This window comes from Medicago sativa, chromosome 5, assembly GCF_051527215.1.
Source record: "Medicago sativa cultivar Bolivia chromosome 5, Bolivia_mono, whole genome shotgun sequence".
NCBI lineage: Eukaryota > Viridiplantae > Streptophyta > Magnoliopsida > Fabales > Fabaceae > Medicago > Medicago sativa.
The window spans coordinates 20,783,776-20,910,523 of NC_140753.1; the positions used below are offsets into that span (position 1 = coordinate 20,783,776).

The window sequence follows — 126,748 nt, forward strand, 5'->3', positions numbered from 1 at the left end:
TTTCAAGCGTATGGTAATATGTAGATTGCATGTCGACTGTGTGTGAACCCCTTTCATATTTTTGCGTGGAGTTGTGAATTGGTGGATGCGTACAAGTCAAACTAGCTCATCTTTATCTAGTAAGGTGTTGAACTTTTGGGTACTATCGCTTGATCAGGTAATTGTTATTTTACTGTCGATTGTCAATTTAACAAGTTTGTTCCTTGAGGACAAGTAACGGTTCAAGTTTGGGGTTGTGATGACAGTCTGTCATTCCATATTTTCAGAGTCTTTTTAGTTAAGTTTTTAGTCTATTTTATTAGTTTAGTATTTAATTTAGAATCATTTTGAATAAATTATTATAGTTTATGATTTATTGAGTCAAATAGTGTTTTATTGTTATAATTCTGTTTTTAAGCTTAAAGAGAATGAGAAACAAATCAATGTGTCACTTGTCTATGGTGTGTTGCAAAAAGGCACAATTTAGCATGTGTTAGTAGAAGAAATTAAAACCAATTGGGCTTTGACTAAAATTGATTATGTTGACCTAGAGAAAAGAAAACGCATCATGCTGTCAGGATATGAATGGGAAAGGCAACTAGGTTATATGAACCTATATAAAGAAGCGCACAACACATAAGGAAGGGAGCTAGCTGCCCACAGCCGGAAGCCGATTCACGCTTTGGTACAGGAACCTAAAAGGAGCAGAATCACGTTTTGGGATGAGGACTAATTGGGAACGGAAGCTACATCATGCAAGCATCTATGATTAAAGAAAACTTCATGAGTACCGTAACGTCTCTGTTGTAATTTCTTTTTTTTATTCATGTTGTTTAATTCTTTTATCATGAGTGGCTAATTTCCATTGATTAGGTCATAGATGATTTTGTTCTAGCTAATGACTATGTAATCTGCAATTCTGAATTATCATGAATGTTATTTTAGTTTATTCAGTATAAATTGTGCGTAATGCTTTTATGATTCTGACCCAATATAATTGATCTTAGAGATTATAGGACTGCTGATACCAGCTTATAACTCAGACATATTTATATTGTTCAACTTAACGGATGATCTAGGGATAGAAAATTGTTAGGTTGTGATTCTAAAATTAACGGACTTAAAACCTTTGATGATTATAGGTTCACCTATGGAATTAGGGAATTATAATCAGAGAAGAGGGCTCTGAGTCAAGGGATTGACCTGAGTTATTTTGTTAATTGTCGTAAACTGAATAGCATTTGTATGATTTAGGTGCAGATTACTAATTAGTAATGGACAGATGATTCGAAAGATCTAATCCTTTCCCTTAACGTATTTCAAAAACCAAGTTTATTTTTTTTTTCAGTTATTTATTTATCATTGCAACCAAAACCAATTTGCCTAAGGCAACCTCCACCCTATTTACATACATCTTGAATATTAATGGAATTGCCAAGTAGAGATTAGAACAGTCCCTGTGGATACGAATTAAATTATTATTTCGATATAAATTAGTACACTTGCTAATTTTCTATCAAGTTTTTGGCGCCGTTGCCGGGGACTGTTGAATTATTTCAGCTTGGAAATTTCATTATTGTTTAGGATTTCTGTCATTTACATTTTTTGTCTATATATTAAAAAAATTGAAAAAAATATATGTTATGATTTATGCTCTTCATATCTCATTGTACTTTGCTGCTAAAAAGTTTATCTAAGTTTTGCAGCTATGATAGACAGGTTAGTAGACAGGTTACGCTTTTATGACACAGAGGAGATTGTTACGTTGGAGTATGAAAAACATTTGCTTTCTTGGAAGATAGAACAACGGGACAATCAAATCTCAAGATTAAATGCGAGATGTGATCATGAGGTGAATGATCAGGGTACAGATTGCGAAGGGCTGAAAGAGCTTATCAACATCGATTACAATACTCAGCTTCAAAATATTTTAGATGATTTCTTGATATTAAATCAAGTTTCATTTGAGAAATTTGAAGTTCAGTGTGGTGATCTTGTTGGGAAAGCGAATGAATGTGAGAAGCAGCTGGTTGAGATGGAGACTGAGTGTCATGTTGTGGTGGAAGAAAATGCACAAGTGAGGAGTGTTGGTCTCTACCTGAAGTCTCAACCAACGGGGTTGAAAGAAACCATTCCTTTGCAAGAGTATATCTATTCTTCTTTAAGGTGGGATAGCTCCAATGCCAAAAGTCTAACAGTTGGATCATGGGAGCATCTGCTACTTTATATGAAGTTCATGGAATTCCTACCAAAGAAGAGGAAGAAGAAAGATGACATATTCTTTCTTTCATATTTGCCACCCTAACAGTGGCTGAGGCGTCAAGCTTAATGACGCAAAAGAAAGCGCTTGATGGGAGGCAACCCATCCTCTTTTTTTTTAATGTTTTTTATTTTGCAGGTATTTTTATTCAGTAAAAAAAATAAAAAAAAACAAAAAAAAGTGAAAAGATGGACAAAAAAAAAATCAAAGTCCACATCAATTCTTATTTTTTTTTAATAACTTGTCAGATGTCAGTTGTGTCAGTTTAATTCCCTTTTTCAGTAACTTTAATTGTTTGCTTGTTTATTATTAATGAATTTTCTTGTTTCTTGACTTTTTCCAGTTTAGTAACAATTGCTTATTCAAGTGGTATTCCAAAAAGTTCATAAGGAGGTAGTGACTTGAAATTCAAAGGCGAAGTGTACGGCAGTTAAAGATAGGTAGTCACAACTCCCAGAAATCTAAACTGTGGAATTGCCACGAATTAATGGAATTGCCAAGTAGAGATTAGAACAGTCCCTGTGGATACGAATTAAATTATTACTTCGATATAAATTAGTACACTTGCTAATTTTCTATCAACACCTATAATGAAAAACACTAGGAAAAGAATAGAGTGAGAGAACCATTTCAACTCCTAGCCCAAAACTGACGAGACTTTTAATTAGTCTTTTCCAAAACTTTTTTCGTAACTAATCAAAAGCTTCGCGTGTTTTGGTGTTGGAGCTGGAATGGTTCTCTCTCACTCTATTTTTTCCTCCTGTTTTTCATCATAGGAGTTTAAATTCACAAATTAAATGTTTTTATTTTTCTTGCACACATACTTGCTTAAGAAGAAGAAGAAGAAGAAGAAGAAGAAGAATATAGATAGGGATTCTGAGAACTATATATATATAATTAGTTATATGTTGGTATCTCCCTTTCTAACATCTAACTTCTCCAAGAATAGAGGAAGAATATCTTTTTAAAGATCATTCTTATTATATTGAAAAAGGGACCATGGTCTTAAAATATTATTTATTCCGGAGGGACATAAATTATCGAAGGGACTAGGCTCTTAAGACCATTCTTAATTCCTAAGGGACATTATATCTATAAAGGTACACGGTCTTAAGAACACTCCTAATTCCGAAGGGACGCACAAAATGAGATGAAGGGAAGAAAAACTCTTCAACACAAGTCAAAAAGGGAGAGAGAGAAGAAAAGGGTTAATTTCAGGGACCAAAAAAAAAGATGAAGGGAAGAATGACTCGTCAACACAAGTCAAAGAGGGAGAGAGAAGAAAAGGATTCTAAGTTTCAGAATACTTTTCTGTGTGTAGAATGAAATATATGAGAGCTCTCTATTTATAGAAAAAATTCACAACTAATGTATGAGAACATTTGGGAACAAGTAATTCACATATTAGATCTAGTACAAAAATATCTCAAATTCAGTACCAAATATATCATATTGAGTACAAAATATATATTTTGAGTACAAAAATATATTATTGAGTGCCAAAATATATGTCTAATCAAGTACAAAAATTTATTCGATTGCATACCAAAATATATTAGGCTGTGTTCCAAAATATTGTAACAAAATTTGGCGACTATGAAAAAACTTTCTAATAATGATTAAATTATTTATTTCATTTAAAATGTCCAAATAATAAAATATATATCAATATATATTTCTCGAATAATTTAAGGGTTAAATATGTTTTTAGTCCCCCTACAAAATAATGAGTTTTTAAGTTTAGTCCCTATACTTTCAAAAAAAAAATGTTTAGTCCCTATGAAATTTGAATGGTAATTTTAATCCTCCAAAATATTTTTGTTTGGAAAAATGGTCCCTATTTTGTAAACTTTTAAAAAAAACTGGATACTTTTAGTCCTCCAAAATAGTCCCTATAAAATGCAAATAGGGACTAAAAGTGAATAAAAAATTACAGGGACTAAACTTGAAAGCTTGTAACTTTATAGGGACTAAAAACATATTAAACCCATAATTTAATCTCCACAAATTTCCACTGAATTTATTATTAATTCGAAAAGGAACAAATTGAACGATAAAAATAAATTTTGAGGTCTTCTAGAAAAAATTTCTCAAATATGTTTTATTCTCTGATCATATTTTAAAATGAGTGAAGACCTATTCTGGTCCCGGTGCCAAGTCATCGACAAAAAAGAAAGATCCATTTTTGTTTTATTTGTTTCTATTTTTGTTTCAAAATGTGGGTCAAATTTCACTACAAGAAAATCTGCATTTTGCGACACTTCATTTGCGACCCTTACCTTGTAAGTGCCTCAAATGCATTTTTGCAATAGTTGTTGCGACTGTTTGGGTCAAGGGTCGCAGCTTTTCTTTGTAAATTTTTTTTTTTGAGGGATCTTTCTAAAATTTATTAGAAGGCGTGTGTACCAATTTTTCATTCTCACTTTCTCACTCTTCCTTTCCCAAATTTTTCATTCCTAACTCTCATCTCCCCTTTCTCCCGCAAATTTTTTCATCTCACACACTCAAATTTTTCCAATCAGTCTAAACCTAACCCCCAAAATTTTCATCTCACACTCAATCTTCTTAATTGCTACCATCTCCGCTTCCGTCTCCGCCGTCATCTCAATCGCTTCCATCTCCGTCGAGTTCAGTTTCCGCGGCATTCTACTTCATCGATCTCCACCGCTTTACTCCTCCGACGTCTCCTCCATCACAGATCTGAACTTTTAACGAACACTTCCTGTACCAGCCACCACTTCGTCTCCTCCGGCAACGAGGCCCTAACTCCGGCAACGAGGATCTTCTCACAGGTTCATCTCTCTCTCTCTCTCTCTCTCTCTCTCTCTCTCTAATTTCTTTTGTATGAAGTCCACACATGCTGATTAGGTTCATTTCACCTTTATGTGACCCTCATTTCTCTTAGTCTCTCTGAGTTTAACATCCCTCATTTCTCTTAGTTTTGACCCTTATGTGATGAATGCATGGGCCAAAACATACCAAGATAACAAGCATGTGAAGTTTCTTGCTATCATTCGTTGATTTAACAGCATTCCTTTTTATGTTACTTTTGATTAGATTCTGATAGTTTATTGTTTTGTGCCTTTTTAGAGCATTAATCAATTCCTTTTACTTGTGTTCCAGATTGTTTAGGCAGGCTTTTTTATGTTACTTTGATCAGATTCTTTTAGTTGATTGTTTTGTGCCTTTTTCCTTGATGCTCAACCTGTGCCTGTTTTAAAGCATTAATCAATACCTTTTATTTGTGTTCTAGATTGTTTAGGCAAGCGGTTAGGACCGAGGCTTCTTGGCAGGGTTTTAAAAAATTATATCTGTAAATCTCCATGAAAATTTAAAAGACGACAAACTTTGTTGCTTGATATTGAAGTGGACTAAATTGTCAACATGATGCTCAAACTGTTTGAACTTATGTTAATACTTTGCTCATGTTCATTCTATAGTTCTAGTTGTAATTTTCATTCTATAATTCAGTAAAATTTGACTGGTGTTAGTGCAGGTATTGGTAGTTTCGGGAGAGACAGGCTGTGGCAAAACAACACAGCTGCCACAGTTTATTCTGGAAGAAGAAATATCATGTTTGCGTGGAGCTGACTGCAACATAATCTGTACTCAACCTCGTCGTGTGTCTGCAATCTCTGTTGCAGCTCGTATTTCTGCTGAAAGGGGAGAAACTCTTGGCAAAACTGTTGGATACCACATCTGTCTTGAAGCAAAACGTTCTGCGGAAACACACCTTTTCTGCACCACTGGTGTATTACTGCGGCAGCTGGTATTATTAGATTCCCTTAACTAAATATCCTGTTTTTAAGATTTCAATTCCTGTGTTAATAAAAATTTAGACAGGTATTTAAGTCTCATCTCATCAACATATTGGAGCCTCTATAATCAGCTAGTCACGAAGTCATTTCTTGCCAAGTTTCCATACCCATTAATTTAAATGAAAGTTGACTTTCAGTGTAAGGCATAGTAGACACTTGCATTTACAATGCATCGAGCCCATAAAAGTCTTGTGTCACGGTCGTGTTAGATATACAATAAATTATGAGCCTTCAGTTAATAGATGTGGATAGTTGGTGATTAATACTTTCTTCCCTGCAGATTGGTGTAGTTATGCTTGTATGGATTATAGTTTCAGCCAAAAGTTGAAATTTATCGTTCGGATACCCTTTGCCATTACAGCCTATGGTAAGCATCTCAGTGTTTGGACTTTAACTTTTAGATGGTATTTAACACGTGAAGTCAATTGATACATACATGGCAACTGTCAAGAACGAAATCAACCCAAAAGCTTAATAGATGCGGATAGTTTGAACTCTTGGCTAACATCTGATTTCATTGACCTTGTTTATCTTATTAGAATATATTCTCATTGCCCTATGATCTCCCCATTTATTATTAAATAAATAATATGCACAAGAAATGAAGCTCAATTGCTTAAAATCTGGTTAAAGACCATGTACTCATGGGCTCATTGCATAACTGCTCGGTAATTTTATCTCCCATGTTACAGGTGAAGTATGCAATTCAATACATGTGGAGAACAATCCAAAAGAAGGCAAAATTTGATATAATGGACTTGAACAAGGATTCTAGTCTATAAGAGCTATTTATTCCTTTTATTCCTTTTAACTGGCGTAAGAGCTTAATTTCTATTTCAAAACATGTTACTCTATAACTTATACCGATAAATTCTCTCAAAAAAAAAAAAAAACTTATACCGATAAAATTAGTATTTTACATTATCAATGAGTCTATTTTATTTGATTTATTCCTTTTATGATCTCACAGAACTTATACAAAATATATTTGATTTTTACATGAAAGTATGATCTTATTGAATTTTGATGTTGTTAGCTTTGGGCCCTGTTTGACTAAGCAAGTGTTTATAACATAAATGCTCATTATATGCTTATGTATAAATGTGCATTATATGCATAAATGTGTCAGATGCCAACTCTGCACTTGCACAATTCATCCTTGATTTGGCCTGATCATAATGAACTTTTTGTGGCTACTTTATCTGATATTGGTGTTGTATGGTACTTCACTTCTAGTTTACATTCTAATTTGGTTCCATATTTTGGTCACACAACAATACATGCTGAGGTACCCGAGCGTGGTGAACATGAATTATGAATCACTTTGTGGAGCTTTATTGGACTGAGATATTTTGCAAATAGATCTTGTGGAGCTTTCTTGTTCAAAAACTAGACCTTGTAGTCACCCTCTTTTAAATGTAAGTGCAATATTTCTTTCCTTCACTTCACTAATTTTTTTAATTATTGAGTTCCTTCACTAAATTTGGAGGGTTCAGATGCTGGTCCAGCATCCATACTGGAGTACCTGGAGTTTTACTTGAACTCAAGACTGGTGTTTTGAATGAAAGGGTAATGATTTATTTGTTTCACATTGAATGCAATTAATTGGTATTGTAAGCTTCTCTGTAATAAATAGCTAATGGTTATTCCATAGTGGTTATTTTTGACAAATATATTAGAAAGTAATTATAAGTTTAATTGCGCGATAAGTTAGAATCATGACTTGCGTGACATTATTGCTTATTTTTGTTAATTGATGTGTCTTATATAATCTTTGACTTATTTTTAGGTGGAAGACTTAGAATCACCGAACAGAGCATAGCATTCTTTGGAGTCTATTCATCTCTAGTTGATCAAAACAACTTCCTCGCCAAATATCATCTACATAATTGATTAAATTTTCATGTTAGGAACTCAAGAAACCTTATTGTATCACTTGTTTGTATTGTATATGAATGTAAAATTCATATTTTAGTTTATGAATTTGTTCATATTTTTTAATATGAATTATTTTAGTTTTATAAATTTTTTATTAGTAAATAGTTCTATTAAAAATTCAGGAAAAAACTGATTTTTTTTTTAAATTAACTCAACATCTGCGACCCTTGCAAACTGTCGCAATATTTTTTTATAAATAAATTTTATGCATCTGCGACCCTTCCCCAAGTGTCGCAAGTCCCTTGAAATCCATTTGAATCTCCTCATTTGCGACCCTTAGCAACTGTCGCAGTGCCTTTTGCGGCAGTTGGTGCGGCTGTTCTATGAAGGGTCGCAAAAGACACTTGCGACCCCAACATCCGTGACTGTTGGGGAAGGGTCGCAATTGTACATCTGCGACCCTTCTAACAGTCGCAATCTGCCATTTTAAAGGTCGCAAAATGCAGTTTTTCTTGTAGTGTTTGTCCCTTAAAATATACATACAAGTTAGCGTAGTAAAAAGAATGGTCAGACGGGCATGGTAGTGCCCTTCCTTCCGCTAGTTTGTTATACAGAATGTGCTCCCGTTTTACTCGGTAAGTCGGGATTTTTTTTTCATTTTCCGAAAAATTTGGTTCATCAAAGATTATTGCTTATGTGACTCATGACGTTTGTCCAAATAAATCATGGGAATGCTTGAGCCATGATAAATAAATTCATATGATATATTGATAACAATAATTCATTATTTTATTAATACAAAATAAATAAACATGTTAACATGTGATTGGAAAAGGCATTTAGATTGATTATCATTGGTTGGCAGGAAGTTTAGATATTGGTCACATTCTATTTAAGAAAGATGACATATTCTTTCTTTTCACACATATGAACCTATATTAATGGAATTGCCAAGTAGAGATTAGAACAGTCCCTGTGGATACGAATTAAATTATTACTTCGATATAAATTAGTACACTTGCTAATTTTCTATCAACACCTATAATGAAAAACACTAGGAAAAGAATAGAGTGAGAGAACCATTTCAACTCCAAGCCCAAAACTGACGAGACTTTTAATTAGTCTTTTCCAAAACTTTTTTCGTAACTAATCAAAAGCTTCGCGTGTTTTGGTGTTGGAGCTGGAATGGTTCTCTCTCACTCTATTTTTTCCTCCTGTTTTTCATCATAGGAGTTTAAATTCACAAATTAAATGTTTTTATTTTTCTTGCACACATACTTGCTTAAGAAGAAGAAGAAGAAGAAGAAGAAGAAGAAGAAGAAGAAGAAGAAGAAGAAGAAGAAGAAGAAGAAGAATATAGATAGGGATTCTGAGAACTATATATATATAATTAGTTATATGTTGGTATCTCCCTTTATAACATCTAACTTCTCCAAGAATAGAGGAAGAATATCTTTTTAAAGATCATTCTTATTATATTGAAAAAGGGACCATGGTCTTAAAATATTATTTATTCCGGAGGGACATAAATTATCGAAGGGACTAGGCTCTTAAGACCATTCTTAATTCCTAAGGGACATTATATCTATAAAGGTACACGGTCTTAAGAACACTCCTAATTCCGAAGGGACGCACAAAATGAGATGAAGGGAAGAAAAACTCTTCAACACAAGTCAAAAAGGGAGAGAGAGAGAGAAGAAAAGGGTTAATTTCAGGGACCAAAAAAAAGATGAAGGGAAGAATGACTCGTCAACACAAGTCAAAGAGGGAGAGAGAAGAAAAGGATTCTAAGTTTCAGAATACTTTTCTGTGTGTAGAATGAAATATATGAGAGCTCTCTATTTATAGAAAAAATTCACAACTAATGTATGAGAACATTTGGGAACAAGTAATTCACATATTAGATCTAGTACAAAAATATCTCAAATTCAGTACCAAATATATCATATTGAGTACAAAATATATATTTTGAGTACAAAAATATATTATTGAGTGCCAAAATATATGTCTAATCAAGTACAAAAATTTATTCGATTGCATACCAAAATATATTAGGCTGTGTTCCAAAATATTGTAACAAAATTTGGCGACTATGAAAAAACTTTCTAATAATGATTAAATTATTTATTTCATTTAAAATGTCCAAATAATAAAATATATATCAATATATATTTCTCGAATAATTTAAGGGTTAAATATGTTTTTAGTCCCCCTACAAAATAATGAGTTTTTAAGTTTAGTCCCTATACTTTCAAAAAAAAAATGTTTAGTCCCTATGAAATTTGAATGGTAATTTTAATCCTCCAAAATATTTTTGTTAGGAAAAATGGTCCCTATTTTGTAAACTTTTAAAAAAAACTGGATACTTTTAGTCCTCCAAAATAGTCCCTATAAAATGCAAATAGGGACTAAAAGTGAATAAAAAATTACAGGGACTAAACTTGAAAGCTTGTAATTTTATAGGGACTAAAAACATATTAAACCCATAATTTAATCTCCACAAATTTCCACTGAATTTATTATTAATTCGAAAAGGAACAAATTGAACGATAAAAATAAATTTTGAGGTCTTCTAGAAAAAATTTCTCAAATATGTTTTATTCTCTGATCATATTTTAAAATGAGTGAAGACCTATTCTGGTCCCGGTGCCAAGTCATCGACAAAAAAGAAAGATCCATTTTTGTTTTATTTGTTTCTATTTTTGTTTCAAAATGTGGGTCAAATTTGTCCCTTAAAATATACATACAAGTTAGCGTAGTAAAAAGAATGGTCAGACGGGCATGGTAGTGCCCTTCCTTCCGCTAGTTTGTTATAAAGAATGTGCTCCCGTTTTACTCGGTAAGTCGGGATTTTTTTTTCATTTTCCGAAAAATTTGGTTCATCAAAGATTATTGCTTATGTGACTCATGACGTTTGTCCAAATAAATCATGGGAATGCTTGAGCCATGATAAATAAATTCATATGATATATTAATAACAATAATTCATTATTTTATTAATACAAAATAAATAAACATGTTAACATGTGATTGGAAAAGGCATTTAGATTGATTATCATTGGTTGGCAGGAAGTTTAGATATTGGTCACATTCTATTATATTTATGAAACCAACTTGTGTTACTGTTACTCAATCTTACACCAAGTTAAAATATTATTGAATCTAGCATTGCTTTTAATCAATTTTGACTTTAATCATATAACTTACAGTTTAAGATTTCTCTTCTTACATTCAGTAACTTTTCATATAAGTTTTTGTAAAAACAGCTCATCGAGTCACAAGTTAGTTTTGTCAGTTGCCACAATCAATCTTTTAGGTAGAATTTATCTACAAGAAATTATATACAATAAAGGAGATACAAACATTTAGTTAATTTTATATATATATATATATATATATATATATATATATATAGCTCTTTAGAATCCCTCTACATCTTATTCTTCTTCTTCTTAAAGTCTTCTTCTTAACTAAGAAACTCTACAAAAACAATCAAAACGATTAATTTGTCAATTAAAACACCTATAATGAAAAACACTAGGAAAAGAATAGAGTGAGAGAACCATTTCAACTCCAAACCCAAAACTGACGAGGCTTTTAATTAGTTTTTTCCAAAACTTTTTTCGTAACTAATCAAAAGCTTCGCGAGTTTTGGTGTTGGAGCTGGAATGGTTCTCTCTCACTCTATTTTTTCCTCCTGTTTTTCATCATAGGAGTTCAAATTCACAAATTAATTGTTTTTATTTTTCTTGCACACATACTTGCTTAAGAAGAATAAGACATTAACTTCTAACATTAACTTCTCCAATAATTGCGGAAGAATATCTTAATTGAGGAAGAATATCTTTTTTTTAAGATCATACTTATTATATTGAAAAAGGGACCATGGTCTTAAAATATTATTTATTTCAGAGGGACATAAATTATCGAAGGGACTAGGCTCTTAAGACCATTCTTAATTCCTAAGGGACATTATATCTATAAAGGTATATGGTCTTAAGAACACTCTTAATTCCGAAGGGACACAAAAAATGAGATGAAGGGAAGAAAAACTCTTCAACACAAGTCAAAAAGGGAGAGAGAAGAAAAGGGTTAATTTCGGGGACCAAAAAAAAGGAGATGAAGGGAAGAATGACTCGTCAACACAAGTCAAAGAGGGAGAGAGAAGAAAAGGATTCTAAGTTTCAGAATACTTTTATGTGTGTAGAATGCAATATATGTGAGCTCTCTATTTATAGAAAAAGTTCACAACTAATATATGAGAACCTTTGAGAACAAGTAATTCACATAATAGATCTACTACAAAAATATCACAAATTCAGTACCAAATATATCATATTGGGTACAAAATATATATTTTGAGTACAAAAATATATTATTGAGCGCCAAAATATATGTCTAATCACGTACAAAAATATATTCGATTGCATACCAAAATATATTAGGCTGTGTTCCAAAATATTGTAACGAAATTTGGAGACTATGAAAAAACTTTCTAATAATGATTAAATTATTTATTTCATTTAAAATGTCCAAATAATAAAATATATATCAATATATATTTTTTCGAATAATTTAAGGGTTAAATATGTTTTTAGTCCCCTACAAAATCATGAGTTTTTAAGTTTAGTCCCTATGAAATTTGAATGGTAATTTTAATCCTCCAAAATATTTTTGTTTGGAAAAATGGTCCCTATTTTGTAAACTTTTAAAAAAAACTGGATAGTTTTAGTCCTCCAAAATAGTCCCTATAAAATGCAAATAGGGACTAAAAGTGAATAAAAAATTACAGGGACTAAACTTGAAAGCTTGTAATTTTATAGAGACTAAAAACATATTTTACCCATAATTTAATCTCGACAAATTTCCACTGAATTTATTATTAATTCGAAAAGGAACAAATTGGAACGATAAAAATAAATTTTGAGGCCTTTTAGAAAAAAATTCTCAAATATGATTTGTTCTCTGATCATATTTGAAAATGAGTGAAGACCTATTCTGGTCCCGGTGCCAAGTCATCGACAAAAAAGAAAGATCAATTTTTGTTTTATTTGTTTCTATTTTTGTTTCAAAATGTGGGTCAAATTTGTCCCTTAAAATATACACACACGTTAGCGTAGTAAAAAGAATGGTTAGATGGACATGGTAGTGCCCTTCCTTCCGCTAGTTTGTTATAAAGAATGTGCTCCCGTTTTACTCGGTAAGTCGGGATTTTTTTTTCATTTTCCGAAAAATTTGGTTCATCAAAGATTATTGCTTATGTGACTCATGACGTTTGTCCAAATAAATCATGGGAATGCTTGAGCCATGATAAATAAATTCATATGATATATTAATAACAATAATTCATTATTTTATTAATACAAAATAAATAAACATGTTAACATGTGATTGGAAAAGGCATTTAGATTGATTATCATTGGTTGGCAGGAAGTTTAGATATTGGTCACATTCTATTATATTTATGAAACCAACTTGTGTTACTGTTACTCAATCTTACACCAAGTTAAAATATTATTGAATCTAGCATTGCTTTTAATCAATTTTGACTTTAATCATATAACTTACAGTTTAAGATTTCTCTTCTTACATTCAGTAACTTTTCATATAAGTTTTTGTAAAAACAGCTCATCGAGTCACAAGTTAGTTTTGTCAGTTGCCACAATCAATCTTTTAGGTAGAATTTATCTACAAGAAATTATATACAATAAAGGAGATACAAACATTTAGTTAATTTTATATATATATATATATATATATATATATATATATATATATATATAGCTCTTTAGAATCCCTCTACATCTTATTCTTCTTCTTCTTAAAGTCTTCTTCTTAACTAAGAAACTCTACAAAAACAATCAAAACGATTAATTTGTCAATTAAAACACCTATAATGAAAAACACTAGGAAAAGAATAGAGTGAGAGAACCATTTCAACTCCAAACCCAAAACTGACGAGGCTTTTAATTAGTTTTTTCCAAAACTTTTTTCGTAACTAATCAAAAGCTTCGCGAGTTTTGGTGTTGGAGCTGGAATGGTTCTCTCTCACTCTATTTTTTCCTCCTGTTTTTCATCATAGGAGTTCAAATTCACAAATTAATTGTTTTTATTTTTCTTGCACACATACTTGCTTAAGAAGAATAAGACATTAACTTCTAACATTAACTTCTCCAATAATTGAGGAAGAATATCTTTTTTTTAAGATCATACTTATTATATTGAAAAAGGGACCATGGTCTTAAAATATTATTTATTTCAGAGGGACATAAATTATCGAAGGGACTAGGCTCTTAAGACCATTCTTAATTCCTAAGGGACATTATATCTATAAAGGTATATGGTCTTAAGAACACTCTTAATTCCGAAGGGACACAAAAAATGAGATGAAGGGAAGAAAAACTCTTCAACACAAGTCAAAAAGGGAGAGAGAAGAAAAGGGTTAATTTCGGGGACCAAAAAAAAGGAGATGAAGGGAAGAATGACTCGTCAACACAAGTCAAAGAGGGAGAGAGAAGAAAAGGATTCTAAGTTTCAGAATACTTTTATGTGTGTAGAATGCAATATATGTGAGCTCTCTATTTATAGAAAAAGTTCACAACTAATATATGAGAACCTTTGAGAACAAGTAATTCACATAATAGATCTACTACAAAAATATCACAAATTCAGTACCAAATATATCATATTGGGTACAAAATATATATTTTGAGTACAAAAATATATTATTGAGCGCCAAAATATATGTCTAATCACGTACAAAAATATATTCGATTGCATACCAAAATATATTAGGCTGTGTTCCAAAATATTGTAACAAAATTTGGAGACTATGAAAAAACTTTCTAATAATGATTAAATTATTTATTTCATTTAAAATGTCCAAATAATAAAATATATATCAATATATATTTTTTCGAATAATTTAAGGGTTAAATATGTTTTTAGTCCCCTACAAAATCATGAGTTTTTAAGTTTAGTCCCTATGAAATTTGAATGGTAATTTTAATCCTCCAAAATATTTTTGTTTGGAAAAATGGTCCCTATTTTGTAAACTTTTAAAAAAAACTGGATACTTTTAGTCCTCCAAAATAGTCCCTATAAAATGCAAATAGGGACTAAAAGTGAATAAAAAATTACAGGGACTAAACTTGAAAGCTTGTAATTTTATAGAGACTAAAAACATATTTTACCCATAATTTAATCTCGACAAATTTCCACTGAATTTATTATTAATTCGAAAAGGAACAAATTGGAACGATAAAAATAAATTTTGAGGCCTTTTAGAAAAAAATTCTCAAATATGATTTGTTCTCTGATCATATTTGAAAATGAGTGAAGACCTATTCTGGTCCCGGTGCCAAGTCATCGACAAAAAAGAAAGATCAATTTTTGTTTTATTTGTTTCTATTTTTGTTTCAAAATGTGGGTCAAATTTGTCCCTTAAAATGTACACACACGTTAGCGTAGTAAAAAGAATGGTTAGATGGACATGGTAGTGCCCTTCCTTCTGCTAGTTTGTTATAAAGAATGTGCTCCCGTTTTACTCGGTAAGTCGGGATTTTTTTTTCATTTTCCGAAAAATTTGGTTCATCAAAGATTATTGCTTATGTGACTCATGACGTTTGTCCAAATAAATCATGGGAATGCTTGAGCCATGATAAATAAATTCATATGATATATTAATAACAATAATTCATTATTTTATTAATACAAAATAAATAAACATGTTAACATGTGATTGGAAAAGGCATTTAGATTGATTATCATTGGTTGGCAGGAAGTTTAGATATTGGTCACATTCTATTATATTTATGAAACCAACTTGTGTTACTGTTACTCAATCTTACACCAAGTTAAAATATTATTGAATCTAGCATTGCTTTTAATCAATTTTGACTTTAATCATATAACTTACAGTTTAAGATTTCTCTTCTTACATTCAGTAACTTTTCATATAAGTTTTTGTAAAAACAGCTCATCGAGTCACAAGTTAGTTTTGTCAGTTGCCACAATCAATCTTTTAGGTAGAATTTATCTACAAGAAATTATATACAATAAAGGAGATACAAACATTTAGTTAATTTTATATATATATATATATATATATATATATATATATATATATATATATATATATATATATATATAGCTCTTTAGAATCCCTCTACATCTTATTCTTCTTCTTCTTAAAGTCTTCTTCTTAACTAAGAAACTCTACAAAAACAATCAAAACGATTAATTTGTCAATTAAAACACCTATAATGAAAAACACTAGGAAAAGAATAGAGTGAGAGAACCATTTCAACTCCAAACCCAAAACTGACGAGGCTTTTAATTAGTTTTTTCCAAAACTTTTTTCGTAACTAATCAAAAGCTTCGCGAGTTTTGGTGTTGGAGCTGGAATGGTTCTCTCTCACTCTATTTTTTCCTCCTGTTTTTCATCATAGGAGTTCAAATTCACAAATTAATTGTTTTTATTTTTCTTGCACACATACTTGCTTAAGAAGAATAAGACATTAACTTCTAACATTAACTTCTCCAATAATTGAGGAAGAATATCTTTTTTTTAAGATCATACTTATTATATTGAAAAAGGGACCATGGTCTTAAAATATTATTTATTTCAGAGGGACATAAATTATCGAAGGGACTAGGCTCTTAAGACCATTCTTAATTCCTAAGGGACATTATATCTATAAAGGTATATGGTCTTAAGAACACTCTTAATTCCGAAGGGACACAAAAAATGAGATGAAGGGAAGAAAAACTCTTCAACACAAGTCAAAAAGGGAGAGAGAAGAAAAGGGTTAATTTCGGGGACCAAAAAAAAGGAGATGAAGGGAAGAATGACTCGTCAACACAAGTCAAAGAGGGAGAGAGAAGAAAAGGATTCTAAGTTTCAGAATACTTTTATGTGTGTAGAATGCAATATATGTGAGCTCTCTATTTATAGAAAAAGTTCACAACTAATATATGAGAACCTTTGAGAACAAGTAATTCACATAATAGATCTACTACAAAAATATCACAAATTCAGTACCAAATATATCATATTGGGTACAAAATATATATTTTGAGTACAAAAATATATTATTGAGCGCCAAAATATATGTCTAATCACGTACAAAAATATATTCGATTGCATACCAAAATATATTAGGCTGTGTTCCAAAATATTGTAACAAAATTTGGCGACTATGAAAAAACTTTCTAATAATGATTAAATTATTTATTTCATTTAAAATGTCCAAATAATAAAATATATATCAATATATATTTTTTCGAATAATTTAAGGGTTAAATATGTTTTTAGTCCCCTACAAAATCATGAGTTTTTAAGTTTAGTCCCTATGAAATTTGAATGGTAATTTTAATCCTCCAAAATATTTTTGTTTGGAAAAATGGTCCCTATTTTGTAAACTTTTAAAAAAAAACTGGATACTTTTAGTCCTCCAAAATAGTCCCTATAAAATGCAAATAGGGACTAAAAGTGAATAAAAAATTACAGGGACTAAACTTGAAAGCTTGTAATTTTATAGAGACTAAAAACATATTTTACCCATAATTTAATCTCGACAAATTTCCACTGAATTTATTATTAATTCGAAAAGGAACAAATTGGAACGATAAAAATAAATTTTGAGGCCTTTTAGAAAAAAATTCTCAAATATGATTTGTTCTCTGATCATATTTGAAAATGAGTGAAGACCTATTCTGGTCCCGGTGCCAAGTCATCGACAAAAAAGAAAGATCAATTTTTGTTTTATTTGTTTCTATTTTTGTTTCAAAATGTGGGTCAAATTTGTCCCTTAAAATATACACACACGTTAGCGTAGTAAAAAGAATGGTTAGATGGACATGGTAGTGCTCTTCCTTCCGCTAGTTTGTTATAAAGAATGTGCTCCCGTTTTACTCGGTAAGTCGGGATTTTTTTTTCATTTTCCGAAAAATTTGGTTCATCAAAGATTATTGCTTATGTGACTCATGACGTTTGTCCAAATAAATCATGGGAATGCTTGAGCCATGATAAATAAATTCATATGATATATTAATAACAATAATTCATCATTTTATTAATACAAAATAAATAAACATGTTAACATGTGATTGGAATAGGCATTTAGATTGATAATCATTTGTTGGCAGGAAGTTAAGATATTGGTCACATTCTATTATATTTATGAAACCAACTTGTGTTACTGTTACTCAATCTTACACCAAGTTAAAATATTATTGAATCTAGCGTTGCTTTTAATCAATTTTGACTTTAATCATATAACTTACAGTTTAAGATTTCTCTTCTTACATTCAGTAATTTTTCATATAAGTTTTTGTAAAAACAGTTTATCGAGTCACAAGTTAGTTTTGTCAGTTGCCACAATCAATCTTTTAGGTAGAATTTATCTCCAAGAAATTATATACAATTGTAGAACTTGATATATACACAAAAGTGAAAAGGAGAGACAAACATTTAGTTAATTATATATATATAGCTCTTTAGAATCCCTCTACATCTTATTCTTCTTCTTCTTCTTAAAGTCTTCTTCTTAACTAAGAAACTCTACAAGAACAATCAAAACGATTAATTTGTCAATTAAAACACCTATAATGAAAAACACTAGGAAAAGAATAGAGTGAGAGAACCATTTCAACTCCAAGCCCAAAACTGACGAGGCTTTTAATTAGTTTTTTCCAAAAAAAAAATTCGTAACTAATCAAAAGCTTCGCGGGTTTTGGTGTTGGAGCTGGAATGGTTCTCTCTCACTCTATATTTTCCTCCTGTTTTTCATCATAGGAGTTTAAATTCACAAATTAAATGTTTTTATTTTTCTTGCGCACATACTTGCTTAAGAAGAAGAAGAAGAATATAGATAGGGATTCTGAGAACTATATATATAATTAGTTATATGTTGGTATCCCCCTTTCTACAAAAGCATCAATAACCAAAAAGAAATCCATTATTTAAGCAACTTGGATGCAATTCAACATGTCGTGCGGCTTTTCGTGTGTAGAGTTTGTCGTGTTTTATAACTTATAGATAATATGTATCTGAGTACATTAATTGGTAAATTTAAATGTTCTGTCACCCAAAAAAATGACCAAGGCAAGTTTCAATGTTAAAACAATTTGAAATACATTTAGTTAAGATAACTTGTTTTATAGTTCAATTGACAAATATCTAAATGGTATTTGCCAGGATATAGGTAAGAGTGTTGGCTCATTTGTACCATCTTCCTCACTTTCATATTTTCTCACATTCACTTCAATACATTTTACATATATTTTCCCTCTTCTTCGCTTTCATATTTCCTCACATTCTCTTCAATACACTTTAAAGAGGTTGAATCTTCCAATGTTACTCTTTAATTTCACATAAATAGTTTAATAGTTTCTTTGTTTTACATCCTATGGCTATACGGATAAGAGTTTGACTATTTTCCCTTTTACTTGGATTGGATGTGGTCAGTAACTTCATGTAGTCACTGCTGCCACCATTTTCATCACCACTGAATTGATTTCCCACATATCCTCCACCATTGATATACTTTGTCCAAATTTGTACTCTATGTATTAGTTGTACATAAAACCAGAAAGAGATAAATAGAAAAAAATTACTGCACACAATTCAAACCCCTCACGATTAAACTTAAAATTCATGATAAAGTTGGGGAGAGGAGAGGAGAGGACACACACACTTAAAAGAGCTCAACTCCAACTATCAATGTTATTTCTACTATCTAACCATAACCAAGCCTCTTCTTGTGTTTATGTCATTTTGAGGTAAACATGAATCCATTTCATTTTGTAATATTTACATTCACATCAGATTTGAAGACTAACTGATATGGAGCTTGCTAGGCTGAGAGCCTCGAATGGATTCTATGGATTCTACTATTTTGGTAACTAACTAGTGATGGGCTAAAGGTTTAGGAATAACCAATTTGTTTTTTGCAAGGCGGGCGATAAAGGTTTATGAATAACCAATTTGTTTTTTTTTTTTTGCAAGATGGGTGATACCTTATATTTAGAGTTCCTTTAAAAAAAAAAAAAAAAAAAACTTCTTCTTAGATTATGTAAATGTTTACATTGGAATTAAATCAAATTATCTATCATGAGATCAAATTCTCATTTTTATAATGAGAAATCGACCTCATGAAAGATAATTTGATGGGAAGCTTTAAGCGTTACCCAAAGTGCAATTCTAAATCATCTATCATGTGAGAAAACAAAGAAACAAGTGGCTCGATATGGCAAAGAAATTCTAATTTTATATTAAACTTGTTGATTTTGTGTATTGACTTTAGACGATGTGGGAGTTCCTCAGCCTCTACCACTTGTTACAACTCCAACCTATTTGTCCTTCTCTTTAAGAAAAAATCACACCATGGCCTCTCAATCTTTTATTTTAAAGGAAAGATCCTTATCGTTGTCAATGTTGCCATACGATGGTAATATGGTATGCTTATCTTATATTCATTTCATTTCACTCAAATGTTTGCTTTGTTTTCATGATTGTTTACAATTCCAAATCTATTTGTTATTCCTTGGAACCTTACTTATGACATTGCATTCACATTAAATCTATCTACATTAACGTATAACAATGAAATTGAAGTGCCTCAATCAAGTAGATTAAACTTGTTATTATCAAGTTATTAGCTGGTTAGAAAGCAAGTGTTGCTGGATATTGCACCTTTTTTATTTTCCATTATGAACTGTGATCAACTTCGACTCTATCATTGTAATGTGCTGCTATCTAACACACATTTTAAGAATTTTCTATTTGTTAAAAAATCAAAATAATCCTACTAAATTATGCAGATTCAACATTAATTAGATAAAACTCTTGTGAATTATCACTTTTATACTTTTCTAAATTATAATAGTGGTTACATAATATGATGTTAGCATTGTTCATTTTATTAACAAAAGCCTCAATTGATTTTGAAATAATCGATTATTCATTTTAGTGCTTAAAGAGATTAGTCTTCATATGCATGTGCTACTTTTATTATATGATATATATGTATCAATAAGCAGCAGTTTCTGCATGAAAGGAACTGAGGTAGAAGTTCCTGTAATAGTAAGTTTTTCCAAATTTCAACCATCACTCATTTCTTATTATATCTCTTTAATTAGTCATAGATCTTGATTTTAATTTCTATTTCTTTAATTAGTAATTTAACAAATTAAATTAAAAAACGATATCAGAAATGAGTGAATGTAAGAAGGGCATTATATCACAAATGAACGCATAACATTTTTCTTCTCCATACATCCGATTCCCAAAAAGAAAAGAAAAATAAAATGGTGGGCACCGTCGTCGACCGTCAGCCCGACATCGACCATATCATTTACATCGTCAACCTGTGGGGCACCAATATCATCGTCACAGTTACTTCCGTCGCCTCCATCGTTGAAACCTGGATCGAAAAGGCGCTCCAACTCCGTAGCGATGTCTATCCCAAGTTTACCTTCATCGTCGGCTTCGCCATTGATCCAGGCATAAACACGTTGCAGTTCTGCCTTGGTCATCGCTGCCTCATTTTCCAGCTTGCTCATGCAGCTACCATACCGGATTGTCTCCGTGTTTTCATGAAGGATCGTAGGATTGGATTCCCAGGATTCAAAAACTTAAATTATTCGCAAGATCTGAAGTCGTCGAAGCACGCGTTGGAGATGTTCATAAATCCTGCTGATCTCACACTATGGCAGGAACGGTTGTTGAATTACTCCGTGGATGACATTGTTAAAACAATTCTTGGATTCAGGGTGCAGCTGAAAGATGAAGTTATGATGAGCGATTGGAGCGTAGAACGTCTCAGTGATGAACAAGTTGTTTATGCTTCCGTTAAAACTCATTGCGCTTTTCGCATTGGAAGGGAATTTAAGGTTTGGCGTTGGGGTTGAATTGAATGTATGTTAATAAAGAGTTGTCATTTCTCCCATTCTCCTATTACATGTTAATTTCACATTAATGTTGGTGTTTCCTTATTTTATTTGTTATTTAAGATTAAGATTAGCCTCCAATCATTTTTCTCAATTCATATAATTTGTAATCACATTTTATTATCAATGGAAACTCTTTGAGGTATATATTCACTTACATTTCCTTCAATACACACTGTTGAGGTATATTCATATTTTCTCACATTCACTTCAATTCACTTTACATATATAAGTCATATTGTTGGCTCATTCGTACCATCTTCTCTTCAATGCACTTTAAAGAGGTTGAATCATCAAATGTTACTCTTCCCCATATGCCATAGATAGATTAATAGTTTGTTTGTTTTACATCCTATATTGGAAAGAGTTTGTGACATATAGCCATTTTCCCTTTTCCTTTGGCAAGCCAATTTTTTCCAATGAAGTCCAATAGTTCCTTGAACAAAATTAGCGAAAATTAATCTAAGGCTATTAAACCTGTGAAATCTATCATATGAAAAGAGATGGACCTGCATTGGATGTTGTCAGCAACTTCATGTAGTCACTGTAGCCACCAATTTCATCACCAATTTTTTTTTTTTTTTGAAACAGCGAATATATTAATTAACACCTAAATAAATCATACAAGACGTACAATTGGTGCATTGAAAAAACGGGACAATACAACAGGCCCTATATGACGGTAACCTGATCCGAGGCTGACAGAACCCGAAAACACCAAAAACCAATAAAAAATCAAGACAGACGGCTCCTCTGCAACCACCATTGAATTGATTTCCCACATATCCTCCACCATTGATCTACTTGTCCAAATGTACTCTATGTATTACAAACACATAAAACCAGAAAGAGATAAAATAGAAAAAAAAATTACTGCTTACAATTCAAATCCCTCACGATTAAACTTAAATTCTCTGATCTAAGTTTTTTCATTCTTTTTTTGAAGGAAAACTCATGATAAACTTGGGGAGAGGAGAGGACGCACACTAAAAGAGCTCAACTATAACTATCCCAATTATTTCTGTTATTTAACCATAGCCAGGCCTCTTCTTGTGTCCATTTCATTTTGAGGAAAACATTAAATTGTAATATTACATTCACATAAGATTTGAAGACTGGCTGGTATGGAGCTTGCTAGACTGAGAGCCTCGAATGGTGGTCTATGCATACCTCCTTCACTATTAAGGGAGCATGAATCTTTTATCTAGAAGAATGTGAATGCAGTCTCTAGATTTCATGTGCATGGAAAGTCAGAAACTACTTTAAGTAAGAAGTTGAAGGGAAAACATAAACCGTAAGCCCTAAGCTATCCGATAAATATTGATTAAAATCAATTCTATATTTGTAGGTAAGATTCAGTAACACAAGCCGGTTTTATAATAGAACGAGACCATCTGCTCCCAAATCCAATATCTTAATTTGCAAGCAGTACAGCCACCAAATTTCTTCTGATCAACATTGCCGCTAAGAAACTTCATGTAACCGCCACCACATCCAAGCTTCTGTTAATGCTTGACAGAAAATTGGAAGACTAGTGTGTTATCCTTGTTGCTGAATTCATGGAACTCAGAAGAGATAGCATAGAATATGCAATCTTCACGTGTTTGAATACCTGCTAAGATATCAAACATTAATATCATTTTTCAATTAAAAGTAAACACCAGCAACAATAAAAAAAGGTTGTTCCATTCGGATTTTACCCACCGACTTTCCCATCCATCTTTAGCATTCACCATATTGTACCAACACGAGTTCTAAAAGATGAAAATAATGATTTAAGGTAATTGTGTACTATATAATACTAGCTTAAACCCTGAAAACGGGGTTGTGGGAGAGCAGTACAAGCGTGTGCTGCTAGGCGAAGATACTAATTAACCGTGAATATGGTATACCCTTAATAAAAAATAACAGTTCTTGCAGTAATAATATTATGGCCCTGTTTGGATAAAACAGCTTAATTTTCTAGCTTATAGAATAAGCACTTATAAATAAGTTATTTTTATTATACATGATAAAATAAAGTCAAATTGTTTCCGGAAATGCTGTAACTGTGACATATGAAAATAAACGAGAACCGCTTATGAACAAGAAATAAGTTGTTTTCATAAGTTCTTTCAAGTGTTTACGCCAAAACAAAAGCCGAGAGGCCTAAGCAAAATATTGTTTTTCCATTTCATTTTCAAATCATTTTCAGCACGCTCGGTACACACATTAACAGATCTACTCAGACAATGACAATTCATTGTCAAACCTTTAATCAACTTCTAGTATACAATGTTGTGAAGAAAAATTTATAAGAATAGAAATTCAGAAACACAATCCAACATAATAAGACATCATACTCTATTCCAGTGCAGGACAGGTATCCACAATATGTGCAAAATCACAACATTAGGCTTGTTTATGAAGAATGACATACATGGAAAATGGCAATGACTCATCCCCAAAGATAGACTAGTAGTTTTTTTGTCTTACTTCCTATACTGGAAAGAGTTTGTGGCATATAATCATTTTCCCTTGAACAAACTTAGCGAAAATTAATCTAAGGCTCTTAAACTTGTGAAGTCTATCATATCAAAAGAAATGGACTTCGATTGGATTAGATGTGGTCAGTAACTTGATGTAGTCACTGCAGCCACCAATTTAATCACAATTGAATTGATTTCCCACATATCCTCCACCATTGATCTACTTTGTCCAAATGTGTACTCTATGAATTACATATACATAAAACCAGGAAGAGATAAAATAGAAAGAAAAAAATTACTGCACACAGTTCAAATCCCTCACAATTAAACTTAAATTTTCTGGTATAAGTTTTTTCCTTCTTTTTTTGAAGGAAAACGCATGATAAAGTTAAATGATGCTATCAATGTTATGATTAGACAAGCCAACAAGCAATTTATGGCAATAGAATGAATGAGAATTACTAAGAACTTCACAATTAACAACGAAATGAGGCCATTAATCACTAATCACTTGTAGTGGTAAGGAAAAAATAAATACTCTGATTCATTCACACATTAAAAGCCTCAGCCCTCAGCTCATGAATAAAGTGAAAAGTTATCTATCTATTACTCTTTTTATGTCCTGTCGCCACCATATATTGGTTTAGCATGCACCTCAAATTAAAAGAACATATATGGAGAGAAAACCAATTGCCACAGCAGCAAGCAATTATGTGTGTACGCTTCAATCAATATAACAAAATTTGAAAGGTCGCAACAAAATAGAAGGCAGATGAAGTTGCATCAACTAGCATTGAGAAGAAAAATAAATCATCATAACCAATAATAGCAAATGAAATTGTTAATCATAATAATCATATATTTATAATATTGATTGATAGCAATTGGTAATTAATGTCAAATCCAGAAATTGGTACAAACAGAACAGAACACAACCTAAATTAGGGATTTGTTAGTACATCTCACTAATTAACTAACTAAATCGCTTTTTAGATCTCAAATACATGCAAACTAATTCATCATTTAAAATAGTAACTAAAATACTACTTCTCTGTTCATCCCTCCCTCTTTTAAGTGAAACCTAAAACATAGCTAGATGATTCATTCAACATCAACATGATGAACAATGACATCATCATCTTCATCATCTTCCTTCTTCTTGAGCTTGGGAACCACAATTTCAATGAAATTGTTCTCTATCATTTTGGCTTTAGTGTTAACAAAGTCGCAGTGCTTCCCTTTCAAGTCAAGTGTTACTGAAAACAGATTTCGACCGGGAAGAACATCCTCAATCGTGAGAGTACCGTGATCAACACAGACATCAATCTCCTCCTTCCTCACGTTGTCGGCGACCAGATTCGAACGCAAAATCACAGACTCCTCGGTCTCAGCAAAACCAAAGAGAACAAGATCATCGTCGTCGTCGTTGCTGTTGTTCAGCTCATTGGTGTTGAAATAGCGAATGAGTCGAGGGGCGGCGTAGAAGATGGAGACGAGTGACACGGCGGCAGTGGCGACGGGGTGGCGGTGAATAAAGGTAGGCACGGCGGACATGAAAGAGTGGTACGAGGAAGAGAGGAGGCGGGAAAATGCCATTGTGTTGAGAGTTGACAGAGTGAGATTTTTCTGGGATTGCTTTCTTTCTTTATCGCTTGCTTTTAGGGTTTTTGTAGTGAAAAATGGCTTAAGAATGTTCTAGAAGGATACTAAACTTGGCTATCAAGACACTTTGCTTAGTGACGTGTCACTTTTTCATTGAATCACTCTCACCATATAACTTGGTTCATTCATCATTTTTAATTCATTTAGTTCTTTTCTTTTTTTAGAGTTAATCACTCCTCATTGTCTATCGGATTAGTAGTTAATAAATAAATTTCAACATTTATTTATGTAAAAATCATGAGACACTGCATTATTATTGAATAAAGTCTATTCTTACTTTTAATTTTTTTTTTTTAAGAAATTCCTACTTTTAATTTCTATAACTAATTATAGTTTATTTATTCAGTTTAGTTAGATTCTTTGTTTTTAGTTGTTAGTTAAGGTTTCCTTTGTATAAATTAGACTCGGGTCAACTTTCTCAAATCATAATTCATAATTTATCAATGTAAACTTTTTGAGGTGTATTTAGCTAAATCTCGGTTTCCTCTCTCAATTCAATACTCCCTCCGTCCCAATTTATTTGACCCCTTGGCTTATTTCACACAGATTAAAAAAAATGTATAAATAAAAGGGAAAGTGGAATATATTGTATTGGGAATGATAAAAGTAGTATTATTTAGTGTTATATTGTATTAGGAATGATGAAAGTTGTATTGAAAATTGAAATGGCTCAGTTATTTTGGGACACTTTTTTTTAAAAAATGGGTCAGATATTCCGGGACAGAGGGAGTAGTAGTTTAGAAATTTATTATAAATTTTGAAGAAACGTTGTTGGATTTTTTTTAGGAAATGAAATGTCGTTGGTTTTTGATAACTTATTTTACAAGAAAATGGTGACGATGAAGAACAAATCGGTTTTGATTATAGGTGGTCATTTGATTAATATAGTTTTTATCCATATTGTGAATAAAAAAATATAGTTCTATCAACAAAAAGAATTATTCTCTAGTTAGTTTGGAAAGATGTCAATCTCATCTACTTATCAAGATTGTTTGATGATACACTAATGTTGAAACATAGTAGAAAACCAGAAATGTATGAGATAGAGAAATGGGAAAGCCAGAGGAGAAGAGAAGAGAGATGTAAGAGCATAAAAAGAAATTAAAAAATAAGTTAAATTGATTGATACATATATGATAGTATATGATGAATAGTAGTCAGCCTCAATTATTCATTTAATATTATAAAGAAGACAATCACATATAATATAGGCTAATAATTAACATGTCAACAAATTGATTATCTAAAAAACATGAAAACATAAGTGTTAAAAGAGAGATACTCATGGCACACTAACTCTAAAGATCTTCAATTTAAAAATACACTAAAAGGTGTAAACCAATCAACTCCATTTCATACTGAGGATGGTTAATTGTATATAAAAAAACTACGTGGAATAAAAAGCATAGAATTCGATCTTACAAAAGATGTAGTAATATGGTAAATGTCGCATAGGAAACAAAAGATTGAGTAATAATTAACATTTTTGTGATGCCAAACTAATTAATTTTTATTATTGTATACATTCCTGGTTTTTGTAGTAAACATTGGTATTTAACCTTTTCATTATAGTGCCTGGAACAAAATCAGGCTCAATTAATCTAAAGTTCTTAAACTTATGCAGTTTGTCATATGTATAAAAAAAAAGAACTTAGATTGGATGTGATGTAGTTACTGCAGCTACCAATTTCATAAACATTGAATTGATTTTTCACAAATCCTCCACCATTGATCTACTTTGTCCCAATGTAGATGTGACAAGAATGAGATAGAAATAAATGACTGCACATAATTCAAATCCATAAATAATTTACACCATGATTCATGGTAAAAGAGCTCAAGTCTAATTGCCACTGTTATTTCGATCATTAACATTAACCATGTCTCTCCTTCTGTGCATTCCATTTTGAGGATACGATGAAAATTATAATGTTATATTTCCATCAGATTTGAAGACTGACTGAGAAGCTCAAATGGTGGCCTCTGCATCACCTCCTTCACTGTTAAGGGGCATGAGTCTGTTATCCAGCAGTTTGTGAATGCAGTTTCTGGATTCCCTGTGCATGGAAAGTCAGAAAATATTGAATGTAAGAAGGGAGAGCGTAAAACGTAAGCTATCCGATTAATATTGATTAAAAGCAATGCTATATTTTGCAGGTAAGATTCAGTAACCCGAGCAGGTTTTATCGTAGAATGAGACCATCTGCTTCCAATATCTTAACTTTCTGCAATCCAATGATAGTCAATCTAAATGAATATTCCACTCATAGGTTAACATCAGGACTACTACCCGCACCAACATCACCAACATCAGGACTATTACCCTCACTTTCAGCAAAAATTCTCACAGAATTATTCCAAGCCACAACAACATTTCTCACATAATAGTTTACTACTTTGTACAAATTGTATGTATATTTCTGAAAGCTCGCAAAAATACTGTATCAACTAACTATATAACTAAGTAGGTGTTCTAAAAAAAATTGCCTCAATAGATAACAAAATTATGGATGAATGGAATAAATGTCCTCTAGTTACATACCAAATTAAACCTATTTGCATTCACATTATTGTGTGTTTTCATCAAGGATCTAATTCCAGTATACTATAGTCTCTTTCTACTAGCAGCACCATGCCTCCGCTTCTATGACCTTTATCATTTTACACTGTCGTTTACATCCGGTCCGTCTGCCAATGAAACTTGATAAATACTCCTGAAAGGGACAGCCAAACAATAATCATTGATTAGGCTATTTGTTCATTAAAAAATTCACATTCAATTGAACAAACTAAGGGACATAAACATTTAGTTGCATTTTTATTTAATATAGATATGGTAGCAAGAGATATTCAATTACCATAATTGACCTCTAGTGAAAGTATGTGTCCTGCATCTGTTTGAATGCAAGTTTGGTGTCAAGCACACAGTAAAAACATTTAGCGATATAAACAATCTCGAATACTTACCCAACTTAGAATGTACACTCTATCATGTGAAGGAAAACAATATGAGGAACTGATTTAACGAATGTTTGATGGCGCCATGAACTCTTCAGATGCAAGGCTTTTCTTATGCTTCTTATCTGAAACAAGAAGTCTTCCATACCACCTAACAAGAAGCAACATGTGTCAACAAAAAAATACAAGAATGTAACACAATCCAACAGAATTAGACATCATACTCTAATGCAGTGCAGAACAGGTATCAACAATGTGGAAAATCATAACATTAGGCTTGTTTATGAAAAATGACATATGGAAAATGGCAATCTTTCCATCTCCTTCAACATCATGCGAATCAGCCATCGCTTCAGCTTCACCTCCACTTTCAGCCTTATTATCATGTTCTCCTTCAACATCATGTTCTCCATCAGCCATCAACAGATTCGCTTCCAGAAACATCAACATTTTCAGAAGCATTTTAACTATCCTCCGATGATCTCTGAGGACTCTCTTCCCCTTCATCAGCATCCATATAGGTTTCTCCTCTAATTTCACCACAAGCTTCTTCCCCAGGTTTATTTTGATATTGTCGATTCACACTATCATCCTTTTCTTTAAGCATTGCATCCAAACCAGCATCTCCATAAACTGAAAAATTAACCTTTTCAAAGTTTCCATTTGTAGATGACTCACACTCTTCTCTTTCACTTTTGAGCTGTCAATCGATTCTTCTTGGCATCTGCAAACTTCAGTGCCTTCAGCAATGGCCCCATTTGTGAATGTACCTGATCTTGCAAAATCACCAACCTAAACCATGATAAAGAAAGAAGCATTCAGCAGGACATTACTCGTTGGGATGCCGGAGAACGACAATTAGAAAGAACTTCACAAGTGAGGTGATCACTTGATAGTTCCATAAAACAGTTAAAAAGGAAATTATGCTATCAAAACTATGATTTGACAAGCTAACAACTTACGGCAACAGAATGACAATTACCAAGAACTTCAACAATTGTAGTGATCACTTCCCATAAACACAATTAACAAGGAAATGAGGCCATTAATTACTTGCAGTGATGTCGTATAAACAAAAATCAGTACATCACTTGTTTGAATGGCACAAGCAAGATGAATGCAATAACATCCGGTTTACTGCATTGTGGATTACTGACGAGAGTTTCTGTTTTACACATATTACAGTCTGATTTATAGAAGTATTTATATGGTTTTGGTTTCACCATTGTAGGCACCAACACCAGGACTACCAATTCTCACAGAAATATTCTTAGCCACAACAACATTTCTCTCAGAACTGTTTACTACTTACTGCATTAACTAATCAACTAGGTGTGATACTCATACACATTGTTATCAAAAACGCGACTTAAGTCCCAAAATCCTGGTTTTTGAGACTTTGCGTAGCTTCAACGACTCAAATCCATAGCAAAGTCCCAAAAACAGGGAAAATCCTATCAAAGTCGCACAAAATCGCACAAAATCGTGAAATCCATTCAAAATCGCAGGATTTTGATGGATTTTGAAGGATTTTGTTCATTTTTTTTATAAGGGTCAATTTTTGACCCGGTTCGTAAATTAACACGATTTGAATCCATGACCCGTTCTATAAATACCCAAAAGGCAAACTTTTTTCATTCTTTCACTTCCCCCCACATTTATGTATATGTATTTTGTGGACTTTGAACTTTAGTCATTTATGACTATATGCAATATTTAACATTATTTTTGTTTTGGTAGAATGCTCGATTTTGATTGCGATTTTACGAGTTCCGACTTTGCTATTTTATATCGATTCTACCAAAGTCCTTCAGTAAAATCCTTCGATTTTGATTGCAATTTTACGAGTCCCGATTTTGCTACTCCCTTTCGACTTGAAGTAAAGTCCCGATTTTGATAACCTTGCTCATACATACATTTAGCTAGGTATCATCCAACAAAGCAATTAATTGTGAAGAACAATAAATCATGATAATTAATAATAGTAAATGAAATAATGTGGAAGTTGTTAATCATAATAATCATATATTTATAATATTGATTGATACCAAACGGTATAAACAGGACACTGACACAAGGGATTTGTTTGTACATCTTACTAATTAACCAACTAAATCTCATTTTAGATCTCTAATACATTCATACTAATTAAGCATTTAAAATAGTAACTAAAATACTAATTGTTCCTCCAATAACCCAAACCCTAAAACCTAGAATCCTAGATCAATCATTCATTCACTCAACAATGACATGAAGAACGATGAGATCAACATCAACTTCATCTTCATCCTCTTCCTTGTTCTTCTTCCGCTTCTTAGGAATCACAACTTCAAGAACGTCGTTCTCGAACTTGGCTGTTGTGTGAAGACCGTCACAGTTCTTCTCAACCAAGTCGAGAGTTCCACTAAATCGATTGCGACCCGGAAAAGTATCCTCAATCTTGAGAATGTTGCGATCAACAAACACCTTCACATCTTCCTTCTTGACATCACTGAGGCCACAGTAACGGAGAACAATAGCCTCCTCCGTCTCTCTCACGTTGACATGACGATCGATCATTGAAAACATGACCCGACCCAACATCCTACCCGGATAGAAAACATCCGTCGCACGGAAAGGGCGAAGATGATCATTGGCGTTGGCGTTCTGCTCATCGGTGTTGAAGTGGCGAATCAGAGGACGTGCGGCGTAGGAGATGCCGAGGTAAGAGACGGCGGTAGTGACGATGGGGTGGCGGCGAATGAAGGAAGGCACGGCGGCCTTGAAGGAACGGTAGGAGGAAAAGAGAAAGCGGGAAAATGCCATTGTGTTGAAGAAATTTGACTTGACAAAGACAGATTTTTTAGGGATTTGTTTAATGCTTCGTTTTAGGGTTTTTGTAGTGAGAGTGAGTGAGACTGAGGAAGAAAGGGCTTAAGAAGAAGAATGTTCTAGAAGGATACTAACTTGGTTACCAAGCCACTTTGCTAAGTGACGTGTCCATTGCACATTTAATTCTTTTCATTTTTAGTAGAGTTAATTAATTACTCTATTGGATTAGTAATAAATTTCAGCATGCATGTAAGAATCCTGGGACACCGCATTATTGAATAAAGCTTATTCTTAATTTTACTACCTCCGTTCCTTTTTAATTGTCACATTTTGACATTTTACACAAACCAAGACAATCAATAAATGTTGCTACTTTTGATACAATAATTTCTATATTTACTATAATAATCTTATTTATTTAATATCTCATTACATATATTTCTCTCTCCACAATAATAAATAAGGGTAATATTAGTAAAATAACATTTAATGTTGCATTGAACTATATAAAATGACACTTAAATAGGAACAAAAAAATTCTCCAAAAGTGACACTTAAAAAGGAACGGAGGGAGTAATTTCTTTAATTGGAAGAGTATTAAGTTTCTTTATTCAGTTTAATTAGATTCTTATTTTTAGTTGTTAGTTAAGGAAAGTCTATCATATTTTATCAATTAATGGAAATTCTTTAAAGTATATTCAGCTAAATCTCTCTCCAAATGTTAGAATCCATTAAATAAAAAAATAAATTCACCCAAAATGTGAACATTCTCCTCCACAATTCTCCCTAAATCTCTATGGCACATTATCATCCTTCAACAACCTCGCAATTTGTATATGCTTCAGAACAATCAATTAACATATATGCTTTCTTTGACAACAGTTTGCACTATTGTTCAATACGGGCGAGCATGGTATTTATTGAGAAAACATTTTAACACTAAAAGTAATACTTCAAAAATTACGGATGTTCCAAATTTATTAAGAAACAATAAGTACTTTTATAAGTACTTTTAAAGTGAAACGGGGAAGTAGCCTATTTATAAATGATGTGTGTAGTCATTTCATTTGTTTATGAAAAGAAATGTTGTAAAGGTTGAAAGAAAACCACCAAAACTAAAACAAATCTTCCTTAATGCAGTTTAATTTGGTAGAGAACAAAGTAATTCTTTTACTCAAGAATACAATGGGATAGAATGAAGGGAAATGAAAATACTTATGAGTCGGTGTATGTGTTTCTTCTTTCATTTCATGATGAGTTGGTGTGTTTTCAACAAATGAAATTACAACTCATTACATTTGTGCATAACCGAGGATTTATAATGAATGAATTAATTACTCATAACTGATTGTTGGAATAATTTTATTTGAGAGGAACACTAAATATACGAAATAGAAGGAGAGAAATGGGTGAGTGATCAAAGCATCCACAATGGTAACACTAACAAAGATGAGTCTCAAAACAAGGCTTATGAATTTGGATTTGCAAATACTTCTCCAAACAAAACTAGGCTTATACCCTAAGGTAGCTTCCAAAAAATCACAATGAGGGTAGTATTTAGCTTTGTGGAGTCTTTCTATAAGAGTATTTGGATTCGTCATAATCCTCCATCCATGTTTACCTAACATAACTAGATTAAAAGCAGACAAATTCTTAAAACTCATACCTCCATCCTTTTTGTGCATTGAGAGTTTATCCAATGAGAGCCAACATACACCTTTGTTTTGAGCACCAGAAGGAATTCATCATTTTTTCGATTTCGTCACAAAGTGAAGATGAAAGCGTGAAAAGGCTCATAAAATAGCTAGGTTTGTATGGATTGTAAAACTGATTTAATAAGCACTTCACGCCTTGCTTTGGAAAGACACTTGCTGCCCCAAGAGTTAATTTTCTTCCAAACTCTATCCTTTATGAAGTTAAAGGTTGCTTTCTTACTTCTTCCAATCATAAAAGGTAAACCCAAATACTTCCCAGTACCAAGAACAGACAAAACACCAAGGATATTAGCAATGTTGTTCTGATATGCTTGTGAGATATTTTTACAACAAAAATTTGACTTTTGAAGATTAATGGCTTGACCGGATGTTGCTTCATAAATTGAAAGAATGTTTTTCATTTCCAGAGCCTCAGGTAAATTAGCTCTAAAAAACAAAAAACAATCATCTGCAAATAATAGATGAGAGATTATTGGTACATCGTTGCAAATCTTCACACCATGAATATCACCACTAGCTTCAGCCTTCATGATAAGAGTTGGTAGTCATTCTGCGCAACAAGGAGGGAGAGGGTCTCCTCGTCGCAATCCCCGACCTAAAATGATAGGACCTACTGCATTACCATTGACAAGAGCAGAATAATCAACTTTTTCTACACAAATCATAATCCACTTGATCCATTATTGAGAGAATCCCATCTCACCATAACATTTCTAAGGTAATTTCATTCAATCATATCATACACTTTGCTAATGTCAAGCTTAAGCGCAACATCTCCCACCTTGCCTTTATTTTTAGCTTAAGCTTAAGCGAAATATATAAATTAATTTTTAAAAGGTATTTTATCGAATACTTCACATATCTATAAACCAATAACAGATACAAATACATATAGATATGATTCATGAAAGATGTTGTGAAAATTCAATAAAAAGGTATATGATTCAATTTCTTCTTTCGTTTGGATTTGAAGAGACTTTCATTAACTCAAACCAAACCAAGTTGAGCTACACATCCTCACCTTATAGCCCTACAAAATAATGTGTATACATAAATTAAATTCATTATAAAATATTTAATATTGTTTGAGGAGAAAAGTATTATTTCCACCATTTTGCAAATACACAAATTGACGAAGGGAACAGAGGGACTTCAGCCTCTGTTGCTTCTGGTTTCAAGTCCAAATTCTCTTTCTAAAAGCAATAGTAGTAATTAGTCAAAGCTATTCTCTATTTGGTTTTGTTGAATAAAATCAATGATAAAAGGATAAAAAAAATTACACTAAATTCTAAATTAATTTTTCCGTTTTAAATTTTCACATCCTATAAGTGCACAATAATAATTTAAAATATAGTGCTAGATACTATAAGAAAAGGAAAAAAAAAATTCTTTAGAATTTATAAGTTTACATTAGAATTAAATCAAATAATCCATCATAATATTGAGTCTCACTTATAAAATGAGACTTATAATATCAAGCTAGATGATTAAAAGATACAAGTAAAAACCATAAAATAAATTATAAATCTAAATAAAAATGAAATTTTAATTCAATTATTTAAATCATAAAAAATTATTTTTAGAGCAAGAGCATCTTTGCATATATCTCATTTTCATTTCTATTTCATTAATAGCTATACAAAAATTATCCAAATTTTAGACTTTAAAAATATGTTCGTTAGTGAAAATAAAATAAATACCTCTTTATATGAATCCCATAAAATGAATAGGGATGTAGTATTTTAACAAATTAAATTGAAAAACAACAATCCTCTCTCTAAGATTTGAAAAACAAAGAGAGACTATACAAATTTGAAGTTTTATATAAAAAAATGCTAGTCTCATCTAAACATGTGTAAGCCCATATATAAGAACATAATACTATAATAATTCAAAGTTTATTTTTTTAGGAATAATAATTCAAAGTCAGAGCTAGGAAATATAAGGAAAATTGAAGATTTGATAATTGAGATTGATCCAACTTGTAAGGAGATGACTCTTATGTTGAGATATTTCAAATCTAAAGACGTATCTGGTCCATGAGTTGAGATATTTCAAACCTAAAGATGTATTCGGTCCACAAATACCCGCGGATACGTATCCACAAAATATTGATTTTCTTTTTTTAGTTTTTAAAAAATATTTTATACTGAGATACATACACATATGAAAGATGTTGTAAAAATTTAATAAAAAGATATAGTACAATTCAATTTCTTATTTCATATACTCTTTTATCTCTTTAACTCAAACAAATTGAGCTACACAACCTCCCTTCCCTTATATCCTTACCAAAAAAATTAGAAATAATAAGTTAAATTCATTATAAAATCTTTAATATTATTTGATGAGAGGGGCATGAGATTTTCTCTTTTTATGAAGAAATGTATTTTTTTTTCATCCATTTCGCAATTAACACAAAACTGACGAAGGGCTTACCAGTCTTCACAAAAAATAAATAAATGCCTGCATGCGACCAAAGTAGAGGGAAGCAGATTAATGAAAATTGACTGAACTCTTTACGAATTTATTATATTAGATGTTTCTGTTGCTTGATATGAATTTAAACGGTATGGGACTTCAGCTTCTGCTACTGCTGGTTTCAAGTCCAAATTCCCTTTCCAAAAGCAATAGTAGTTATTAGTCAAAGCTATCCCATTAGCGAAAATTAATCTAAGGCTCTTAAACTTGTGCAGTTATGAATAGAAATGGACTTGGATTGGATTGGATGTGGTCAGTAAGAAGTTGAAGGGAAAACATAAACCGTAAGCCCTAAGCTATCCGATTAATATTGATTAAAAGCAATTCTATATTTGTAGGTAAGATTCAGTAACACAAGCCAGTTTTATAATAGAACGAGACCATCTGCTCCAAATATCTTAATTTGCAAGCAGTACCGCTGCCAAATTTCTTCTGATCAACATCGCCGCTAAGAAACATCATGTAACCAGAACCACAGCCAAGCTTCTGATAATGCTTGACAGAAAATTGGAAGACTAGTGTGTTATCCTTGTTGCTGAATTCAGGGAACTCAGAAGAGATAGCATAAAATATGTAATCTTCACTTGTTTGAATACTTTCGGAGAAATCAAACATTAATATCATTTTGCAATTAAAAGTAAACACCAGCCACAATAAAAAAAGGTTGTTCAACATAACAATTTAGTTTACCTTTGTCGTTGGCGTTTCTATTCCATTGACCAAAGGTGTAGTTCCACTTCCCAGCCAAGTTCTCATCTTTCTTCTATTCGGATTTTAGCCACCGACTTTCCCATCCATCTTTAGCATTCACCATACTAATTAACCGTGAATATGGTTTACCCTTAATAAAAAAGAACAGTTCTTGCAGTAATTGTATTATGGCCCTGTTTGGATAAAACAACTTAATTTTCTAGCTTATAGAATAAGCACTTATAAATAAGTTATTTTATTACACATAAATTCAAATTGTTTTCGGAAATGCTATAAGTTGTGACTTATGAAAATAAACGAGAACAGCTTATGAACAAGAAATAAGTTGTTTTCATAAGTTCTTCCAAGTGTTTATGCCAAAACAAAAGCTGAGAGGCCTAAACAAAATATTGTTTTTTTCATTTCATTTTCAATTTATTTTCAGCATTTTCGGTACACACGTTCACAGATCTACTCAAGACAATGACAATTCATTGCCAAACCTTTGATCAACTTCTAGGATACAATGTTGTCAAGAAAAATTTATAAGAATAGAAACACAATCCAACATAATAAGACATCATGCTCATATCCAGTGCAGGACAGGTATCCACAATATGTGCAAAACCACAACATTAGGCTTGTTTATGAAGAATGACATACAAGGAAAATAGCAATGACGTTCCATCTCCTTCAAAATCACGCGCATCAGCCCTTCCTTCAGCTTCACCTACATACTTTTCTCTTCATCATAACCTTCCGTATGGTTTTCTCCTCTGGCTTCACCACAAACTTCTTCCCCTGGTCTATTTTGATATAGCCGATTCAAACTTCTTCCCCTGGATCCAAATCAGCATGTCCATAAACTGAAAAATTGTCCTCTTCAAAGTTTCCATTTGGAGATAACTCACTCTTCTCTTTCACTTTTGAACTGTCGATTTGATAATTCTTGGTATATGCAAATTGCAGTGCCTCTAGTGATGGTCCTATCTGTGAATGTACCTGGTCAAGTGGCCTTGCAGAATCACCACTCTAAAACATGATACAGAAACAAACATTCAGCAGTACATTGCTTGTAGGGATGCCGGAGAAAGACATTACAGAGAACTTCACACTTGATAGTTCCATAAAACAGTTAAAAATGATTTGATAAGCCGACAACTTACGGCAACAGAATGACAATTACCAAGAACTTCAAAAAGTTTAGTGATCACTTCCCATAAACACAATTAAGAAGGAAATGAGGCCATTAATTACTTGTAGCGATGCCTGGTCTAAACAAAAATCAGTACATCACTTGTTAGGATGCCACAAGCAAGATGAATGCAATAACATCCGGTTTAATTACTGACAAGAGTTTCAGTAATTCTCACAGAATTCTTGGTATGTTTAAAATTTGAAAGCTCACAAATTACTGCATCAACTAATTAACTAGGTGTGATACTCATACATACATACATTTAGCTAGCTATCATCCAACAAAGCATATATTGAGAAGAAAAATAAATCATCATAACTAATATAATAGCAAATGAAATTGTTAATCATATATTTATAATATTGATTGATAGCAATTCCATAAAGAATGCTTCAGAGCTTCCATAAACAAGTTACTTAACAAACTAAACCTATGATACATCCATTGATCAACTTCTAGGATACAATGTCCTTTACATCCGTCTCCTTTGCCAAGGAAACTTGAAAAACACTCCAGAAAGGGACATAGTAAAAACATTTAGCAATATAAACAATCTCGAATATTATCCAATCAGAATGTACATTGTCATATGAAGGAAAACAATTTGTGGAACCTAGCTACTCTGATTGAACGGATGTTTTAAGAATTTGCTTGTTAATGGCATGAACACTTCAGATGCAAATATTTTCTTCTGCTTTTCATCCGAAACAATAATTTTTCATGGCATGAACTATTCAGATTAAAAGAAGTGTCTTTGATTTTGGTGACTGCAATAAAATAAACCATGTTAGAGAACATATAACACTCCTTAAAACTCCATTCATTCCTGATAAACTATATTGACAAACTTTCCAAGTTTTCTTGATTTCTTGTATGCATATAGTTGAAGAAGCTTATTATCCATCTCATCCCTCGCTACAGATTGAAGCTGAAAAAGAAGTACATAACTTAAGTGTAAGAAAAAATGTATGGTACCAAAGTTATATAAACAGGAATTTATGGTTTTATGCATTTAAACCTGTTTAACAAGTTTAGAAATCAGTTTGATTAACTGGAATAAGAGATATGATTGAGTTCAAAAAATAGCTCGACAATCACCCTCAAATTTTGCATTATCAGAAGAAACAACTAACAAACTGTTAAAGGAATTCATGAACCTGTAGCATAAAGGAGCCACCTTACTCTTGAATAGATATTAACGCATATCTTCAAACTTTCCATAGAATGCAACATTTCCAAGGCATACTTGTCATACCGATCAGTAGAGATTTTATCAGTTGAAGCCTTCCATTTCCTTTCTGCTGATGATGAGTTAACCTTTGCTGAATGTATCCGCTCAATGCATTGTCGGTCAGATTAGCAAGGGAAATTTTATATGGTGAATATATATTGTTAACTTGCAATGCATTGTATTGTCACTGCTGTTAACTCATCACTAACCCATGATCAAAGGCAAATTTAACCAAAAAAAATGCGCCAAAACAAAAACCGAGAGGCTTAAGCACAATACTCATTTTTTTCTAATTCATTTTTAATTCAACATCAGCACCGCAGTTATTGAATAAAGTCTATCTTTAGTTTTAATTTATATGAAAATAATGGACTTGGATTGGATGTGGTCAGCAACTTCACGTAGTCACTGCAGCCACCAATTTCATCACCATTGAATTGATTTCCCACATATCCTAAACCATTGATTGCATCCCACAAGTACTTGCACATATAGTTTAAGAAATTGTATAACAATATAAGCATTGCATATTAGAAGATATTGACTTATTTAATAAAAGAGCAAACCACCATTTTAGTCATTTTAAAAGTGTAAGATGTTGCCACACTAGTCCCCAACTCAAACGAAAACAATGTTTAATCCTCCTCTCTACACTCTATTAGTCATTTTAGTCACTATCGTTAAACATCTATTGTGAAACAGGGACGTCAGCTCGTTTAAAAAAGCTAACATAGCTAGTTTAAAACATAAAATTGTTCTTTAAAATGCCCAATAAGAAAAAGATATATATATATATATATATATATATATATATATATATATATATATATATATATATATATATATATATATATATAACACTAACTTCCTGTTTCTTGGTAGTGATAAATCTGTTTATGTTAATTTGGGTTTGTGTAACACACTTAGATGTTGATTTTATGTGTATAAGCTACAACCGATGTTTATAAAACCAATGCACATAATTAAGGTCAAAAACAAGTATTGGATATTTCACAAGCAAGAGCTTTGCAGATTCAATGATAAAAATCATCACTTAATGCAGTCTTTGCAAGTTGTGAAATATCACACATTAATGCAGTTTTCTGCATAACAGACTTTTAGAGCAGTATGGTGAAGCTGTAAATATCACACATTAATACACAGTTTGGTGCCATTTTAGTCTACTAATTCCAAGTGAAAAGAAGTAAAACCAGCCAGTTTTGCTGCAAAATCTGCATCCTTAAGGCTTTGAGACAGGATTGTATACTTAAAAAAAAGAGAGATTGCGAAGGGGTTTGAGACAAAATGATTTTCAAGCTCGTGTTGTAACAACTTGAGTAGCCTATAATGATAGAACTGAACATCTCAAAATGTCGTATAAATGCAATCAGCAAATTCAGCAATCTCATAATTGACGGACAAATGTATCATGAGAAAAACAAGTTGCTTATCTTAAAGAGATTCTTCGCAGCCAGGAACTAGTTCCTAACTACTTTCGAGCATGACATTGACTACGGAAAAAGTAGACAATACCTTGATCCATGAGTTTGATTCAAAAAACAGTAGCAGTTGGCACCATGCTTCAGCAAATGAAAGAAAGGACACATGAAAAGCAGCCACACTATACTTTAATCTATTTATGTAGAGTTGAAAATCTCCTAATAAAGACGGTTTGCCAGTTTTGCTTCGTACGATAGGTATTAGATTAATCAAAACTCAATGGAGTGAACTATTTGTTTATAACAAACAATATAATAAAAACAGATCCACAAAATATTTACATCCATCCAGCACAGGAATGAATCCATATAAAAGATAGTACTATACCACAAACAAACAACTGTTTAAGATTTACGAAACAGATATTTTACATAGCAGAGAAGATCAACCCAATGCATATTAGCTGCTTACACATGGAAGACAAGAAAGTAAATGGTGAAAGGAACTTTATGTGCCGAATATAATGACAGGCATGGTTTGGGAAGCACGATAAACACACATAACTTGTTCTAATAAACATAAATAATATCAAACAGAAATTGCAAATTGCAACAAAGTAAGTTGTTCTTGTTATCGGAATAAACAGAAACAGCTAATAGAAAAAACCTAATAAACGAAAAGCATCTTCCTTGTTTTAGTTATTGGAACTAACAAAACATCAATAGAAGTGATGTTTGTTTGAGCTTGTAAGTAGATCATCCATCAAGCAAATCCTCCAATGGATAAAAAGGTCTTCTAAAAGGGGATCTGATGGGTGGGCCAGATGGATGGCAGTTGGTTGGATTTCGGTAGATTGCTCTTCGGTCGAAGAGGAGTTGAGGGTCTTGTTGTAAATCTTTTAAGAAGAGTTGATAATCAGATTCCCACTTATCCAGAACAGGAACAACTCTACCATTCTCCTCTTTATCAAAACTAATCTTGGTAATCAAAATGGGACCTCCTCCAGCAGACATGTCGTCATAACCAAGAGCATGGTCACCGGGTTTTAAAATACGACCAAGATGAGTCCTGATTTGAAAAGTTGTGTGATTATTTAAAATATCTTTGACACGAGCAACTATGGCATTAGCTAAACGATATTTTTTGGCAGCAGCAGCATAAGTAGCATAGGAATCACCATCATCATCATCATCATCACCATAAAAAATCAGCTTCTTCTTCTGTTTATTCTCCTCCACCTCCACCTCCTCCTTTTCTAATTCCTCAATACCGAGAACAACATATTCCACTAACTGATGCCTAGAGAATGAAGGCCTGAAGGGTGCATCCCAGTATTTATCAGCCTTTAAGAAACAGTGGGTCAAGGTAAATGGATCAAGCAAAGTAAATGTTTTGGCAACCCTAGTACAAATAACAATAGGACCAATATTTGGACCGAAAGAAGCAGCAATATTACTAGGCAAAATAATCAAATCCCCGCAGCAAATTGGGACGATTTCAACAGAAAAAAGGTATGGATCAATCGTGTTCCACTGAACCAGGGCAGGAAGTATGCCCGCTATAACATTGACAACTTCCGCAGCATCAGATATGCTTTTGAAACAGAAAGACAAACCTTCATCGATGTTGTATTTGATTTTCCGAATATTTTCAAGGATACCAAGACGGTTCGAAACGCTGACCTGCTCCAAATGAAAGAAAGTACGCAGTTCAGAAACATGGTGTTGACGAACATTCGCAACGGCACGCCACCCTCCCTCCATCTTCTCCACTTTCTGACCTAATTTTTTTTTTTTTTCCAATTGCAATTGCAATACGTTGCAGAACCTATCTATTTATTTATGAGTATTACTTTCCCATCGTATGGTCTTTCTCCCACGCCCTGTAAATTTTCCAAAAATGCCCTTGTGCATTCCGGATTATAGAATCCGGATTGCATTAGCACCATGAAAAAAAGTATAAATGATGGAATTTTGAATTTTGGGTGTAAAAATCATGGAGCAAATGATAAGAGGAGATAGTGCACTCCAATGTGCTCCTGGCTTGGTTGAACTTATTATACATGTAAACATGATTACCTAAGCTTCTTAGCTTATTTCTTATTGTTGTATTTTGACACTTTAATTTTTACACTTTAGAGTTACATCGATGTTGCTACCGTACAAGTGTCGGATCATTCAGAAGAGTTAGAATGCAGTAGTGATTGCCTTAATAATCTGCAGATGGTGAATATCCATGTTAGAGCATGTAGAATTTCTCAGCATGCAATGAGTTTGATACGTTTCATACTTGCAAATTCAACATCGTTAAGGACTCTTACTTTTAAAGTTTGTCCTGGTTCTAAGAGTTTAGATGCACATAGAATTTTAGAAGATTTGTTACATATGAAAAATTTGGTGCTGGTGCATTCCGGAATATAGAATCCAGATTGCATCAGCACCATGAAAAAAGGGTGTTTAGGGGGTTTTCGGATTATGTAATCCGAAAAAATCATGTAACGCGCCCTATTTTTTGAGCTTTCTGGATTACAAAATCCGGAAAAATCCGTAACTCACGTTGAAAGTCAACAAATAGGGTGAAAAATGATATTTCCGGATTACATAATCCGGAATACGTTAAACAATTCGGATTTTGTAATCCGGAATGTGATTATATGGAGGATTTCTCTAGTATGACCAATACTTTTTTTCAGAAACAAGCTTTGAATTGCATAAAAAATGGTTGGGATATTTTGTTGGGAAGAATAAATCCTTGGAACCCGGTGTTGGAGTACTTATTTCTCTACATAACAATGCTCAAAGCATGAAGCTGACATATCCATAATTCTTGTGATGAATGAGACAAGTAAAGTTTCAATACTCACTTCAAAGCATTAGAATCATGACCTAACAAGTATTTGAAAACTTCATTCAGTGCTGATGCCTTTGGAAGAAAGAAATTAAGAAAGACAACTCAGTAATATCATTCATATTATATTTAAAATCTGCAGCACATTGCAGAATATACCTCTCTCCATAAATGTTAAGTGCACCGTTATTTTTAAAATTTGTAGCTTGTACATAACCAATTCCACAGCAATAGAAAGCTTAAAATCAAAAAAATTCTGGAAAAACATCATTCCGGATTATAAAATCCGGAAAATTCCGAGGGTAATTTTGGAAAAAAATAGGGCGCGCGAGGAAAGACATAGGGTGGGAAAAGTAATACTCTTTATTTATTTGATTCCTATTTGTTTGTTTATGTTGGGCAAACCCACCTTACTTTACTTTTTTTTCTTGGGCCACTCATAATCCTATAATGTTGAGAATTTTTTTATTAGACCCTCCAACCTTCTTTTGCATCCTATTTTTAAATTCTAAAATCCTAAGAAACAAAACATAATTCAACAGCGTAAAACACGTAATAAAACAAAACATAACAGATTATGGATCAACTAAATTTACTCTCTTCATAGTTCCTGAGCCGAATCAAACTTTTCTGATTTTTTTCCAACACATCTAACCAAAGAAGCGTTCAACTCGATCGGTCCTCTATGATATTAGTTTCTGATTTTTCCAACACATATTATATTGCTTTCATGATACGATAATATATGTTTGAAATTTGTATTGTATGATTTTCATTTTTCAGATATTTGGATTTGAGGAAGTAGAATGTCCCAAGTTTGGAGAGTTTAATGCCGTATGGTTACATCTTCCATCCTCTTCCTTATATTTTCACCTCATTGAGCATAACCTATGAAGTCCGGATACTCTAAAATGGACACATACGATACTCCACGGATACTTGCGGATACGCACCCACAAAGTATCAGAATTAATTATTTTATTTTAAAAAAAAATCTTATCGGATACTTATTGGATACTCCATAGATACACAAGGATACTTATAAGATATTTCACATATACGTATCCTAGAAAAGATGAAAGGTAAAAAAGTAAGACAATGTTGTAAAAATTCAATAGAAATGTATATGGTCCAATTTAAGACATGCATAAGTAAAAAAATATCTTATTGGATACTCCACAGATTCAAAAATAGAAACTATTGATAACTTTCATGTAGAAAATGTTGTTTTTCTATGTTTCAATATGTTGAATACATAAATTTTGAGATAAAATTTCTACCTTAAACTTCTGATCAAGTGCCCTTAGCATTTCTCTATAATAATTTACGAGGATTCCACCAATTTACATGTAGTCAATTTCTATATAAATGTGACCCCAAGTTACGATTCATACTTTACACACTTTTCAACCTCATTCGTAATATGAATGTTGGAGTGTTAATATTTAATTTGCAGGTAAATTTTCTAGCATTTGAGAACCTCTTGCGTTGCGACGGAATCCTTACATCACGATTGTTACCACAAGTTCATCTTGATTCTCCTCCGCATGAAATTATTATATTAATTAGTTGTTAAATAGTTAATAAACTTCTAATTACAACCCCTCAAATAAAAAGCTTCTAATTAAAAATTACGACATACTTGTAGCAAAAAATAAACACTGAAAGCTGGTCTTAATTTAATCTCGTTTGAATCTAATAACTCTTTCATCTTCAACAAGTCGACCCATTTTTCTCTTTCAAGGTTCTCTCTTCTATTTTCTTTATTGAGAGAGTGGTTTTGAGCGAATTTGTTTACCTGAAATCACTCATCTTCATTCTTTTCTCGCTCTTTCAATCTAAATAAGTGATTTTCATATAAATCTAGGTTTTGTTCTTTGTGATCTCATCGTCTAAGTGTGGTGTAATGTTGTTCGTCGTCTAAATAATGTCACATAGAAGCTGTTGGCAAATACAATCCATACACTCGACAAAATGTTTGAGTATAATAATGTTTGAGTATACATATACAAATATTTATCTGTTGTAGTAATTGTTATAAAGTCACCCAACTAGTTGAGCTACTCATTAATCTTACATAATCCAATAAATTGCAAAGACAAATTGATAGAATATCACACGAATGCCTCAAAAAAAAAAGAATATAACACGAATTTCTATCATATCAATATAACAATGAGTGACATGTTGTTCGCATTACTTATTAGCTTACAGAAAATAGGCTTTCTCATTCAATCATATAACAAACTGTTGAAATGTCTTCATTGCCCCATGATAATAATGGAGTGATAACTTGCATACCAGACTGCTTAGGATCTGAAAGTATGCACCTTCTTATCTCAAGGACACATCCTACTAAGCAAATGTTCAACTAACACATTGATGACTGATAAATGTTGCCAAAATGTGAGAGAATCTCATCTTCACCATAACATTTCTAAGGTAATTCCATTCAATCATATCATACGCTTCGCTAATGTCAAGCTTAAGCGCAACATCTCCCACCTTGCCTTTATTTTTAGCTTAAGCTTAAGCGAAATATATAAATTAATTTTTAAAAGGTATTTTATCGAATACTTCACATATCTATAAACCAATAACAGATACAAATACATATAGATATGAAAGATGTTGTGAAAATTCAATAAAAAGGTATATGATTCAATTTCTTCTTTCGTCTAGATTTGAACAGAATTTCATTAACTCAAACCAATCCAAGTTGAGCTACACATCCTCACCTTATAGCCCTACAAAATAATGTATATACTAATAAATTAAATTCAATATAAAATATTTAATATTGTTTGAGGAGAAAAGTATTCTTTCCACCATTTTGCAAATAACCCAAAATTGACGAAGGGAACACTGTATTTAAAAAAAGTGAACAAGTGCTTACAACCAAGGAGAGGGTTGCTGCTGGTTTGAAGTCCAAATTCTCTTTCCAAAAGCAATAGTAGGAATTAGCCAAAGGCCAAAGCTATTCTCTATTTGGTTTTGTTGAATAAAATAAGTGATAAAGGATAAAAAAAAATTACACTAAATTCTAAATTAATTTTTCCGTTTTAAATTTTCACATCCTATAAGTGCACAATAATAATTTAAAGGGTGATGCTAACCGGTGCCCCGGGGCACTGGTTAAGAATACTAAAAAAGGGTTATGTTAACCGGTGCCCTCGGGGCACTCGTTAAGGAAACTAAAAAAAGAAAGTTTTTAATTAAAAGAAATACTTTTTAGACTTTTAATTAGTTGACTGCACAAGTTCCAATGTAATGTTACTCCCTCCGTTTCAAAATATAAGCAAAATTCACTTTTTAGGTTCATTCATTTAATGATGTATATGGTCCATATTATGAACCACATACATCATTAAATGAGTGAACTTAAAAGAGAATTTTGCTTATATTTTGAAACGGAGAGAATATTATATTTGCTTCCTTAACCGGTGTTCCGAAGGCACCGGTTAACACTACCCTTTAAAATATAGTGCTAGATACCATAAGAAAAGGAAAAAAAAAAAAAAACTTATCTTTATAATTGGTATAAGTTTACATTAGAATTAAATCAAAAAATCCATCATAATATTGAGTCTCACTTATAAAATGAGACTATTTTATAAGACTTATAATTTCTTGTTTGACCTCACCAGCAATCTACTAATTTTCACAGTAAAAAACAATGAAACTTGAGGCTTGATGCCTTGCTTAGCAAAGAAATTCCAATTTTATATTGAACTTTCTGGCCGTGTGTATTGACTTTAAACGATGTGGGACTTCTTCTGTCTCTATCTCTGCTCATAACTTTTATTCTTCACGTAAACCATTACCAGAGATCGTTAAATGGTCATAACCTTCAACCTCTACCACTTTTTACACAACTCCGACCTCTTTGTCTTTCTCTTTAAGAACGGATCACATTATTATTGCCTCTCAATCTTTCATTGTAAAGGAAAGATCCTTATCATTCTCAATGTTGCCTCACAATGGTATACTTATCTTATATTTATTTCATTTCACTCAAAGGTTTGCTTTGTGTTCATGAAAGTTTAATATGGACTTGGACTTGATAGGATGTGGTCAGTAACTTCATGTAATCACTGTAGCCACCAATTTCATCACCATTGAATTGATTTCCCACATATCCTCTATCGTTGATCTACTTTGTCCAAATGTTCTTTATATAATACATATAAATAAAACCAAAAAGAGATAAAATAGAAAATAAATGACTGCAAATAACTCAAATCCCTCAAGTTGCTCAAGTTGGTTTTATAATAGATTGACCCATCTGCTCCCAATATCTTAACTTGCTGCAAACCAATGATAATCAATCTATATACCTGTGTCACTCACAGGTTAACTCCTCCTGTCACTTACCATGAAATGTGTTGTTTGTACAAATTGAAAGTACATATACAGAGAAAATCGCTTTAGGGGATTTCACAAGACAAAAAAAGTTATAAATATCAGCATTGATGTGGGAAAAAAAAAATACAAATGTTTGCTTTTGTTGAATAAAATCAGTGATAAAACATAGTTTCTGAATTAATTCTTCCGTTTTAAATTTTGGCAACCTAGATGTTGTTTTGCCCACATATAAGTGCACAATAATAATCCGCCGTGCTCTAGGCCTAAGTTGGATGGGGTTCCTTTTCCTTCCCTAACCGAGGATGAAAATGGAGGTCTAGTAGCTCCGTTTTCTCATTTGGAGATTGAGGCGGTGGTTAAGGAGAGTGATGGGGACAAAAGCCCGGGTCCGGATGGTTTTAATTTCGCGTTTATCAAGGAATTTTGGTATTTGATTAAGAATGAAGTGAGAATTATGTTTGACCAATTCCATGCCAATGGTGTGTTGCCTAGAGGTATGTTGGCGTTTTTTGTGGCTTTGATTCCCAAGGTTTCTTCTCCGATGGGATTGAAAGACTTTAGGCCGATATCTTTGTTAGGTTGCCTCTATAAGTTGCTTGCAAAGGTATTGGCTAGAAGAATGGTTGGGGTTACGAATTCTATTATCTCTACCAATCAATCGGCGTTCCTCAAAGGGAGAAATTTGGTGGATGGAGTTATGGTAATCAATGAGTTGGTGGATTATGCCAAGAAAATGAAGCGTAAGTGTTTGATTTTTAAGGTTGATTTTGAAAAGGCTTATGACTCGGTGGATTGGAGTTTTTTGGAATACATGTTGGTTAGATTGGGTTTTTGTCACAAGTGGGTGGATTGGATGAAGGCTTGTGTGTGTGGAGGAAGTATGTCAATTCTTGTTAATGGGAGCCCTACGGAGGAGATTAATATTCAACGGGGTCTTAAACAAGGAGACCCTTTGGCTCCTTTTTTGTTTTTGGTGGTTGCGGAGGGGTTTAGTGGTTTGATGCGGAATGCAGTTTCTCTTGATTTGTTTGAGGGTTTTCGTTTTGCCGGAAGTGAAGTGGAGGTTTCCCACCTCCAATATGCGGACGATACGCTTTGTGTGGGTACTCCGTCGGTTGAAAACTTGTGGACATTAAAGGCTTTGCTCCAAGGCTTTGAGAGGGCATCGGGCTTGAAGGTTAATTTTGCAAAAAGTTGTTTGATTGGGGTGAATGTCCAAACCGAGTTTATGGAGATGGCTTGTAATTTCTTGAATTGCTCTCAAGGGGTTTTTCCTTTTAAATATTTAGGGCTTCCGGTGGGGGCAAATCATAGGAGATGCTCCACTTGGCAACCTTTGATTGATCTCCTTGATAGGAAATTGAACTCATGGGGTAATAAGTATATAAGCTTTGGGGGAAGAATAGTGCTTATTAACTCGGTACTTAATTCCATACCTATTTTTTACTTATCCTTTATGAAGATGCCGGAGGTGGTGGCGAAGAAGATTGTCCGCTTGCAAAGAGAGTTTTTATGGGGTGGTGTTGGAGGTGGGAGGAAGATTAGTTGGGTGAAGTGGAAGTCTATATGTCAAAGTAAGGAAAATGGTGGGTTGGGAGTTAGGGATATTAGGGTGGTCAATATAAGCCTTTTAGCTAAATGGAGATGGAGGTTGTTGGTCGGGGAAAATGCATTATGGAAAGAGGTTTTGATGGCTAAATATGGTGTCAATGTTTCATTGTTGTTGGAGGATACTTCTAATACTTGGCCGCGATGGACATCATCTTGGTGGAAGGATATTGCGAACTTGGACCAATTCGGTGGAGTGGCGTGGTTTAACTCGGAATTGGTTAGGAGTGTGGGAAATGGTAGGAATACTAGTTTTTGGAACGACGCTTGGAGGGGTGGTATGCCTTTTAGGGATAAATACCCGAGGTTGTTTTCTATTTCAAATCAAAAAGAGGAAAGTGTGGGGGCCATGGCAGGAGAGCTTAGCTCGCGTGTGGAGTGGCACTTCGATTGGAGGAGGAGGTTATTTGTGTGGGAGGATCAATTATTGGATGCACTTCGCGATGAGTTATTGGGGTTTCGACTAGCCGAAGAGGAAGATGGGTGGAGATGGAGGTTGGAGGATAACGGCTGGTTTTCGGTTAAATCCTCTTATATGAAGTTGATAGGTTTGGTAATGGTGGAAGATTTGTGGTGTGAGGAGGAGAAAAAAGTATTTTCTAAAGTTTGGAAGAGTTCCGCTCCTTCCAAAGTTGTGGCTTTCTCTTGGAAGCTATTGTTAAATCGTATTCCTACGAGGGTGAATCTCGAGCTGAGAAATGTCCTTCCTCCGGATGTTTCAACCCTTTGCGTGTTGTGTGGTAATGAGGCGGAAACGGCTAACCATCTTTTCCTCCATTGCTCTATGTCTAGTCGTGTGTGGAAGAGCTTGATGTTGTGGCTAGATTGCGACTTTTTAATCCCTCCCAACATGTTTATATTTTTTCAATGTTGGAGTGGTTGGGAGACAAATAAAAAGATCCGTCGTGGTTATTGGCTTTTATGGCACGCCGCTATTTGGGTGATTTGGAGAGCTCGGAATAATAGAATTTTTAATAATCAAGTGACGGAGGTGGATGAATTAGTGGATGAGGTAAAGTTGTTATCTTGGCGATGGATTTTGACTAGGATTAATATTCCGGCGTGTTTGTATTATGAATGGTGTTGGAACCCCAAGGAATGCCTTAAAAGGTAGTTTTTCCAGGTTTTGTTTCTTGGGGAGGAGTTCTGGTTTTTTGGAGGGTTTTTATCTGCTTTTTCAGGTTGCTGTTTTGGTCTGGTGCGTGCTTCTGGTATGCAGGCAGTAGGTGATTTTTGGTTTATGCTGCTGTTCTCTCATGCTGGTTTTCGTGTCTGTTGGCATGTGGTAGGCTCTGCTGCCTGCTTTTCATGGTGCAGCGCGCTGCTGTCTGCTTGGGTTGCCTACGTCTGCTTTTGCATCAGCTGCTGGAGGTTCTCTGTTTAGGTGGTCTTTGTGTATCAGTGACTAGGTGGTGTTTTTTGGTAGCAATTATAGCCTTTGATGCACGGTTGAGGGCTTGTAGGATCTTTTTGGTGTTTAGGTGGTTTATCGGGTGATGACGCAGGGGTATGCATATGTTTTGTCAATTGTATATTCTCGCGTCATTACTCTTAGGGTGGTTTTTATAGGGGTTTTTGTTCGAGCCTGGTGATTGAATGGCAACCGATTTCCCCTTAATTGTATTGTTTTTTTTTTTCCACCCAAGCTTATTAGTGCTTCTCGCACGGGCTTCGCGGTTAATAATATTTTGCCGTTTCAAAAAAAAAAAATATTAATAAAACTAGAATTAGATCCACGTGTTGCACGGATGTCTTGAATTTTATCTTTAATTAGAAAGATATTGAGAATCTATTCTTAACTTACTGCACATACAAATTTTGTTTGTGATATTGAAAGGCTTGGATTACTCATACTCTTAAAAGATATAATCATGTATATCCATTACTACAGTCTACGCAATGAGTCAACATGATGAAAAGAAAAAGATGAGTCAGCATGCACACATATTATTGATCGATTTTAAAAAATGCACATGACAAAGATCATTAGTGATATGTATAACAAAATACATAACAGCAATTTGTACCGCAACTGAACTTATTTCTACTTACCCATGGAATCACAACTAATTTGAATTGACATAGGTAGCTAAAAATGTTGCATTGTAAGAATAAAATTGGTTGTGTTAGTGTTTTATTAAGCGGTGCAAAACTACAACGGATGTGCCCAAGGAGAAGTATACATATATACCAAATAGAGTTTGAGGAGTGAGACAAATTTTTTAGCAAATGAATTTAACATTGGTGGCAATATAAAGTAATAAAGTAGTAGTCACTGTCATCAAAGATATTAGAGATGAGGAAAAGGAAGGAAGAAAGAAATTCCACTTTTATATTAAACGTTTTGGCTGTGTGTATTGAATTTAAACGATGTGGGACTTCTTCAGCCTCTACCACTTTTTACAACTCCAACCTCTTTGTCTTTCTCTTTAATAAAGGATCAAACCATGGCCTCTCAATCTTTCATTGCAAAGGAAAGATCCATATCGTTGTCAATTAGGTAGTGTGATGTTAACATTATTCATTTTGTTAATTATCACTTTTCTTCTCATTGAACTATGGATCAAATCATTCAAATATAGTTGAAGAAACTCTACTCGTTCCTGATAAACTATAGCGACAAGCTTTCCAAATTTTATTGATTTCTGGTATGCATTTAGTTGAAGAAGCTTATTATCCATCTCATCACTCGCCATAGATCGAAGCTGAAAAAGAAGTACATAATTTAAGTGTAATATAAAATGCATTTAACAAAGTTATATAAAGAAGAATTTATGGTTTTATGCATTTAACAAGTTTAGATATCAGTTTGACTAACTTGAATAAGAGATGTGATTGAGTTCAAAAAATAGCTCGACATTAATCACCCTCAAATTTTGCATTATCAGAAGAACCAACTAGCAAACCGTTAAAGGAATTCATGAACCTGTAGCATAAAGGAGACACCTTACTCTTGAATAGATATTTACGCATATCTTCAAATTTTCTATAGAATGCAACATTTACAAGGCATACTTAGAGATTTTATCATTTGAATCCCGCCATTTCCTTTCAGCTGAATGTATCCACTCATAACATTGGTGAATATGTAATGTTAAATTGCAATGCATTGTATAGTCACTGCTGTTAACTCATCACTAATCCATGATCAAAGGCAAATTTAACCATAAAAAATCAAGCCAAAACAAAAATCGAGAGGCTTAAGCACATGAATCGTTTTTCCAATTCAACATCAGCACGTTTGGTACACACATTTACATATCTACTCGAGAAAACGACCCTTCATGGCCAAACTTTTGATCAACTTCTAAGACACAATGTTGTCAATAATTTTTTTTAAGAATATAAATTCATTAAATGGTCATAACCTTCAGTCTCTACCACTTTTCACAACTCCAACCCCTTTGTCCTTCTGTTTAAGAAAAAATCATACCATGGCCTTTAAATCTTTCATTGTAAAGGAAATATCCTTATCGTTGTCAATGTTGCAGCACAATGGTACGCTTATCATATACTCCTTCGGGTCACTATTATAAGCAAAAATCAACTTTTTAAATTCATTCAATTGTATTTGGTCTATATTATTGACTAAATACATCATTTATTGAATGAATCTAAAAAGTTATTTTTGCTTATAATTGTGACCGGATGGAGTATTCATTTCATTTCACTCAAATGTTTGCTTTGTTTTCATGATTGTTTACAATTCCAAATCTATTTGTTATTCCTTGGAACCTTACTTATGACATTGCATTATCTACATTAACTTATAACTTGCATTCACATTAAATCTATCTACATTAACTTATAACAATGAAATTGAAGTGCCTCAATCAAATAGATTAAACTTGTTATTATGAAGTTATTAGTAGGTAAGAATAACAGATTATTTCAAAATCAATTGAAGCTTTTGTTATACATCGTCGGTTGTTATTAGCAGGTAAATAATATGTTATTCATTCAAATTGTTTACACGTCGTCGATATTATATGAAAGGAACTGAGGTAGAAGTTCCTGTAATAGTAAGTTTTTCCAAATTTCAACCATCACTCCTTTCTTATTATATCTCTTTAATTAGTCATATATCTCAATTTTAATTTCTATTTCTTTAATTAGTAATTTAACAAATTAAATTAAAAAAACGATATCAGAAATGAGTGAATGTAAGAAGGGTTTTCCTTACAAATAAGCATAATCCTCGTTCTCATTTTTTCTTCTCCATACATCCGTTTCCCAAAAAGAAAAGAAAAATAAAATGGTGGGCACCGTCGTCGACCGTCAGCCCGAAGTGGATCATATCATTTACATCGTCAACCTGTGGGGCACCAATATCATCGTCACAGTTACTTCCGTCGCCTCCATAGTTGAAACCTGGATCGAAAAGGCGCTCCAACTCCGTAGCGATGTCTATCCCAAGTTTACCTTCATCGTCGGCTTCGCCATTGATCCAGGCATAAACACGTTGCAGTTCTGCCTTGGTCATCGCTGCCTCATTTTCCAGCTTGCTCATGCAGCTACCATACCGGATTGTCTCCGTGTTTTCATGAAGGATCGTAGGATTGGATTCCCAGGATTCAAAAACTTAAATTATTCGCAAGATCTGAAGTCGTCGAAGCACGCGTTGGAGATGTTCATAAATCCTGCTGATCTCACACTCTGGCAGGAACGGTTGTTGAATTACTCCGTGGATGACATTGTTAAAACAATTCTTGGATTCAGGGTGAAGCTGAAAGAAGAAGTTATGATGAGCGATTGGAGCGTAGAACGTCTCAGTGATGAACAAGTTGTTTATGCTTCCGTTAAAACTCATTGCGCTTTTCGCATTGGAAGGGAATTTAAGGTTTGGCGTTGGGGTTGAATTGAATGTATGTTAATAAAGAGTTGTCATTTCTCCCATTCTCCTATTACATGTTAATTTCACATTAATGTTGGTGTTTCCTTATTTTATTTGTTATTTAAGATTAAGATTAGCCTCCAATCATTTTTCTCAATTCATATAATTTGTAATCACATTTTATTATCAATGGAAACTCTTTGAGGTATATATTCACTTACATTTCCTTCAATACACACTGTTGAGGTATATTCATATTTTCTCACATTCACTTAATTCACTTTACATATATAACCTGATCCGAGGCTGACAGAACCCGAAAACACCAAAAACCAATAAAAAATCAAGACAAACGGATCCTCTGCAATCACTATTGAATTGATTTCCCACATATCCTCCACCATTGATCTACTTGTCCAAATGTACTCTATGTATTACAAACACATAAAACCAGAAAGAGATAGAATTGAAAAAAAATTACTGCACACAATTCAAATCCCCCACGATTAAACTTAAATTCTCTGATCTAAGTTTTTTCCTTCTTTTTTTGAAGGAAAACTCATGATAAACTTGGGGAGAGGAGAGGACACACACTAAAAGAGCTCAACTATAACTATCCCTATTATTTCTGCTATTTAACCATAGCCAGGCCTCTTCTTTTGTCCATTTCATTTTGAGGAAAACATTAAATTGTAATATTACATTCACATCAGATTTGAAGACTGGTTGGTATGGAGCTTGCTAGACTGAGAGCCTCGAATGGTGGTCTATGCATACCTCCTTCACTATTAAGGGAGCATGAATCTATTATCTAGAAGAATGTGAATGCAGTCTCTAGATTCCATGTGCATGGAAAGTCAGAAACTACTTAAAGTAAGAAGTTGAAGGGAAAACATAAACCGTAAGCCCTAAGCTATCCGATTAATATTGATTAAAATCAATTCTATATTTGTAGGTAAGATTCAGTAACACAAGCCGGTTTTATAATAGAACGAGACTATCTACTCCATATATCTTAATTTGCAAGCAGTACAGCCACCAAATTTCTTCTGATCAACATTGCCGCTAAGAAACTTCATGTAACCGCCACCACAGCCAAGCTTATGTTAATGCTTGACAGAAAATTGGAAGACAAGTGTGTTATCCTTGTTGCTGAATTCATGGAACTCAGAAGAGATAGCATAGAATATGCAATCTTCACTTGTTTGAATACCTGCTAAGATATCAAACATTAATATCATTTTTCAATTAAAAGTAAACACCAGCAACAATAAAAAAAGGTTGTTCCATTCGGATTTTACCCACCGACTTTCCCATCCATCTTTAGCATTCACCATACTGTACCAACACGAGTTCTTAAAGATGAAAATAATGATTTAAGGTAATTTTGTACTATATAATACTAGCTTAAACCCTGAAAACGGGGTTGTGGGAGAGCAGTACAAGCGTGTGCTGCTAGGCGAAGATACTAATTAACCGTGAATATGGTTTACCCTTACTAAAAAAGAACAGTTCTTGCAGTAATAATATTATGGCCCTGTTTGGATAAAAAAAGCTTAATTTTCTAGCTTATAGAATAAGCATTTATAAATACGTTATTTTTATTACACATGAACAAGAAATATGTTGTTTTCATAAGTTCTTTCAAGTGTTTATGCCAAAACAAAAGCCGAGAGGCCTAAGCAAAATATTGTTTTTCCATTTCATTTTCAAATCATTTTCAGCACGCTCGGTACACACATTCACAGATCTACTCAGACAATGACAATTCATTGCCAAACCTTTGATCAACTTCTAGTATACAATGTTGTCAAGAAAAATTTATAAGAATAGAAATTCAGAAACACAATCCAACATAATAAGACATCATACTCTATTCCAGTGCAGGACAGGTATCCACAATATGTGCAAAATCACAACATTAGGCTTGTTTATTTAGAATGACATACATGGAAAATGGCAATGACCATCTCCTTCAAGATCATGCGCATCAGCCCTTCCTTCAGCTTCACCTACATACTTTTCTCTTCATCATAAGTATCCATATGGTTTTCTCTTCTGGCTTCACCGCAAACTTCTTCCCCAAGTCTATTTTGATATAGCCGATTCACACCACCATCATTTTCTTTATGCACTGGATCCAAACTAGCATCTCCATAAACAGAAAAATTATCCTCTTCAAAGTTTTCATTGGGAGATAACTCACCCTCTTCTCTTTCAGTTTTGAACCGTCGATTTGATAATTCTTGGTATATGCAAATTGAAGTGCCTCTAGCGATGGTCCCATTTGTGAATGTACCTGGTCTAGTGGTCTTGCAGAATCACCACCCTAAACCATGATAAAGAAACAAACATTCAGCAGTACATTACTTGTAGGGATGCTGGAGAAAGGGAATTACAAAGAACTTAACAAGTGAGGTGATCACTTTGATAGTTCCATAGAACAGTTAAAAATGAAATTATGCTATCAATACTATGATTTGACAAGCCGACAAGTTACGGCAACAGAATGACAATTACCAAGAACTTCAACAAGTGTAGTGCTCACTTCCCATAAACACAATTAACAAGTGAAGATTCAAATGAAGTGCCTCGCATTCTTTGATAATTCTTTGAAAATACATGTCTGCTTTTAGGATCTTATACCTCGCATTCTTTATTTCATTTGTTAACAAAAAGTTTAACCATCAAAATATGTAGAACACAGTTAATTACCCTTCAAAGGGCCTAAAGCCAAAAGTTAGACATTTGTCTCCAGATAGATAAATAAAGTGCAAGGAAATAAAGTATACAAAGTTTCAAATTTCATAATGAACTAATGCTTATATGACAATATTTAGCTTCTTATACAACTAATTAATTTATAACTTTCATAAGAATCTATTGGATACAAATATAAAATGAAGAGAGCTTTGATGTAAGACATGACCTTCAAATAATGAAGTACCTAATTCTTTTCTTTTGTTTTGAAGATTGCCTAATTTTATTATATATACAATAATTGTTGGAAATCAAATGTGAGTGATAATGTCCCACATCGATTAGAAATGGAGCAAACGTTGGATATATAAGAGAGGAGATCTATAAACTCATTGCCTTGGGGTTTTGGGTAAGAATGTGGTGTCTCTCTCTTAGCGGGTCTTAGACGTTTAGCCCATTAGCCCATTGCTGCTCCAAGCTCGAGCCTAGTTTGGCTTGCTGGGGGAGTGGGAGCGGGATCCTAGTTGGATCATCGTAGTGATGTGGGTGAGTCGTAGTGATGTGGGTGAGTCACACTTGAGGGCTGGCACTGGCTTGAGGGCTGGCACTGGCTTGCTGGGGGAGTGGGAGCGGGGTCTCCCTAACAAACTGGTATCAGAGCCTAGTTTGGCTTGCTGGGGGAATGGGAGCGGGATCCTAGTTGGATCATCGTAGTGATGTGGGTGAGTCACACTTGAGGGCTGGCACTGGTATCAGAGCCTAGTTTGGCTTGCTGGGGGAGTGGGAGCGGGATAAAACTTTTTTTTGGCTTGCTGGGGGAGTGGGAGCGGGATTGGGTGAGTCACACTTGAGGGCTGGCACTGGTATCAGAGCCTAGTTTGGCTTGCTAGGGAGCGGGATTGGGTGAGTCACACTTGAGGGCTGGCACTGGTATCAGAGCCTAGTTTGGCTTGCTAGGGGAGTGGGAGCGGGATCAAACTTTTTTTTGGTTTGCTGGGGGAGTGGGAGCGGGATCCTAGTTGGATCATCGTAGTGATGTGGGTGAGTCACACTTCAGGGCTGGCAAAATATGTCACACACCACCACTTGAGATATATAATAAAATGCTAAATGAAATAAAAAGAATATCTTTTACATGGATATTTTTTTTTTTTTTGAGGGAACGGATGAATTGTTAATGGATAATCTAAAATCTATATTGCTGTAAAGAAAAAGTCTAAATAGTAATCAAGAGATATATAACAAGCCATTTGTGCAGTTCAAACATAAGAAAGAATTAATGCATAATGATAAATAGACAAATTAAGAAAATGATATTTGTTATAAGAAAATGATAGTCATTTCCTTGCCTGCCATTTTAATCATAATTTCTTAGAGACATATTACAAATAGTTAGTCCAAATCTAAATGACGATCTCAAGTAAATAGGTAAGACTTTCATAAGAATCTAAATGATGATTAAATAGTTAAAACTTTAGATTGAAGTATTGAGGGCACTTACCAAGCAATTCTGCTTTTGTTTCCCTTGACCTTCCTTAATAAAAAAAGAGGGCAATTATAAGTGTAGTGCAAAAAGTAGCATTTAGGGACAAACACTCAAAGTTGCAGGTAAACTATTACAAGTGTGCATGAATTTTAATGAAAATAAGTTAAATTGATTGATACATATATTATGAATAATAGTAGCCTCAATTATTCATTTAATATGTAAAGAATAGAATCACATATAGGCCAATGATTAACATGTCAACAAATTGATTATCTAAAAAACATGGAATAAAAATACACTGAAAATACACTGAAAAGGATGGACTTAGATTGGATGTGATGTATTTTGTTAATTAACATGATTTAATGCTAATTGATTAGTTAACATTAGCCACAATAATGTTAATTGATTATTTAATAAACCTGGAACAAAATTAGCCACAATTAATCTAAAGTTCTTAAACTTATGCAGTCTGTCATATGAAAAGAATGGACTTAGATTGGATGTGATGTTGTAGTCACTGCAGCTACCAATTTCATAACCATTGAATTGATTTTTCACATATCCTCCACCATTCATCTACTTTGTCCCAATGTACATATGACAAGAATGAGATACAAATAAATGACTGCACATAATTCAAATCCATAAAAAATTTACACCATGATTCATTATAAAAGAGCTCGAGTCTAATTACCACAGTTATTTCGATCATTAACATTAACCATGTCTCTCCTTGTGTGCAGTCCATTTTGAGGATAAGATGAAAATTGTAATGTTACATTTCCATCAGATTTGAAGACTGGCTGATATGTAGCTTGTTGGCTGAAAACCTCAAATGGTGGGCTTTGAGTCTGTTATCCAGAAGTATGTGAATGCAGGTTCTGGATTCCCTGTGCATGAAAAGTAAGAAAATATTGAATGTAAGAAGGTAAAGCGTAAAACGTAAGCTATCCAATTAGTATTGATTAGAGTCAAAAGTGATTAAAATTTAAAAGCAATGCTATATTTTGCAGGTAAGATTCAATAACACAAGCTGGTTTTATGACTGCAATGAAATTAACCATGTTACAAAACCTATAAAACTACTTCAAACTCCAGGAGCAGATTTAAATAGACAAGAGAGTCAAACTTAAAATGAGAAAAGGAAAAGAAAACTTGCATATTCAATACGATATATGTTCTAATCGTCTAGTACACAAGCATTTTCGTGGTAAACTATATCGACAAACTTTTCAAGTTTTCTTGATTTTTCATATGCATATAGTTGAAGAAGCTTATTATCCATCTCATCGGTCACAGCATCTTGAAGCTGAAATAGAAGTACATACATTAAGTGTCAGAAAGAATGAATGGTGCCAAAGTCATAGAAAGGGAGGAATTTATGGCTTTAACAATTTAACCTGTTTAACAAGTTTATATAATGGCACACATTATAATTTTAACTGAGTACAATCATGCTGAATGAAATGTAATTGTGCTATTTATACAAATTGAAACTACAGAGAAAACCAATTAAGGTTTTGAATACCAGAAGGGGGTGAATGTCTAGTAAGCACATAAAAGGGGTACATGCTTTGCCGATGGCTTCACATTTAGAAAATGGCAATGACGTTCCATCTCCTTCAACTTCATGTGCATCATCCATTTCCATCAGCTTCACCTTCACTTTCAGCCTTATTATCATGCTCTGCATCCTCGCGCCATCAATAGATTCGCTTCCAGAAACATCAGCATTATCATAAGTATTTTCGCTGTCCTCCAATGACCTCTGAGGACTTTCTTCCTCTTCATCATCAGCATCCATAATGTTTTCTCCTCTGGCTTCACCGCAAACTTCTTCCCCAGGTTTATATTGATATTGCCGCATCCTTTTCTTTATGGATCCATACCAGCATTTCCATAAACTGAAAAACTATCCTCTTCAAAGTTTCCATTTCGAGATAACTCACCCTCTTCTCTTTTGCTTTTGAACTGTTGATTTGATTCTTCTTGGTATCTGTAAACTTCAGTGCTTCCAGCGATGTCCTGTAGTTACACAACAAATTAAACCTATTTGCATTCACATTATTGTGAGTTTTCATCAAGCATCTACTTCCAGTATACTATAGTCTCTTTCTACTAGCAGCACCATGCCTCCCCTTCTATAACCTTTATCAGGTTACACTGTCGTTTACATCCGGTCCGTCTGCCAATGAAACTTGATAAATACGCCTGAAAGGGACAGCCAAACAATAGGCATTGATTAGGCTAATTGTTCATTAAAAAATTCACATTCAATTGAACAAACTAAGGGACATAAACATTTAGTTGCATTTTTATTTAATATAGATATGGTAGTAAGAGGAAATCAATTACAACAACTGACCTCTAATGAAAGTATGTGCTCTGCATCTGTTTGAATGCAAGTTTGATGTCAAGCACACAGTAAAAACATTTAGCAATGTAAACAATCTCGAATACTTACCCAACTTAGAATGTACACTCTGTCATGTGAAGGAAAACAATATGCGAAACTGATTTAACAAATGTTTGATGGCGCCATGAACTCTTCAGATGCAAAGCATTTCTTATGCTTCTTATCTGAAACAAGAAGTCTTCCATACCACCCAACAAGAAGCAACATGTGTCAAGAAAAAAAATATAATAATAGAAATTCTGAAACACAATCCAACAGAATAAGACATTATACTCTAATCCAGTGCAGAACAGGTATCAACAATGTGGAAAATCATAACATTAGGCTTGTTTATGAAGAATGACATATGGAAAATGGCAATAACTTTCCATCTCCTTCAACATAATGCGCATCAGCCGTTGCTTCAGATTCACCTCCACTTTCAGCCTTATTATCAATTATCATGTTCTCCTTCACCATCATGTTCTCCATCAGCCATCAACAGATTCGCTTCCAAAAACATCAACATTTTCAGAAGCATTTTAACTATCCTTCAATGACCTCTTAGGACTCTCTTCCCCTTCATCAGCATCCCTATAGTTTTCTCCTCTAAGTTCACCACAAGCTTCTTCCCCAGGTCTATTTTGATATTGTCGATTCACACTATCATCCTTTTCTTTAAGCACTGCATCCAAACCAGCATCTCCATAGACTGAAAAATTAACCTCTTCAAAGTTTCCATTTGGAGATAACTCACACTCTTCTCTTTCACTTTTTAACTGTCGATTAATTCTTCTTGGTATCTGCAAACTTCAGTGCCTCCAGCAATGGCCCCATTTGTGAATGTACCTGATCTTGCAAAATCACCACCAACCTAAACCATGATAAAGAAAGAAACATTCAGCAGGACATTACTCGTTGGGATGCCGGAGAAAGACAATTACCAAGAACTTTACAAGTGTGGTGATTACTTAGTCCCATAAACACATATTTTAAAAAGAACAGCAGTTATAATTCAATGTGATGCACACACAATAGCTTATTTGTGAATGGTAACACATATATTAAAAATGAATTAGGAGTGACATATTAGAAGTTAATTTTCCAGATCTAAGACACGGCATTGACAGTAAAAGACTGAGAGAAACATGTTTATTTCAACTTTAATTAGTTTCACTTTCAAGGCATGAAAAGAGTGGATAATGCTAATAATGAAAAAACAGAAGAACAATGTGAAGGTGAGAAAAACACAAGAAGGGGGGTTGAATTGTGTTTTGAAAAATTCTTCGTTTCTCCTAAAAACTGAACACACTGATCAGAAGCTAAGTGAGACAGCTTCTGAAGTGATGGTCAGAATCTAAATGCAGCGGAAAAAAACAGAGAGAGAGAGAGAAGAAGAACGACACAAAGCAATTATACTGGTTCCTTCCACAATTCGGAAGTAGTCCAGTCCCCCTTGCACTTCCAAGGAGATTTCACTAAGAGTAATATCTGATTACAAATGCTCAAACACACAAGCAAGAGACTTCCTTTGCTCAAGCACACAAGCTAGAGACTTCCTTTGCTCAAGAACACAATCAAGAGACTTCCTGCTCAAGCACAACTGCAAGAGACTTCCTAACTAAACAAAATTACACAGAAAATTGTTTAAGGTTGAACACTTGATATACAATCAGAGGTGCTCACAATATAAATCAGATACAGACTCAATGGACTTAAGAATTTCTAAGATATAACTTTGAGACACAGAAATTCTTAAGTGAATGCAGAACAATTTCAGCAGAGGTTTGGCACTTGTAAAAATGTTGTGAGTCTTTTGTTCAGCGTTCTTGCATTACCAAAACTCTAAGTCTTCACTCCTTTATATAGAGGTGTGAAAGAGACGTTGTGAAATTGCCAGCACACCAAAGAGTCGTTGTCGAAGCTTGATCTTTCACCAATGATATTTTGCCTGATTTGGTTGTTGTCCTATGAAGAACAAATTTGAAATCCATTCCTTATCCAAAGGAACATCTTTGCAGGCGAAGCCGTATTCTGAAGCTGTTTTCTTGTCTTGTAGCGTGGACACAAAACAGAGTAGTGGAGACGGTGGTTGTACAGTTCGTACAGAGGTACAATGTCAACGCTTTCGTCCAAAATTGCAAGCACATGCCTTCAAACACCTTTGAAATGACCGTTGCAAAGTTCCACTAATTTTCTGCTGTGTTTTCGAGTCCAATAGACAGCTTTTGCAGTGTAGATTCTTCAATCTTTGAATCTTCTGCAAATCCAGTTGATCTTCAGCTTCTGGTGAAATGACTTCTGATGAGGCAGCTTCTGATGATGCAGCTTCTGATGATGCAGCTTCTTCAGCTTCTGATGATGCAGCTTCTGATAATGTGACTTCTGGACCTCTTGTCTTCAGGAGCACTATTTCTTCAGGAGCGCGTTTTACTTTCTTCAGGAACAGCTTGACTTCAGGAGCGCTTTCCACTTTCAGGAGCGTATTGCCTTCAGAATCGTCTAAGCTTCATTTTCTTTTGCTCTTTATTTGCTCATTCAGAACCAATTAATGAAGTAACTTTTTAACTGTGGTCCTGTACACTTGAACAAATATTAGCTAGTCCAATTTACAATTTTTAATACCTTGTTATCATCAAAACTCTTTGAGGTTCATTGTTAAACACATTTTGTTCCAACAATCTCCCCCTTTTTGATGATGACAAACAATAGTATTTAAAATTGGTCAATTGTTGTTAATCTAATTAACGAGTTGACTTTGGGGTTTCTGAGGTTTGTAAGCTCAGAGTTTGAGGTTTGTAAGCTCTAACTCCCCCTGAGTCTGATAGTCTTTAAGGTGAGGTTTGTAAGCTCCCCCTAAGTTCTACCCAGGTTAATTAAATTCATTTTTCGCATAATAATATCAGAGTAAAAAAAATTGAAAGAATTGACTTATAGATAAGAAGAATGGTTCAATTAATTTTATTTGAAATTTGATACTTCACCCTTTTTGATACACCCTTTTAAAGGTAAAACAAAAAGATAGAAATTTTTCAAAATTTTCAAATATTATTAATGGGGCTCAGAGCCGTTAAATACTATCACATATACTCCCCCTTTTGTCATTAGCAAAAAGACATAAACAAAAAGAAGAGATGAGAAAAACATAAGATTAAAGGTTCAGAGCATAATTCAAATTATTTTAAAGCATATTAACCATCTTCAAAGATTAAATAAACAAGCATAGCAAGCATTATTATCAAAGCAAATAATAACACACAAGGTATAAACAGTTAAAGATTTTCAGAAGCAGGAAGAATTCAGAAGCTTATAATATCAGAAGTGAAAAGAACTAAGTCAGAAGCAGAGATGATTGATAAGTGCTCAAAAGTAATATATTTCATGTGGAAAAAGAGGCATTTTTAGTGACTTGTTATGCAAGTTATCTACGGAAAAGCAATCAATTATTGTAATTATACCATTTATGCTTTATATGCCTAATTCTACCCAATTTATGCAGGAAATGACAAGCAAGGACCAAAACTCAATTGTGTGAACCAAGCAAATCTCGCTTACGCGAGGTCATCTCGCTTACGCGAGATTCTTCCAGGGAGAAACTAAACATTCGCTTACAACTCGCTTCCAGGTCGCTTGTGCAATCTTAGAAACTCGCTTACGCGAGATCATCTCGCTTACGCGAGATTTCTCCAGGGATCAGATGAGCATCTCGCTTTCCATCTCGCTTCCATGTCGCTCAAGCAGGATTCTAAGGCGGTTTAAGTTTCAAGCAACCTCGCTTACGCGAGGTCTAACTCGCTTACGCGAGATGCAACTTCATCAAGGAGCAGGGCTACGTGGCAAGACTTCATTGGCCATGATTGGATATTTAGGCTTCTCGCTTGAGCGAGATGTATCTCGCTTAAGCGAGATTACACGTTTTTAGCCCATTTAAATACAAGTTTTCCCTCTCTCTAGGACTATTCACTATTCCATTGAAACATTTTATACAATTCTAGAGAGAGGTTAGAGCTATTTCATAAGAGAGAAACACAAAGCAAGTGATTAAGGAGTAGATTCAACCCTAGATTCATTGAGACATCAAGGATCTTGGCATGGAATCTTCATCTTTCCTTCCTTCCTTGCATTAGTTTACATGTCTATATGTAACTATCACCTTCTTTGTAGTATTGAGGTAACAATCAAGCTATTATGTAATCTTTTGATCTTTTAATATATAAGGTTCTAGCTTAATGATTCAATATTGTTGTTATTCTTGCTTTTAATGCTTTCAAAGAGATTCAAGATGATTTGGACACAAACTCTTGAATCTAGAACTAGAATAACAATCTATCTTATGTTATATCACTCTTGACAAGTTTGTAAACCTTTGATAATTACTTTTAATCAAGATTTTAATGCTTTCGGATACTTAATCAGGCTGGACACGGTCGATTAAGTTATCCGATCGACTTTGTTATCGTTTAAGGAATTTGGACACGAATGTTTAAACGCTAACTTGGAAATAACGATGTCGCTTTGGACACGAAGGATATTGTAGAAATGATTGTGATAATATTGGTTATAAAGCTAGAGTCTGTTAATCGATCGAGAGATTGCTGCTGTTATGCTTGCTCGTTATCTTATACCGCAAGCGAAATAGTTCGATCCCCTCTCGTTTTTACTTTAGTGTCAAATATGGATATAGTGTTACAAACAAACAAATTATATCCAAACCCTTAATGTGAACGATTGTGTAAATGCTTATGATTAAACGTAACTCCCTGTGGAAACGATCCTATATATACTCACGTGTACATAGTTATATGACGTGTAGGAATAATCTTACATCAAAATGGCGCCGTTGCCGGGGAGTAACGGAAATTTTTATCATAAGTATTGAAACAATTTTGTCATGTTAAGTCAATTTTGCACAAAATTCTTTCATGCATATACTTATACACTTATGTCATTCATTATTTTTTATGCTAACCACCTGGTATAGTCTTGGTGAACTTTGTTTATGCGAGGTACCGTTGATAAGGAAGACCTACAATTTGATCCTGAAATTGAGAAAACTGCTAGGTTACTTAGAAAGCAAGCAAAGGAAGCTAGGAGATTAGCCAGGCTGGCTCAGCCGGAATCTTTACTTTTTATTCCTTCTCCGTCAGGTTCGGTGCATACTATATCACTAGGTGATTCTTCATCACATTCTTCTGCACATTCATCTCCGAGGAGTGATCCAGAAGTAGTCATGGCTAATGAAGATGAGAATGCTCTACCTATGTGGGTTAGTCCGAGGAGGCTAGCTAATCTTGGCAACCGTAATGCCAAATCTTTTGAGCTGAAGTCTGGGTTGATAAACTTGATAACTCATAACCAGTTTACCGGTATGGATCATGAGGATCCATATAGACATCTTACCAACTTCTATGTTACCGCCGGTACACTTGGTATGAAAGAAGATGAGGAAGAGGGTGTGTTTGTGCAATTGTTTCCTCATTCTTTGATCGGGAAGGCTAAGGAGTGGTATCTTGATCAACCAACTTCTTTGATGGAAAATTGGGGTGAGCTAGAGAAAGCATTTCAAGAAAGGTTCTTTCCGGAAGATAGGCATCTTGAGGCTAAAACTTCAATTACAACTTTTGCTCAAGGCCAAAGTGAGACTCTTTGTGAAGCTTGGGAGCGCTATAAATCATTGCTAAGGAATTGTCCAAAGCATGGTTTTGATAGCCAAATGCAACTATATCTTTTTCGTCAAGGGCTTCAAGACATGTCCAAGACGATGCTAGATGCAAGTGCTGGAGGTTCTATTGCTTTGAAAAACCCAGCTGAAGCTGTCAAAATCATTAACCAAATGGCGCTCAACACAAGAAAATCTTCTCACAATCGGAATCCTAATCAAAGGAAAGCCGGTATTCTTGAGCTTGAAGCAAATGATGCGGTCTTAGCTCAAAATAAGCTTCTCACTCAACAAATAGAAGCTATGCAAAAGGAGATGAAAGCTATGCCTAAACAAATTCTTGAATCTCTCAAGCAAGAAGGAGGAACCGCTCAAGTCTATACTTGTGGACTTTGTACGGGGGATCATCCCACCGGCTATTGTCCCGAGCCCGGTTCTTTTGAAGGGGAAGAGGTCAACTATGTGGGAAACCAACAAAGGCCTAACCAACCACAACAAGCCGGAACCTCACAACAAAATCCGGGTACTTCCAACTTCCAAGGAAGGTATCCGGCCAACCAAAACCAACAAAGACCTTGGAGAACACCGTACAATAATAACTATCAATATCCACCATCAAACTACTACCAACAACCTTACCAACAACCATTCAATAATCAATACCAAAATCCACCACCAAATAACCCCCAACAACCGAATAATTCCCAAAGCACCGAGGAGGTCTTGAAACAATTCATGCAAGTGTCCATGGCTAACCAGAAAAACACCGACGCGTCCATCAAAGGCCTTGAAACGCAAGTTGGTCAGTTAGCTCAACAAATGGCTCAAGGTCCTCCGCAAGGTGGAGCTTTCACCGCTAACACTCAACCAAATCCTAAGGAGCACAACAAGGCATAGCAGTCAAAAGCTATAGCTACAAGGAGTGGGAGAGTAGTAGGTATTGGGGTAGGTGATGATATTGTTGTTGAGGAAAAGGATGATGAAGTTGTCAATAAAGAGGAGTTCGAGGAGGATAGTGTAGAGATAGAGGAGGAAGTGTATATAAAGAATAAAGAAGCATTAGTTGAAAAAGAAAAAAATCAAAAAAGAGATCTAGAGTTACAAGAGGAGATGGAGAGGACGAATAAAGATGTGGGGAGAGATAAAGGGAAGAAACAAGTAGTTGAGAAGCAAGTGGTGGCTCAACGCTTACCATACCCACATGCTCCATCGAAGAAAGACAAAGAGCGGCAATACGCAAGGTTTCTTGAACTCTTCAAGAAGTTGCAAATTGATATACCATTCTCGGAAGCCTTGGAGCAAATGCCGGTCTATGCAAAGTTCATGAAAGATATCCTTTCCAAGAAAAGAAGAATCAACGATGAAGAGACGATCCAAATCGATGCCAATTGTAGTGCTATTATTCAAAGAACAATGCCAAAGAAAGAGCAAGATCCGGGAAGAGTCACTCTACCGGTAGCTATTGGCACAACACATGTAGGTAAAGCACTACTTGATCTTGGATCAAGCATCAATCTCATGCCTTTGTCCGTTGCCAAAAGAGTTGGTGACCTTTGTATAAAGCGGACTAGGATGATGTTGCAATTGGCCGACAAATCCTTTGCAAAACCACTAGGTATGGCCGAAGATGTTCTTGTAAAAGTGGACAAATTTATTTTTCCGGCTGATTTTGTGGTTATGGATGTCGAAGAAGATGAGGATGTGCCTATCTTAATGGGAAGGAATTTCATGCAAACGGCTCGGATGATGATTGATCTTGATGATAATATCATGAAGGTCAAGGTAAATGATGAAGAGGTTACCTTCAACATCCGAGAAGCTTTGAAGTACTCGAAAGACAAGGGTGCATGTTTCAAAATGGATGCAACCGAAGAAGTCATCTTGACTACTCGGAAGCAAATGCACAATAGAACACCCCTTGAGAGTGCTTTGGTGGACGCACTCAATGCTATTGATGAAGACGAAGCAAGTGCCATTGAAGAGTGTTTAAAGGAGCTAGATTCCTTGAAGGAGGTTCTTCCTAATCAAGCCATACTTGAAGATTTGAAAGAAGAATCCAAGGAAGAAGCCAAAGTTGATGACACCAAGGTAGAATTAAAAGTTTTACCATCTAATTTGAAATATGTTTTTCTTGAGAAAGATGGTACAAAACCGGTGATCATTAGTAGCTCCTTGTCCATCGATGAAGAAACAAAGTTGGTAGAGGTTCTCAAGGCCAACAAGGAAGCAATAGGGTGGAAGCTATCCGACTTGAAAGGGATAAGTCCATCTTATTGTATGCACAAGATCATGATGGAAGAAAACTTTAAACCGGTAGCACAACCGCAACGCCGCTTGAATCCAAACATGAAAGAGGTGGTGCGAAAGGAAGTAGTGAAGTTGCTTGAAGCCGGCATGATCTATCCTATCTCGGATAGTGCTTGGGTAAGCCCGGTTCAAGTAGTTCCCAAGAAAGGAGGAATGACGGTGATCACTAATGATAAAGATGAGTTGATCCCAACTAGAACCGTCACCGGATGGAGGATGTGTATAGATTATAGAAGACTCAATCAAGCAACAAGGAAGGATCACTTTCCCTTGCCCTTCATGGACCAAATGCTTGAAAGACTCTCCGGTCAATCCTTTTATTGCTTCCTAGATGGTTACTCCGGCTACAATCAAATCGCCATGAACCCAGATGATCACGAGAAGACGGCTTTCACTTGTCCCTTTGGTATTTTTGCTTATCGAAGAATGCCATTTGGCTTGTGTAATGCACCAGCAACTTTTCAACGGTGTGTTCAAGCAATCTTCTCCAAACTTATTGGTAAATGCATGGAGGTGTTCATGGATGATTTCTCGGTTTTCGGTTCGTCATTTGATACGTGTTTGAATAGCTTGGATACCGTGCTGAAGCGGTGTATTGAAACTAGCTTGGTGCTCAATTGGGAGAAATGTCACTTCATGGTTACCGAGGGTATTGTCCTTGGTCATAAGATTTCTGCTAAGGGTATTGAGGTAGACCAAGCAAAGGTCGATGTCATAGGAAAGCTTCCACCACCGGTGAATGTCAAAGGTGTTCGGAGTTTTCTTGGTCATGCCGGTTTCTACCGGAGATTCATCAAAGACTTCTCAAAGATTGCAAAGCCTATGAGCAACTTGCTCAACAAAGATAAGTCTTTTGTTTTTGATAATGAATGTCTTGATGCATTTGAATCTTTAAAAGAAAAGTTGACCACCGCACCAATAATCATTGCTCCTAATTGGGATTTAAATTTTGAATTAATGTGTGATGCAAGTGATTATGTTGTTGGTGCGGTCTTGGGTCAACGTAAGGATAAAATTTTTCATGCTATTCACTATGCAAGTAAGGTTTTAAATGAGGCACAAATCAATTATGCCACAACTGAAAAAGAGTTACTTGCAATAGTTTATGCAATGGAGAAATTTCGTTCTTACTTTGTAGGTTCCAAAATTGTTGTTTATACTGACCATGCAGCTATCAAGTATCTCCTTACTAAGTCCGACTCAAAGCCTAGACTCATCCGGTGGATGTTGTTGCTTCAAGAGTTTGACTTAGAGATCAAGGATAAGAAAGGCACGGAGAATCTTGTAGCTGATCACCTTTCAAGGTTGACAAACAATGAGGTAACCAAGAATGAACCGGAGGTTCGTGAAGAATTTCCAGATGAACGGTTGCTAGCAATCAATGTGAGACCGTGGTTTGCCGACATGGTGAACTACAAAGCAACCGGGTTCATTCCGGAAGATTTTGAATGGCAACAACGCAAGAAGTTCCTTCATGATGCTAACCACTTTGTGTGGGATGAGCCTTATTTGTTCAAAATTGGAGCGGACAATCTCTTGCGTAGGTGTGTGGATGATGAAGAGGCAAAGAAGATCTTGTGGCAATGTCATAATTCGCCCTATGGAGGTCACTTCAACGGGGAGAGAACAGCCACCAAGGTACTTCAATCCGGGTTCTATTGGCCAACTTTATTCAAAGATGCCAATTTACATTGCAAGTATTGTGATGAATGCCAAAGAACCGGATCAATGTCAAAAAGAAATGAGATGCCTCTACAACTCATCCTTGAAGTGGAAGTGTTTGATTGTTGGGGTATAGATTTTGTTGGCCCTTTTCCTTCATCATATTCAAATGAGTACATCTTGGTCGCTGTTGATTATGTGTCAAAGTGGGTGGAAGCCGTAGCATCGCCTAAAGCCGATAGCAAGACGGTGGTGAAGTTCCTAAAGAAGAATATTTTCACCCGGTTTGGTACACCAAGAGTTCTCATTAGTGATGGAGGGTCACACTTTTGCAACACACAACTTGCCAAGGCCCTAGATCATTATGGAGTCAAGCACAAAGTAGCATCACCGTATCATCCGCAAACGAATGGACAAGCCGAAGTTTCTAACCGGGAGGTCAAACGCATACTTGAGAAGACGGTCTCTACATCTCGGAAGGATTGGTCGGCTAAACTTGATGAAGCTTTGTGGGCATATAGGACTGCATACAAGTCTCCTATAGGCCTCACTCCTTTCCAAATGGTTTATGGCAAATCTTGTCACTTACCGGTCGAGCTCGAACATAAAGTCTTTTGGGCATTGAAGTTCCTAAACTTCGATCAAGAGAAAGCCGGTGAAAGAAGAAAAGTTCAAATGCATGAGCTTGAAGAATTGAGAAATCAAGCTTATGAATCTTCAAAGCTCTACAAAGAAAGGACCAAGAAGTATCATGACAAGAAGATCATTCTGAGACAATTCATGCCGGGACAAATGGTATTACTTTTCAATTCAAGACTGAGGTTGTTTCCGGGCAAATTGAAGTCTAAGTGGTCCGGACCTTTCATGGTTAAAGAGGTCAAACCGTACGGAGCTGTGGAACTTGAGGACCCAGTCACCAAAGCCAACTGGACTGTTAATGGGCAAAGGCTTAAGCCCTACTTCGGTGGTGAAATTGATCGGTGTTTGACGACAATTTCACTAATCGAGCCATGATTTCTTCAAAATGCGTCAAGCTAAGGACGTAAAACAAGCTCTTGCTGGGAGTCACACCCAGTTTTGTAAGTATTTTCATGTTTTAATGCATTTAGGAATAATTTCATGAGCAAAGCAAAGTAAGAAACATATCTGGAGAAATCTCGCTCAAGCGAAGTTAATCTCGCTTAAGCGAGATTGTTGCATTTTCGAATTGTTGGTTCTGGAGAAATCTCGCTTAAGCGAGATTATCTCGCGCAAGCGAGATGAGTTTTTTATTCAAAAATGGTAACGGTTTCCAAGGGGATTAACTCCCCTTAACCACTCCCCCATCCACTCATTTTCCCCTTTTACGTTTTCCAACTCTCATTTTCTCCACTTTCTCTAAAATTTTCCTTTCCTCACAAACTTTAACCCTAAAATCAAAACCAATTCAACCATAGTCAAGCACTTGCATACTTCTTCATTCATCATCATTTGCTTGCTTCATTAATCATCATTTCAACAGGTTTGATTTCTATTTTTTTTGCTCCATGCTTTTCAATTTCAAAATTCATGCTATATGCAAATTTAGAATGGCTAGGGTTAGATGTAGGTGTTTGTGACTACAGACTGTTTCCTTAGGTTCATAACAATGAAAATGAATCAAAATCATCACTGTTTTTCTTCAACATTCAATTGTGTAAATTTTGACCCATTTTGGAATCTTTGAAAAATAAGGGTTTTGATTGAATGTGAATATAAGTCTTGATTTTGGTTCCTTTTCATGAATTGGTTTGGATAGAAGTGGATTGAGGTTGATTTCTGTTGAAAATTTTGTGTTTTTGGTTGTGTTATGCTGGAAATGGGTCATTTTTCGCAGGTGCAGAACAATCTCGCTCAAGCGAGATTCTTTACCAAAAATCTCGCGTAAGCGAGTATTCATGTGAAATCTGGAAAAATCTCGCTTGCAACTCGCTCAAGCGAGGCACAAGCGAGATAGTTCTGTACCTCTTTTTTTTAAAGTTTATCTGCTTTAACCTTTTTGATTCCATACATGTGCTGATTATTGTTCTATACTGTATATGGTTTTGCTGGTTGTTTTGCAGATGGCACCCAAAAATCAACCAACCAAGAAACGAAAAACCACTGCTTCCTCATCCGGTGTTGTAAACCGTCCTGCACCCTTACCTAGAAACCCGGACCGTACCATTTACACTTCCAACAAAACCTATGCCAGGTTTCTCGAGCTGAAAAAAGAGAAAACCTGGCATGATAAAATTTTCCGGATTAACCCTGAGGGTGACTATGCTGACATTGCAGCTGTTTTCACGGAGAGAAAATGGGAGAAACTCCTTAACCCATACCCCAAAATCAACCTGGACCTTCTGTGTGAGTTTTATGCAAATGCCTTACCAGATTGTGATGCTAAGGAAATGCAAGCTGCATTTTCCTATACCACCATGGTGAGAGGAAAAACCATCCGCTTCGATAGGGATGCTATTAATGATTACCTAGGCAAACCTTACACCCTACCTGAGCCCGAGGACCCTGACACACCTGCCTTGTGTCCTTATGCGGAAAGAGAAGAGGCTGCTGATTGGAACCTTGGTAAGATTGAGAGAGAGATTCTCCTACCAGGAAGGACATACACCGAGTCCAAAGCGGGTAACCGCAATTTGGCAGCTTTCTCTGATATGAGGCCTAAAGCTGGTATTATTTTTAAGTTCTTGGTTCATAATGTCTGGCCAAAAAGCCATGTCACCACAACTCCAAAGAAAGTGATGCCTCCTCTGATCTGGCATATTTGCAAAGGAAGGGCAGTGGATGTGGCTGCAATTATTTCAAGAGAGCTGAAGCATGTAGCTCTCGGTGGTGTAGCAGGACCAGAGACCAGACTCGCTTTTCCGGGCTTTATTATGGGTTTACTTAGGCATCATCAGGTACCCGTCACCGAGCCTTTTTCAGAAGAGCTTGTATCTCCCATTGATGACAAGTACATTCGGGGTTACATTTCTAGAGCACTTTCTAAGGGTGCTGCTTCTTCTTCTCAAGTACCCCAACCTGAGGATGTACCCCAACCTGAGGACTTTCCAGAGCATGAAGATCCTCACCAGACTATGCCACCACCTCAGCAGTCAGCCACTTTTGATTTTTCATCTTTTCAGGCATATATGGCTCAGTATGAGCAGCGAGCAGTTGAGAGAGCTCAGGCACAGCAGCAGCAAGCCTTTCAGTTAGCTCAGGCACAGGAGCTGAGAGAGAATCACATAATGGATCAGCAGGCTGCTATCTTCCGCAGCAACCAGGGCATCTACGCGCATCTTTACGATGCTCACATGGACCCTGGGTGTTTCATGTTCACTCCAGCACAGTACTATGACTCTTGCATGTGGCCTGGGGACAGGCCAATTTACCCAGGAGGGGGCAGTGGAGCAGGACCATCTCACACCCAGGAGAGGACTGCTAGCTTGCATGGTGCTCATGATCCAGATAGGACTGCTAGCTTGCATGGTGCTCATGATCCAGAGAGGACAGCCAGTGTCCATCTGTCTCAGGATGATATGGATGATGATGCGGCACACTGACCGCATTCTTTTGATGCTTAGTTTACTTTGACTTCTGCTTTGACTTTTTAGTTTATGTTTTTATTTTTATACTGGAACAATTTATTGCTTTTGAATTTATACTTTTTGAGCACGGTTTTGGGTGTTCAATACTTTGGTTTAATTTTAATTTCGTTTTGGGTTAAAATAGCTTAGCTTGTTGTTTGGTTTTTAACTTATTGCTTTGGATGAAATTTTTGATTAATCTTGCTTGTGTTTCGTTAAAAGAAAAATTGCTCATGAACATCAAAGTTTAAAGTGCTCCATGGAGCCAATTATTGAGCAAAAGCAGGTGAGTGATAATGATATGAATTGTGAGAAAGCGCAATGTCAAGGTATTGGTTTCCTGTTATTCTAGGTGTTACTATGAATGTGAAATTTGTACTGTGCACAAAATATAGATCATTTAAGTCTTTTCATAAACATGAATATCTTTGAACCACTTAGTACTTAACCTAAATGTGAGGTAGCTTCAATCTGTTGTATATATGCTGGAGACCGATAATCATCGTCTAACTTGTTTTAGTTATGTTAAATCTGATAATTATTTTGAACTGTTTGAAAGCATGGAAAGGATCAAGGCACTTTTTGAATCGAGAGTAACCTACTTGACCACATAAAGCCTACCTGTGAGAAGAGTGAGTATCTGATACCCCAATCTGAGCTAAATGAATCAAGTCCTCAAACATGAACTGTCAATATTCATAAGCACAATGCTTGTTGAATTTGCCTGAAATTTTTCAAAAATCCAGTTCATGGTTGAATCTTATAGGACTTTGATAATGTTACTTTGTTGAACCCTTAACCTTTTTGTACTTTGTCCCTTGCCTTAGGATAGGGGAACATTCAATTAGAGTTTTGTTGTATTCAAGTTGGGGAGAAAAAGGAGGCATTATATGTTAAGTTCTGGTGAAGTTGTAAAATAACCTGACAACATTGAATCAAAGAAAAAGTTGTACATTGGAAAAAGAAAAGAAAAGAAAAGAAAAAGAAGAAAAAGAAAGAAAAATCAAAAATAGAATAAGTTGTCAAGGTTATTGTTTTGATTGTTAATCATCAAAGGTTGTAATTTTTGGTAGGGAAGATTTTGAATTTCAAGTTGAATTACAAAGAATGTTCCTCTTTGTTAGGCTTTCTGATCAACTGCCCCACATATGACATTTCTTTTGTAGCCCGGCCAAGTTATAACCCTTGCAAGACCTTTTGATCCATGCTTTTATGCTTTTTGAGATGATATTTGGATGGACACCTAACTTAAATAGTATGTTAGCATGATTGTTGGATGTGTGTTCATTACCTCATTCATTGTTATCATTATATTGCATTTACTTTCAAAGAAGTGTGTTAGGTGTGGTTCATAGATAGATATGTTTATACTTTGAAGTTTATGATGTGTATTTTGTGCTTAGGACTTGTTTCACATTTATAGTTGTGCTAGGAATAATGGAGAACTTCAGGCTTGCCGGTGCATTCACATTTGAATCACCACTTGAAAATTTTTATTTGATTTGAATTGCTTGGTACTGTGCTAGAAAGCTTGTCCAAAGCCTTGTGAGTTTCCTTTTTATTCTTTTGTTTGAGGACAAACAAAAAGCTAAGTTGGGGAGAGTTTGATAAGTGCTCAAAAGTAATATATTTCATGTGGAAAAAGAGGCATTTTTAGTGACTTGTTATGCAAGTTATCTACGGAAAAGCAATCAATTATTGTAATTATACCATTTATGCTTTATATGCCTAATTCTACCCAATTTATGCAGGAAATGACAAGCAAGGACCAAAACTCAATTGTGTGAACCAAGCAAATCTCGCTTACGCGAGGTCATCTCGCTTACGCGAGATTCTTCCAGGGAGAAACTAAACATTCGCTTACAACTCGCTTCCAGGTCGCTTGTGCAATCTTAGAAACTCGCTTACGCGAGATCATCTCGCTTACGCGAGATTTCTCCAGGGATCAGATGAGCATCTCGCTTTCCATCTCGCTTCCATGTCGCTCAAGCAGGATTCTAAGGCGGTTTAAGTTTCAAGCAACCTCGCTTACGCGAGGTCTAACTCGCTTACGCGAGATGCAACTTCATCAAGGAGCAGGGCTACGTGGCAAGACTTCATTGGCCATGATTGGATATTTAGGCTTCTCGCTTGAGCGAGATGTATCTCGCTGAAGCGAGATTACACGTTTTTAGCCCATTTAAATACAAGTTTTCCCTCTCTCTAGGACTATTCACTATTCCATTGAAACATTTTATACAATTCTAGAGAGAGGTTAGAGCTATTTCATAAGAGAGAAACACAAAGCAAGTGATTAAGGAGTAGATTCAACCCTAGATTCATTGAGACATCAAGGATCTTGGCATGGAATCTTCATCTTTCCTTCCTTCCTTGCATTAGTTTACATGTCTATATGTAACTATCACCTTCTTTGTAGTATTGAGGTAACAATCAAGCTATTATGTAATCTTTTGATCTTTTAATATATAAGGTTCTAGCTTAATGATTCAATATTGTTGTTATTCTTGCTTTTAATGCTTTCAAAGAGATTCAAGATGATTTGGACACAAACTCTTGAATCTAGAACTAGAATAACAATCTATCTTATGTTATATCACTCTTGACAAGTTTGTAAACCTTTGATAATTACTTTTAATCAAGATTTTAATGCTTTCGGATACTTAATCAGGCTGGACACGGTCGATTAAGTTATCCGATCGACTTTGTTATCGTTTAAGGAATTTGGACACGAATGTTTAAACGCTAACTTGGAAATAACGATGTCGCTTTGGACACGAAGGATATTGTAGAAATGATTGTGATAATATTGGTTATAAAGCTAGAGTCTGTTAATCGATCGAGAGATTGCTGCTGTTATGCTTGCTCGTTATCTTATACCGCAAGCGAAATAGTTCGATCCCCTCTCGTTTTTACTTTAGTGTCAAATATGGATATAGTGTTACAAACAAACAAATTATATCCAAACCCTTAATGTGAACGATTGTGTAAATGCTTATGATTAAACGTAACTCCCTGTGGAAACGATCCTATATATACTCACGTGTACATAGTTATATGACGTGTAGGAATAATCTTACATCAATGATCAAAGAATATTAAAAGCCTAAAGAGACAAAAAAAATAAGCTAAAAGTGTGCAACTATGGGTTTGGCTTATTTCTCTAAAATCTTCTTCAGAAGTTCTTGAACATCAGCATACTTCTTGTCCATATCTTTTCTGTAGTTGTCTTCTCTGATCTTGGCTTCTTGCATATCAGCTTCCAATTTTGATATCTTCAGCTTCTACTCTAGTAGCTCTGTTTCAAGCCTGTCATTTTCTTCTTTGAGCACCTTTTTCTCCTGAGCTAGAGCCAGGTTAGGTGCATCAATCTTCTCCAGGATCTCAGAAGGAATAATCAGATGCAGCTCCTTAGGCAGGAATTCATCAGGTTCTTTGCCTCTGATACTGAGTGGATTCTTCACCCAAGTACCAAGAACTTCAACATCTCCAGTATTCTCTTCTATTCCATTCAACCAATCTTCCAGCTTCTGCTTGGCTTGCTCTTGAGCCTCAATGCAGGAATCATGCAAAGCTGAAATCAGGTTGACGACCCTTTCTTTTATCCTTCTCCATTGCTTCTGATAGCTAACTTGATGACCCAAGTCATTTCTTCCTGCTATCAGTCTGAGAACTTCAGAAGCAATATCTTCCCACACATCTTTTAGTACTTGAGAATCTAGGTAAATGGTGGGAGGTGAAGGTTGTTTAGAGGGTTTTGGAGGGGCTAAGTGTATAATGGGTAGGTTGATGATGATTGGTCATTTGTAGTTAAGGATTGGCTAGCTGATGGTTGGTCAGGAGTGGGGTCAACTGCCATATCAGAGGCATGATCATTTTGATCATCCTCAGAATCTGTGTCCATATCACATACACCAGTATGATGGGTGATCTTGATAACTTGTACTGGTGAAGGAGTTATGGAAGCAGGGTTTGGCTCAGGAACAATGTGTTCATGAGCAGCAGTTTCAGGTTCAGGTTCAGGAATGGGTTTAGCAACTGGTTGTTCAGGAACAATATGTTCAGGAACGGTCTTTTGAGGAGTGACTTGTTCAGGAACAGATGGTTCAGGAACAGTTGGGGGTGATGAAGTTGTAGGGGGTGAAAAGGCTTTTTCTGGTGAAGGTTTTTGTTGAGGGGGGTCTTCTGAAACAACTTTATCAGAAGCAGCTGCTTCTGGAGTTGTCTCAGAGGCTTTCTCTGAGGTTGTGTTAAAGCCAGATTGGGGTAGTTCACCTAGATAATGACTTTCTAGGTGATCTAAGAGAAGTGTCTTCAGAAGGAATAGAGGATGTGGTACAAAATGTGTGAGAAACTTGAGGTACCTTAGATAACATTGCAGAGTTATCTACTGCTTCTGAAGTTCCAAGATTCTGAATTTGCTCTACATTTTCAGCATCAGCTTCATCCACGATTAGCATCCTTTCTCCTTCCTCTTCTCTTCCAAGTTCTTTCAAGGCTTTCACTTCTCGCCTATTAGCTAAAAAGTCATCAGAATGTTCCTTCGCCATTCTCTTCATGACTGGAGTCACTTGAACCATAGAGCTTTTCATATCAAGTGGCGCCTTCTTTCTTTTCAGCTTAGGCTCAGCTTTTTCCTTTTCTATTTCATCCAAGGCTTCATCCAGTTTTTCCTTGTGATAAACGGTTTCAGCTTTCCCTCTCTTTCTCTTAGCAACCTTCAGTTGCTTGCCCTTATCAGTAGCTGCTTCTGATGCAGTAGCACTCTTAGCCTTCTTCACTTTAGCAGGAACAGCTTCCTCCTGAGTGCTTGCATCTTCTTCCAAGACATACTCAGCTACTGATTTTGCCAAGGTTTTAGAATTACTTTCCTCAAAGATTGAAGGAAAGTTCCTGATAATCTCAGTTTCTTTTGTGGTCATCTCCAACCACTTTTCATTCTCAGGAGCTTTCTTGATAAACTTCATAGAGAATAAGCTCCTGCTACTAATAGTCCTTTCAGCAGTAGATGCTTCAAAGCATTTATCAGAAGCACTCCTTGTTTTTCTCAAGAAGTTCAGCACTCTTCCTTGATGAAAGATCTCAGACAATAATCTTCCATAAGGTACTTGTTTTCTTCCTTTAGTAGTGCCTTCATTTATAGCCCAGCAAAGATGATCCAGTACATATCTTGGGAAGTTTATCTTTTCCAGATTGGTCATGAAGTAAATTGCTAGCTTCTGTTGGTTGTTGGGTTGATCAGACCCACCTGCTCTTTGAAAGAAGCAGTCGTTACTGAATTTCACCAACATTCTGTTGTGAATCTCCATTTCAGAAGGCTTAGCATCTTTGTTTCCACCCAGAAGAGTGTTGTAGTAGCTTTGCAACAGGACATCTTCCTTCTTGACTATTTCTTGAAACCTTCCTTCTGCATTCATTCTACAAGCTTTAGCTATAACGCCTTCAGTGATGGTTATAGGAATGCCCATCACTTCAGGCCTTATTTCTAAGCTATCAATTGATGTAGGATTCATATTCATGGACATTTTCCCTTTCTTTGACCCAGCTTGTTTGCTTACAACTTTTGCAGGCTTTTCATTGTACACTTCAGCTTTTAACCAAAAGTCATTGACCAAGTTCACATATGTTGGCCCATTTAGCATCTTGAAATACTCAGACAGCTTCTGAGTTTCTATCAATCCTTCCATGTTCACTTTTTACTTCTTAAGTGAAGCGAAGTCCACCGGTGATTCTACTTGAACTGTTAAGGATTTCCATGGAATATCCATAGTCTTCTGTTTGTAGACGGACCCAGATTCTGGTGCGCTTTGCATGTTTGAGGTAGATTCAGAAACTTTTGAGCTTGATGATGCCATTTTGATGATGATTGAAGAAGATTTAGAGAATATAGGGTTCTAAGGTTTTTGCGCTTACTTCGCAAGAGGTTTGAGAGCAAAATGTGTTTGTTGTGAGTGAGTAGTGTGTGAATTGAAAAAGTGTTTAAGAGTAAAAACGTTTGCAATTCAAAAGAGACAAACAAACATAACATTAATGACAAATTGGGGGCGCGTGAAAAGTACTTTCAAAGCTATTAAATCATCATTGCCCTTTTAGTTATACACCAACACATACAGGCCACGTAAGAAGTTCGCAGAGTAACTACCAAGTTAGTGGGCCAGAAGTTACTTTTAAAAAGTAACTCCCAACGTTTCCACTAATTCAACTATTCAGAAGCAATAAATCCAGCTTCTGGACTTCAGATGCTGACGTCATCATCAGAAGCGAGTTTTCCTCAGAACCTCAATACAGAGCTTCTGATGGACTACTGCTTCTGAACTAACTTCAGAACCTAAAATCCTATTCAGGAGCAAGCAAACTTTAATCAGACATGTAGTGCATGTTCAAATTTTTCTTTATAAAATCAAATCTTTCAACAGTTAAAGGCTTAGTAAATATATCAGCCCATTGATTTTCAGTATCAATGAATTGTATATCTAAAATTCCTTTTTGAACATAATCTCTGATAAAATGGTGTTTGATTTCAATGTGCTTGGCTCTTGAATGCAAAATTGGATTTTTAGACAAACAAATAGCAGCAGTATTATCACAATAAATGGGAATACTGTTAGCAATTATCTGATAGTCTTCCAACTGATGTTTCATCCAAAGTAGTTGTGTACAACAACTTGCAGCTGAAATGTATTCTGCTTCTGCTATAGACATAGCAATAGTTGTTTGTCTTTTGCTAGCCCAGGATATAAGATTATCACCTAGAAATTGACAATTGCCACTGGTTGACTTTCTTTCAATCCTATCACCAGCATAATCAACATCACAGAATCCAATTAGCTTATAATCTAAGGATTTCCTATAAAGGAGTCCAAGATTAGTTGTTCCTTTCAAATACCTGAAGATTCTCTTGACAGCAGTCATATGAGATTCTCTAGGATCTGATTGGAAACTTGCACACAAGCATACACTGAATAAAATATCTGGCCTAGATGCAGTAAGGTATAACAAAGAACCAATCATACCTCTATACAGCTTCTGATCTACTTTAGCTCCTTCATCTTCTTTGCTTAAGGTGCACGTAGGGTGCATTGGAGTGTTCATCACTTTACAATCTTCAAGTTTGAACTTCTTCAGAAGCTCCTTTGTGTACTTTGATTGATGAACATAGACTCCATCTTTGCATTGATTGATTTGAATGCCAAGGAAGAACTTCAGCTCTCCCATCATGCTCATTTCAAATTCATCCTGCATCAACTTAGAGAATTCCTTGCAAAGAGATGCATTAGTAGAACCAAATATTATATCATCAACATATATTTGCACAACAAGAATATCTTTCCCAAGGGTCCTTCTGAAGAGTGTTGTATCAACCTGCCCTCTTTTAAAATCATTCTTGATTAAGAAATTACTTAGTCTATCATACCAAGCTCTGGGAGCTTGTTTCAAGCCATATAGTGATTTCTTCAGTTTAAAAACATGGTCAGGATATTTAATATCCTCAAATCCAGGAGGTTGCTTGACATACACTTCTTCTTCTATGACACCATTTAGAAATGCACTCTTGACATCCATCTGATATAATATTATGCCATGATTAACTGCATAGGAAAGAAGTAACCTGATTGCTTCCAATCTTGCAACTGGAGCAAAAGTTTCAGTGTAATCAATGCCTTCTTGTTGACTATACCCTTGTGCAACAAGTCTGGCTTTGTTTCTTGTTACTTCACCTTGCTCATTCAGCTTGTTTTTGAATACCCATTTTGTTCCAATGATGTTCTTGTGCTGAGGTTTGGGTACCAGATCCCACACATCATTTCTTTGAAATTGATTCAACTCTTCTTGCATAGCTAGGATCCATCCATCATCTGAAAGTGCTTCATCAACTGTTGTAGGTTCAATCATTGAGATTAATCCAATCATTGACTCTACTTGTCTGAAATGTGATCTTGTTCTTCTTGGACTATCTTTGTTTCCAATGATTAGCTCCTCAGGATGTGAAGACTTGTGTTTGAATGTGTTTCTGGGAGGATCTACTTGATGTGAGCCATCTTGTGCTTTATCAGAAGCAGCTTCATCTTGCGCTTCTGATGTGGGTTCAGCTTCTGGACTATCTTCAGATTCAGCTATCTGATTAGGTTCTGGAGTAACTTCAGGAACCTGTATCTCTGCAAAACTTTCACCTTGCTTTGAAGTTTTATCTTCAAGCTCTTTGTCATCAAATCTAACGTGCATAGATTCTTCAACACAGAGTGTCTCTGAATTATACACTATGTATGTCTTTGACCTTTCAGAGTAACCTAAGAAGATTCCTCTTTGGGCCTTGGCATCAAATTTCTTTAGGTAGAGCTTGTTGTTCAGAATGTAACATGTACATCCAAATTGATGAAAGTAAGAGATATTGGGTTTTCTTCCTTTAAAGAGTTCATATGCAGTTTTCTCCAAAATAGGTCTAATATAGATCTTGTTTTGAACATAACATGATGTATTCACTGCTTCTGCCCAAAAATGTTTAGCCAAATTGTTTTCATGGATCATGGTTCTGGCCATTTCTTGTAAAGTTCTATTCTTTCTCTCTACAACCCCATTTTGTTGCGGAGTTCTAGGAGAAGAGAATTCATGGATGATTCCATGTTTTTCACAAAAAGCTTCAAATGGCTCATTTTCAAATTCTCCACCATGATCACTTCTGATTTTCAAAATTTTTGACTCTTTTTCAGTTTGAATTTGTGTGCAGAAGTTACTGAATACCTCATATGCATGATCCTTACTTTTCAGGAATTTCACCCAAGTCCATCTGCTGTAATCATCAACAATGACTAATCCATATTTACTTCCATATAAGGATGCAGTACTCACTGGTCCAAATAAATCAATATGGAGTAATTCTAAAGGTCTTGAGGTTGACACAATGTCTTTGGTTTTAAAAGATGATTTCACTATCTTCCCTCTCTGGCATGCACCACAGAGTGCATCTGAATGATAGTCAATGTCTGGTAGCCCTTTCACAAGTTGTAACTTACTAAGCTTAGAGATTAACCTCCAGTTAGCATGTCCCAACCTTCTGTGCCACATCCATTTCTTATCATTCACTGATAGTAGGCAAATTACCTTCTGATCAGCCAGTTCAGAAAAATTGATTTTATAGACATTGTCAACTCTCTTTCCTTTGAACACAATGGATTTGTCTTCCTTATTGATTACTGTACAGTTGGGTTTTTCAAAAAGCACATCATAACCATTATCACAAAATTGACTAATGCTCAAAAGGTTATGTTCAAGATCATCTACCAACCATACATTATTAATTGAGGTAGAGGAATTACCAATAGTTCCTGTACCTATGATCTTGCCTGACTGGTTGCCTCCAAATTTCACATTTCCTCCCTCTTTCATTGTTAGGCTGAGAAACATGGACTTGTCTCCTGTCATGTGTCTTGAGCAACCGCTGTCTAGGTACCATGATCTTTGCTTTGGCACTGCTCTTAGACATACCTGCATCATTGACATTTTTAGATTTAGGTACCCATTGTTCTATGGGTCCTGGAAGGTTAGTACTTAAGGCTTTACTCTTCACTTCTTGTACCTTGTGATGTGAGTTGGGTTGCTTCTGATTAACCATCACCTTAGGTTTTGGTACTTCAGAAGCAGTAACTGTCTTCTTCTGAAACTTAGACTTCAGAACCCCAGATTTTGGTTTCACCAGACTCTGAGGAATAGGTTCTGATCTTTTCAGGATCCTAACCTTTGAAGTCTTGGAATCAGATTTAATCATAGCCTTTGACTTAGAGTTCTTTGGCTTTGAAGTAATCTTAGCCTTGGAACTAGAAGCTTCAGGTTCTGATTGAACAACAGTTTCCAACTCAGCCCCTTCTGGTACAAAGAAGGTTTTCAGACCTTCCTTGATGCATTCACAACAAGATTTTAGATTGGTTTTCTCAAGTTTTACTTCTGGAAAACCAATTCCTCTGCCATTGTTCTTGTAAATGCTATAAATCATAGAAGTTACTCTGCTTCTGTCAATGCCAGATATAATAAAATCTTCAAGAGCAATTTCATGGTTACTTAAAGGTTTTTCATTACACTTTTCTTGTAGCTTCTGACATAAGAACCTGAGCTGATCTTCATATGTTTTACACATGAAGTCAAAGCCCCTAAGTCCTTGTTCAGAAGCTTTCAGATCCAATAGAGTTGATTTTTGCTGTTGTACCAAATCAGCATATTTTTCTTTTAAATCCTTCAACTCATTGGTTCTTACTTCAAAGTGCGTAAGAAGTTCTTTAAGTGACTCAACAAGTTCATCTCTGGGAATTTTGGAATATACCTCGTTTTCATCTTCTGAGTCTGAATCTGATCCAGCTTCTGAAGTTGCTGTTGCTACTAACCCAACAGCTACCTTTGCATCTTCATCAGCTTCCTCTTTATCAGATCCAGATTCACTACCCAAATCATCCCAGGTTGCCATTAAACTCTGCTTAATCTGCTTCTTGAATTTGCTTGGTTTGAATGTAGACCTCTTTGACTTGTCCTTTGACTTTTCTCTTTGAAGATCAGGGCATTCAGCAATGAAGTGTCCCTGCTTCTTACAGTTGAAGCATCCCTTCTGATCTTCTTTCCTTGAGCTTCTGGAGTTACCCCTTCTGGCGAGAAACTTTCTGTTCTTCTTGGCCAGATATTGAAGTCTGTTTGAGAGCATGGCCATTTCAGCAGCATCTGGTTCAGAATCTGAACTTGACTGTTCTTCCTCTTCAGATTCAACCACTTTGAGAGCTTTTGATGACTTGCCATTGGATGAAAGAGCTATTGATTTACTCTTCTTAGTAGACTCATGTTCATTAAGACTTAACTCATGAACTTTGAGAGAACTAACAAGATCTTCGACACTTAAAGTGTTTAAATCTTTAGCTTCCTCAATGGCAGTCACCTTTGGTCTCCATCTGGCAGGTAGGCTTCTGAGTATCTTGCTTACATGATCAGAAGCAACATAGCTCTTCTTTAGAATCTGTAGCCCAGAAACTAAGGTTTGAAACCTTGAGTACATCTCCTCAATAGTTTCATCATCCTTCATCTTGAATAACTCATACTGATGTACAAGCAGGAGAGCCTTTGCTTCTTTGACCTTCTTGCTCCCTTCATAATTTGAACAGAGAGAAGCAAACATAGCTTTAGCAGTGGATTTGTCACTCATCTTCATGTATTCTGCTTTGGGTATGGCAGTGACAAGGGCTCCTCTGATAATATGATGCTTCTTGTAGAGTTTCCTCAGTTCTGGAGTATGTTTCTTTCTATCCACAGCAGCTCCTTCTTCATCAAGGACTAAATCACCAACACCATCTTCCAGAATATCCCATAATTCTTCATCTAGGCTCATGATGTAACTGTAAAAGTTGATCTTCCACCAAGAGAATTCTTCAGCATCTCCATTGAATTTTGGAATCTTCCCAACACTGGATTTCTTACTATAACTATAATCATGTGAGACATTTTTATAGATAGTATCACTAGAACCAGTAGGAGGAGGAGTAGACATGTTTTTCTCAGATCTTTGACTGTTGCACGGTTAAGTGTTACACAACAGACCAAGGCTCTAGATACCAATTGAAGGTGAGAAAAACACAAGAAGGGGGGTTGAATTGTGTTTTGAAAAATTCTTCGTTTCTCCTAAAAACTGAACACACTGATCAGAAGCTAAGTGAGACAGCTTCTGAAGTGATGGTCAGAATCTAAATGCAGCGGAAAAAAACAGAGAGAGAGAGAGAGAGAGAAGAAGAACGACACAAAGCAATTATACTGGTTCCTTCCACAATTCGGAAGTACCAGTCCCCCTTGCACTTCCAAGGAGATTTCACTAAGAGTAATATCTGATTACAAATGCTCAAGCACACAAGCAAGAGACTTCCTTTGCTCAAGCACACAAGCTAGAGACTTCCTTTGCTCAAGAACACAATCAAGAGACTTCCTGCTCAAGCACAACTGCAAGAGACTTCCTAACTAAACAAAATTACACAGAAAATTGTTTAAGGTTGAACACTTGATATACAATCAGAGGTGCTCACAATATAAATCAGATACAGACTCAATGGACTTAAGAATTTCTAAGATATGACTTTGAGACACAAAAATTCTAAGTGAATGCAGAACAATTTCAGCAGAGGTTTGGCACTTGTAAAAATGTTGTGAGTCTTTTGTTCAGCGTTCTTGCATTACCAAAACTCTAAGTCTTCACTCCTTTATATAGAGGTGTGAAAGAGACGTTGTGAAATTGCCAGCACACCAAAGAGTCGTTGTCGAAGCTTGATCTTTCACCAATGATATTTTGCCTGATTTGGTTGTTGTCCTATGAAGAACAAATTTGAAATCCATTCCTTATCCAAAGGAACATCTTTGCAGGCGAAGCCGTATTCTGAAGTTGTTTTCTTGTCTTGTAGCGTGGACACAAAACAGAGTAGTGGAGAAGGTGGTTGTACAGTTCGTACAGAGGTACAATGTCAACGCTTTCGTCCAAAATTGCAAGCACATGCCTTCAAACACCTTTGAAATGACCGTTGCAAAGTTCCACTAATTTTCTGCTGTGTTTTCGAGTCCAATAGACAGCTTTTGCAGTGTAGATTCTTCAATCTTTGAATCTTCTGCAAATCCAGTTGATCTTCAGCTTCTGGTGAAATGACTTCTGATGAGGCAGCTTCTGATGATGCAGCTTCTGATGATACAGCTTCTTCAGCTTCTGATGATGCAGCTTCTGATAATGTGACTTCTGGACCTCTTGTCTTCAGGAGCACTATTTCTTCAGGAGCAGCTTAACTTCAGGAGCGCTTTCCACTTTCAGGAGCGTATTGCCTTCAGAATCGTCTAAGCTTCATTTTCTTTTGCTCTTTATTTGCTCATTCAGAACCAATTAATGAAGTAACTTTTTAACTGTGGTCCTGTACACTTGAACAAATATTAGCTAGTCCAATTTACAATTTTTAATACCTTGTTATCATCAAAACTCTTTGAGGTTCATTGTTAAACACATTTTGTTCCAACACAATGACCACATAAATAAGCAAGAGTAGATTACTACTATTATTTCAAGTTACAACTCATACAAACAGAACTTACAGTTGTAGGTGGAAGGAGTGCAACCATTAGAGACAGAAAGAGCTGCACAAAACGTTGAAGTGCTGAAATGAAACATGCCAAGATTTATGGTTCAGTTTACTATTATTAACAATTCTTTTAAGTATTAATCCACAGCCATGTACCATGTCAACATCATAAATCAAAAACTGCGCAAAAACAAACAAACAAAGAATATACAAATTGCAAAATACTCCTCTCTCGCCTATTAAATCTCTGACACTTTCCACATATATTAAGAAAAGTGATTTATTTTGACCCTATAAAAGCTGCATACAAACTGAAAAGAGGAAGCCTTGATCTTAAAGTTATATAGGAACTTTATCTACATGGTTACATCCACATGTGGGTGGAAGTCACTAATTTTGAATTTATAAGTAAAATATTTATTAGATAATATCTTTCAAATCAATGTTGCCAAAAATATTTCACTCTAATTTAACGATGTACTGAAGGAACTACTAACCCAAGAAAATGCTCAAATACCAACAATAAAAATTTCATAAAGCTTCATATAGCTCCTAGAAATTTCAGTGAGCAAAATCCAATAAATAGTCATAAGGTATCCTTACCTTAATGGTGGCAGCAATCTGTGAAATAACTGGAAGAAGATACTCGTGCACTCTACCTATGCCAATGTATAATATATAGAGATTTTCCAAATATATTCTGTGATGAATGTTTGTTCCATGAAAAGTCAAAATAAAATTAGTTAATTACTAAACAATGAAAGGGAAACAAATGGAGCAGGAACTAAGAAGTTTGTTTTCTGCATTTGGTACTTTGTTCACCAACTTCATAATTAGTCTGTAAATTGCATTATTTGGTTAAACTGGATAGCAAGGAGAAAGGGCTGATCCTAGTGACAAACACAAATATTAGGAAGAAGCACAATGTAGCATAGTTGGCCCCAAGTCTATGATTAGACTCAAGTGATTGCAGTTATTGACTCGAAGCTAAGAAGCAGAAATACCACAAACTAACCAAGAGATGTGAATAAAAAAAACTAAATTTCACATAGCATAAATCGACCAGCAGCACTGAAAGCGTATAGTCATTAGTTCCGTAATCAAAGGCAACAATACACATATATAAAAAGGAACTAATCAGTGCAATGTGAAATCTCCAAAATTGAGAAGAAAATAAATCAAGAATAGATGCATGTGACATAAAGATAGATGAGAGTAATAACTTCATGTCTAAAGGGAAGCCATTGATTGAACCTTTTCGAGTGCAATCTAAAAGCAAGCCACTATTTGAGTAATAACTTGGTTGAAAATCTTACAAAAGATAACAGGTGCAAGCATAGATCTAGTGTATGTAATATCATTTCTGCAGATTTTTATTGAAAGGAGGATGAAATATGATAATTGAATCCAAACTCAACAGCCTTTCATTTTTCAACTTGGATAGACAACGAATGTATAAAGAAGGTCCTTACAAAGTTCACCATAAGAATCGTGATCGTCCACGCCAATTCGACATTTGACACTTGGATAGCTGTGCGGAAGCTTTAGGTGACTCTTAATCAAAACTCTCAAAAGGCAAAGCCATTACAGCCTGTATGAGAAACCAGGAATATTATTAAGGACAAGCATGAATATAAGTATATAACGCACACACGTAAAGGGTCAGTGATTATGCAAACCTGGTGATCAGATGCACTACGATTCCAGACACACTCATTATGTCCTCGTTGAATCGAATGCTAAGACTGAACCACATATGTTATCACCATAATCCAATTGGTCACTCACTAAGGCAAGCACATAAACAACAGAAATGTAATTTTAATCCAGGGCATGGATGATGAGATCGAATTCACCAAGCAAGAGAGATTCCAATTGGTAATTTGGCTGATCCATAACTTAACATAAATAAATAAACTTAAAAACACCGGAAGGACTTTAGATCAACAAAATCACGTGGATACCAAATAAAGATCATGACAATTTCATTTGCTAAATTGCCATGACAGTTTTCCTTTATTATGTTAACTTCCAAAAGACCAGCATTATTCATCCAGGAAATATAAAAACTATTTCGCACATATGATCTATTAATAGTGTATACGAATAAGCAGTTAGAAGTTGCTATCGTTGTAATGTTTATGATAAACAGTGTTCTAAACAAATGAGAGGGCTCTAAGAATTCAAAATGCAAGTAATAATAGTAGAGCTCATTCCACATAGAGAAGTCATATACATCGAGTAGAATAGTTCAGTTTCTAAATTGAGGATGACATGTTTTAAAACAACCTAGTGCATATTATGCAGTGAACTCTTCAGTAAACAAAGGAAATTATAAACGACTATACATAGAAATCCTAAGTACTAATTCAACATGCAGAAGGGGACACAACTCGTATGATTGCATGACCTATGAGGTTCCTCGCTATTTGGACAACACTGGTTTACATCATATAGTGAAGAGGAAATATTTGCATGGAAAATGGTTTTGGTTTCACTATGGTAGCTACCATACCAGCACCAGGACTGCCATCATCACTTTCAGCAACAATTCTCACAGAAATATTCATAGCCACAACAACATTTCTCTCGGAACTGTCTACTACTTACTGCATTAACTAATTAACTAGGTGTGGTACTCATACATACATTTAGCTAGCTAGCATCCAACAAAGCAATGAATTTTTGAAGAACAATAAATCATGATAATTAATAATAGTAAATGAAATAATGTGGAAGTTGTTAATCATAATAATCATATATTTATATATTGATTGATAGCAATTAGGTGAAATCCAGAAATTAGTACAAACAGAACAGAACAGAACACAACCTAAATTAGGGATTTGTTTGTACATTTCACTAATTAACTAAGTAGATCACTTTTTTGATCTCAAAATACATACAAACAAACTAATTACTTAATTAAAATAGTAACGAACTAAATCACTCAACATTGATGACATGAACGTGAACCATGAGATCTTCATCTTCATCCTCTTCATTCTTCAGCTTCTTAGGAATCACGATTTCAAGAACGTTGTTCTCAAACTTGGCTGTTGTGTGAACACCGTCAAGATTCTTCCCAGCCAAGTCGAGAGTTCCACTAAATCGATTGCGATTCGGAAAAGTATCCTCAATCTTGAGAATGTTGCGATCCAGAAACACCTTCACATCTTCCTTCTTCACATCACTGAGGACACAGTAACGGAGAACAACAGCCTCCTCCGTCTCTCTCATGTTGACGTGACGATCGATCATTGAAAACATGACCCGACCCAACATTCTTCCTGGATAGAAAACATCCGTCGCACGGAAAGGACGAAGATGATCATCGGCGTTGGCGTTCTGCTCATCGGTGTTGAAGCGGCGAATGAGTGGACGAGCGACGTAGGAGATGGCGAAGTAAGACACGGTGGTAGTGACGATGGGGCGGCGGCGAATGAAGGATGGCACGGCGGCCTTGAAGGAACGGTAGGAGGAAGAGAGGAAGCGGGAAAATGCCATTGTTGAAGAAACTTGACTTGACAAAGAGAGATTTTTTAGGGTTTCTGTAGTGAGAGTGAGTGAAAGGGTTTAAGAAGAAGAATGTTCTAGAAGGATATTAACTTGGCTACCAAGCCACTCTGATTAGTGACGTGTCCATTACACATTTAATTGTGTTTAGTTGTTTTTATTTTTAGTAAGGTTATTTAATTACTCTATTGGGTTAGTAATAAATTTCAGCATCTATGTAAGAATCCTGGGACACCGCATTATTGAATAAAGCCTATTCATATTAATTTCTATATAATTGGAGGAGTATTTATTAATGTTTTTTTATTCACTTTAGTCTGATTCCTTATTTTAAGTTGTTAGTTAAGGAAAGTCTATCACATTTTATCAATTAATCGAAATTCTTTGAGGTATATTCAGCTAAATCTCATTTTCTCTTCTCAATTCAATAGCAGTTTGAAAATCCGTTGATAAATTTTGATGAAACGACAACGGTTTTCGATAACTTATTTTACAAGAATATGGTGACGATGAAGAACAAAACGGTTTGATTACTTATGGTCATTTGATTAATGACACTGGAACAATTCCTGTTGTTTAAAAGATGGTGAATAAGAATGGTTTGTGCAAAAAGAACTTTGTTGAGATTACGACTACAACTAAATCAATGTAGATCAGTGTAAATTGCCTGATTAATGAAGATATTGAGATGAATTCCGAAGTAAAAGATAAGTTATTTTGCCGAGAATAGAAGATATAAGCAAATAATGTTCTCCAGATTTTTGAAAAGCAAATCTGTAGATAAATATTGAGGAAATTTATATATGGTGTTTTTTGCAAAAACAAATCATCTTATCTCCTATGGTAAAGTGTATATCAATGTATTTGTACATAGAAGATAAATGAGTTTGAGATAAGAATATTTTAATCATACGAATATACATTTTAGCGAGTCATTCATTCGCTATGTTTAGTATTATTCTCGATGGAAGTAGTTGTGTCTACTTTCTAGTCTTGTAACAAAAAAAGGCACCCATTGGTTATAGAGAGGAAAAATGTAGTGGAATTTGTATATATGAGTAAAAAGTTTCATTGGTGGTGTTTTGGATTCTCATCTTCTTTGCTAGCTTCTATGTTTATTATTAATTGTTATTTTTAGTTTATCTCAAGTTTATTCTCCATGTGTTTGTTGAATACCTAAGAATGACTTTTTGATTAGTACCGTATTTTGAGTAAGGGGTTTATGAAGCATATCACCAAATTCAATACTCTCTCAGCCTTACAAATGATCATTTGTCAACATGTTGATGAATTGGACATCTCTCACACACCGCATGTAGTCGATACCGTCGAACAACAATAAACATATTTTTTCATAAATTGATTAAATTAAAAACTGTTGATTTTGTCTCCACCAACGTATCTTAAGATCATTAGACTTAATTGTCGAATAAAAACATTTTTCTCCTCCGAGTCTTAAAGGCCATTCATTAAGTGTCACTCATTTCGCAAATAGGATCGTGCAAACAACAAAACTAGTGGAGAGAAAGATAGTTCAATATGAGAAGAAATTCAATTTTTATATTAGAGATTTTGATGTCAACTTTGAGCTACTGGTTATGAGGAGATGCATTGTTTTTAGTAGCTCATGTTGGCAAATGATGCTTTCTGATGAGGTCCTTCTTCCTACTCCTCAAGGAATGTAAACTCACCACATGTTGGGTAAAGTTCACGTTGCATGAGCTTATCGGAAGTAGAAGTTTTCCCTTCTTCAAACTATACAAGTAGCAATGTCCCTCTAGTCCCTGGTCTCCTATTGAATATTCTTATCTTACCATTATCGAGTGTGCATTTCAATGTTAGGTACATGGTTGATAAAGTTGGCATAAAGCATTGAGAGAGTTGGAAGACCTGCGATGATGTTATATGATGAAAGGGGAGCGTCCATCAAGCTCTGGCATCTGCCTGTTCTCATGAGAAGCCCACCAAAGCTTTCTGTAGCACCTAAATTTTAACAACGAACATGCATTTTTTTTTTTGTTGTTCTTTTTAAAACAAACTAAAAACATTGCATTAAAATATTTACGATCATCTTCAATTTGAAATCAAAGTAAATCTTTTTCTTTCGATATTCACCATCGTCTTTAATTTAAAAGTAAAGTAAATTTTTTTCTTTCGAAAACATTTCCAAAAACGATGATATGAATGAAAACCCACATTTTATAAATCAATTTCAACAAATAATTGTCACAAATCATCAACCTTATCACAAAAATTATTATCATTCATTGACGGTAAATAAGTAACTCCATGAGGTCACACAATCCAAACGCTTTAAAGATGTCCCGAAGACATTCTCCTCAAAGGGTGCCAACTTCAATATAAGTTCCCCCTCCATGAGGTTATTATCATTTGTTAAGATGTTATCTCCATGTGAGATTACGAGGTACTTTTTACTAAAACACTTAAATAAGTTTTTGAAATCTTATTTCACAGACATATCATGTTCGACATATTGTCACTAGGGATGGAAATAGGCTAGGTCGTTAGGCTTTGTAAGGCCTAAACATGACCTATAAAAAAAAATAAGGCTTAAGTCTGACTTACGGCCTGTCATAGACTTGTTTTTTAGGCTTGAGTCTAACCTCTTGAAAGCCTGATGTAGCATGCTATAGTCTATTTAAAAGTCTATTTCGTATGAACATCTTTAAGTAAATAACATGATCTGAGTTTGAATAGACTAACGAACTAAGCCATGTGGCCTTGTTTTGGGCATCGATGGACATTAATTTGAGCTGAGTGACCCATCCAGTCCAAAATGGCAATGGGATGCACGTATTTTTTTCTTTTTTCATTTTTATCCTTTGTTTTCAAATGTATGATCGACTTTGGTTTTTTTTTTTAACATGCATGAATTTTGTTTATGTCGATCAAGTTTTTTTTGCCAACCAAAACTCAACAAATGAAAGCTTCAAGTTGCTCAAAAAAAAAAAAAGTTGGTCGAAAGAGTTACTTTAATTCGTTAAACGTGATAGTTAAAAATAATTACTTAACTACTCACTCCGGTCTTATTTACAACTCAACAAATGAAAGCTTCAAGTTGCTCAAAAAAAAAAAAGTTGGTCGAAAGAGTTACTTTAATTCGTTAAACGTGATAGTTAAAAATAATTACTTAACTACTCACTCCGGTCTTATTTACAAGAGACAATTTACTTTTTAGATACATTAAATAATTTATGTACACCCTCCGGTCACTATTATAAGCAAAAAATTATTTTTTAGATTCATTCATTAAATGATGTATGTGGTTTATAATAAAGACTACATACATCATTTAATGAATGAATCTAAAATGTAGTTTTTTGCTTATAATAGTGACCGGAGGGTGTATTTGGTTTAGGTTCTTGACTAGATACATACATTATTCAATGTATCTAAAAAGTCAACTTTCTCTTATAAATAGGACCGGATGGAGTATGTTAGATGGACTCACGACGTTTGTTTCTACATACTCAACTTATTTTTTTGGATCAAAATTGAACAAAGAAAGTCACCAAATTAGTCAATCTTTCCTTAGCTCTAATGGTCAAAAAGACAAACTTAACCATGCCAGATTAACTTCTTCTAGACATAAATAAATAAAAATTTCCAATCAATTTATTGCCGTTGACCATGCATAAATTCATTAACTAAGGTAAAAAACCGAAAAAGAATCAAATCAAAAACACATGAATTAATACAATCCAAATGAGCAAACCACTTAAATGACCAAACCACCCTTCTTCACTCTCTCTATCTATTCACATTTCATTTCCCTTTTATTTTCTTTAACCCTTTACTTCTCCCTCACTCACACATCACAACTCACACAACAAACCAAAAACCCAAAATGAATCCCTTCAAAGGATCCGAATCCGGATCCGAAAACCCGATCGTAACATGCATCAATCTCCTCTCCGCCCGCAACTTCACCGCCGCCAGCGACTTCGCCCGTCGCTTACCACTCTCCGATTCAATCGGCCGAATCCTCACAATCGCAGACGTGCTCTCCGCCACCGACCACTACTCCGTCCTCCGTCTCCCCCGCTTCGAATCCGTCAACCGTGACCTAGCTCGCCAGCATTACGCCAAATTCGCAATCCTCTTAGATCCCACTAGCTCCGAGAAATTCCCTTTTCAAGATGAAGCCCTAGCTCGTGTTCGTGAAGCCTGGCACGTTCTCTCTGACCCTGGAAAACGCGCTGTTTATGACCGCGGTGGTGGTGTAACCGCCACCGCGGCGTTTTGGACTGCGTGTCCTTATTGTTGGAATTTGTATCAGTATGAGAAAAAATACGAAGATTGTTCTTTGATTTGTCAAACTTGTAAGAAAACTTTTCACGGCATGGCGGTTAAGTCACCGGTCAAAGTTGGTGCAACCGTCGTAGAAGGGGAGGAAAAGCGGCAGTACTATAAGTGTAGGGCAAGAGTGCCGTTGAAATTTTACGAAGTGAAAGACGGTGATGAGAGCTTAATGGGTGAAAATGAAGCTGAATTTGTTTATGTTTCTGATGATGATGGTGATTGGGAGAAAGAATGGGGGAATGTGGGTGATGCTGGTGTGAGAAATGAAGGTTTTGAGAAGGTGAATCAAACAGTGGAAACAACGCAAGGAAACGATAAACGAAAGATGAGGGTGAAGACTGTGGCTAGAAAGAGTGTTGTGAACAGAATGACAAGATTTGATTTTGGTAATGATTTGGGTTTGGATGGAAAGGATTGTGAATTGGAGTTTACTGAAGGTGTTGATGATGTCTTTGTTGGGGTGAGGTACAATGGGTGATAGAAATGTTAAGGGAAGTTTTTGTTGTTCTTTGGCTAGGTCTAGTGGTATGATATAGGCAAGAAGTGTGTAGTGTTGTTGTTAGAAAATGTTTTGCATAGATAGATTTTGGGAGGAGAAAAATGACTGATGGAGGTTGATACTTGATAGTATAGTTTTTGAATTGATGCATCTTAGTGGGGAGGCATTGCATTGTTTATATCTCACCATTTTTGTAATGCCACTTTTTCTTGAACTGTTTGAAATTGAAAAGAAAATATTTAGTCTCCTTTCTGATTAAGTTATTCAATTATTTTAGTTTACATGTTCTTGCTATGACTGAATTGGTTTTCATGTTGTGATAGTTTCTCTGGAGATTTTATTCGAGGAAATCTTCAATTTGGTCTCTGATATTGCAATGTTAATACGCACAAACATCTTTGAAATTGTAAGGCACCAACCAGTTTGATCATTTTCGTCAAATGTTTTCGTTACAATGCATTAGCTCTATGGTACTTAGCGAGTCACGTCTTTGATGGCGTCGTAGGGACTGAATCGAAGGATTGTGTTCGTCATATTTTTCATTCATCTTCATCTTTCCCCTTCGGAAAAGCTTTGTAACCTCTTCTTCACCTTCTTTGTGGTGGCGTCATCCTGCAATTCTTTCATCATGTATTTGCAAATTCAAAGTTGGAAGTTTTTTATCCCCATTTGAGTTTACCACAGCCTCAGAAAGACTAGCATGCTCATCCTTCCCATTATTTACCAAATTCTGATCCCTAGGAGCTGTCTGTTTCTCTAACCTCAATAGCCACATTCTTATTTTGATTGTTCTTGTCTCCTTCTCATGCCTCCATCTAGGCATCTACCCAGCTGAAATTTATATTCCAACTTCTTAAAGCACTACTCTCATTGCACAAATAAACAAACAGTCACAATTCATTATATTGCATCAACAAAAAACACCAATCTGCATAAACTAAATGATGGGGATCACAAAATCTTAAATTTAGAAGATAAAGTTTGTTAAATTTTGGTGAAGTTTTTAATAAAGAGTGGTAAGTTAGTGTAATGTGCAAGCCAAAATTTGTGTGAATGATTCAGTGAATGGAAAGTAAGGACATTAAGTTTCGGTGAAATGAATTAGCTACTGCCATGGAACATGACTAGAGAAGGTGAATAGGTTACAGAGCTTTTGATAAGGGGAAGGATGAAGATGAATGGGAAAATAGTTAAGATTAACTCTTTGTTTTTAAGTAGGTCCCTTATGAATATTGTTGAGACTAAAGAGGATGTATTGAGTTTTTTCTTCACTTCTCTTTTTTTTTTTTTTTTTGAGAGAATTTTCTTCACTTCTCTTGTTGATCACAAACTTTGTTATTCATCAAAATAGCTTTTTCTCTTTTAATTTTATTTTAAAATAAAAAACAGCTCATAAAAAGAGAAATTAAACTGACTAAAAATAGGTTATAAACAAGTTAGTCAATTCCTGTTATATAGTTTTTTTTTAGAGGAATTCCTGTTGTACAGTTCTAAAATAAAAAAATAACACTAAAGGTTTGAGAAGAAACAAGAAAGAAGAGAGAGATATGTCTTTAGTGCAACTATTTGGCTATTTTATAAGAAGGAGATACTAAATTCAATTTCCTTAATGATATTGAAGATAAAATTAAAGATGTAATTACAAATCCAAAATATATTTTTGCAAATCAATAAGATTACGAAACTCTATCTTATAAAAATGGTATATCAGAATATAATAATATCATTATGAACATTTAACATAGGCATGATCCCAACATTAATTTCAAAATCCTACCATAAAGTCTCTTTGATTTGCTTATTCTGTTTTATAAAGTGACTAAATAATTGTCAGACATCTCCTATCTTCCTTGCTTTTGTTGTAATTGCATTTCACTTGCCTCTTTTAGCACAAAGGTTTCTTTGGGAAGCAAAATGGTTTTACTTCGACAGGTAAGATTATTGAAAGTTTCTTTGTTTAAACTTGTTTCCTTTCATTGTGTTTTACTAAAATAGTTAGAACACAGGGCATGCAGCATGTTCGAAATTACTGTAACGGAGAAGCTCAAATGCTAAGAAGCAACTTTTCAAGTTCATTCATCTCGCAAACATTCAAAAACAGTATCTCGAAGCAAAGATCAAAGGCGGAGAACAAATTACTAGCAGCTAAGAAACATAGCGAAGCAGAAAAGAGACGTAGAATGCGAATCAATGGTCAATATGACACCCTCCGCAGTATCCTCCCCAACTTGATCAAAGTTAGTGTCATTCATGAAAAATTAAACCAACTTTATGAAAACAAAATTTCTTATACTTTTGTGTATTACAAGGTTTTGAACTATTATCGTTTTTGCGATCACTATTATTGTAAGGAAGAATGGTTAAATATGTTGATGTGGCAGCAATTGCAATCACGATGCAGTCTAAATCATGGTTTTTAATTTTACGTTGTGTTCTCATTGTGATTTTCCTAAACAACCTTGCTAAATTTAGAATTTGTTATTGATTGACAGAAGGACAAGGCATCAATACTAGTGGAGACTATCAAACAAGTGAAGGAGTTGAAGAAAAAAGCATCAAAACTAGAAGAAGATAGCCATGCTACCTCAAAGGAGATCCAGTTTCCTGGTGGGGCAGACAAATTGAATTTGGAAAAGTGTAATGATGAGGAGGGTCTAGTGAAAGCTACATTGAGTTGTGAGGATAGACCAGGATTGATGTCATCTATATCAAGAGCACTATTGTCAATGAAAGCCAAAGTTGTTAAGGTTGAGATGGTGACAGTGGGTGGAAGAACCAGAAGTGTGTTATGGGTCCAAGGTGTTGAAAATGAAGGTTTGGGAATGCTCAAGAGTACTTTGAAAGTTGTTATGCATAAGCCAAGTTTTAAGATGAGGCGGTATACTCAATAGGTATTCTTGTAATAGGTAAAGATTCTCTTGCTAATGACCTCTTTATGGTGGTGGTAGAGTACTGACTTAAGAACTATAGCATGTAAAGCTAATTACATGTTTTTTTCCTAGGTTTGAGGAATACATAATAATGACTTTAGGGGATATATTACTCATGTTTACTTTTACAAGAAACATTCAGCTTTTACTTGGTATATGAATATCATATTCAACTCTAGAAATGAAGTGTGAAATTACATGACAGATTAACATGTAATTTGTGTTTGCAAGACAAGATGTTAAGCAGTAAGCAAATTCCAGTTTTACCTTATAAATTAGTAATTTGATCTTGAATAGAAAATGAACATAAAACAGGTAGAGAAGCACTTGATGATATACACTGTACCAAAAATTATTAGAGGTGATTGATGTCTCAACTCAAACTCAACAAAACGTTTGAGCTACTGCATCTCAATTTGTTATTCATCCTTACTTGTACACAAGAATTCTTGCGCTAATACTGGACATCAAAACAAGAATTCCCATTCTACTTATATTAGTGAAAGATTGATTTTCACTGTCCAAAAATATTCCAGATGTTTGATTCTATCTCAACTCAAACTCAATAAAATGTTTGAGCTGATGCATCTCTACTTGTTCTTCTCACATGTACAGCAGAACTTTTGTCATGGTGCTTAGCAGTGACAAATTTTTTAAGGTCAATTCCCCATCTACCACTATGATTTTTGTTTTTGTTAGCATACAAAATTGCTTTATCTTCCGAGTCTTGCTGGAGCCTCCTATCAGCATCATTGTCCACTGAGAAATCTGTATGCAAGGTATCATAGGAAGAAGATGCAGCCGAGTTGGAAGAAATTCCATACTGGCCGTGCCAATTGGACCCTGCCTCACCAAAAATGTAATCTGAAAAGTCAGCAGTACTAGCCGAGTCCTTTGTACTTGTAGTACTGCAAGAGCTTGCATCAGAAGAGCTGAAAAGTGAGCTTTCGCTAGCAGAATCCACCATAGTATTTCTTCCCCGATAGTTGAATCTCCATTCTTCTGGGTATACAGATTCATTGCCAAAGGAATCATCAACGGCATTCCGGTGAGAGTGCTGTCCCTGCTTCTGCTGTACGGAGGGAGAATCAGCATTTGTAGCCATGGAATTCGACCGCGTCTTAGAAACAGCAGGAATGGCTTCCAAGCTTCTCCTCTTGAACTTTCCAGTTGAAAAGGTTGCATTGCTACTTACTGAACCCAGGGGTTTTGGAGAGTGCCTGGAAATTTTCAAATGAGCATAAAAATGTTACTATTTCTGTCAAGACACTGTAAAATAAATTAGAAGTCAGATCGAATAGAAAAGTATGCATCAACCTCTGCAGCATCATTACCTTGCATAAAGAAGCATGTATGCGCTTTCTGATAAGACTCTTGACAATTCGACAGGTTCTACCTGAAGAGAAGCACAAATGTCATCCTCAATTTACATACAGAAAATCATCTCATAAATGAAGTATGCATTTTCAATGTTGTCATTTGCCAGTCCTTTTCAAAAGGAGTCTTAAAAATCAACGACACAAGTTGCAATAAATAAACTTAGAATAATGGATTGCAATTTCTTTAGAAGGCTTTGAAAAACAAAAGGCAGTAGGCACAAGTAGCTTTCAAAGCATCTCTATAATGCCATAGCTTCTTAAGCCTAGAAAGTACAAAACTACAAACCACTTTTAATGGGTAAAAACCCTTACAACCTTGTAACATATACTAGATATACTTCAAATTTTAAACTTTCGCCTGTTTATAAGTAGAATTGTAGAAGGCACTGATAAAGTAATTTTTTTTTCTTCTCAAGTTTAATCAAATGTTCTCCTTCCTCTTTGGACAAACTTAAAATGAGGACTCAGGACCAATTTCCTATTCAAATCACTTCTGAATTACACAAGCTTCTAAGAACAAAACAAGACCCTCCCCAAATTGATTCTCAATTAACTAAGTTTAGGTTATAGGTTGAGGATAAGAAGACATGCATGTATGAAAACCAAAAATTGAATGAGTTGAACAACATCATCACTTGTATAATCTCATTTTAGGGGGGAGGAGTGGAAAAGAGACCTTCAGACACAAAAAAAAGATATGTTTAAAAGTTCTCACCCTGCTGTCATCAGTCCTGAACCATTCTCCTTGAATGTTCTTCACATAGCAAACATAATGGCCTGAAAATGAAGCATTCATGATATCCAAATGGACGACCACTGCATAAAGACTGTAAAATGGAGATTTATCCTTTCTTCCACTCATGTATGGAGTCATATCCAGGACTTCAGGGAACTGAACTGACTTATTCAACTTTTCAAAGTTACCAGACTGTCAAAATAAACAACAGAACATGCGTGAGAAAACCTAATGTAAAAGCAAAATTACAAATCAATAAACAATGTACATAAGAAAAACATCAAAATTAATATTGAACATGCACCTGAAATCGTTTTAATACGATTGTAAGAATATTTGGTGCCTCCAGTATTGTCAACTTCTTCTTGGCTTTCTCGTACGATTTACATCTACATAGCAAGAAAAAACAAATAAAATGATTTCGTAAATACAATGTGTCCCATATGAAAGTTGAACATAAAAATCTAGGAGTTTAAATCACAAATTTAATAATACTCCCTCTAGTCCTATTTATAAGAGACAAATTAGGTTTTTTTTGTCCTAAACATAAACACAAAACATATTTTAAGTGTATTAATTATAAATTCCTTTTGCCCCCTTACTTTATTGTGAGTTTTATAGAAGTCCATCTTCCCTATGCAAGTGGGTCTTATTAAATGAGCGTTAGCGGTATTTTTGGGAAAGAAGTTGGCATCTTTGAATGTGCTTCCTTAGTTAGTTTTTGTGATTTAATCTTTTGCTTTATATAAATAGGACCACAGGGAGTAATATAGAACCATGTGTGCCCCTCTAAACATTTGTAAATTGTAACACTACACCTCAATGTTCATAAATCAGAATATACCAAGTCAACTTAAGGTCATAAAACCCATGGGACAAAATTGGCATTGTGCTTGGTAGCTAAAGCTCTAAATATCTAGTACAATACTAAAAGACGGAACTATGATCATATGAATACATCTAGTTTAATATAATTGAATTAGATGAACCAACAGCAATCAATTGTTGAAGTCAACAGATGTCCTAATAAAATAATATATTTATCAAATGGAACAGTTCAGCCAATCACAAGATTCCACGGCATTCTTTCCCCAAATTCCACAAAATATTGTTCAAACTTCTCATTTGTCTCATTGCAGTGGCATGACTTCAAAGAGAATCCGGAAAACCATTAAAAGATCACTATTTAAATCAATTTGACAGGATTCTATCAAAGCCCGGAAGTAGGTACTAGTCCACGAATTCACATCTGAAAAACATTCACAAACTTCTAATAGATGTTGCGGTCAATTTTTTAAGGTTTTCGACAGTTTATCCCCTCCCAATAAAGCTTTAAGATTTAACCTTCCAAGAGGTTTATGACCCTTCTTCTCTTAATTTTTAAAGCCTAACACCCCTTTGAGTAGTTTATCACCATGTATGCAACGGATGAATAATGAATTGTATCTTAGAACTGTAATTTAACTAATTATTCAAGCATGAGACTAAATAACTAATTGCTCATTCAATTTAAGAATTTAACTGATTAATCCGCATTGACCACTTTAACTATCAAGTATTTGGTGATTTTTCAAGCTCAAGTTTAACTGCAAAACAGAAATTGAATACAAAACAACAACCAAAGCATTTTCCTACTAGGTGGAGTTGGTTAAGTGCATCAATCAAAGCCAAAAAGCCATGACTCGTGTCATGTGTAAGGTCCAAAGCAGTGTTGTTAAATAGCAGCTATAGATGCGCTATACCACTATGGCATAGCGGAATTTGGACACACCGATTTTATTCCGCGATATACAATTTAGTACAAAATGTTGACAAATAGCCGTTGCAGTGACGATATAGCACTATTGTGTAGCGGAATTTTAACAATCCACTATTTTCCACTATCCGCAATTGACAACATTGGTCCAAAGACAGAATATTTACATCTAAACCAGCCGATCCGAGATTGGGATAGCAGGATAACGTGATAGCCGTTATTTGAACTAATTATAATTAATGCTGTATGTATATACACACACTTAGTGGGATAAGGCTTGGTAATTATTGTTGTATATACACACACACTAAACGTTAATTTAACGAGATCTGATTATGTTACTTTTATTTGATTATTATTTATGAGATTTATATTATTATCTTATTATTGGATTATTACTACTGCTACTATTTTATTCTAAAAACTGAGTGATCTAAAGTCCAGTTTGATTGATAGTGCCTTTTTAAGTAATTTTTTCGAGGGCGGCTTTTACCACGATGATTTTTTAAAAACAGTTTTTTCCCTGTCCAGATGGGCAAATCCGGAAGGAAGCGGTTTTAAAGAATCGTGGGGGTGGGGGGGAGAGAAGCTCCCTATTTTTCTGCAGTGGGCCTTAAGGGCCCAAAAGTTGTCTTTTACTCCCTCAACCTAGCTTAAAATCATGAGAAGCAGCAACAGCCACACACAACGAGCAGCCACAAAGATGAAGAAAACTCACACAACAGAACAAGCCGCACACAGCATAGAAGCCACAGACAACAAGCAGCCGCACAGAACGAGCAGATCTGGTCACGAAAGAAAGATATTTGTTGCCGGAAAACTCAGATTTGGCCATAAAAGGTGAGAAATTGTTTCTTTTATCGACTTTTTCATCCCCTCTTCCAGAGCGGCCCTTGTGCGCCGCTATGGGCGCAAACTGCACAGCGCCATTCCCGCTGAGAAGCCTGGTGTAGCGCTCCCACTCTTGATGCGGGGCGCAACTGGCTTCACCGGCGGCCAGCCACTGTCCTGCGGCGCAACGGAGTGATCGTGGCACTAATAATAACCTAGATCCCAATTTTTATCTGTAATAAATGTACTTCAAATCCTACTTTCTCTTGAATAATAGTTTAAAATCTACTTATAATTTCCATATACCGTTTGAGAAAAGGAAATAAATTTAATTACCATATACTATGGCTAATAAAACAGCAATGTGTAATAAAAGAAAACCAAGCACAGTAACATGATAAAAAATAATAGGAAAGAAATAAATGTGACATGGAAGGAAAGGTGACAAACCTGCCACAATTATACTTATTATCTTTATCCAAAATTTCAGGCGCTGTAAATTGTCCAAGAGCCTCCTCCAAAGTTTCAATATCTCCATCAATCTCAACAGTAAGATCCATCATTCTCTCATACCTCTCAGATTTCCCCAGGCACCTTAAGCACTTTATCTGCATTTTGCAGCAAAAAGAAACTTCAACATTTATGAAAGGTATTCTTTCCCATCCCTTTCCTACTCAATAAAATTTGAAAACATAAAGCTGAAAGCACCATAAAATAGATTGTTAGATTCAAAACTACCTTAGATCGTAGATATCCTCCAAAAGTGTATCCAATGAGAGTTGTTTCTTCTGTCAAAGGACTTGATAGACCGGCTTCCTTGAGACAAATATATTGCATAGTCTCAACTGCACCCCTGTTGATGGACCAATTTCTCATAAAGCCAATGCATAAAAGATTTTGTTTTGAAGTAGCAGCTAAGGAACCAATAGCATTGATAAAGAATGAGCATCAGAATTATTTCGCTCACCTCAAAAATTCATGCGCATCTTCCTCTCTCCCATGTCCAAGATGACTTCCAATCTTGTGTATCTTAGATAATATCCCAATTGGAGAAAGTGGAGAAGTCCCTTCTTTTGCCTTCTGAATTAGATATTCAAACTCGCACATAAAACACCATCCCCTCTTCTGACCTATTGAGAACATTGTGAAGATTCCATTAATTAAAGGTCCTAATAGTTGAACAAGTTAAATCATGAAGTTGTTATTAATAGGTACTTGCATCGTTTCGAATGGAACCCTTGCAAAAGATATGATGTTAGAGGCTGAGTATACGCCAAGCATTGGAGTGCTGCATTAGCATAACAGCTGCAGTAGAGGCATTTCATTAGCAAGAGGGTATGTAATTAAGAATCAAAAATCATTTCTATGTCGAAAAGCACTTGATGCATCTCTATTGAACTACGCAAAAAACACAAGTGAAACAAGCATTGAAAACAAATAAGAAAATTCAGCCAGCCAACAACTAGAATGTTTCCTAAACGTTCCGACAAAAGTAGCTTGAAGGCCTACTTGATTCCCAAGTATTTCGTTCATCACGAGTATTGTATGCTAATCTTTATAATAAGTGTAGGACTATACAACACAATAGAGTACTCATAGAAAGAAAAAAAATAAAGGAACATAAATCTTCACAACAAAAAAGTATCAGACTCCTCACTATCCCCTTTAATCTCTCATCCTTCTTACCAGAGCAGTTACATCACATAAAACTAGCAATCAATGTAAAGCAAAAAGAACTCTAAAGTACCTGTTCCCACAGTTTGTAAGGCCAAAGGGAAATAGTTTCACCTTGTCATAACAATAAAGTTCCACGAAAAGTTCATAAGGAAAGCCCAACTGCCAAAACAACAAAATTTTAAATCAGAAGCGACAAAAGTAATAGTAGTAATAATCATGATGATAATAATACTCCCTCCGGTCCTATTTACAAGAAACAATTTACTTTTTAGATACATTGAATAATTTATGCATCTAGACTAAAATCTAAACCAAATACATAATTTATCTAATGTATCCAAAAAGTCAACTGTTTCTTGTAAAAAAGACCGGAGGGAGTAATAGTCAATTTCTAAATAAACAAGTCCAATATATTCACACCTCATTTTCAACAGATGCTAGATTGGATCTTGACTCTTTTGAGCTTCTAAACTGCTGGACAACTTTCTGCATTGATGTTTTCAAACCATTACGAACATTTTGTTGAAGATTTGGAACAACGCTAACTTTTGAAGGCAAGGCATGATAATTGTCAGTTTTTGTAGACTTGGAATGTGAAATCAAATCCTCCTTAGTAGTTGAAGATATTTGATCACGAGAACTAGATGATGATGATCTCCGTGCTTCTTTGTACCTGGACAAATGCGATTCTTCCACGTCGTCAGCTAGAACATCAGTATTTGAATTACTCAAGGAAGGCACAGTCCTGCACTTAGAAGTGTCTGTTATTGGTTTTTCAACAAATGAAACTCTTCTTTTGTGTTGATGACCACCCAACTTTGATGCCTCATCATGATATGTGTCGGATTTAGCTTTTGGAACTTTTGATTCAAATCCAGTCTCATCAGTAGTGTTGCTAGACTTTTTCTTGCTTCTTTTACTTGAACTAGAATTCTTAACTTCAATATTGACAGGATTTTTAGATTCCAAAGGAAATGAGGAGTGCAACACAGTTCCGTCGTTGTCGGTGGAAGCTACACATGTGTCGTTAGCAGTATTATCACTGACAGGTTTTGTAAATGAGTCATGAGTCTCGTGACGGTTATCATCAAATGATTCTCTTGCAGCAACAGAAGCATTAATGCTGGAATGCGAATCGTTGTAAGATCCAACATTAACATGATTTCCTTTGCTTTCTGCAAAAAACCTAACAAAATTAATACCATATATGATGATATGACTCTTGAAACGGCATAATAATATTTCTAATCAAAGACATTACCATGAAGACCAAATTCTGTTCCTGATACTGATGCCCTAGATGTAACATTCTCGTCGTTGACCTCCCTGGTGGTGGTAATCGAAGGCCAACATTCGTCCTTGTGACCTTGTCTCCAGTGACTAATTTGACACTTACCCGAACTACAAGAAAGCATGCTTGTGTAAATGAATAACAACTAGAGATGTCTGGAGATATGTAACTGAAGAGAGAAGAAACATAGGCACAAAAAAAAACTAGAGATATTCAGGGATGCAACGATGTCAAATCACTTGTAAAACTACACACTAAAATAAAAAATTAAAATAAAAATTCAAGAGATAAATTTCAAGGAAATTGCTACTTGTCACGAGAAAAAGCCCCACGACAATATCACGAGTCAAATACTAAATACTATCTCTCATAAACTAACCCCACTTTTGCCCCATGTTTTCCCGCCAGCGGCAAATTTCTTGCCCCATGTTTTCCGGCCAGCAGCAAATATCATTGGCTAAATGCATTTTGTGACCACTTTGTGAAAATATCTCTCGGAATAAATAACATCATTCAAATTTCAGCAACAAACACACAAAACACTACGGATATGTTTCTCAAAATAAACCGAAGTATCATAAAATGTTACATGATGATCATTCATGTTATTCATTCAATTCTTTAAAATTCTCAAATATATACCAAAAGATAGACTTAGACCTCCAAAACCCTCAATCCGGAATACCCTAATTTTCCATTATATCCCCTTAAAAAGCTTCAAAATTTCTATGTTCCTAACCTAATGGCACCACGCCCATTACTCAATTTCAAACAAACCACATGCATAACATGAAAAACAAGCTAATTTCAATTCAAAAACTTCAAAATTAGAATCCAGAAACAAACCAGTATCTAACAGCTTTGCAGCGAGCACAACGCATGGTAGTAGGAGAATAACAAACAGCACATTGATACCCATGAGAAACTGAAACAGGAACCGAATTCAATGATTCAAAAGAGGCTGAATTTGAAGGTGAAAATGAAATTTCATCTGAATCACCATAAGCTTCCATATGAGCCATAGAAGCAGTAGTATCTTGTACCAACCTCATAACCTCTTCTCTCTTCTCTTCAGCATTTCTCCAAACATAACGAATCACCACAAAACCCAAAACCAATAACAAATAAACCAAACCTTGAAACCCTAAAATCTCAAACACCACCATTGTTGAAATCTTCTTCTTATCCTGGTCCCCAACACAGGATCCACGGAAAAATCACAACTTTTCCTCGCATAGAGCAAAAGGGTTATCCTATAAGGGCAAAATGGGAAAGATAGTTGCGTCGGTGAGAAGATGAAGAACAAAGTAACAACACAACAGAAACCGTCACTAGAAACTGAAGCTTGGATTATGTGTTTTTTTTTTTTGTTCTGTCTTTGAATGTTTTTTTTCTTTTGTTTGTTGACGAATTGTGAAAATGGTGCGACACAGCGATCTTTTGTCGTTTCTACTGTCCTTCTCTTCTTACATCATTCTTTATTGTTGTTAACATCGTTTCCGCGTGCAATTGTAAGACTAATCTTTGAGATTTATACGGTTTAAATGAATGGTAAGTAAGTTTTAATATAGTTACATGTCAAATGTTAAATTTGAACTCGAGACTTTAGTTAAGTAGGTGTAGGAGAACAAAAATACTCAAAATTTTAGTTAAGTTAAAAGAGACTCATGACATCTGATTTAATATTATGTTTTATTACATCATTCTAACAATAACGCTTTATCTCTTTAATATAATTTAATGGTTTGATAATGTTATGTTTATTGTTTAATTGAAACGTTAGTGGAATTAAATATTTACCTACTTTTTGGGCTTTTTTCTTGTAACTACTAGTACTAGTAGTGTTGTTGTTGAAGTTCAACACTTCGTCATATTAATGGTTTGAAAATTTTTGAGATGGTTGGTACTTGCCTACTTGGTAGTAGGATAGAGGAGTAGAAAATAATCTTTTTATATTTTAAGAAAGAAACCGCGGAATCTCGAATGCCTTAATGTACTTTTTGCAACTATTTACAAGTAACAAACTAGAAATGGATTAGAATTACTAACTATTATTATTGTGGCAGGTGAGTTTTGCTTCAATAAGAAAGTTGGATAATCATAAGACTAGTCAGTCAATTTGACATTTTTTTTTCAACTTTGACTTTGAAATGTATGTGAATTTCCCACTTTACGTAGACCATTTTCAAATGGTAGAGCTTTACATAAATTTTAGTCAATAAAATAAAAGTGGTATGTTAAATCCGGTTAAAAGAAGTGGATGCTGAGTGTATTCAACTGGGTGAAATTTTTAAATTAAATTGTGCTCAAATTGTGTTACTTTAAAATCGAATGGTGTTTTTTAATGTATGTGTTTTAGGGATGTTGAAGGTGTATTTGTATTCGTCTAAATTATATGGTTATCTTCGGAGTCTACAATTGATTTGGGTAAGTGTTTTGTCTTTATCATGCTATTAATGACTAGGTTTATGACCTCCAATTTGACAACATTGATTTTGTGATGGACACCATCAACAAATTTAGGCATCAAGCGATTGTTCATCTTGAATATGCTCAAACTACTATAATCTTACATATTTTAAACTACCAACAATCAGCGTTCGATGTTAACCATTTGGTTCCTTGGGGAATGTGCCATGGTAATTTGGAATCCAGTTAGGGGATAAGTAAACTTTGGTAAAAAAAAATTGTTAGACCTAGAAATAGAATTTAGATTTTTCCAAATGATTTATCCTTAGATGAAGTTCATTAGCAATTTGAGTTTAATCACTTGGTTATAGTACTAGTGGGTGTCGGATGTAAGTAAAATCTTGTGTTTTAAAGAACATATACACTATTGGGACCGACTAAATCAACAATTAACCTCATAATCAATTTGATTATAGTACTATATCATATGTATTTATGGGTGTAACTAGTCGGTTTGGTCGAACTTTTTAAGGAGAAAAGTACAAACCAATAAAAAATAGTCGATTGGATTTGGTTCAACTTTTGCAAAAAAAATGTCACGAAATTTGAACCAAATCGATGAAGAACAAGTTGGTTCGATTTGATTCAATTTGATTTATGTTTTTAAAAATTTAAGAAATTTATTTTAAAAATACCTACAAATAAGAAATTATTCAAATACTATAAATTGTTTATACTTTCAAAACATGTAGATAAGCTAAAATGAGAAAAACAGTATATAATGATTAAAAAATTACATGGATACAGAATATATTTTAAGATAACACTACTAATTCTCTTTGTTTGTTCAAAAAAAAGATAACACTACTAATAATATACTAGTATTATATATAGTGGTGTCACTTGGGTTTTGGGTAATCGATTTTAAATTACATGAAATTGATACTCAAACTAATATATGTCGGATTTGATTTGGTTTGGTTAGATTCGGATTTAAACATGAAAAATTAGAACCAAATTAATTGAAATGGATTCAATTTTTTCATTTTTCGGACCACTGGTTTGTTCATAAGTCCCTAAATGTATTGTTAAATTGGTGCTAACATTAGAAGTATAAACCTTTGTCAAAAAAAGGAAATAGAATTATAAACCGTTTTTTTTTTTTTTACTTTTTCTTCTTTCTTGGTTCAAACCTAATTAGAGCAGATAAAGTAGTGAATAGTATTGATAGATCGTTGAGTTTTTCTTCAAGGTGCACAAAATCATGACACGGCTACTCAGTCGATTTTGGTAACAATTTACTTGATAAGATATAACTCTTCTTCAAAACTAAATCTTAAGGTCGTTCTCACATACTGGTAAATCTTTTATATTAATTGAAAAAATAAGTTTGGACAAACTACTGTGATACTCAAGTTGGACTTAAGTGATATTGTGGATGACATAATATTAATCAAGATGTTTTCGTGACCTTAGTTCAGTTAGTATAGACATTACATAATACATATATAGGGGCTGAGATTCGAATTTCGAACACACTATATATTTAGAGTGTTACTTTTCCCACCCTATGGCCTTCTCGCGCGCCCTGCAAAAATTCCAAAAATGCCCCTGGTCCGGATTATGTTTTCCGGACAAGATTGTTAGTAACTTCCGGAATATAAAATCCGGCCATATACGATATGCATATTTTGTGTATTTCTTTGATGTCAAGGGTCTCTGTTGACCGTTATACGACCCCCGCATAAGCTGCAATGCAATTGCAGGGGTCGTATGAGCGGTCAACAATGACCATGACACCACAAACACTCCTAAAAGCTACCTAAAAAACTTAAAATTTTTGAAGAAAATGTAAGAAAGGAGGTGAAGAAGAATGAAGGAAAATGTTGAAGATCCAAGCCTTTTTATAGCCTTATATAAGTCAAAGGTCTTAATTACAGTCAAATAAAATGTGTTCCACATTCAAAACAGTAAAAAAATGCATTCAAACTCCACTAACCGGCCTAACCTTTGGTGAAACGTCACCGGCCTAAATGTTACTGAGTGTTTCCGGATTATACAATCCGGAACGTATGCAGTTTGTCCGGAGTGTAAAGTCCGAACTGTACCAGACCCTTTATTTGGATCGTTTTCGTTGCGAATGCGTTGGAAAAAAATAGATCAAAGATACATAACATAAATAAAAACAACATAAGACAAATAAACAGTTAAAAAAAACCATAATAACATAAATGATGAATCTTTTGGGAAGGTGTTCGAAGAGGAGCTTTTGAACTCGATCCTGCCGGCATGCCAACTGACATGTTACGATCGGCAGGCCGACATTATCGAGTTCATAAGAACCTCTTCTTTGGAGTTAGATCTGCAACACAATGAAGAAAGACAAGGTGTTTTCAAGAGGATTTCTTTGAGTTAGGTCCTGCTGCCTTGCCAAATGACATATTATCTGGCAGGCAGAAAGATCTAACTTATAGAAACCTCTTGATATTTTTGAGTTATCTATCTATCAAAGAGGCATCAAGGACTATCTATATATTTTTGACAGCATGCTGAGGATCTTCATAATGCCGTCAAAGAGAGAGCTAACTCATCCATTCGCGACAGCATTAGAAAGATCCTCAGCTTGATGACAAAAATTTGCATGGTTTGCTTTGGTGTGTTTGTGTGTTTTGCTGGTATTGAAGATCAAAACCGGAGAGGGTGTATTTATAGAGGTCCTTGGATGTTTTGGACCACATAAAATCTTAGTGCAGTGTGGTCCATACAAAAGAATCCTATGCTGAAGCATTCCAGATTACGTTCTCCGGAATACACTGACGCCCTATGTATTTCCGGATTTTGTAATCTGAAAAGCATATATTGGGTTATATGCTAACACGCAATTAAAACAACATAAAACACGTAACTAAAACATAAGGCAACGACTTAATTCAACAACACATAACTAACACGCAATTAAAACAACATAAAACACGTGGTTAATTAAAACATAACACATTATCACGGATCATCTAAACTAACTTCTTCCTTCTCTGGTCCCTCCAGCAGAGCCCTGATCTCTTCGTAGTTCCTGGGCCGGTGCAAACTTTTCAGGATTTGTTCGGCAGATCTAACAAACGAAGCGTCCAACTCGATCGGTCCTCTAGCGTTGTGCTGACCAAAGACAGAGAACATGGTTCTCACGTCGTCATCGTTTGTGAGTTTCATCCGGCTGAAGCGTAGAGATCCGGCTGAGTCGGACAATGGACATCGATATTCAACACCGACCACCCTCCTAGTGTCTCTGCGGTTGAGTTGACAGTTGATTTGATCCAGCTCATTTTTCAGCTCGAATAGGGTGACATCGTCGCGAATCCTAAACAGATGGGGTGGTGTTCCACCGTTGTAGTATACTGCCGCTAGCTTGGTGTTCGGATCAAGGCCAGAGAATTCCATATTTTTTTTTTCTGGTGTAGTTTACTTGTAATGAAAACAGGGACCCCTATTTATAGAGGTATTTGGGCGTTGTGGACCACAAAAATTGTCGGTACAATGCAGGCCACACAGAAGAATCCAATGCTGAATCAATCCGGATTATACAATCTGAACCAACCCTCACCATACACAACGTTCCAAGTTTCACTTTGGGACACCCCATTATCGTCTTTTTCCGGAATACGTAATCCGGAGTGCATGCGTAATCCGGATTATATCTTCCGGACTTCACCAGAAGTTTTGGCCGGTGGTCTGCAGCACAAAGAAAACGTTTTTCAAACGTTTTGGGCGGTGGTCAAGTGTAAAAACACGTTTTTTGACCGGCATTGTTGGCCTCCCACACGTTTTTTAACCCCCTCCCCTATAAATATGGTTCATTTTCTCAAAAAATTTCACACCTTCTTCTTTCTTCTCTTTTCCTCTTCTACAACGATGTGTTTCCATCATTGGCCTTTCATAAAAAGAGGCCTCTTTGGAAATCCATCAGGGGTCATATGATCGGTCAATAGGGTAGGGGTCAGTCTGAATCAGAGGTGGGTTTGTCTGGGTGTCATGTTGACCATCATGGTCTCTTGTTCCCTAGAGGCCCCTGTGCCCCCTCTGTCTCCCCACCAACAGATTTTCTTCTTCCCCGCCATCTTCTTTCCTCCCACCCTCTTTCCTCTTCATCAGTGGCTGGAGTTAAAGCTGGAGCCACTGGTATAGCTTATGTAATAGGATAGGATTAGAAATAGATTTAGGATATTATGTAATAAGCTTAAAAAGCTTGAAAGCTTGAAAATTATTGTAATGTATTGTTCATATATTAATAAAATGAATTGTTTTTATGTTTGTGTCTTTTTATTTATGTTTTTTAGTTTATTTGCATTTTCTTTTACGAATTGTAGACCTTACAATTGCAAAAGTTCTGGTAAAACACTATTCTTGGTAATATAATCCGGATATATCTGCAAATTTCTAACAATGAAATCCGGAAAACAAAATCCGGAAAAGGGGTAAAATTGGAAGAAAAAAAAATAGGGTGCGCGAGGAAAGGCATAGGGTGGGAAAAGTAACACTCCTATATTTATCCTGAGGTGAATTTGTAGAAGTGTGGTCATGGGCGGAGCTATGTTATGTTCAGGGGGTTCATATGAATCCCCTCACTTTTTACAATTACACCTATTTTATATGTTATTTTAATACTTGAACCCCCTCAAATTTGTAGCATGAACCCAATATCTCACCTATGTGTAAAAAAAATCTGTGTGTTGCACCTCTATATTGGATTTTTGGACAGTTAAAGTTGCACACACTTTAGTCTATAGTCCAATATTAGCTAGTTGTGCAGGCTGTAAAGTCAAAACACACTAATTTATTAATTGGAAATGGAAGTACTAATATTTTGACCTACAAAATATGTTTTGTAAAAAACAGTTTATAAATTAAAGTTAAAAAAGTTTCGCTTAGTTTGCAGTGTGAATCATTCCACTTTTGTCTTATATATATTTCTTTGTTAAAGAACAACTTATAAAAAAAAAAAAATTAGTTAAAGAACAATTTTAGTTAACATATATGTTCAACAAAAAAATATATATATCTCCTTCGAATAAGTAATATACTTATCTTAGTTGATGCAAAATGACGGCATTTTTCCGGTAAAAAAAAATCCACCTAACATGACGGGTAACATTAAAATCAACGATCTCATCTTTAATTTCACTAGTATGGATACCCGTGCCAAGCACGGGCTAGAATTCAACCATACCTAAGTGAAAAAATGTTGTATGTATCAAGTGTTAGTTACATTTCAACATTGAATAAAAGAGTGGAGGTTGGACAACATATAAGTGGAAGATTCATATACTTAATACCTTAAATATTCAATGAAAATATAATATCATTCTCACTTGGATGATTGCTCTAGCTCCAATGGATCGATCCACACCAACGTGAGTTCCCCCATAAATTTCAACGGTCGTAACAAAACTCGGTTCGACTTTATAGCGGGAGCGCGAGTGGGAGAGTTGTTATTGTGTCAAATGTGAGTAAAAGTTCAACATTGAATTCAAGAGTAGATATTGAGCAACATAATATATCTAATGTCTTAAGATTTAGGGTGAAGATGTGGTGTCAATATCACTTATGTGGTTTCTTTTAGTCTAAAGTGATGATTAAACTAAATGTATGATCCCCGGTAGTAAGAAAATTATGAACTATTTTTTTTTTAAAGTTTTTAGATGTCATGTATTTCTTTCAAATAATTCTTAATTCATTCTTTCAAACATTAATTTTAAATGAAACATGAATTAAATTTGTATGAATAAAAGCTCTCGCCAATTTGAGATTTTGAATGAGTCGCTTATACACATTACTCATTTATCTTTTAATAATAATAATAAGAATGTAATTTCTTCAACAATTGAGTTCCACAAATAACTATATTGTTATATTCCAACAACACTTATTTATTTTAAAATAATTTATTTAATTAAATCTGTATAAAAGTGAAAGAGTTGTTTCATAAACATTATTCTCTATTAGGCCCACCACTGTTTATTATGGTGCCAGCCCAATGGCTTTAAAGCTAAAGGGGTCCTAGTAATCTTAAGTTAAGTCGGGAGGGTAGTAAAGTTTGACCATTAACTTTTCCACCTAGAATCAAACTCATGTTCTCCATAGTAATTCGTCGTTGATGGAGCTAATTGACCACATGTACAAAACTTCTTGTTTTATTTATTTAATTTTTTAATTTAACATCGTGGTGATTTTGTTTGAATCTACAACAATTACTAATCAACATTTATTTATCCTCTAAAAAAATTAACATTTATTTATTCAATATTGGTATTAGCATTTTCTTTCTATTTTCATAAACTCCTAAAACATACAACACTCATGACATTCATATTTAAAAATGGTTTTTATAATATATCGTTTCCATTTCTTTTTTTTTGGAGAGAATATCCTTTCCATTTATATAAATTAGAGCAATTAGAAAAATATACTCATAAGATATTTTGTATTTTTTCTCTCAAGTACTCCAGCGGTTAAATTCACACAATGAGGGGTATAAGTTTGAACATTGACACGTGCATATCAATGACATTCATATTTAAAAATGGTTTTTATAATATATTGTTTCCATTTTTTTTGTTGGAGAGAATATCCTTTCCATTTATATAAATTAGAGCAATTAGAAAAATATACTCATGAGATATTTTATATTTTTTCTCTCAAGTACTCCAGCGGTTAAATTCACACAATGAGGGGTATAAGTTTGAACATTGACACATGCATATCAATATAAATGGAGCTTTCAACCGAGTTGCAATTATAGGACTGTAAAATTTATTTGAGCATTAATATGAATTATGAAATTAGAATTATTTGAAATATTTTTACTAAAAAAGCATTGATTGTAATGTGATTGAACTCAAGTAGTTAGTGAGTTCCAAATTAATCAGGAAACCCGAGTTTGATTTTTCAGTAGAACAATCTTTCGATCAAACTCCGGTATACAAAGAGTCCTTTACAGCAAAAATATTTTTTTTCACAAAGAAAAAAATTCCTATTTTGAGAGGTAAAAAATTAATTACTTCACAAATGTTTATAATTTAAATTTAATTTCAATTGAATACCGGTATTAATTTTATTTATGTGGTTAAAGGTCACTGCATGAAATATATTAACAATACAAATATAAATTACATATTAATAAAAAATGGGAATACAATCTTGGTTTAATTTCAAAGTAACTTTTTAAAAATTAGCAACAAATTTGTTTTTTTTTTTGTAGCAATTCTCATGGTCCAAGACAAAAAAATTGTAAATTATAATTAGTGATGATGGTGCTATGAATAAGAAATTTCTATAATAAGCTGAAAAAATTTAATGTAAATAGTATAATATTTAAGGCTTTAGTAAAAAAATTAAGACATTTTTTTACAAAAGTTTAAGGCATTGTTGTATACTTAGAAATATTTTATCACAAATTAATTTTAGCATATGTGGTCATATCAATGAACAAAGTTCATTTGATTAAATGTCATAATATTTTCAAATGAAATTCAAGATGATAAAAACAACAATTGGGACAAAGATTATCACTGAAATGAATAGAAAAGACCGTGTTGGCTCTATTTTTGGATTTGATTTATGTCCCTAATTTTTTATCGGGTTAGATTTACATCCCCAATTTTTTTCTCCATAAATTTTATTTTTATCTTAAAAAAACTTGTTAGTGTAGATCCTTAAAATGTCAATTATTTTCTATTTTTAATTTGCAAAATATCTTTTTTTTAGGGAATTAGCAAAATGTCTTGAATAAGATTTTATTGATTATCATAGTTTAAAAGTTATATATTTAATTAAGAAAAAAGATATCCTATAAAACAAATGCTTTTTTAATGTCAAATGTTAGTAGTTAGTTGTTAGATTTTTTTTCTTTCCCGAAACAAAATTAATTGTTTTCTTCTTCATCCAATTTTGTACCAAAAACCTATAACATCATGGAAAAACACATTCAAACCAAACCAATAAATACATTGAATTAGACAATTGATATAACATTAAATTCTTGCATGGTTTTGCATCTTTTGTAGAAAAATAAAAGAAAAAAATGTCATATCAACATGATATGTTATGGTTGAAAGTTGAGTGGAAAAACATACAATTTTCTTGTTATAAGAATTATATTTGTTGGAAAAAAAATTATATTTAGCTTATTGTTAAAAAATACGTGTATGATTGAAACCTTTTATGATTTTGTTAAATCTAATTGGTCAAAAATTAAGACAAAGGGTGGATGAATCCATTTGATTGGTTGAGAAATCAAACAATGATAATAATTCTATGGCTGTCATTGAAACATGTTTTTTTTTTGAGGGGGCAAAGTGTCATTGAAAGATATTAATAAGAAATCAAAAATTCATTTAGTTTTGTCATTATAAGACTTTTACCACTTTCCACTTATAAATAAGGTAATTAATAAAAATATTTATGCAGTTTTAAAGCATATGTGATTATCAATTTTAATAATAGAATGAATGATGGATTCAAAAATATGACGTTGAATAAAACATAATATTTTTTTTCACTTAAAAAACATAATAATTTAATAATCTTTAGTTAGGATATTAATTTTAAAAATAGTATAAACTCAGTTAAATATTTAATTAGGATGAAGGAAATAAAATATAAATTATTGTATGGTTTACTATTTTTTTGAAAATGCACTTAAAATTTTAGGGTAGCACCTCGCTCCCTTTTAGTTAAAGAAAAAGGAACTTTTTGACTCAAAAAACCAAAATCAAAGGTGCCATAAAATCGATTTTCTATTATGTATTTCTTATCTTTTTCACTCCAAAGTTATCGATTCAATCAATTTTTTGAAAATAGGATGCATTTCTTCTCGTCTATTGATTGGTTTCCATCTCAAGTACAAAGTAGCAAAAAAAAAAATCAAAAACCAAAATAACATATAAAAGAGCAAGATATTAAAAGTAAAATAACAACATAAGAAACATAAGAAAAATTAAACAAAAAAGAATAGATAGATAGAAAAAGTTGTGAGTATTGAGGGATTAAAATAAAACAAAAGGGGGATGAAAGTGATTATATTTGAACGTGGTAATAGAAATCCTTCGTATATATTCTAATTTATATGTGATGCATTTCTTCTTTTCTGTTGATTAGTTTCCATGTCCAAAATAAAGATCTGAACAAAAACAAAGAACATATAAACACCAAAAGAAAATTGAAAAGAGAATATGAATAAGAAACATCAACCTTAGAAATCACATAAAAAGGAACATAACAATAAAAAACGTTAAATAAACAATAAAACAATAAAAAATAAAAAAACAAAACAAAAAGATAATGAGGTTGAAAGCAGTGATCTTTTATGGGAGGAAGAGGTAGATGAAAATAATAAAAAAATCAAATTGTTTATATATAGGGAAAAAATCATATCATGATCAATTTTGATTGGTTGGTGAAAAATAAGCGAGTCATGATTCAATTTTGATTGGCTAATAGAAAATGAATGAGTCAAGATCCATTTTGATTGGTTGATGGAAAAACATTAAATGAAATGGGGAGTATGAAGATGCCACGTGTACTTTTGTTCAAAGATGTATGCTTTTGTATTATATAAAGATGTGAGCAATTTTATTATCGTAGCGATCGTTGAACCAATAATTGTCTTGTGACTTATATTAAGAGATATGTATTCCATAACTTTGATTATGAGTTGATTATTCAATTATTTTAAGTAGAATATATGTGTGTGTCTATATATATATATATATATATATATATATATATATATATATATATATATATATATATATATATTGTAAGAGCATGAGAACGCGTTGAGAAAAATTATAGAATATATATCATTTTTAAAGTATAATATTAATTTTTTAATATATATTATATAATATTATAATTATTAATTAAATTTTTAAAGTTTGAACCCCTACTCCAGGTTCCTGGCTACGCCACTGAGTGTGGTAGGAGAAAAGTTCGTGTAGTGACTCACACTTTATTAGGAATAACTACATATATTGTTATTCTCTAAAATTGTGACCGATTTCAATTTTTTGTTTGATTTTGATTATTATTATTGATATTGCTTAGATTTTGCTTGGTAAAAAATATGAAAGTTGGAAAAGGAAAATTGAATTCCCACTTACATGGGCTCGGGAAAGGTCATTTAGTTTACGTAGAAATTTTGATTTTGGACGGCAAAAATATTGGAAAAATTGATTTCCCACTAGAATGGGTGCGGAAGAGCAATTTTGCAGATTAAAGAGCAATTTTCAAAACACTAAAATCTCCTAATGTATATGGGCGTGTTCATGTTGGGCCCTCACTAAAGGCTTAACATGATGAAAATTACTCTCCTTATTTTTGAAATTGCTCCCAAACATATCCCAATGGCAGTTAACAACCGTTCAACTTTTCAACGGCATTTAAGTGTCGTCGAACACTTTTTAGAGCAATTTAATCATTTTTTATATTAATTTAACTGATCTTAAAAGTATCCAATGACAGTTAACTATTGTTAGGACAACGACAATTGAAAAAAAAGAACAACTTGAGAAGTGAGAAGAGTAATTTCAAAATATGATTGCATTAAATTGAAATATTTGACTCTGAACAATATCCAAGATGTATCCTTCAAATTTTTATATAAAAAAAATAAGACTATTTCTTTTTCTACCCTAAGGGTTTCTCACGTGCCATATTTTTTTCTTCTCAAAATACCCTTTGTTTGGATTCTATAATTCGAACAGTATTTCGGCCTGTATAATCCGAAAACTTGTATTTCCCAAAATTACAGAACAACGTTGATTTACAAAATACCATTGACATATAATATTAAGAAAACAAAATTAAAAATGACCAAAAATTAAAACAAAATGTAAAGAGACAAAAATAAATAAAACGTTCTTTATTAATAGATCGCATCTTTTATAATATATTTACATTGTCATTAAAACTTATTACATAAAATAATTAAACACCTAATGTTAAACATGTGTTACGAGAAGATGAAGGGGGAAGGAGGCCGGGGTAAGGTTTGATTCCTTTTTAGGGCGACAGAGACTTTGATGGTCAACATTCCATCAAGCCAAATCAACCTTACACCCAGACAAATGATGCAAATTTGCAGAGCAGCACCATGTCCGTTTTCCATTCATACAATCCCTAAAATATTATATTGACATTTTTATATGAAAGGCCAATTGTAGAGAAAAGAAGAAGAGAATGTATGTTGGAATAAGAAGTTGTGAAAGATTAATGGGTATCTATAGGGGGATATGCTAATAGAAATATATCGGTTGGGGGGTTAGCTGGATCAAGTTTAAAAACACCTTTTAAAACACCTTCCATTTCATCATCACATCTCTTATTATGTTGTTTTTACGCCGTTGAATCATGTCGTTTACTTTTTTCATGTGTTATTTGTCAAAAATCAAGCTTAAATACAGTATGGGACAGTTCAGATTATATAATCTGAAATGCTTTTGAAATATTCATCTTTTATAATCCGAACCATTCCAGACTGTGGACGTGGCGTTACACTAAAGGTTTGGACAGTTTGTGGTGTGTTTAATACATTTTTGGTCAGGTTAGGCATTGTAAACATTTCCTTTGACTGTAGTTACAATCTAGGATAAGTTTATGATTTATAAATAGTCTTGCATGCTTCAAGATATTCATTCTTTCTTCATTTCTCATTCATTCTTACATTTCTTTTTCATTTTTTAGTTAGGGGTGTTTTATGATATCATGATCGTTGTTGACCGTTCATATGATCCATGAAATTGCTTTGCAATTTTTTGCAGGGATCGTATGACGGTCAGATGAAACCTTTAATATCAATCACAACATATTTTCTTAGTTTTACTGCATTTCAGATTTCACAATCTGAAAATACCTACAACTTGGTTTGGATTACAAAATCCGAACAAAAGATATTTTCGAGAAGAAAAAAAAAAAACATAGGACGCACAAGAAAGTAATAAAGTGGGAAAAATAATAATAAAAAATAATCTTTAAATTTATCTATAAAAATCAAATATAGGAAGTGTATTACTATTGGTACTATTCTCCCATAGTGAAAGACAATTGATACATTAGTTTATTTCACACACATTAAAAAAATACAATAAATAAATGAAACATAATAGTAGTTTCATCAAATATCTTTATAATGTCCTCATGAGTTTAACTCAGTTGGTAGGGACAATGTAAAATATATACAAAGTTCGGAGTTCGAACCTCAGTCACCACAAAAAAATAAAAACTTTTATAATCATAAGTTAGTAACTGAACTCAAAGGGTTTGATCTAGAGGTAAGAGCCCAACATCATTAAGTTGTGTAATAACCCATATTATATTAAAGCTTTTTATCAACTTCCTATCCGGCCCGTGACAGACTTGGAAAAAATTGTAGCATGTATAAAACGAAAAAATACCCCAAAAAAGACAAAATCAAAGTGACTCAAATATTAATGTCTCTGAATCTGTAACATAGACACTCAAATTATGAGATTTACTTTTCCCACCCTGCTGCCTTCTCGCGCACCCTGCAAAATTTCCAAAAATTCCCCTGGTCCGGATTATATAATCCGGACCAGATTGTTAGTGATATCCAGAAAACGAATTCCGGAACCGATGTTTGTTGCTTTTTTGTGTTTTTCTTTTATGTCAAGGGTCTCTGTTGACCGTTATATGAACCCCGCACACGCTGCAATGCAATTGCAGGGTTCATATGAACGGTCAACAATGACCATCACACCACTGACACCCCTAAAAAACTAAAAACATTTGAAGAAAATGGAAGAAAAGAGGTGAAGTGAAGAATGAAGGTATTTGTTGAAGATGGAAGCCTATTTATAGCCTAAAACAAATCCTAGGTCATTATTACAGTCAATGAAAACGTGTTAGTGGTTGTAACCGTCCAAACCTACATTAATGACTCTCTTTCAAAAGAATCCAATGCTGAAGCTTTCCGGATTATACAATCCGGAACTTCCTTAACCCTACAAGAAGTGCCAACTTTTCCGTCGTTCACCATTATCGTGTTAATCCGGAAAATATATTCTGGAAACCAAAGGTGCATTCCAGATTGTATTTTCCAAACTGCATCAGTGTCATGGCCGGTGGTCTGCACCACATGTTTTTGTCGGTGGTCAAGTCAAAAAAACGTGTTTTACCACGTTTTTTGACTACATTTATGACCTCCCAACGTTGACCCCCCTCCTTATAAATAACCTTCCAAACCCCACCATTTCTCACACCATCCTCTCCCACCCTCTCCTCCTCTTCTTCCTTCTACAACCATGGTTTTCCATCGTTGGCCTTTCATAGATAAGGGCCTCGTTGAAAATTTTCAGGGTTTGTATGAACGGTCAATGAAGATGGAACCGCGCTGCAAAGAAGCGCGGTTCCTCTGGGGGGGGTCATGTGGGTTAGTATGGTTCTAAGCTTGGCATGTCTGGGCGTAAGTTTGAGAACCCCCTACTTCCCTCAGGGGCATTGGTTTCTTCTTCCCGCCCTCCTCTTCCCTCCTCCACGGGTTGCCCTCCAATAGGGAAACTACTGCTATGTCCTATCACATAGCAGTGGTTAGGCTCTTAGGAGATTAGAATTAGGCTCTTAGGAGATTAGAAATATATTTAGGGTCTTATGTAATAAGCTTAAAAAGCTTGAAAATTATTGTAATGTATTGTTCATATATTATTAATAAAATGAGTTGTTTTTATGTTTGTGTCTTTTTTACAATTTCAAGCATAAAAAAACATAAAAACACAAATTTCGGAATGCACCTTTGGTTTCCGGAATAATTTTACGAATTTTAAAGCTTGAAATGTAAAAGTTCTAGAAGAAAACAATTCCGGATTGTAAAATCCAGATATATCTGCAAAATTCTAACAATTGATTCCGGAAAACGAAATCCGAACCAAGGGTAAAAATGGAAAAAAAAAATAGGACGCGCTAGGAAAGGCATAGGGTGGGAAAAGTAAATCTCTCAAATTATTGATTGAATTTATGGATTGAAATTCAACTGTCAATATGAACCAAACAAACGTTGTAATTAGATGAAAAACCAAACAACGCAACATTAAGACACAAACAAAACAATATCGCACTCAAACAAAGGAATCACATAGAAACAAACACAAAATCGGATCATTACGACTAACACTTACTTAGATATAAGAAGAAAAAAAAACGATACACATGAGTAATTTCATGTCTAAAATGACCTTCAACACTCTTCTTTATTGGATGAAGAAGATGAGAGAATTTGGATAGAATGTGAAGCTAGAGTCAGCTTTATAAGAAAATTGTTTCTAACTATGTGCACTAAAGCACATGTTCAAATTAAATTCAATTTCTTTTAATTAAAATTTAGTTAATTAAATATTAAAATGATAGAAAAATATGTAATTTTAATTACAAATAACATATATATGCCTATCCAAAAAGTCTGCATAGGTTAGACTTGAACACCAAATGTAAAGCTCATATTCAATGTAGATTTTTTGCCATGACTGAAAAAGTTCACAACCAAGCAAGTAAACCATTTTTAACAGCTGTAGCATGAATATGATCAGTTAAGTAAAGTAGTTAAATACGTGTGTATTGCGAATATTCCCAACAACGTCGCTTTGGCCGAGTGGTTAAGGCGTGTGCCTGCTAAGTACATGGGGTTTCCCCGCGAGAGTTCGAATCCTCTCAGGCGACGGTTTCCAAATTTTTTTGCTCTTTAATTTTTGAAGGAAGTAGGGACCACAACGGGTGGGAGTTGTAACTGGGGAAGGTTTTGTTTGTTTTCGGGTTGGTTGCCTGTTGCCTTCTGCCTGCAGCCTACCCCAGTCATCACCTCTATCCTAGTCCTAATTCCTAATTAAATGCATCGTTTCTTTCATTTTCTATAAGGACTTCTTCAATTATATATGCAATCATTAATCTTTTTTAGTTTGCCTTAAATCATATGGATGATATATTACAAAATATCAATTATTCTTTTTTTAGTTTGGCTTAAATCACATGGATGATATATTATAAAATATGGTCACGTTAAGTAGTGTTTATGTGATCCTTTCAACAACAACAAAAAAAATCAGTGTTTTTTTTGACAATTGTAAAAAAAAAAATTGTATTTATACTATATATATAAAAAATGGTTTTAAGTTGACTTTTTTCACTTTTAATTATATATACCCTTAAATAATTTTGTCTATAAAAATGTTATATTGTTTGTGTCATTCAAAAGAATAAGAAGTTATATGATTATATTTGCTATATTGTTCATGTAATAATTAAAATAAATAAGCATAGTTTACAATATGAAAAAATAAAATATCTATAACTACTACTATTTCATTTAAAATAAAAATAATTTTAATCAAAATCTAAATTTCACAAAAATTACTGTTTGTAATTCATATGCATTAAAGCAATAAAAAGAACGGATAGACAAACACTGAGTGTTCGTCTAAACGCTAATTGAACATAAATTTTTTTACACTTTTTAAAAATTGATTACACAAATTCTAAGATAATTTTACTATATTTAGTTCTTTAAACATTTCTTAGCATTTACCTATAAATAAAAAAGGATATAGAAGATTATTATAAACTGATTTGGATTTAATTTATATTTATATATAAATAATCAATCATAACTGACAATCATAAGATGAGTTTGTGTGGGGTGCTTCAGATCAGCTATTTTTTCTGTGAAGAGTGCATATCGTTTCTTAAAGGCAAGGTGTGAGGTAATTGTCTCCCATAGCTCAATGCAGGACATTGACCAGCAAGTGTGGAAAAAATTGTGGAAAATAAAAAGTATTCCAAGACACATACATTTTGCGTGGAGGATTTTACATGAAAAACTACCACTCAAAAATGATCTTTTAAAAAAAAGAAATCTGTTGTGATCCATTGTGTGTTTTTTGTGGGCAGCATCATGAAACAATTTCACATCTCTTTATGGATTGTCATTGGTCAAAGCATATATGGTTTGCTTTCGCCTTGGGTGTGGTGTTCAATTCACATGCTTTTAGGTACGTGCCCTTTCAAGAGTGGTTGAAAAGAATTATTATTGATGAAAATGAGGATGTTATAGTTAATGTGTTGGCCTTGTGTTATGAAATTTGGTGCACTAGAAATAAAAAATGCTTTGAGGGGACTGAAATTGATGTGGCTACCACTGTACATAAGGCACAAAGATCCATTGCTAATTTTAATAGTGCTAATACGGTGCTGTTGGAGACGTTAAGTGGAGGTCCAGACTTACCTATATCTGATGTTCACTGGACACCCCCCGATAATGGTTGTTATAAGCTAAATGTTGATGCAGCAGGTCCAATAGAGGGAGGTAAATGGGGTATTGATGTTGTTGTGAGAGATTATGAAGGTATTGTGGTTGCTGCTAGTTGTTGTCAAATCTTTTCATTACCAGATTCAGAGGTAACGGAAGCTTTATCTATGCGAAAGGGGTTGGAATTTGCAAAAGACATGTTTTTTCTGAATCTTATAGCGGAATCAGATGCTTCTAATGTGGTTCAGGCACTGAACACTCATCAACAACATCCCAACTATGTTGGATCTATTATCGGAGATTGCATTAATTTTAATGTCTTTTTTCGTAGTTTAAAATTCTTGCATGTTAGACGTGAGACTAATCAAGCTGCTCATTATCTAGCTCAATACTCTCTTCATAATCCCGATTGTATATGGATTGAAGAGACTCCACCTTGTATTTCTGCAGTCTTGGCTTTTGATTTATTGCCAGACTTTTGTTAATGAAATTTTATTTATCGTCAAAAAAAAAATCATAACTGACAATTTACATTGATAGTGTCTAAAAATTAAACTCAAGTGATTTTACATGAAAATTGTATGTTTTTTTTAAACAAAATATGAAAATCTATCATTCTATTCACTTTTGTAAAATATTTTTTTATTAATTCTATGACATGAAAAATTGAAATTTTTCGTTAAATGTCGTGTAAAACCATCTTACAACAACAATACAACAATAGATGTTATTGAACTTTTTGTTTTAAAATATAATAATTATAAGAGAAGAGTTTTTTTTCTTTTACTAAACTAAGAGAAAAGTTAACAACACACTCTTTAATACACACTTTTTAATATACCCTAATTTATTTGTTAAAATTCATACATGTCTCATAAAAATCATGTGGATTCCATACAAGTTTGGTGGAATTTATATAATATAATAATTAATAAAAGAGATTATTTGTTACATACGACGACGTGTTTGTCAGAATTAAGGTGAATCACCACGGTTTGAAAGCTCGCTATGATTCTAAAATACTTGTGTTTGTCAGAAATAAGGTATCACCATGATTTTGAAGCTCGCCGTGATTCTAAAAATTTTACGGTGACACCATATGTATGTAAGTTAAAAAATGTATGTTAAACTATGATTACTCTTCTAAAAAACTTTTCTATATTTATAAAAATTCCAATTTGCATAAATTTCTTGTAACCACAAGCAACTGATTTCAATTTAATTTTTAACAAAATTCGTATTATCTGAAATAAAATATTGGTTGCCACTACTGCGTATATATAATTCACTTGGTCAAGTTGGTCATTATCTTAGTCATTCATTCCCAGCATCAAGGACACTTGAAGATGCACATGTTATTCATGTCGACGACAATTTTGGTTTACGTTTGAAGATAGCAACTGTAAAAGTCAAGAAGAATAAAGAATAGAATATGATACTCTTCAATAAAAGTTTTTTAACCATTGAACTCTTTGCCATGGTGCTTCCCATTTTCATATAGTTTTGTTTTTTGTTTTGACAATAGGCGTATAGTTGTTCTTACCGATTCTCTTTGTCAAAAGTTGAGACTTTAGTAGATTAAATTCGTGGTGGATGGTTCTCTTTCACATCAAGTTGAATTTAATTAATTAGGTCACTTACGAAAGTTCATCCTTATGAATTCCTATCCCTCGCCAAACATTAATGATCGATGGAAAATGAAAGCATATAAATGTATGTGTGGAAGCATATGGGTGAAACTTGACCATACAATATCGTAAATGGTTAAGATTCAAAAACAAATGCATGCATGCATGCATGTACCATCTTTTTGAAAATGCTAACAAGTGTTCTAAGGGCATTGTTTAAGAATCTAAAAGTAACAACTTTTGTATTAGAAATTATACGATTATAACTTTAACAAATATTTGACTTGTATTTTCAAGACATAATTTCTTTTTGTGGGTTTCTTAAACAATGTCTTTAAGACACTTGTTAACAAGACCCTTTTTTTATCGATGATCTTTTTTTTTATCGATGATGAAAAAATT

The 126,748-nt window shown here is 34.4% G+C and overlaps 10 protein-coding genes, 3 long non-coding RNA genes, 1 other non-coding gene and 1 pseudogene across 15 annotated transcripts; 7 read left to right on the top strand and 8 right to left on the bottom strand.

The window, feature by feature from the left end:
- The first annotated feature begins 4,502 nt into the window (after nt 1-4,502).
- On the top strand, nt 4,503-6,942 carry LOC146920917 (uncharacterized). The gene is made up of 3 exons (XR_015011949.1): nt 4,503-5,031; nt 5,736-6,424; nt 6,750-6,942. It is a non-coding gene; the product is annotated as an uncharacterized LOC146920917 (long non-coding RNA).
- Nucleotides 6,943-6,948: 6 nt separating this feature from the next.
- Nucleotides 6,949-8,058, top strand: LOC146920918 (uncharacterized). Its single transcript, XR_015011948.1, has 3 exons — nt 6,949-7,475; nt 7,554-7,626; nt 7,847-8,058. It is a non-coding gene; the product is annotated as an uncharacterized LOC146920918 (long non-coding RNA).
- Nucleotides 8,059-21,164: 13,106 nt separating this feature from the next.
- Nucleotides 21,165-22,035, top strand: LOC146920919 (uncharacterized). The gene has a single exon (XM_085714347.1). The coding sequence runs from the start codon at nt 21,247-21,249 to the stop codon at nt 21,847-21,849; it is 603 nt and encodes a 200-aa protein (XP_085570473.1). The 5' UTR covers nt 21,165-21,246; the 3' UTR covers nt 21,850-22,035.
- Nucleotides 22,036-25,194: 3,159 nt separating this feature from the next.
- Nucleotides 25,195-90,642, bottom strand: LOC146920920 (uncharacterized). Its single transcript, XM_085714349.1, has 2 exons — nt 89,902-90,642; nt 25,195-25,292 (listed from the first exon to the last, which is right to left on the bottom strand). Exon 1 carries the CDS (start codon nt 90,573-90,575, stop codon nt 90,015-90,017), a length of 561 nt encoding a protein of 186 aa, XP_085570475.1. The 5' UTR covers nt 90,576-90,642; the 3' UTR covers nt 25,195-25,292; nt 89,902-90,014.
- Nucleotides 27,951-29,493, bottom strand: LOC146920921 (uncharacterized; annotated as a pseudogene).
- LOC146920922 (uncharacterized) lies at nt 33,592-34,032 on the bottom strand. Its single transcript, XM_085711222.1, has one exon. The coding sequence runs from the start codon at nt 34,030-34,032 to the stop codon at nt 33,592-33,594; it is 441 nt and encodes a 146-aa protein (XP_085567348.1).
- Nucleotides 38,164-39,892, bottom strand: LOC146920923 (uncharacterized). 2 transcript variants are annotated; one of them, XR_015010745.1, is made up of 2 exons: nt 39,054-39,892; nt 38,164-38,799 (listed from the first exon to the last, which is right to left on the bottom strand). It is a non-coding gene; the product is annotated as an uncharacterized LOC146920923 (long non-coding RNA). The 2 variants fall into 2 exon arrangements; XR_015010744.1 differs by having other exon boundaries at nt 39,029-39,892.
- Nucleotides 40,925-47,745, bottom strand: LOC146920924 (60S ribosomal export protein NMD3-like). The gene has a single exon (XM_085714348.1). The coding sequence runs from the start codon at nt 42,303-42,305 to the stop codon at nt 41,298-41,300; it is 1,008 nt and encodes a 335-aa protein (XP_085570474.1). The 5' UTR covers nt 42,306-47,745; the 3' UTR covers nt 40,925-41,297.
- Nucleotides 53,618-54,220, top strand: LOC146920925 (uncharacterized). The gene has a single exon (XM_085711224.1). It carries the CDS (start codon nt 53,618-53,620, stop codon nt 54,218-54,220), a length of 603 nt encoding a protein of 200 aa, XP_085567350.1.
- LOC146920926 (uncharacterized) lies at nt 59,220-60,210 on the bottom strand. Its single transcript, XM_085711225.1, has 3 exons — nt 59,962-60,210; nt 59,645-59,697; nt 59,220-59,358 (listed from the first exon to the last, which is right to left on the bottom strand). The coding sequence occupies exons 1-3, from the start codon at nt 60,190-60,192 to the stop codon at nt 59,220-59,222; spliced, it is 423 nt and encodes a 140-aa protein (XP_085567351.1). The 5' UTR covers nt 60,193-60,210.
- Nucleotides 90,643-94,411: 3,769 nt separating the features above from the next.
- LOC146920927 (uncharacterized) lies at nt 94,412-95,665 on the top strand. The gene has a single exon (XM_085714352.1). It carries the CDS (start codon nt 94,453-94,455, stop codon nt 95,383-95,385), a length of 933 nt encoding a protein of 310 aa, XP_085570478.1. The 5' UTR covers nt 94,412-94,452; the 3' UTR covers nt 95,386-95,665.
- A 1,530-nt stretch (nt 95,666-97,195) lies between these two features.
- On the top strand, nt 97,196-98,530 carry LOC146920928 (transcription factor bHLH131-like protein). The gene is made up of 3 exons (XM_085714353.1): nt 97,196-97,338; nt 97,413-97,643; nt 97,899-98,530. The coding sequence occupies exons 1-3, from the start codon at nt 97,321-97,323 to the stop codon at nt 98,295-98,297; spliced, it is 648 nt and encodes a 215-aa protein (XP_085570479.1). The 5' UTR covers nt 97,196-97,320; the 3' UTR covers nt 98,298-98,530.
- A 122-nt stretch (nt 98,531-98,652) lies between these two features.
- UBP17 (ubiquitin-specific protease 17) lies at nt 98,653-107,419 on the bottom strand. Its single transcript, XM_085714350.1, has 12 exons — nt 106,853-107,419; nt 105,977-106,116; nt 105,136-105,890; nt 104,786-104,874; nt 104,258-104,343; nt 104,006-104,168; nt 103,777-103,891; nt 103,489-103,646; nt 100,756-100,840; nt 100,431-100,643; nt 99,671-99,732; nt 98,653-99,556 (listed from the first exon to the last, which is right to left on the bottom strand). The coding sequence occupies exons 1-12, from the start codon at nt 107,170-107,172 to the stop codon at nt 98,899-98,901; spliced, it is 2,844 nt and encodes a 947-aa protein (XP_085570476.1). The 5' UTR covers nt 107,173-107,419; the 3' UTR covers nt 98,653-98,898.
- A 3,996-nt stretch (nt 107,420-111,415) lies between these two features.
- Nucleotides 111,416-111,850, bottom strand: LOC146920930 (uncharacterized). Its single transcript, XM_085711226.1, has one exon. It carries the CDS (start codon nt 111,848-111,850, stop codon nt 111,416-111,418), a length of 435 nt encoding a protein of 144 aa, XP_085567352.1.
- Nucleotides 111,851-123,054: 11,204 nt separating this feature from the next.
- TRNAS-GCU (transfer RNA serine (anticodon GCU)) lies at nt 123,055-123,137 on the top strand. Its single transcript has one exon. It is a non-coding gene; the product is annotated as a tRNA-Ser (tRNA).
- The last annotated feature ends 3,611 nt before the right edge of the window (nt 123,138-126,748 follow it).

Coding starts and splice junctions, on each gene's coding strand:
- LOC146920928 (XM_085714353.1), top strand. Junction 97,644..97,898: donor TCCTCCCCAACTTGATCAAA/GTTAGTGTCATT, acceptor ATTGATTGACAG/AAGGACAAGGCATCAATACT.
- LOC146920924 (XM_085714348.1), bottom strand. CDS start 42,305: ATGGAGGGAGGGTGGCGTGCCGTTGCGAATGTTCGTCAACACCATGTT.
- LOC146920930 (XM_085711226.1), bottom strand. CDS start 111,850: ATGGAATTCTCTGGCCTTGATCCGAACACCAAGCTAGCGGCAGTATAC.
- LOC146920925 (XM_085711224.1), top strand. CDS start 53,618: ATGGTGGGCACCGTCGTCGACCGTCAGCCCGAAGTGGATCATATCATT.
- LOC146920920 (XM_085714349.1), bottom strand. CDS start 90,575: ATGGCATTTTCCCGCTTCCTCTCTTCCTCCTACCGTTCCTTCAAGGCC.
- UBP17 (XM_085714350.1), bottom strand. CDS start 107,172: ATGGTGGTGTTTGAGATTTTAGGGTTTCAAGGTTTGGTTTATTTGTTA. Junction 104,875..105,135: donor TAGCATCTGTTGAAAATGAG/GTGTGAATATAT, acceptor TTGTTTTGGCAG/TTGGGCTTTCCTTATGAACT. Junction 103,647..103,776: donor GAGGATATCTACGATCTAAG/GTAGTTTTGAAT, acceptor TGCAAAATGCAG/ATAAAGTGCTTAAGGTGCCT.
- LOC146920919 (XM_085714347.1), top strand. CDS start 21,247: ATGGTGGGCACCGTCGTCGACCGTCAGCCCGACATCGACCATATCATT.
- LOC146920922 (XM_085711222.1), bottom strand. CDS start 34,032: ATGAAGGCTGAAGCTAGTGGTGATATTCATGGTGTGAAGATTTGCAAC.
- LOC146920927 (XM_085714352.1), top strand. CDS start 94,453: ATGAATCCCTTCAAAGGATCCGAATCCGGATCCGAAAACCCGATCGTA.
- LOC146920926 (XM_085711225.1), bottom strand. CDS start 60,192: ATGGATGCTGATGATGAAGAGGAAGAAAGTCCTCAGAGGTCATTGGAG. Junction 59,698..59,961: donor AATGTGAAGCCATCGGCAAA/GCATGTACCCCT, acceptor CTTCTATTTCAG/CTTCAAGATGCTGTGACCGA. Junction 59,359..59,644: donor AAGCTTCTTCAACTATATGC/ATATGAAAAATC, acceptor ATCACTTTTGAC/TCTAATCAATACTAATTGGA.